General features: G+C 31.8%; 4 protein-coding genes and 1 non-coding gene across 6 annotated transcripts; 2 read left to right on the top strand and 3 right to left on the bottom strand.

The window, feature by feature from the left end:
• Positions 1-60,327: 60,327 nt before the first annotated feature.
• On the bottom strand, positions 60,328-62,867 carry LOC139869139 (uncharacterized). Its single transcript, XM_071857460.1, has 7 exons — positions 62,861-62,867; positions 61,683-61,859; positions 61,402-61,565; positions 61,021-61,288; positions 60,831-60,924; positions 60,546-60,679; positions 60,328-60,455 (listed from the first exon to the last, which is right to left on the bottom strand). Exons 1-7 carry the CDS (start codon positions 62,865-62,867, stop codon positions 60,328-60,330), a joined length of 972 nt encoding a protein of 323 aa, XP_071713561.1.
• A 3,578-nt stretch (positions 62,868-66,445) lies between these two features.
• Positions 66,446-68,670, bottom strand: LOC139867711 (uncharacterized). Its single transcript, XM_071856074.1, has 2 exons — positions 68,119-68,670; positions 66,446-66,731 (listed from the first exon to the last, which is right to left on the bottom strand). Exons 1-2 carry the CDS (start codon positions 68,505-68,507, stop codon positions 66,626-66,628), a joined length of 495 nt encoding a protein of 164 aa, XP_071712175.1. The 5' UTR covers positions 68,508-68,670; the 3' UTR covers positions 66,446-66,625.
• Positions 68,671-86,714: 18,044 nt separating this feature from the next.
• LOC139867329 (protein CURVATURE THYLAKOID 1A, chloroplastic-like) lies at positions 86,715-89,127 on the top strand. 2 transcript variants are annotated; one of them, XM_071855691.1, is made up of 5 exons: positions 86,715-86,982; positions 88,142-88,242; positions 88,522-88,629; positions 88,748-88,819; positions 88,913-89,127. In XM_071855691.1, exons 1-5 carry the CDS (start codon positions 86,814-86,816, stop codon positions 88,976-88,978), a joined length of 516 nt encoding a protein of 171 aa, XP_071711792.1. In that variant the 5' UTR covers positions 86,715-86,813; the 3' UTR covers positions 88,979-89,127. The 2 variants fall into 2 exon arrangements, with proteins under 2 accessions (XP_071711792.1, XP_071711791.1); XM_071855690.1 differs by having other exon boundaries at positions 88,522-88,656.
• Positions 89,128-91,649: 2,522 nt separating this feature from the next.
• On the top strand, positions 91,650-92,592 carry LOC139866784 (hevamine-A-like). Its single transcript, XM_071855072.1, has one exon. It carries the CDS (start codon positions 91,650-91,652, stop codon positions 92,559-92,561), a length of 912 nt encoding a protein of 303 aa, XP_071711173.1. The 3' UTR covers positions 92,562-92,592.
• Positions 92,593-122,334: 29,742 nt separating this feature from the next.
• Positions 122,335-122,441, bottom strand: LOC139869835 (small nucleolar RNA R71). The gene has a single exon (XR_011766409.1). It is a non-coding gene; the product is annotated as a small nucleolar RNA R71 (small nucleolar RNA).
• Between the last annotated feature and the right edge of the window lie 21,738 nt (positions 122,442-144,179).

Genomic DNA, 144,179 nt, shown 5'->3' with positions numbered 1-144,179 from the left:
TTTCTTTACATCGAAAATTGACAGGCATGCATACCATTTCATAATATCCACTATCCAACTATAAATTGATTTAATAATAATCTTTGATGAACTCAATGACTCGAATGCAACGTTCTTCGAAATATGCTATGAAAGACTCCAAGTAATATCTTTAAAATGAGCAAATGCACAGCGGAAGATTTCTTTAACACCTGAGAATAAACATGCTTTAAAGTGTCAACCAAAAGGTTGGTGAGTTCATTAGTTTATCATAATCATTTATTTCCATCATTTTAATAGACCACAAGAATTTCATTTTCAGTTCTCATAAATATACGTCCCATGCATAGAGACAAAAATAATCATTCATATGGTGAACACCTGGTAACCGACATTAACTAGATACATATAAGAATATCCCCTATCATTCCGGGATCCTCCTTCGGACATGATATAAATTTCGAAGTACTAAAGCATCCGGTACTTTGGATGGGGTTTGTTAGGCCCAATAGATCTATCTTTAGGATTTGCGTCAATTAGGGTGTCTGTTCCCTAATTCTTAGATTACCAGACTTAATAAAAAGGGGCATATTCGATTTCGATAATTCAACCATAGAATGTAGTTTCACGTACTTGTGTCTATTTCGTAAAACATTTATAAAAGTTGCGCATGTATTCTCAGCCCAAAAATATAAAGGGTAAAAAGGCAAATGAAACTCACCATACTGTATTTCGTAGTAAAAATACATATAACGTCATTGAACAAGTGCAAGGTTGGCCTCGGATTCACGAACCTAAATTAATTATATATATTTATATGTTGGTCAATATTTGTCTAACAAATTAGGTCAAGTCATAGTGTACCACAATCCTAATGCTCGAGACTAATATGCAAAAGTCAACAAAAGTAAATTTGACTCAAAATAATTTCCAAAAATCTATACATGATTAATATATAGTTTAAATATCGTCGTTTTATATTTTTAAATATTTTTAAAAGATTTATTAGAGTAAATAATATAATTTATTTATTAATAAATAAAATTTTATATTAAATTTATATAATAAAATATACTTTTATATATATTAAGTAATAAAATTTATAGGGCTCATTTAATATCATAAAGATAATATGATAGGTATTATTAAAGTAAGTTATTACACGTAGTAAAATATGTTTGTATCACATATTTATTTGATAAAATAATATCTATAATGATAGTAAGTAAAAGTTGTATTATTTTGTAATAATAATTATTATTATAAAAATATCAATATTTATAATTACTAAGATGACATTATGATAAAACGATAATTCTAATTATGATAACTTTAATATTTACGATAATTTTTAATATTATCTTTAAAATAATAATTCTATTTAAAATAATAATAATAATGATATTTTATAGTAACAATGACATTTCTATTAAAATGATAATTTTTGTTAAAATGATAGTTTTAATACTAACGATACTTTTAATAATAATAGTAATGATAAAAATAATAAGAACGATAATTTTATCTAAATTAATATCTTATAATATTTTAATTTCATCATGATACTCTTACTCATTATTTCCTAATCGTTTCGTTTAATAGCTTTTAATCGTCTTTTATATCGTGTTCATAATAATGATAATAATAGTAATCAAAATATTTAGGTGTTACAATTATTTGTTTTAATTACACTAATATTAATAATGATAGTTACTATAATATTATTAACGATAATACTAATAATTATCTTAATGATAATATAGTAATAATAATAATAACAATAACAATAACCATTTTTAAATAATGATATATATATATTAATAATGATAATAATAATAATAATAATACTAATAATACTAATAATAATAATAATAATAATAATAATAATAATAATGATAATTGGATAATAATAATAATAATACTAATTATAACTTTAACGATAATAACGATAGTAATAAAAAAAACAATTTTTAATGATAAATCCCTTTTATTGATAAAGATAATAATAATGATAATAATAAGATAAAACTAGAACGACGATAAAAACGACGATAATAATAATCATTTTTAATAAAAATATCGAAAATTCAATTGATTATAACTTCTAATCCGTTCATCGAAACCATTCGATATCTAAAGGAAAAGTTCTTAATTTTTCGCTAGCTTTCCAAGGACATGCATATCTTATACCTTATCTCAACCGCAAGTGTAACTAATTCAAGATTCAACCTAACCTGTCTAAGGGCAATATCAAAAGTACAAGCATGCATAATCCTAAATACTCGAGCACTAGTCAGGGATACACTATTAGTATGTAAAAGTTAAATTATGAGTACTCACGTATCAATATTGAGATTCAATATTGCAGGAAAGGTACGTAGACGCAACGGAAATGATAAACACTATATTGACCTCACGAGCATACCCATGAACCATACTCAATCACCTCCATAGCTATAACCCATAATTTCCTTAATCCTATCCTACTCGAAAAACAATTTCGAAATCACTCGGACAACACTCCATCGTAATATTTTATGTATACTAATAATATCTTGAAATAATACGGAGTAAATATATATATGTAAATCGATTGAGAGAGTTTAGAGAAAAATATTTTCAAGTTTCTATGAAATAATGAAACCTATTGAATTCTATTTATAATAGATTTTTGAATTATTAAAGTGAATTATTAAAGTATGAATTATTAAAGTGAATTATTAAAGTATGAATTATTAAAGTATAAATTATTAAAGTATGAATTATTAAAGTGAATTATTAAAGTTAAAGTAAAGTAAAAATAAAGTAAAGGTAAAGTTTAAGTATAGTAAAAGTATAAAACTATGTACGTATTATACGCGTATAAATATATATAATATTAATTTAAATCGTTATATGTGATGACCCGGAAATTTTTGACCAAATTTAAACTTAATCTTTGTATGATTAACATTTTCGACACGATAAGCAAAGTCTGTAAAACTGAATCTCAAAATTTTTGAACTACTTTTATATATTTAAATACCCTTCGGTTATTTTCGACGATTCGCGAACAATTATATGTAAATAGATACATATATACTATAACTTGAAAAGGTAACAATGTATTAATTATTTGATACCGTACATTAAATTTATTGGTTTAAATATCTATTTGAATATATATGATAAGTTGAAATATTTATTATTAAAATTTATTTATAAATAACTTCCAATGTGTATTTAAAAACTGATTTATGTATATTAAAAAAAAAAATATATACATATATATAATTTCAAGTTATTTAGTAAACGATAGTAACATTTTCAAATTGCTACAGTACCCAAAATGCTACAGTGTTTTCGAAAATCACTATTGCTACAGTAAAAATTGACTTTGCTACAGTAACTTTGCTACAGTAAACACTATTTTAAAATGTATTTCAAAAAAATAGTGAGACGATGATTTATAGAAGTAAATGACCAAAACACTCAAATGTATAAGTTATATTTTGAGAGGTATAATTTAGGGATAATCTAAGTCTATATTTTGACAAGTGTACGTGTTACAAAACGTAAAATGCTAGTTTTCTAAGCGTACGAAAATGCGTTTGAAAATCCGGAACCGGGACCCGAGTCAAGAAGAAACGCCCGACGCAACGGACCAAAAATATCTAGTCTACTATGCACAAGAATAAAATATAATATATAAATAATTATATTAATTATTTATATATTTATATTTATTTTATATTATGTCGACAAGCTAGGAGCCAAAACAATGTGAGCTGTCCCTGGTCCTCATGCGAGTCGCATGGCCAGAAGGCCATTTCCATGCGAGTCGCATGACTCCAGATTTCAGGCCAGGTTCTATAAATTGCAACATTTTCTGCCGAGTAAAGAAAGAAAAAAAAAACACACACACATATATTACTCCGTATTTTTTATTATTATTATTATTATTATTATTATTATTATTATTATTGTTATTATTAAGATTAATATTATTATTAATCTTATTATTATTATTAGTAGTATTAATATTATACATAAAATACTACGACGAGGTCTTGAGCGTGTCACTTTCAAAACGAGTTTCCGAGCGAGCTAGAGCTAAGGAAAATATGGGTTATTACCAAGGAGGTTATGGGTAATGTTCGGGGGTATTTTTGTGAAGCAAACCTCGTGTTTATCATCTCCGATGCGTCTACGTGCTTTCCTACAATATTGTATATCAATATTAAACAGTGAGTTTCATATGATCCCTTTTACTCAATATATTTTTGGGCTGAGAATACATGCGACTGTTTATAAATACTGAAAATACAATATTTATATGTGTGAGTTTCATTTGCTCCCTTTTTAATTGCTTTTGCAATATATATTTTTGGGCTGAGAATACATGCACTTTATTTTAAACACAATGGATACAAGTACATACTAAATTCTACACTGAGTTTGAACCGAAAATCCCTTAGCTTTGGTAACTAGTAACTTCCAGTTATAAGAACTGGTGGGCGCGAGTAGTAGTATATGGATCCATAGGGCTTGATACCCCCGTCCGAGCTACAGCACTAGCCTTTTAACGGACGTATGCTATTTGAGAAGCGTACACGTTGGTTTGCGTGTATTATTAAGATGATTATACAAAGGGTACAAATTATATAAGCATTGAAGTTTAGTTACCAGGGTGCTCAATTTTGTAGAACCGATTGATAAACGTTTCGGATGAAACAACTGAAATCTTGTGATCCACCTTTTATGTAAAACCTATTGATAAACGTTTTGAATAAAACAACTGAACTTTTGTAATCCACATTGATATACGGATTATGTGTAATATTAAAACTATGAACTCACCAACCTTTGTGTTGACACTTGAAGCATGTTTATTCTCAGGTTTCTAGAAGTCTTCCGCTGTTTGCTTATATGTTAGACAAGCTATGTGCATGGAGTCATACATGGCATATTTTTCAAGGAAACGTTGCATTCACCAAATCATCACCATGTATCTTATTTTGACTGTACTGTCAACGGAAGTACTATTGTAAACTATTATTTACAGTGATTGTCTATATGTAGAAATCATCAGATGTTGAAAACCTTTGATTTAAATATTCATTTATGGTGTGCCATTTCAAAAGAATGCAATGTTTACAAAACGTATCATATAGAGGTCAAATACCTCGCAATGAAATCAATGAATGACGTATTGTCCATATGGATTTGGAGCGATCGTCACATTATATATATTTAATAAAATAAAATATAAATATCGTTATCTTTATCATACTAGTTAAGTAATGAGTTGTCAAAAGTGGTTCTAGATATTTATAAAAGTTATATACGTTTTAATAATAAAGTTCTTTTTAAACTGAAAACGTTTTTGTACGTTTGAAACTAAATAGATCAATCGAGTCTTTATGAGATTCAATCTTCCACTATCCTTTATCTAGTTCTCAATGATTGACAATTTGTTCTTATTTATAAATTACTTTACCATTTTCCGAATATTGTTAAAATGGAAAGATTTCTCAAATCAACGTGGGCCTTTCAACAGAGACTTGTAATCATAATTTAATATATCTGATAATTCAATCATTTGATCTTATCTTCTAATTCCATTGATAAACATTTTGAAACAGATACAATCATATAAAGTATTTAATCTAATATTTTGTTTACGTTTCCAGTTATAATATATATACACATATACATATATAATCATATTCGTTTAATGGTTCGTGAATCGTTGGAACTTGTTCGAGGTTGAATGAATGTATGAACATAGTTTAAAATTCTTGAAATTTAACTTAACAAATATTGCTTATTGTGTCGGAAACATATAAAGATTAAAGTTTAAATTTGGTTTGAAATTTCCGGGTTGTCACAGTACCTACCCGTTAAAGAAATTTCGTCCCGAAATTTAAGTGGAAAGGTCGTGAATGATAATAAGTATGTTTTCATGATACATACGGGCTGAAAATTAGAGTTTTATCATCAGCGAATAATTTGGATAAACAATCCATTTATATGAAGAGTACGAATGAAGCTAACATAGAAGAGTGAAATGAGTAAGTGTAGATTCATCTTATCATTTGACATAGATATGATTGATTCCCAGATTTCAAGGGATTTGAAGAAAATCTTCTTAATAAGATTTGACTCTCCGGTAATCAAGGAAATTAGGATCCGCTTTAAATGCGATCGTCCATTTTAATTATTCTGTCGGAGATTTTCTTATAAATTCACCTCCTTCATTTCCTTACAACTCACACCTTCTGTTGATGCATTTTATGCAAGTCCCTAGACATCTACCCACGTCCATTGCAGGTACAACAGTTTACAGGCCACCATGATTGCTCATTATTATCCTGTGTTTGTATGTGGTTACATGAACTGCAGGAACGAGATTTAGATGTTTGACTATGTTAGACTTAGTCAGACGTACGAGTGAAGCCTCACTAGTACGGCTGACAGGCTCATACGCAGGGTTGATGCTGAGCTAAGTCACAATTACAACCTAAATGAGAAGACACGAGTGAGTGATCACCCGTACGGCTGATGAAGCCAACTCGTACGTGTGATGAATGAATCGTATGGGTGAGTCAACAGCAGGGGTATATAAAGTCTTATGTTCTTCATTTTAGGTTAAGCCTCTTATTTGTTATACACACTCAGATCTAGTGAGCTCCTCCGATTCTCTCTCAGTCCAAATCACCCATGTGGTGAATAATAGCTCTAGGTGTTGATCTAATCACACTTGATTTAGTTGTGGTTTGACTAAATTAATCAAAAAAAACTTAACCTATTCACTAGAGGGTTTGATTCACTTATTCTGCCATTGTGTGAGTTAAATCTGTTGATTTCTAAGTTCCTAGTCATGTTTCATCACCTTCTATTCTTTCCCCCTCAATTCATATTTTAAAGTATTCATCAATATGCTCCATCCAGCTCTGATTCTCGATATACTTCTAACTTTCATATCGGTCATTCTTCTTTTTCATCTACCGCCGGAAGAATCTATTTACTTCTACTATACTCTTGGGTTTATAGTGTTTCTAGTTCTCCCGTGTCTTTATATTGCTATATGCATCGATATATGGTTTATAATTTCTGGTTTGTCGTTGGGCTTTATATGTTCCCTTATATTTCAAAGTCTCTGCTTCTGTCTTCTATAATCATTATCATTCACAATTAATGCTCTCTTTTATTTGCTGCAATTTATACCCCAATTTCTATTTCGGAGTTTTGTACTTTCGTTTCTTCTTCTTGCGATTAAGCACCGCTTGTAATGGTCCAGAATTCACAGATATGAATTTCGGAATGAACATTGTTAATGTTCTAGGAAGGAAATTGTGATGGCACGATCTTGACTTGTCAAATTACTAGAATACCTTGGAAAAGGCCGAATCATCAAGAAATATTTTCTTGATATTTTAGCGGTTAAATAGAATACAAGAGTCGTATAACATGGCACATGATGATGTTATGATCTCTGAATCATCACATTCCATTTAGAAACTCATCATGACTTACTGTAATATAATCACATTGATCAAGTGTCATTATATTATACTAATTCATGCTTCAGTTCTCAACACTACTTCAAAATATTCCTATTTTAAACTTGAATCTTTCAGAATTTAGAAACTAAAATAGTTTCTTTTATGATGTAATACAGATAGAGCGAAGAGGTAAATGATTTCAAATAAGAAAAATTAAGAAAATATCTTCAGAAATATGGAGGATATTTATAATGAAAGATATGATAATATTTTAGAATTTCTAATATCAGAGGATGATGAAGAATATTGTCCGCAGGGGTTTAGAGTCAGGAGCAAGGTATTCGTTAATGACTTCAGCAGGTACTGAATCATTTGGATCCTTTAAAGTCAGGTTCAGTCTTTGTAATTTGTCCACAGCCTCCTTCCTACTTTGCTCAATCCGTTTTCCAGTTTCAAAACTTCTCTTTTTCTGCGCTTTGCCAGCACACTTCATCATTATCATCCAGCTTTTACCATTTAAAGTCGTTTATAGTTTTTGCTGCTTCATCAACATTTTTTTCCATTTTCGGAGAACCAATTCGTAGTTCGGAGTGTTTTTCAGAAACTTCACATTCAAATTAAGTCCAGAAGATAGACGTTATATATACACATATAACTGTTGGCGCAGACATGCTGCAAGATTTCAAAATACTGATTGCTAATTCCCAATGATTCGTATGGCAATTCTCATTACAAGATGCGAATGAGTAAATGATGGGGTTTCAATGAATAATTATGATGACTTTTTGGAGAGGCTAAAGTCAAAGGGTAATGAAGTTGTTGGTACATCTGCTAATAATATGAGGGAATGTAAAAGGTTCCCTGTAACGATGGTGTATATCTCAAGGTTATAATAAGGTTAGTCTGACAGAAAAGTCGAAGTTGACTTGCTGGAGCTGTGACAAAACTGGCTACTTTGAATAGGAGTCGCAAAGTTATTTTTGCTAATAAATGCCAAAGAATCTGACGCGGATACGTTGTTTAAACTTTTACTTTGGTTTCAAGAGTTTTTCGGGTACATAACTGTGGGTAACATGTGGTTGGATCATCATCTCGATTGCTCATCATTCGAAGTGTCTTCAGAAATTTTCGAAGGGTTTGAACACAGATTGTAATCGTTAACATACATTTGATGTTCTAACACAGTTTTGAAGTCAAAATATAGCTTGTGAAAGATGTAAGGATCTAAGAGTGATGATTTTGGTCATATCTCAAGTTAAATTTTGAGATTTCAAAATCAGAATATGTAATTAAATTTTGAATGAGTATGGTTGTTTTGATTTCTATAAAAGAATGTATATTGTTGTGAAAGTAGGGAGTATAATGGATGATTTACTGAATCAGATTCGAAGAATGTAACATATTAATTGTGAATTTATATATCTCTCGGGTATTACCTACCCGTTAAAAAAAAATTTCACAATTAATATTTTGTACAAAAGAATTTTATTACAGTCTTTATGAAAATATATATATGTATATTTTTTTCAGATGTAACATAGATTTAATGAGTTAATGTTAAATTAAACTCATTTAATTTACGGTTGAAACTAGAATTGAATAATCCCTAAAGGCTTTAAAAAGTACATAACTTTTACGCAGTATTTCTTTAATGACATTGAAATTATGAATCAATACTTCGTTATTTGTTGATGTATGGTGTTCGGTTCGTGGAATTCTTGTGAATTTCGCAAAGTACGAATGATGTTATTTGAAAAGTTTCGGGTATATTGATGATGAAAGTGTAAAATCAAATATATACTTGATTTATTATGAATTGGAATTTGTTGAATTGCGACAGAGATTGTAGTTAACGCTGGTTAAGTTGCGGCCGAAGGACGTACATTATTGCATATTTGTAATTTCTTCAGAGGAAATGAGTTAATTCTTCATAACTCGTTGATACAATATAAACGTTATTGATTCGTAATGATGTCCACAGTGATTCTTGAACTGACGGAGTTTGTGATGTTATCGGTGTTGTTGATTCGGATGTTGACTGTACTGACGATGCTGGTAACGCTGATGGTACTATTGATGTTGTTGGTAAAGCAAGTTTAGCTTGTTAATCACACACCATTTTTGTCAGGGTTTCTACTTTCCTTCCATCATTTTGGTTCGCTTAACTGGTTTATGGTTAGGGCTAGATTAGATAATCTCTAAGACTTTAGAGATTACATAATCGCCGCGGAATGTTTCTCCAATGAAGTTATGAATTAATACTTCGTCAGTTATTGTTGTTGGTACTCCTTGGTATCTATGGTGCGTATGACGTTGATGCTCGTGGGACAGATTGTGAAGTTGAGGTTTACGATGCGGTTGTGGTTGGAGGTGGTAATGGTACTGTTGGCGTTGATGATGGTGGTACTGGTTATGCTGCTGATGCTGCTGCTGGTGTTTGTAATCTCTGCACCATATTCTCCAAAGCCACTACCCGAGCGCGAAGCTCGTTGACTTCTTCTATTACACCAGGGTGATTGTCGGTTCGGACGAGCGGATAAATAAAATCTAAAATTTGATGTAATATATAATCGTGACAAGATACTCTGGAAATGAGCGAGAAAATGGTGTTTCGGACAGGTTCGCCGGTAAGTGCTTCAGGTTCTTCATCAAGAGGGCAATGTGGTGGATGGAAGGGATCACCTTCTTCTTGTCTCCAATGATTGAGGAGGCTACGAACCCATCCCCAATTCATCCAGAATAGGTGATGACTGATTGGTTGATCTATTCCGGTCACACTGCTTTCGGAGCTTAAATGGGATTCCATTTCGGAATCTGAGTGACTTGAACTGATGATGAATTCCATTTCGTACGATTGGATAAAGGATTTTTTTTTCCGATATGAAATGATTTTGGCTAACGGATGGTATTCTAATTACATAGAATATATATATATATATATATATATATATATATATATATATATATATATATATATATATATATATATATATATATATATATATATATATATATATATATATATATATAGATCAAAAGATTTCGTAGATTACGGAGGACTTTGCGGGATATGTCAGGCAAAGTTTAAAGTAACAGATACGATAAGATATGATTTAGCAGATATGCTAAGATATGGATTTTTGTCTATACACTATTCATGCAATCAATACAGCAAGATGTGTCTTAGACTAAAAATGATAAGCAGGTAATTTCTTGAGGATGATAAGTAGTTAATTTTCGACACAAAATGATAAGCAAAACTTTTGACATGCAGATACGGTCGAATTCCAGACTCACAAATGCATCCTATCGACTTATCAGTTAGACACACTAATGCAGACCTGGTTCACTTAGACCACCGCTCTGATACCAACTGAAAGGACCCGTTCATATACATTATAAACAATTCACAATAGTTGATTACATTGCGAGGTATTTGACCTCTATATGATACATTTTACAAACATTGCATTCGTTTTTAAAAGACAAACTTTCTTTACATCGAAAATTGACAGGCATGCATACCATTTCATAATATCCACTATCCAACTATAAATTGATTTAATAATAATCTTTGATGAACTCAATGACTCGAATGCAACGTTCTTCGAAATATGCTATGAAAGACTCCAAGTAATATCTTTAAAATGAACAAATGCACAGCGGAAGATTTCTTTAACACCTGAGAATAAACACGCTTTAAAGTGTCAACCAAAAGGTTGGTGAGTTCATTAGTTTATCATAATCATTTATTTCCATCATTTTAATAGACCACAAGAATTTCATTTTCAGTTCTCATAAATATACGTCCCATGCATAGAGACAAAAATAATCATTCATATGGTGAACACCTGGTAACCGACATTAACTAGATACATATAAGAATATCCCCTATCATTCCGGGATCCTCCTTCGGACATGATATAAATTTCAAAGTACTAAAGCATCCGGTACTTTGGATGGGGTTTGTTAGGCCCAATAGATCTATCTTTAGGATTCGCGTCAATTAGGGTGTCTGTTCCCTAATTCTTAGATTACCAGACTTAATAAAAAGGGGCATATTCGATTTCGATAATTCAACCATAGAATGTAGTTTCACGTACTTGTGTCTATTTCGTAAAACATTTATAAAAGTTGCGCATGTATTCTTAGCCCAAAAATATAAAGGGTAAAAAGGCAAATGAAACTCACCATACTGTATTTCGTAGTAAAAATACATATAACGTCATTGAACAAGTGCAAGGTTGGCCTCGGATTCACGAACCTAAATTAATTATATATATTTATATGTTGGTCAATATTTGTCTAACAAATTAGGTCAAGTCATAGTGTACCACAATCCTAATGCTCGAGACTAATATGCAAAAGTCAACAAAAGTAAATTTGACTCAAAATAATTTCCAAAAATCTATACATGATTAATATATAGTTTAAATATCGTCGTTTTATATTTTTAAATATTTTTAAAAGATTTATTAGAGTAAATAATATAATTTATTTATTAATAAATAAAATTTTATATTAAATTTATATAATAAAATATACTTTTATATATATTAAGTAATAAAATTTATAGGGTTCATTTAATATCATAAAGATACTATGATAGGTATTATTAAAGTAAGTTATTACACGTAGTAAAATATATTTGTATCACATATTTATTTGATAAAATAATAACTATAATGATAGTAAGTAAAAGTTGTATTATTTTGTAATAATAATTATTATTATAAAAATATCAATATTTATAATTACTAAGATGACATTATGATAAAACGATAATTCTAATTATGATAACTTTAATATTTACGATAATTTTTAATATTATCTTTAAAATAATAATTCTATTTAAAATAATAATAATAATGATATTTTATAGTAACAATGACATTTCTATTAAAATGATAATTTTTGTTAAAATGATAGTTTTAATACTAAAGATACTTTTAATAATAATAGTAATGATAAAAATAATAAGAACGATAATTTTATCTAAATTAATATCTTATAATATTTTAATTTCATCATGATACTCTTACTCATTATTTCCTAATCGTCTCGTTTAATAGCTTTTAATCGTCTTTTATATCGTGTTCATAATAATGATAATAATAGTAATCAAAATATTTAGGTGTTACAATTATTTGTTTTAATTACACTAATATTAATAATGATAGTTACTATAATATTATTAACGATAATACTAATAATTATCTTAATGATAATATAGTAATAAAAATAATAACAATAACAATAACCATTTTTAAATAATGATATATATATATATATTAATAATGATAATAATAATAATAATACTAATAATAATAATAATAATAATAATAATGATAATTGGATAATAATAATAATAATACTAATTATAACTTTAACGATAATAACGATAGTAATAAAAAAAATAATTTTTAATGATAAATCCCTTTTATTGATAAAGATAATAATAATGATAATAATAAGATAAAAAACTAGAACGACGATAAAAACGACGATAATAATAATCATTTTTAATAAAAATATCGAAAATTCAATTGATTATAACTTCTAATCCGTTCATCGAAACCATTCGATATCTAAAGGAAAAGTTCTTAATTTTTCGCTAGCTTTCCAAGGACATGCATATCTTATACCTTATCTCAACCGCAAGTGTAACTAATTCAAGATTCAACCTAACCTGTCTAAGGGCAATATCAAAAGTACAAGCATGCATAATCCTAAATACTCGAGCACTAGTCAGGGATACACTATTAGTATGTAAAAGTTAAATTATGAGTACTCACGTATCAATATTGAGATTCAATATTGCAGGAAAGGTACGTAGACGCAACGGAAATGATAAACACTATATTGACCTCACGAGCATACCCATGAACCATACTCAATCACCTCCATAGCTATAACCCATAATTTCCTTAATCCTATCCTACTCGAAAAACAATTTCGAAATCACTCGGACAACACTCCATCGTAATATTTTATGTATACTAATAATATCTTGAAATAATACGGAGTAAATATATATATGTAAATCGATTGAGAGAGTTTAGAGAAAAATATTTTCAAGTTTCTATGAAATAATGAAACCTATTGAATTCTATTTATAATAGATTTTTGAATTATTAAAGTGAATTATTAAAGTATGAATTATTAAAGTGAATTATTAAAGTATGAATTATTAAAGTATAAATTATTAAAGTATGAATTATTAAAGTGAATTATTAAAGTTAAAGTAAAGTAAAAATAAAGTAAAGGTAAAGTTTAAGTATAGTAAAAGTATAAAACTATGTACGTATTATACGCGTATAAATATATATAATATTAATTTAAATCGTTATATATATTTAATAAAATAAAATATAAATATCGTTATCTTTATCATACTAGTTAAGTAATGAGTTGTCAAAAGTGGTTCAAGATATTTATAAAAGTTATATACGTTTTAATAATAAAGTTCTTTTTAAACTAAAAACGTTTTTGTACGTTTGAAACTAAATAGATCAATTGAGTCTTTATGAGATTCAATCTTCCACTATCCTTTATCTAGTTCTCAATGATTGACAATTTGTTCTTATTTATAAATTACTTTACCATTTTCCGAATATTGTTAAAATGGAAAGATTTCTCAAATCAACGTGGGCCTTTCAACAGAGACTTGTAATCATAATTTAATATATCTGATAATTCAATCATTTGATCTTATCTTCTAATTCCATTGATAAACATTTTGAAACAGATACAATCATATAAAGTATTTAATCTAATATTTTGTTTACGTTTCAAGTTATAATATATATACACATATACATATATAATCATATTCGTTTAATGGTTCGTGAATCGTTGGAACTTGGTCGAGGTTGAATGAATGTATGAACATAGTTTAAAATTCTTGAAATTTAACTTAACAAATATTGCTTATTGTGTCAGAAACATTTAAAGATTAAAGTTTAAATTTGGTTGGAAATTTCCGGGTTGTCACATTGAATATACTTTGATATATATGTACATATTTGTTATAGGTTCGTGAATCGACCAGTGGCCAAGTCTTACTTCCCGACGAAGTAAAAATCTGTGAAAGTGAGTTATAGTCCCACTTTTAAAATCTAATATTTTTGGGATGAGAATACATGCAGGTTTTATAAATGATTTACAAAATAGACACAAGTACGTGAAACTACATTCTATGGTTGAATTATCGACATCGAATATGCCCCTTTTTATTAAGTCTGGTAATCTAAGAATTAGGGAACAGACACCCTAATTGACGCGAATCCTAAAGATAGATCTATTGGGCCTAACAAACCCCATCCAAAGTACCGGATGCTTTAGTACTTCAAAATTTATATCATATCCGAAGGGTGTCTCGGAATGATGGGGATATTTTTATATATGCATCTTGTTAATGTCGGTTACCAGGTGTTCACCATATGAATGATTTTTATCTCTATGTATGGGATGTATATTGAAATATGAAATCTTGTGGTCTATTGTTACGATTTGATATATATAGGTTAAACCTATAACTCACCAACATTTTTGTTGACGTTTAAAGCATGTTTATTCTCAGGTGAATACTAAGAGCTTCCGCTGTTGCATACTAAAATAAGGAAAAGATTTGGAGTCCATGTTTGTATGATATTGTGTAAAAACTGCATTCAAGAACCTGATTTCGATGTAACATATTTGTATTGTAAACCATTATGTAATGGTCGTGTGTAAACAATATATTTTAGATTATCATTATTTGATAATCTACGTAATGCTTTTGAAACCTTTATTGATAAAATAAAGGTTATGGTTGTTTTAAAAATGAATACAGTCTTTGAAAAATGTCTCATATAGAGGTCAAAACCTCGCAACGAAATCAATTAATATGGAACGTTTATAATCAATATGAACGGGACATTTCAGTTGGTATCCGAGCATTGGTCTTCGAGAACCAGAAAATTTACATTAGTGTGTCTTATCAAGTTTGTTAGGATGCATTAGTGAGTCTGGACTTTCACCGCGTTTTCTTTAAAAATGATTGCTTAACATTTTTGTTGGAAACTATATATTTTTAACATGTGAATATTATGTGATATATTAATCTCCTAACGTGTTTGATATTATGTGATAGATGTCTACCTCTAGAACAAGTCCCATTGACTCACCTAATAATAATGAAGAGTCAAATGTAAATTGGAATGATTCGTGGACTGATTCACAAGTTCCCGAAGAGGAACCGGAAGAAGAGTCGGAACCGGAAGAAGAATCGGAACCGGAAAAATAAATAGAACCAGTGGGGGAAATAATAAAACGGTTAAGTAGAAGAAAATCCTCAACCAACCGACCAAAGTTAATTATGGTCAATGGTGTTTCTGCCAAGGAAGCAAAGTATTGGGAGGATTACCAATTCTCCGATGAATCGGATCCCGACAAGGATTCTGATGATGTTATAGAAATTACCCCAACACAATTTAATAAGGCAAAAGAGAACAATAAAGGAAAGGGCATAAAAATAGAGAAATTTGATTCCAAACACGATGAACATTATATGTATCGTCAACACCCGTATTTCTTAAGTTGTGACAATAACCCGGGAACCTCTAAACCACCAGGTTTTTCTAAACCAATGTGGAAAATGACGGCTCGTATTAGGGGAACATCATATATCCCTAGAAACTTGGCAAAACGAACCAAAACTGAAGAAGAAGAAACGAGCGAGTCGGAATAAGATAGTTGTATTCGTGTGGTGTAATATATGTAATATAGTGTGCTTATGCTTTATGATATATGTAAAAATTGCTTGTATTAATAAGTATTTTTTTATGAATCTAATCTTGTCTATTTTACAGTATAAAAACACAAAATGGATAGACAACCCAATATTTTAAGAGACCTACCCGGAGACATGATTGATGAAATCTTGTCTAGAGTCGGTCAGAATTCCTCGGCACAACTATTTAAGGCGAGATCAGTTTGTAAGACATTCGAAGAACGTTTCAAGAATGCCTTGATTTATAAAAGGCTTTCATTCGAAAGATGGGGGATATCACATTGGGAAATCCATAAGTTACGATGTGTTTACTTTGACGCATATATTGCGGGGAACCCAAATGCTATTTTACGCAACGGGTTAAGAAATTATTTTGACTCAATATATCCGAATATAGGACTTTGTGATTTAGAAAAAGCGGCTAACATGCAACATAAAGAAGCATGTTATGCTTACGGGTTAGTAATGTTCGCTTCTCACCAAAGTGAGAACAAGAACATCGGGCTACAACTATTAAACAAAACGTTCCCACAAGTGACGGAGTCGGTAATTGGGGTAAGAAATGAGGTTTTTAGGTTATTACGAGACTGTTGGTCATTACGTAACCTTCATCCTTTTGACGACGTTACAACACATTGTCTTACTATCGGTCACAACAGTTATGTTCCACAAAACCAAGGATGGGAAGTGGTATTAGTAAAACCAGAATGCATGACTTGTTTCTGGACGTATGAATTACGTGTCTTTTGAAATGTCCCGTTCTTATTGATTAAAAACGTTCCATATTAATTGATTTCGTTGCGAGGTTTTGACCTCTATATGAGACGTTTTTCAAAGACTGCATCCATTTTAAAACAAACCATAACCTTTATTTCATCAATAAAGGATTAAAAAGCTTTACGTAGATTATCAAATAATGATAATCTAAAATGAAATGTCCCGTTCTTATTGATTAAAAACGTTCCATATTAATTGATTTCGTTGCGAGGTTTTGACCTCTATATGAGACGTTTTTCAAAGACTGCATTCATTTTTAAAACAAACCATAACCTTTATTTCATAAATAAAGGTTTAAAAAGCTTTACGTAGATTATCAAATAATGATAATCTAAAATATCCTGTTTACACACGACCATTACATAATGGTTTACAATACAAATATGTTACATCGAAATCAGTTTCTTGAATGCAGTTTTTACACAATATCATACAAACATGGACTCCAAATCTTGTCCTTATTTTAGTATGCAATAGCGAAAGCTCTTAATATTCACCTGAGAATAAACATGCTTTAAACGTCAACAAAAATGTTGGTGAGTTATAGGTTTAACCTATATATATCAAATCGTAACAATAGACCACAAGATTTCATATTTCAATACACATCCCATACATAGAGATAAAAATCATTCATATGGTGAACACCTGGTAACCGACATTAACAAGATGCATATATAAGAATATCCCCATCATTCCGGGACACCCTTCGGATATGATATAAATTTTGAAGTACTAAAGCATCCGGTACTTTGGATGGGGTTTGTTAGGCCCAATAGATCTATCTTTAGGATTCGCGTCAATTAGGGTGTCTGTTCCCTAATTCTTAGATTACTAGACTTAATAAAAAGGGGCATATTCGATTTCGATAATTCAACCATAGAATGTAGTTTCACGTACTTGTGTCTATTTTGTAAATCATTTATAAAACCTGCATGTATTCTCATCCCAAAAATATTAGATTTTAAAAGTGGGACTATAACTCACTTTCACAGATTTTTACTTCGTCGGGAAGTAAGACTTGGCCACTGGTTGATTCACGAACCTATCACAATATATACATATATATCAAAGTATGTTCAAAATATATTTACAACACTTTTAATATATTTTGATGTTTTAAGTTTATTAAGTCAGCTGTCCTCGTTAGTAACCTACAACTAGTTGTCCACAGTTAGATGTACAGAAATAAATCGATAAATATTATCTTGAATCAATCCACGACCCAGTGTATACGTATCTCAGTATTGATCACAACTCAAACTATATATATTTTGGAATCAACCTCAACCCTGTATAGCTAACTCCAACATTCACATATAGAGTGTCTATGGTTGTTCCGAAATATATATAGATGTGTCGACATGATAGGTCGAAACATTGTATACGTGTCTATGGTATCTCAAGATTACATAATATACAATACAAGTTGATTAAGTTATGGTTGGAATAGATTTGTTACCAATTTTCACGTAGCTAAAATGAGAAAAATTATCCAATCTTGTTTTACCCATAACTTCTTCATTTTAAATCCGTTTTGAGTGAATCAAATTGCTATGGTTTCATATTGAACTCTATTTTATGAATCTAAACAGAAAAGTATAGGTTTATAGTCGGAAAAATAAGTTACAAGTCGTTTTTGTAAAGGTAGTCATTTCAGTCGAAAGAACGACGTCTAGATGACCATTTTAGAAAACATACTTCCACTTTGAGTTTAATCATAATTTTTGGATATAGTTTCATGTTCATAATAAAAATCATTTTCTCAGAATAACAACTTTAAAATCAAAGTTTATCATAGTTTTTAATTAACTAACCCAAAACAGCCCGCGGTGTTACTACGACGGCGTAAATCCGGTTTTACGGTGTTTTTCGTGTTTCCAGGTTTTAAATCATTAAGTTAGCATATCATATAGATATAGAACATGTGTTTAGTTGATTTTAAAAGTCAAGTTAGAAGGATTAACTTTTGTTTGCGAACAAGTTTAGAATTAACTAAACTATGTTCTAGTGATTACAAGTTTAAACCTTCGAATAAGATAGCTTTATATGTATGAATCGAATGATGTTATGAACATCATTACCTCCTTAAGTTCCTTGTATAAAACTACTGGAAAAGAGAAAAATGGATCTAGCTTCAATGGATCCTTGGATGGCTCGAAGTTCTTGAAGCAGAATCATGACACGAAAACAAGTTCAAGTAAGATCATCACTTGAAATAAGATTGTTATAGTTATAGAAATTGAACCAAAGTTTGAATATGATTATTACCTTATATTAGAATGATAACCTACTGTAAGAAACAAAGATTTCTTGAGGTTGGATGATCACCTTACAAGATTGGAAGTGAGCTAGCAAACTTGAAAGTATTCTTGATTTTATGAAACTAGAACTTTTGGAATTTATGAAGAACACTTAGAACTTGAAGATAGAACTTGAGAGAGATCAATTAGATGAAGAAAATTGAAGAATGAAAGTGTTTGTAGGTGTTTTTGGTCGTTGGTGTATGGATTAGATATAAAGGATATGTAATTTTGTTTTCATGTAAATAAGTCATGAATGATTACTCATATTTTTGTAATTTTATGAGATATTTCATGCTAGTTGCCAAATGATGGTTCCTACATGTGTTAGGTGACTCACATGGGCTGCTAAGAGCTGATCATTGGAGTGTATATACCAATAGTACATACGTCTAAAAGCTGTGTATTGTACGAGTACGAATACGGGTGCATACGAGTAGAATTGTTGATGAAACTGAACGAGGATGTAATTGTAAGCATTTTTGTTAAGTAGAAGTATTTTGATAAGTGTATTGAAGTCTTTCAAAAGTGTATAAATACATATTAAAACACTACATGTATATACATTTTAACTGAGTCGTTAAGTCATCGTTAGTCGTTACATGTAAGTGTTGTTTTGAAACCTTTAGGTTAACGATCTTGTTAAATGTTGTTAACCCAATGTTTATAATATCAAATGAGATTTTAAATTATTATATTATCATGATATTATCATGTATGAATATCTCTTAATATGATATATATACATTAAATGTCTTTACAACGATAATCGTTACATATATGTCTCGTTTAAAAATCATTAAGTTAGTAGTCTTGTTTTTACATATGTAGTTCATTGTTAATATACTTAATGATATGTTTACTTATCACAGTATCATGTTAACTATATATATATCCATATATATGTCATCATATAGTTTTTACAAGTTTTAACGTTCGTGAATCACCGGTCAACTTGGGTGGTCAATTGTCTATATGAAACATATTTCAATTAATCAAGTCTTAACAAGTTTGATTGCTTAACATGTTGGAAACATTTAATCATGTAAATATAAATCTCAATTAATATATATAAACATGGAAAAGTTCGGGTCACTACAGTACCTACCCGTTAAATAAATTTCGCCCCGAAATTTTAAGCTGTTGAAGGTGTTGACGAATCTTCTGGAAATAGATGCGGGTATTTCTTCTTCATCTGATCTTCATGCTCCCAGGTGAACTCGGGTCCTCTACGAGCATTCCATCGAACCTTAACAATTGGTATCTTGTTTTGCTTAAGTCTTTTAACCTCACGATCCATTATTTCGACGGGTTCTTCGATGAATTGAAGTTTTTCGTTGATTTGGATTTCATCTAACGGAATAGTGAGATCTTCTTTAGCAAAACATTTCTTTAAATTCGAGACGTGGAAAGTGTTATGTACAGCCGTGAGTTGTTGAGGTAACTCTAGTCGGTAAGCTACTGGTCCGATACGATCAATAATCTTGAATGGTCCAATATACCTTGGATTTAATTTCCCTCATTTACCAAATCGAACAACGCCTTTCCAAGGTGCAACTTTAAGCATGACCATCTCTCCAATTTCAAATTCTATATCTTTTCTTTTAATGTCAGCGTAGCTCTTTTGTCGACTTTGGGCGGTTTTCAACCGTTGTTGAATTTGGATGATCTTCTCGGTAGTTTCTTGTATAATCTCCGGACCCGTAATCTGTCTATCCCCCACTTCACTCCAACAAATCGGAGACCTGCACTTTCTACCATAAAGTGCTTCAAACGGCGCCATCTCAATACTTGAATGGTAGCTGTTGTTGTAGGAAAATTCTGCTAACGGTAGATGTCGATCCCAACTGTTTCCGAAATCAATAACACATGCTCGTAGCATGTCTTCAAGCGTTTGTATCGTCCTTTCGCTCTGCCCATCAGTTTGTGGATGATAGGCAGTACTCATGTCTAGACGAGTTCCTAATGCTTGCTGTAATGTCTGCCAGAATCTTGAAATAAATCTGCCATCCCTATCAGAGATAATAGAGATTGGTATTCCATGTCTGGAGATGACTTCCATCAAATACAGTCGTGCTAACTTCTCCATCTTGTCATCTTCTCTTATTGGCAAGAAGTGTGCTGATTTGGTGAGACGGTCAACTATTACCCAAATAGTATCAAAACCACTTGCAGTCCTTGGCAATAGTGATGAAATCCATGGTAATGTTTTCCCATTTCCATTCCGGGATTTCGGGTTGTTGAAGTAGACCTGATGGTTTCTGATGCTCAGCTTTGACCTTAGAACACGTCAAACATTCTCCTACGTATTTAGCAACATCAGCTTTCATACCCGGCCACCAAAAATGTTTCTTGAGATCCTTGTACATCTTCCCCGTTCCAGGATGTATTGAGTATCTGGTTTTATGAGCTTCTCTAAGTACCATTTCTCTCATATCTCCAAATTTTGGTACCCAAATCCTTTCAGCCCTATACCGGGTTCCGTCTTCCCGAATATTAAGATGCTTCTCCGATCCTTTGGGTATTTCATCCTTTAAATTTTTCTCTTTTAAAACTCCTTGTTGCGCCTCCTTTATTTGAGTAGTAATGTTATTATGAATCATTATATTCATAGATTTTACTCGAATGGGTTCTCTGTCCTTCCTGCTCAAGGCATCGGCTACCACATTTGCCTTCCCCGGGTGGTAACGAATCTCAAAGTCGTAATCATTCAATAATTCAATCCACCTACGCTGCCTCATATTCAGTTGTTTCTGATTAAATATGTGTTGAAGACTTTTGTGGTCGGTATATATAATACTTTTGACCCCATATAAGTAGTGCCTCCAAGTCTTTAATGCAAAAACAACCGCGCCTAATTCCAAATCATGCGTCGTATAATTTTGTTCGTGAATCTTCAATTGTCTAGACGCATAAGCAATCACCTTCGTTCGTTGCATTAATACACAACCGAGACCTTGCTTTGATGCATCACAATAAATCACAAAATCATCATTCCCTTCAGGCAATGACAATATAGGTGCCGTAGTTAGCTTTTTCTTCAATAACTGAAACGCTTTCTCTTGTTCATCATTCCATTCAAATTTCTTCCCTTTATACGTTAATGCAGTCAAGGGTTTTGCTATTCTGGAAAAGTCTTGGATGAACCTTCTGTAGTAACCAGCTAGTCCTAAAAACTGGCGTATGTGTTTTGGAGTTTTCGGGGTTTCCCACTTTTCAACAGTTTCTATCTTTGCCGGATCCACCTTAATACCTTCTTTGTTCACTATGTGACCGAGGAATTGAACTTCTTCCAACCAAAATGCACACTTTGAAAACTTAGCGTACAATTCTTCCTTCCTCAATACTTCTAACACCTTTCTCAAATGTTCACCGTGTTCTTGGTCATTCTTTGAGTAAATAAGTATGTCATCAATGAAAACAATGACAAACTTGTCAAGGTATGGTCCACACACTCGGTTCATAAGGTCCATGAACACAGCTGGTGCATTAGTTAAACCAAACGGCATGATCATAAACTCGTAATGACCGTAACGTGTTCTGAAAGCAGTCTTTGGAATATCATCTTCTTTCACCCGCATTTGATGATACCCGGAACGTAAGTCAATCTTTGAATAAACAGACGAGCCTTGTAGTTGATCAAATAAGTCATCGATTCTCGGTAGTGGGTAGCGGTTCTTGATGGTAAGTTTGTTCAACTCTCGGTAGTCGATACACAACCTGAATGTACCATCTTTCTTCTTGACAAACAAAACAGGAGCTCCCCACGGTGATGTGCTTGGTCGAATGAAACCACGCTCTAAAAGTTCTTGTAATTGGCTTTGTAGTTCTTTCATCTCGCTGGGTGTGAGTCTGTAAGGAGCACGAGCTATTGGTGCAGCTCCTGGTACAAGATCTATTTGAAATTCAACGGATCGATGTGGGGGTAATCCCGGTAATTCTTTCGGAAATACATCAGGAAATTCTTTTGCGACGGGAACATCATTGATGCTCTTTTCTTCAGTTTGTACTTTCTCGACGTGTGCTAGAACAGCATAGCAACCTTTTCTTATTAGTTTTTGTGCCTTCAAATTACTAATAAGATGTAGCTTCGTGTTGCCCTTTTCTCCGTACACCATTAAGGGTTTTCCTTTTTCTCGTATAATGCGAATTGCATTTTTGTAACAAACGATCTCCGCTTTCACTTCTTTCAACCAGTCCATACCGATTATCACATCAAAACTCCCTAACTCTACTGGTATCAAATCAATCTTAAATGTTTCGCTAACCAGTTTAATTTCTCGATTCCGACATATATTATCTGCTGAAATTAATTTACCATTTGCTAATTCGAGTAAAAATTTACTATCCAAAGGCGTCAATGGACAACTTAATTTAGCACAAAAATCTCTACTCATATAGCTTCTATCCGCACCCGAATCAAATAAAACGTAAGTAGATTTATTGTCAATAAGAAACGTACCCGTAACAAGCTCCGGGTCTTCCTGTGCCTCTGCCGCATTAATATTGAAAACTCTTCCACGGCCTTGTCCATTCGTGTTCTCCTGGTTCGGGCAATTTCTAATAATGTGGCCCGGTTTTCCACATTTATAACAAACTACATTGGCATAACTTGCTCCGACACTACTTGCTCCGCCATTACTCGTTCCGATACCATTTGTTCCTTTCGTTCTATTAACCCCTGGTCCGTAGACCTCACACTTCGCCGCGCTATGACCATTTCTTTTACACTTGTTGCAAAATTTGGTGCAGAACCCCGAGTGATTCTTTTCACACCTTTGGCATAGCTGCTTCTGATTGTTGTTGTTGTTGCGGTTATTATTGTTGTTGGGATGATTGTTGTAGTTGCTGTTGTTGTTGTTGTTGTTGTGCCGTTTGTTGTAGTTGCGATTGATGTTGCGATTGTTGGGATAATTGTTGCGATTATTGTTGTAATTGCTGTTGTTGTTGTATTGGTGATTCTTATCACCGTTTTCCTCCCACTTTCTTTTGACTTGCTTCACATTGGCCTCTTCAGCAGTCTGTTCTTTAATTCTTTCTTCAATTTGGTTCACGAGTTTGTGAGCCATTCTACATGCCTGTTGTATGGAGGCGGGCTCGTGTGAACTTATATCTTCTTGGATTCTTTCCGGTAATCCTTTCACAAACGCGTCGATCTTCTCTTCCTCATCTTCAAATGCTCCCGGACACAATATGCACAATTCTGTGAATCGTCTTTCGTACGTGGTAATATCAAATCCTTGGGTTCGTAACCCTCTAAGTTCTGTCTTGAGCTTATTGACCTCGGTTCTGGGACGGTACTTCTCGTTCATCAAGTGCTTGAATGCTGACCACGGTAGTGCGTACGCATCGTCTTGTCCCACTTGCTCTAGATAGGTATTCCACCATGTTAATGCAGAACCTGTGAAGGTATGCGTAGCGTACTTTACTTTGTCCTCTTCAGTACACTTACTTATGGCAAACATCGATTCGACCTTCTCGGTCCACCGTTTCAATCCGATCGGTCCTTCGGTTCCATCAAATTCCAAAGGTTTGCAGGCAGTGAATTCTTTGTAGGTGCATCCTACACGATTTCTTGTACTGCTAGATCCAAGGTTATTGTTGGTATGTAGCGCAGCCTGTACTGCGGCTATGTTTGAAGCTAGAAAAGTACGGAATTCCTCTTCATTCATATTCACGGTGTGTCGAGTAGTCGGTGCCATTTCCTTCAAAATAGTTAAATGGAACAAGTTAATCATACAGAATATTAAGAGTAGTTAATAGTATTTCGTAGCATAATATGAACTCATTTATAAAAGCTTTTTCTTCATATTAGCGTTTTATAAGTTTAAATTCGGGTAGTACCTACCCGTTAAGTTCATACTTAGTAGCTAATATACAATTCAACTACTACAATTCTATATGAAAAACTGATTATAATAATATTTCGCGTTCAAACTTTTATACAATATTTTAGAAACTTACAATACCGCTTATTTTACATAAAGCATGAAATATAGCACACAATAACTTTGATACAAGATAGTTGTGAAGATAATTCTAGCTAGTACACAAGTCGTTCAGCAAAGGCAATAAAGACACGTAATTCATACGTCCAGAAACAAGTCATGCGTTTTGGTTTTACTAGGACTACTTCCCATCCTTGGTCTTGTGCAACATAACCGTTATGGCCGTTGATAAGACAGCGTGTTGTAACGTCGTCAAAGGGACGAGGGTTACGTAATGTCCAACAGTCCCGTAATAATCTGAAAACCTCATTTCTTACCCCAATTACCGATTCCGTCACTTGTGGAAACGTTTTGTTTAATAGTTGTAGCCCGATGTTCTTGTTCTCACTTTGGTGAGAAGCGAACATTACTAATCCGTAAGCATAACATGCTTCTTTATGTTGCATGTTAGCCACTTTTTCTAAATCACGAAGTCCAATATTCGGATATATTGAGTCAAAATAATTTCTTAACCCGTTGCGTAAAATAGCATTTGGGTTCCCCGCAATATATGCGTCAAAGTAAACACATCGTAACTTATGGGTTTCCCAATGTGATATCCCCCATCTTTCAAACGAAAGTCTCTTATAAACCAAGACATTCTTGGAACGTTCTTCGAATGTCTTACAAACTGATCTCGCCTTAAATTATTGTGCCGAGGAATTCTGGCCGACTCTAGACAAGATTTCATCAATCATGTCTCCGGGTAGGTCTCTTAAAATATTGGGTTGTCTATCCATTTTGTGTTTTTAAACTGTAAAATAGACAAGAGTTAGATTCATAAAAAAATACTTATTAATACAAGCAATTTTTACATATATCATAAAGCATACGAACACTATATTACATATATTACACCACACGAATACAACTATCTTATTCCGACTCGCTCGTTTCTTCTTCTTCGGTTTTGGTTTGTTTTGCCAAGTTTCTAGGGATATATGATGTTCCCCTAATACGAGCCGTCGTTGTCCACATTAGTTTAGAAAAACCTGGTGGTTTAGAGGTTCCCGGGTCATTGTTACAACTTAAGGACTTCGGGCGTTGACGATACATATAAAGTTCATCGGGGTTGGAATTAGATTTCTCTATTTTTATGCCCTTTCCCTTATTATTTTCTTTTGCCTTTTTAAATTCAGTTGGGGTAATTTCTATAACATCATCGGAATTCTCGTCGGAATCCGATTCATCGGAGAATTGGTAATCCTTCCAATATTTTGCTTCCTTGGCGGAAACACCATTGACCATAATTAACCTTGGTCGGTTGGTTGAGGATTTTCTTTTACTTAACCGTTTTATTATTTCCCCCACCGGTTCTATTTCTTCATCCGGTTCCGATTCTTCTTCCGGTTCCGATTCTTCTTCCGGTTCCGACTCTTCTTCCGGTTCCTCTTCGGGAACTTGTGAATCAGTCCACGAATCATTCCAATTTACATTTGACTCTTCATTATTATTAGGTGAGTCAATGGGACTTGTTCTAGAGGTAGACATCTATCACATAATATCAAACGCGTTAAGAGATTAATATATCACATAATATTCACATGTTAAAAATATATAGTTTCGAACAAAATTTGTTAAGCAATCATTTTTCAAGTAAACACGGTCGAAGTCCAGACTCACTAATACATCCTAACAAACTCGATAAGATACACTAATGAAAAATTCTGGTTCTCTAAGACCAACGCTCGGATACCAACTGAAATGTCCCGTTCTTATTGATTAAAAACGTTCCATATTAATTGATTTCGTTGCGAGGTTTTGACCTCTATATGAGACGTTTTTCAAAGACTGCATTCATTTTTAAAACAAACCATAACCTTTATTTCATAAATAAAGGTTTAAAAAGCTTTACGTAGATTATCAAATAATGATAATCTAAAATATCCTGTTTACACACGACCATTACATAATGGTTTACAATACAAATATGTTACATCGAAATCAGTTTCTTGAATGCAGTTTTTACACAATATCATACAAACATGGACTCCAAATATTGTCCTTATTTTAGTATGCAATAGCGAAAGCTCTTAATATTCACCTGAGAATAAACATGCTTTAAACGTCAACAAAAATGTTGGTGAGTTATAGGTTTAACCTATATATATCAAATCGTAACAATAGACCACAAGATTTCATATTTCAATACACATCCCATACATAGAGATAAAAATCATTCATATGGTGAACACCTGGTAACTGACATTAACAAGATGCATATATAAGAATATCCCCATCATTCCGGGACACCCTTCGGATATGATATAAATTTCGAAGTACTAAAGCATCCGGTACTTTGGATGGGGTTTGTTAGGCCCAATAGATCTATCTTTAGGATTCGCGTCAATTAGGGTGTCTGTTCCCTAATTCTTAGATTACCAGACTTAATAAAAAGGGGCATATTCGATTTCGATAATTCAACCATAGAATGTAGTTTCACGTACTTGTGTCTATTTTGTAAATCATTTATAAAACCTGCATGTATTCTCATCCCAAAAATATTAGATTTTAAAAGTGGGACTATAACTCACTTTCACAGATTTTTACTTCGTCGGGAAGTAAGACTTGGCCACTGGTTGATTCACGAACCTATCACAATATATACATATATATCAAAGTATGTTCAAAATATATTTACAACACTTTTAATATATTTTGATGTTTTAAGTTTATTAAGTCAGCTGTCCTCGTTAGTAACCTACAACTAGTTGTCCACAGTTAGATGTACAGAAATAAATCGATAAATATTATCTTGAATCAATCCACGACCCAGTGTATACGTATCTCAGTATTGATCACAACTCAAACTATATATATTTTGGAATCAACCTCAACCCTGTATAGCTAACTCCAACATTCACATATAGAGTGTCTATGGTTGTTCCGAAATATATATAGATGTGTCGACATGATAGGTCGAAACATTGTATACGTGTCTATGGTATCTCAAGATTACATAATATACAATACAAGTTGATTAAGTTATGGTTGGAATAGATTTGTTACCAATTTTCACGTAGCTAAAATGAGAAAAATTATCCAATCTTGTTTTACCCATAACTTCTTCATTTTAAATCCGTTTTGAGTGAATCAAATTGCTATGGTTTCATATTGAACTCTATTTTATGAATCTAAACAGAAAAGTATAGGTTTATAGTCGGAAAAATAAGTTACAAGTCGTTTTTGTAAAGGTAGTCATTTCAGTCGAAAGAACGACGTCTAGATGACCATTTTAGAAAACATACTTCCACTTTAAGTTTAATCATAATTTTTGGATATAGTTTCATGTTCATAATAAAAATCATTTTCTCAGAATAACAACTTTAAAATCAAAGTTTATCATAGTTTTTAATTAACTAACCCAAAACAGCCCGCGGTGTTACTACGACGGCGTAAATCCGGTTTTACGGTGTTTTTCGTGTTTCCAGGTTTTAAATCATTAAGTTAGCATATCATATAGATATAGAACATGTGTTTAGTTGATTTTAAAAGTCAAGTTAGAAGGATTAACTTTTGTTTGCGAACAAGTTTAGAATTAACTAAACTATGTTCTAGTGATTACAAGTTTAAACCTTCGAATAAGATAGCTTTATATGTATGAATCGAATGATGTTATGAACATCATTACTACCTTAAGTTCCTTGGATAAACCTACTGGAAAAGAGAAAAATGGATCTAGCTTCAATGGATCCTTGGATGGCTCGAAGTTCTTGAAGCAGAATCATGACACGAAAACAAGTTCAAGTAAGATCATCACTTGAAATAAGATTGTTATAGTTATAGAAATTGAACCAAAGTTTGAATATGATTATTACCTTATATTAGAATGATAACCTACTGTAAGAAACAAAGATTTCTTGAGGTTGGATGATCACCTTACAAGATTGGAAGTGAGCTAGCAAACTTGAAAGTATTCTTGATTTTATGAAACTAGAACTTTTGGAATTTATGAAGAACACTTAGAACTTGAAGATAGAACTTGAGAGAGATCAATTAGATGAAGAAAATTGAAGAATTAAAGTGTTTGTAGGTGTTTTTGGTCGTTGGTATATGGATTAGATATAAAGGATATGTAATTTTGTTTTCATGTAAATAAGTCATGAATGATTACTCATATTTTTGTAATTTTATGAGATATTTCATGCTAGTTGCCAAATGATGGTTCCCACATGTGTTAGGTGACTCACATGGGCTGCTAAGAGCTGATCATTGGAGTGTATATACCAATAGTACATACGTCTAAAAGCTGTGTATTGTACGAGTACGAATACGGGTGCATACGAGTAGAATTGTTGATGAAACTGAACGAGGATGTAATTGTAAGCATTTTTGTTAAGTAGAAGTATTTTGATAAGTGTATTGAAGTCTTTCAAAAGTGTATAAATACATATTAAAACACTACATGTATATACATTTTAACTGAGTCGTTAAGTCATCGTTAGTCGTTACATGTAAGTGTTGTTTTGAAACCTTTAGGTTAACGATCTTGTTAAATGTTGTTAACCCAATGTTTATAATATCAAATGAGATTTTAAATTATTATATTATCATGATATTATCATGTATGAATATCTCTTAATATGATATATATACATTAAATGTCTTTACAACGATAATCGTTACATATATGTCTCGTTTAAAAATCATTAAGTTAGTAGTCTTGTTTTTACATATGTAGTTCATTGTTAATATACTTAATGATATGTTTACTTATCACAGTATCATGTTAACTATATATATATCCATATATATGTCATCATATAGTTTTTACAAGTTTTAACGTTCGTGAATCACCGGTCAACTTGGGTGGTCAATTGTCTATATGAAACATATTTCAATTAATCAAGTCTTAACAAGTTTGATTGCTTAACATGTTGGAAACATTTAATCATGTAAATATAAATCTCAATTAATATATATAAACATGGAAAAGTTCGGGTCACTACATAAAATATCCTGTTTACACACGACCATTACATAATGGTTTACAATACAAATATGTTACAACAAAATAAGTTTCTTGAATGCAGTTTTTACACAATATCATACAAGCATGGACTCCAAATCTCGTCCTTATTTAAGTATGCGACAGCGGAAGCTCTTAATAATCACCTGAGAATAAACATGCTTAAAACGTCAACAAAAATGTTGGTGAGTTATAGGTTTAACCTATGTATATCAAATCATAATAATAGACCACAAGATTTCATATTTCAATACACATCCCATACATAGAGATAAAAATCATTCATATGGTGAACACCTGGTAACCGACATTAACAAGATGCATATATAAGAATATCCCCATCATTCCGGGACACCCTTCGGATATGATATAAATTTCGAAGTACTAAAGCATCCGGTACTTTGGATGGGGTTTGTTAGGCCCAATAGATCTATCTTTAGGATTCGCGTCAATTAGGGTGTCTGTTCCCTAATTCTTAGATTACCAGACTTAATAAAAAGGGGCATATTCGATTTCGATAATTCAACCATAGAATGTAGTTTCACGTACTTGTGTCTATTTTGTAAATCATTTATAAAACCTGCATGTATTCTCATCCCAAAAATATTAGATTTTAAAAGTGGGACTATAACTCACTTTCACAGATTTTTACTTCGTCGGGAAGTAAGACTTGGCCACTGGTTGATTCACGAACCTATAACAATATATACATATATATCAAAGTATGTTCAAAATATATTTACAACACTTTTAATATATTTTGATGTTTTAAGTTTATTAAGTCAGCTGTCCTCGTTAGTAACCTACAACTAGTTGTCCACAGTTAGATGTACAGAAATAAATCGATAAATATTATCTTGAATCAATCCACGACCCAGTGTATACGTATCTCAGTATTGATCACAACTCAAACTATATATATTTTGGAATCAACCTCAACCCTGTATAGCTAACTCCAACATTCACATATAGAGTGTCTATGGTTGTTCCGAAATATATATAGATGTGTCGACATGATAGGTTGAAACATTGTATACGTGTCTATGGTATCTCAAGATTACATAATATACAATACAAGTTGATTAAGTTATGGTTGGAATAGATTTGTTACCAATTTTCACGTAGCTAAAATGAGAAAAATTATCCAATCTTATTTTACCCATAACTTCTTCATTTTAAATCCGCTTTGAGTGAATCAAATTGCTATGGTTTCATATTGAACTCTATTTTATGAATCAAAACAGAAAAAGTATAGGTTTATAGTCAGAAAAATAAGTTACAAGTCGTTTTTGTAAAGGTAGTCATTTCAGTCGAAAGAACGACGTCTAGATGACCATTTTAGAAAACATACTTCCACTTTGAGTTTAACCATAATTTTTGGATATAGTTTCATGTTCATAATAAAAATCATTTTCTCAGAATAACAACTTTTAAATCAAAGTTTATCACAGTTTTTAATTAACTAACCCAAAACAGCCCGCGGTGTTACTACGACGGCGTAAATCCGGTTTTACGGTGTTTTTCGTGTCTCCAGGTTTTAAATCATTAAGTTAGGATATCATATAGATATAGAACATGTATTTAGTTGATTTTAAAAGTCAAGTTAGAAGGATTAACTTTTGTTTGCGAACAAGTTTAGAATTAACTAAACTATGTTCTAGTGATTACAAGTTTAAACCTTCGAATAAGATAGCTTTATATGTATGAATCGAATGATGTTATGAACATCATTACTACCTTAATTTCCTTGGATTAACCTACTGGAAAAGAGAAAAATGGATCTAGCTGCAACGGATCCTTGGATGGCTCGAAGTTCTTGAAGCAGAATCATGACACGAAAACAAGTTCAAGTAAGATCATCACTTGAAATAAGATTGTTATAGTTATAGAAATTGAACCAAAGTTTGAATATGATTATTACCTTGTATTAGAATGATAACCTACTGTAAGAAACAAAGATTTCTTGAGGTTGGATGATCACCTTACAAGATTGGAAGTGAGCTAGCAAACTTGAAAGTATTCTTGATTTTATGTAACTAGAAATTGTAGAATATATGAAGAACACTTAGAACTTGAAGATAGAACTTGAGAGAGATCAATTAGATGAATAAAATTGAAGAATGAAAGTGTTTGTAGGTGTTTTTGGTCGTTGGTGTATGGATTAGATATAAAGGATATGTAATTTTGTTTTCATGTAAATAAGTCATGAATGATAATTCATATTTTTGTAATTTTATGAGATATTTCATGCTAGTTGCCAAATGATGGTTCCCACATGTATTAGGTGACTCACATGGGATGCTAAGAGCTAATCATTGGAGTGTATATACCAATAGTACATACATCTAAAAGCTGTGTATTGTACGAGTACGAATACGGGTGCATACGAGTAGAATTGTTGATGAAACTGAACGAGGATGTAATTGTAAGCATTTTTGTTAAGTAGAAGTATTTTGATAAGTGTATTGAAGTCTTTCAAAAGTGTATAAATACATATTAAAACACTACATGTATATACATTTTAACTGAGTCGTTAAGTCATCGTTAGTCGTTACATGTAAGTGTTGTTTTGAAACCTTTAGGTTAACGATCTTGTTAAATGTTGTTAACCCAATGTTTATAATATCAAATGAGATTTTAGATTATTATATTATCATGATATTATCATGTATGAATATCTCTTAATATGATATATATACATTAAATGTCTTTACAACGATAATCGTTACATATATGTCTCGTTTAAAAATCATTAAGTTAGTAGTCTTGTTTTTACATATGTAGTTCATTGTTAATATACTTTATGATATGTTTTCTTATCATAGTATCATGTTAACTATGTATATATCCATATATATGTCATCATATAGTTTTTACAAGTTTTAACGTTCGTGAATCACCGATCAACTTGGGTGGTCAATTGTCTATATGAAACATATTTCAATTAATCAAGTCTTAACAAGTTTGATTGCTTAACATGTTGGAAACATTTAATCATGTAAATATCAATCTCAATTAATACATATAAACATGGAAAAGTTCGGGTCACTACATCTTTATTGCCTTTGCTCAACGCCTTATTTATTAACTAGAATTATCTTCGCAACTACTTTGTATCAAAGTTTTATGTGCTATATTTCATGCTATATGTAAAAAAAAAAGCGGTATTGTAAGTTTGCAAGTTATTGTATAAAGGTTTGAATATGATATTTTTTTTTTTGTGATTAGTTTTTCATATAGAATTGTAGTAGTTAAAATGGTATGTTAGTTACTAAGTATGAACTTAACGGGTAGGTACTACCCGAATTAAAGAGTATAAAACACTAATATGAAGAAAGAGCTTTTATAAATAAGTTCATATTACGCTACGAAATACTATTGACTACTCTTGATATTCTATATGATTAACTCGTTTCATTTGACTATTTTGAAGGAAATGGCACCGACTACTCGACACACCTTGAATATGAGCGAAGAGGAATTTCGTGCCTTTCTTGCTTCAAACATAGCCGCAGTACAGGCTGCGCTACATACCAACAATAACTCTGAATCTAGCAATGCAGCTAACGGCGCAAGAAATCATGTAGGATGCACCTACAAAGAATTCACTGCCTGCAAACCTTTGGAATTTGATGGAACCGAAGGACCGATCGGATTGAAACGATGGACTGAGAAGGTCGAATCGGTGTTTGCCATAAGTAAGTGTACTGAAGAGGACAAAGTGAAGTACGCTACGCATACCTTCACAGGTACTGCGTTAACATGGTGGAATACCTATCTAGAGTAAGTGGGACAAGATGATGCTTACGCACTACTGTGGTCAGCATTCAAGCACTTGTTGAACGAGAAGTACCGTCCCAGAACCGAGGTCAATAAGCTCAAGACAGAACTTAGAGGGTTACGAACCCAAGGATTTGATATTACCACGTATGAAAGACGATTCACAGAATTGTGCCTATTGTGTCCGGGAGCGTTCGAAGATGAGGAAGAGAAGATCGACGCGTTTGTGAAAGGATTACCGGAAAGAATCCAAGAAGATATAAGTTCACAAGAGCCCGCCTCCATACAACAGGCATGTAGAATGGCTCACAAACTAGTGAACCAGATTGAGGAAAGAATTAAAGAACAGACTGCTGAAGAGGCCAATGTGAAGCAAGTCAAAAGAAAGTGGGAGGAAAACGGTGATAAGAATCACCAATACCCAAGTTGATCGGTGATTCACGAACGTTAAAACTTGTAAAAACTATATGATGACATATATATGGATATATACATAGTTAACATGATACTATGATAAGAAAACATATCATAAAGTATATTAACAATGAACTACATATGTAAAAACAAGACTACTAACTTAATGATTTTTAAACGAGACATATATGTAACGATTATCGTTGTAAAGACATTTAATGTATATATATTGATATCGCATATTTCATATGCATTTTCCTTAGCGATATCGGTTACATTTTGGTCCTTATGGATCCGATTTGGAGTTATTTCGGTTAAAGTTGTGAAAGTTTGAGTTCCAAGACCAAGAAGGTTAAATTTGATGTTATTTGATGGTTTTGGACGTGTTTCGTTGTTTACAAGTGAAAAGGTTTGATTCGGTTCGAGTTTGGGTGTTAATATTGAGTTTTCAGCTTCGTTTCAACATTTGTTACATGGAGCGCCGCTCCAAAAGGGTGCGCGCCGCGCCATTTAACTACAAAAACAGTTCGAGCATATCAGAAAACCAAATGTGAGTTTCCAGATAATCGGCGCGCCGCGCGGTATTATGGCGCGCCGCGCGGGGTTGTGCCCGGGTTCAGAATTTCCTCCTATAAAAGCCCGAATTATACCCTAACTTATCATAATCGTATCCTGACGAATTCCAGCCACTTTTTGACGAACCTAGGTGATTTTTGGAGATCTTCAAGGTCATTCTAAGGTATTAATCATTCCGGGAACAAGTCTCGATTCGTGTATCATTCAGATTTCAATCTTTAATTAGTTTTATTCTTTTGTTATCAACAATGAATTATTCTATGTCTTTGATTGTTATTTTGATTTCAGCCATGATTGTAGGCTAAACCTTTAATGTTTGTCTAGATTGAATATTTGAAAGTGTTTGGATGATACTTTAATGTTTTATTGATTGATGCATGATTAATTATGAGTTTTGATTAAAGAACCATTCTTGTGGGTGTTAATTATTGTTACTAGGTTGATTAGTGAATCTTGTTTGAACAAAGGGAACCCTGTTTCAATTTAGTGATCTAATTCCCAATTGATTTGTCTTAACCGATTGGGTGCTTACTGGACCAAGGGGGTAAACCAGGTAACGTAATTAACCAAAATAGGGGTGAATTGTGTGGAGCGAACGCGTAACCAATTGAATCTTAATCTTATAATTAGCTAGTTACTAAGTCACAAACGAAAGATGGTATTTGGTAAAAGGGAACCCTAAGCCAATTAATCCTAGTTTGACATGTTTGCTAAAAGAGAACTCTGGGTAAACCGACTCTGTAATTGCGTGCATTGATTAATAGAACTAGTGCTTAATAACAAATCATCCAACACTGCGAATAGGATATCTAGGCGAACATTCTTTTATCCATTGAATTCAAATATCTTTATTTTTCTGTCGAGTCTGCATTTCCTTTATTTAAACTTAAAAACCAAAAATATTGTCTTTTATTTTCAAAGCTATCTTGATTTGGCTAATCGTTAAATAGCCGCAAAACAAACTATCTCGTAATTTCGATTTTCATAGTTTAACTTAGTTTACTTTTATTAGTTTCAAACTTAATTCTCACGTTAATACTGTCCTTGGAACGATACTTGGAATTACCATTTTTATACTATTACACGATCGGGTACACTGCCCGTAAGTGTGTAGTAATCTTTAAACCAGGCATATTTCCAGTGATAAATTTATATACTAGACCATAATTGGAACCTTTAATGTTTCAAATAACATTAAAGGTTAAATTTGACCTTTAAAGGTTCGATCCCCGGCAGCGGCGCCAAAAACTTGATGTGTGAAATCTAGTATATAAATTTATCACTGGAAATATGCCTGGTTTAAAGATTACTACACACTTACGGGCAGTGTACCCGATCGTGTAATAGTATAAAAATGGTAATTCCAAGTATCGTTCCAAGGACAGTATTAACGTGAGAATTAAGTTTGAAACTAATAAAAGTAAACTAAGTTAAACTATGAAAATCGAAATTACGAGATAGTTTGTTTTGCGGCTATTTAACGATTAGCCAAATCAAGATAGCTTTGAAAATAAAAGACAATATTTTTGGTTTTTAAGTTTAAATAAAGGAAATGCAGACTCGACAGAAAAATAAAGATATTTGAATTCAATGGATAAAAGAATGTTCGCCTAGATATCCTATTCGCAGTGTTGGATGATTTGTTATTAAGCACTAGTTCTATTAATCAATGCACGCAATTACAGAGTCGGTTTACCCAGAGTTCTCTTTTAGCAAACATGTCAAACTAGGATTAATTGGCTTAGGGTTCCCTTTTACCAAATACCATCTTTCGTTTGTGACTTAGTAACTAGCTAATTATAAGATTAAGATTCAATTGGTTACGCGTTCGCTCCACACAATTCACCCCTATTTTGGTTAATTACGTTACCTGGTTTACCCCCTTGGTCCAGTAAGCACCCAATCGGTTAAGACAAATCAATTGGGAATTAGATCACTAAATTGAAACAGGGTTCCCTTTGTTCAAACAAGATTCACTAATCAACCTAGTAACAATAATTAACACCCACAAGAATGGTTCTTTAATCAAAACTCATAATTAATCATGCATCAATCAATAAAACATTAAAGTATCATCCAAACACTTGCAAATATTCAATCTAGACAAACATTAAAGGTTTAGCCTACAATCATGGCTGAAATCAAAATAACAATCAAAGACATAGAATAATTCATTGTTGATAACAAAAGAATAAAACTAATTAAAGATTGAAATCTGAATGATACACGAATCGAGACTTGTTCCCGGAATGATTAATACCTTAGAATGACCTTGAAGATCTCCAAAAATCACCTAGGTTCATCAAAAAGTGGCTGGAATTCGTCAGGATACGATTATGATAAGTTAGGGTATAATTCGGGCTTTTATAGGAGGAAATTCTGAACCCGGGCACAACCCCGCGCGGCGCGCCATAATACCGCGCGGCGCGCCGATTATCTGGAAACTCACATTTGGTTTTCTGATATGCTCGAACTGTTTTTGTAGTTAAATGGCGCGGCGCGCACCCTTTTGGAGCGGCGCTCCATGTAACAAATGTTGAAACGAAGCTGAAAACTCAATATTAACACCCAAACTCGAACCGAATCAAACCTTTTCACTTGTAAACAACGAAACACGTCCAAAACCATCAAATAACATCAAATTTAACCTTCTTGGTCTTGGAACTCAAACTTTCACAACTTTAACCGAAATAACTCCAAATCGGATCCATAAGGACCAAAATGTAACCGATATCGCTAAGGAAAATGCATATGAAATATGCGATATCAGTCTACCTAATAGTCGTTAGGATGCATTAGTAAGTCTGGACTTAGACCGTTTCTGCATGTCAAAAGTTTTGCTTATCATTTTTGTTGAGAATCATCTGTTTATCATCCTTAGTAAATTACCTGCTTATCATTCTTAGTCTAGACACATCTTACTGCAATGATTGCATGAATAGTGTATAGACAAAAATTCGTATCTTAGCGTATCTGCTAATTCATATCTTAACATATCTATTACTGTAGACTTTGCCTGACAACTTCCGTAGATTCCTCCGTAACTTATGGGATTTTAGTATTATATATACATATGTAAATTATGTATTACAGGGTACTAAACTACATCCTATAATCTAATTCTTATCGAAAATCCTTCATCTGATCGTACGAGATGAACCCCTCAACCAGTTCGAGTCCCTCAGATTTCGATAACTATTCCGATAGTTATTCCGACAGCTATTTCGATATGGATATCCACCTGAGCTCCGAAAGCATGCGTCACTAGAATGAATCGACCAATCATTCATCCCTAATTTATCTGATGAGTTCGTAGTCGACTTAATCAATGGAGACGTGAAGAAGGTGATCCCTTCCATCCCGCACATTCCCCTCTTGGCAAAGAACCTGACACACTTACCAGCAAACTAGTCCGAAACATCATTTTCACTCTCATTTCCATAGTATTTCGTCATGATTATATACTATCTCAAATTCTGGGTCTTATTCATTCGCTCGTTCTTACCGACAATCATCCCAGAGTAATCGAAGAAGTCAACAAAATTCACGCTCGAGTAATCAATTTGGAAAACGTGGTGCAAAATTTACCAGCTTCAGCAATATCACCGGCACCAACAGTACCATCAGTAACAACACCAGTACCATCAACAATCCATGCCTCAACATCTCAATTCTGTACCTCGAGCATAATCCTCGTTTTACACTTTGTTCTACATCGATTAATTTTTGTTCTACAAATCGTTCTATATCATTTATCTTCACAGAACATGGCGATTATTTAATCTCTAAAGTCTTAGAGATTAGCTATTCTAGCTCAAACCGAAAAGCAAATGAGATTAATATCATATTAATTAATTAAATCCATGATTAAATCTGAAGAAAATATATATGTAAGTATATTTTCATAAAGATTGTAATTAAAAATTTCTTTCATACAAACTGTTAATGGTGAAAATATTTTAACGGGTAGGTAATACCCGAGGAATATTTAGATTTCACATTAATAAGTACACTGTACATTCTTTCAAATCTAATTCAACAGTCATTTACTATCCTACTTACAACCACCGATATAAATATCCGTTCACTGCAGAATAACCATTTTCATTCAAATTTCATATTTGGATTTTGACCTATCAGAATCCAACAAGTGGCATAATGAAGAAAACATTGGACAAAATAAAATTTGTTAGAAACAAACAAATTAACTATGAGAAATTTTGTTAAGAATTCATCTAACTGTTCTGAGCTAATTGTTCCCAGCTAACTGATTACAATTTATTTATCGCAATTTAATTATCTCAATTTACATTCTCGCAATTTTATTTATCATTATTTAATTTCTGTTATTTACTTTACGCACTTTATTTATCGTTATTTAAATTCTGTTATTTATTTCACGCACTTTAAATATCGGGACACGTATACAAGGTTTTGACATATCATATCGACGCATCTATATATATTATTTGGAATCACCATAGACACTCTATATGCAGTAATGATCGAGTTCTCTATACAGGGTTGAGGTTGATTCTATAATAATATATATACTTTGAGTTGTGATCGAGTCTGAGACATGTACACGGGTCATGATAAGTATTAATCAATTCGAATATTATATATTAAACTATATATGAATTATTGGACTGTTAACTGTGGACTGTGGACTAATAACATTGGACAATTAAAATGAATTAAAATATTGATTATAACATATGAAACTAAACAATTCTTCAAGTTTGCCACTTGATTTCATCTCGAACCTCATTTGTATCTTGACGATTACAATCTGCGTTCAAACCTTTCATGATTCTTGAAGACACCTCAATCGAGAGGATGAACCAACCGCACTTCATCTACGGAAGAAAAGATTGATATGTATAGTTATGCACCTGAAAACACTCAGAACCTGAGTAAACGTTTGACACGTATCTGTGCTAGCTCCTTTGGCATTGCTATTATCGAAAATAACTATGCAATTCTTTTCCTAATTAGCCAATTTTGTCACAGCTTCAGCAAGTCAACTTCGACTTTTCAACCGTACTAGTCTCATTATAACCTTGATATATATGCATGCTCATTTATTGTTACTGGAGAACCTTTTATATTCTATCATATTACCAGCAGACGTATCAGTAACCTCATCGCTCCATGACTTAAATCCCTCTGATAAATCACTATATTTATTCATTGAAACCCTATCATATACTTATCTGCATCTTGTAACGAGAACTGCCATACCAATTACCGGGAATCAGCAAACAGTACTTTGAAAACTCACAGCATATCTACATCAACAGTTATTTGTATGACATCTATCTTTTAGAATTATGATCTCTCATTCTGAAATTGTGAAAAGCACTCAGTCACAAATCAATACTCTGAATGTTGAAAAGCTGAATGAAGCAGCAGAAACAATAGACAACCGTAAATGACCTTAATCATTTAAAGTTTGATGATAAAGAATAGTATGTTGGAAAAGCTCAGAAAAGTTGGAACTGGAAAACGGAATGAGCTAACCACGAAGGAGACCAAGGACAAATACAAGGACCATATCATATATTCAAAGAATCCAGGTAACTCTGGATCCGATGAAACCTTCAACGAATATCTTGCTCCGTACTCATGTTAAAATCTTACGAAAAATCTTCCTCATCAACCATCGAACTTAGAAATTCCAAAATATCATCATCAATATCTTTGATATTTCTGAAGATATTTTCATAAATATTCTCGTCCGAAATTATATACCTCTTCGTGCTTCCTGTGTATCATTATATTGGAAATATTCAATAGAAAATTTAGTACCGAAAAGCGGATTATGCGAAACTATGAAGGAAGCCGTGGACAAATCACAAAGAATAAGTTTGACTTCAAAGAATCCAAATGATTCAATGCCTGCTGAAATCTTTATTGAATGCCTTGCTTCTGACTCCAAACTCTTGCGGACAAATTTTCTTCACCATCCTTCGATATTAGAAATTCCAAGATATCATCGTATCTTTCGTTATAAATATCCACCATATTTCTGAAGATAATTTTATAACTATTCTTATCTGAAATCATTAATCTCTTCGTACTATCAGTGTTACATCATATAGAAACTGTTAGTTTCTATATTCTGTAAACTTTCGAGCTTAAAATATGAAAGTTATTGAAGTAATGTTGGGAACTGATGCATGAGTTAGTATAATATAATGATACTTGATCAACGTGATTATATTACAGTAAGTCATGCTGAGTTCTAATGGGACGTGATGATTCACAGATCATAACGTCATCATGCGCCATGTTACATAACTCTGTCATTCTGCTTAACTTCTGAACATATCAAGAAAGTATATTCTTGACAGTTCTATTCTCAGTAAATTTGGTAATTTGACAAATCAAATCATGCTATTACGTTCCTTCTTATTTAGAACATTAACAATGTTCATTCTGAAACTTTTATCTGCGAATTCTGGACCATTACAAGAGATGCCCAATCGCAGTAAGAAGAAACGAAGGGACATAGCTCTGAAATAGAAAATTGGAGTATAAATCGCAGCAAATAGGGGGGAGTATTAACTGGGGATGACAATGATTATAGAAAACAGAAGCAAGGACATCGAAATATAAGGGAAGATATAAAATCCAACAACAACGCAGAAATTACAAACTGTGGATATTAATATGAATAGCAATATAAAGATACGGCAGAATTAAGAATAGTATCACCCCAAGGAAATAGTAGAAGTAACCAGATTCTTCTGGTGGAAGATTAAAAAGAAGGATGATAGAAATGATAATTAAGAAAATATCAAGGAGTAGAACTGGATGAAGCATTTTCCCAACCTTTTAGAAGTAAGAATTAAGAATGAAAGTATAGGAATGATGAAAATAAGGGAACGGAAGAAGTTCATTTATAGTGAAGATACCAAACAAAGCAATCGATACAGATCATCGCATTTAATTATAGAGATCTTAATTTCCTTACTCGCCGAAGAATCAAATCTTTTAGATTTTGAAAATTTTCTTTAAATCCCTTGAATTCTGGAATTCAACCAAAACAATGTCAAGAGTGAACACGCATCCTATTTTCTAAATTCAAACGTAACTACGCCAAAAGTTAAGACGAAACTTTACTTTCCTATTTCACTCTTTGGTGATAGCTTCATTCGTACTCCTCGAATAATCAAATTATTTTTATCCATATTACTCAATGATGATAAAACTCAATTTATCAATTCACATTTGTCATGAAAATATTTTTATTGTTAGCCATGACCACCTCACTCAAATTTCGGGACGAAATTTCTTTAACGGGTAGGTACTGTGATGACCCGGGAATTTCCGACCAAATTTAAACTTAATCTTTATATGATTCAACACGATAAGCAAAGTCTGTAAGTTTGAGTCTCAAAAAATTTGAACTGTTTCAAATATTCAATTGACCTTCGACTATTCCCGACGATTCACGAACAACTATTTGTGAATAGATATGTATATAAATATAAATAAATATATGTACATAATAAATGTTATTAATCGTTGTATGAATTTATTATTGTAAATAAATATGTAAAATAATAAACAACTTAATTGTTAGAAATAGGTATGAAAAATGATGTAGTAATAATAAGATTTATTTGTTAAAATAAATCTATATAAAGTATATTGAAAATAAATATTTGGTTTCGAATTCATTTAGTAAATGATAGTAGTACTCGTGTGACGTTTTGATTATTATTTAAAGAAGTTAAATGGAACTTATATGATTTTAAAATAAACGGTGATCCGAAAATGAGTTCTATAAATTTTAGGCTTACTAAAAATGTATTTAGGATTTAGTTATTAAATTTTAGCACTTTTTATATTTTACCCAAAATTGAGAGGGACAGTTGATGTATTTTTTATTTAATAATTAATGAGTGAATTTTATACCATAATGACTGAAATAAATAAAGATAATTACTGTAAAAATATGGAAATTTTTTGAAGACTTTTAATCCGCCACTATAGTTTACAACGGAGCACGATACAATACCCGTATTAAGTGTCGGCATAATAATAGTGATTACATCCTTGATATTGAATTTATGAATTGAGAATTTGCTGTTTTTGTCTTGATTCCTTGCTTTAGATATAATAGATTATTATATACATATTACGTACATACTAGATAGCAATCAAAAACACACCACTTGTGCTTTATTCTCCTATTTTTTTTTTTCTTTCTTGTTCTTGTTGAACTCCAACACCCACAACTCCTTTAAACTGTTTCCTGCTTACTTCTTTCTGTTTCTTTTTATTACCAAACACAGCCCACCCCAAAACCCCACCTTCTTATTTCTTGCAAATGATCGAACTATGACTGTCTTCATGTTTCAGCTTGATCCAAACCAAGGCGATGGTTAGTATCTGTTTTGCTACTAATATTTAAGCTGTTTAAACTGCTACTGTTGCAGCCTCCGTAGCCATCCAACGCCACCACAAACCATCATCCTTGCAACTGCATATCTGCTATCGCTGTTACACTTTGTTTCTGGTTTTAATCAACCTGCAATCTGCTACTGTTCGGTCCCAACTACTGTTGCTGTGTAATCTGTTTCAGCTCAAACAGTCCAAAACAGGAAGACGGTTACTATTTTGGTTTGATCTCAAAACCCGTTATTATTTTATGCTGTTTCGTTCTTCGTTTTATCAAACACCATTAAACTACCTTGAACCACCCATATTGTCACCACATAACAACCACCAAGAACCACCTACACCCGCCACCATTACCATCGTGAATAACCATCACATCGAACACCACCTCCACCACTCTAATTCGACAACCGCCTCTCACCACCACTACAACATCGATCACCCATTCATTTATATATTTTTTTTTCTGATTGGATTGTATCAAGAAAAACCACCCAAGAACCTCCACTGCTACAGTCACTGTTTCGACGAACCCTCCATCACCTTCGCAAACCTACAAAACCCACCTGTTCGATGTTGTATAATTTTTATCTTTCTGTTTTATTCTTCTGATGCTACCCATATTTCCTGTATCTGGTTCCATTCACAGTAACGAAATATTATGATGATAATGGCGGTTAATATAAATAAAAATAATGATGATGATTATCATGATAAATAGATGATGACATGAGAATGATAATGATACACGTATATGATGAGGATGATGGGCAGTAAAGTTCGTAGATGATGATGGTGGTTTATTTCATTTTTTTTTTGCTGCCATTCGTATATTTTTTTTTAAACACCAACGAAACCCTTGTTTTGATCGATCATAGCAACTGGATCATTTATATATTTTTTTGATTGGATTGTTAATGGGTTAAGATCCAAGTATTATTATGTTGGGTCGTAATTGCTATTGGGCCGAAGAGATTAAGTAGAAGAAGATAGAAAAACCGAAGTAATCAAGTTAAATAAATTTTGGTTTCTTTCATGTTCAGAAAAACGGAATTGGTCGAGTGGTTGGGTGTGTTTGTGGGTTAGCAAGAGGTTGTGTGTTCGAGTCTTGGCAAGGACAGTTTTATTTTTTGGAGCTTATACTCTTAAGGTAGTAATTTATAATTACTATTATCATTAGTATTATTATTAGTAAAAGTATTATTATTATTATTATTATTATTATTATTATTATTATTATTATTATTATTAGTATTATTATTATTATTATTATTATTATTATTATTATTATTATTAGTATTATTATTATTATTATTATTATTATTATTATTATTATTATTATTATTAGTACCATTAACATTATTATTATTATAAGTATTATTAATATCATTATTATTATTAACATTATAATTATTATTATTATTTTATTAGTATTATTATTATTGTAGCATTTTTATTTTTAAAAACTATCGTTACTATTATTATTAGAATTATCAATATTGTTAGTATTATCATTACTATTATTATTTTTAACATTAATATTATTGTTACTATAATTATTATTATTAATAGTATTATTATTATTAAAATAAAATAAAAATAAAAACAACTTTTTACTTACTATTATTGATATTATTTTACCGAATAAATATTAGTTATATAAAAATTACATTTAACAATATAATTGTATTAATATTAACTATTTATCTAAAGTATATAAAATGAATATAGTTAATTAAGTTACTAACGAAACACATAAATTATTAAAATGACAAGAATACCACTAATAGTATATAAATTCGTTCGATTACAAATATATGTGTTAATATATACATTAATGATATAGGTTCGTGAATCCGAGGACAACCCTGCATTGTTCAATATAGTCATATGTATTTTTACTACAAAATACACTAGGTGAGTTTCATTTGCCTTTTCACCCTTTATATTTTTGGGCTGAGAATACATGCGCAACTTTTATAACTGTTTTACGAAATAGACACAAGTAATCGAAATTACGTTCTATGGTTGAATGATCGAAACTGAATATGCCCCTTTTTAGTCTGGTAATTTAAGAATTAGGGAACAGACACCCTAATTGACGCGAATCCTAAAGATAGATCTATCGGTCCCAACAAGCCCCATCCAAAGTACCGGATGCTTTAGTACTTCGAAATTTATATCATGTCCGAAGGAGGATCCCGGAATGATGGGGATATTCTTATATGTATATTGTGAATGTCGGTTACCAGGTGTTCAATCCATATGAATGATATTTTGTCTCTATGCATGGGACGTATGTTTATGAGAAATGGAATTATGAAATCTTGTGGTCTATTAAAATTATGAAATGATTATTTATGTTAAACTAATGAACTCACCAACCTTTTGGTTGACACTTTAAAGCATATTTATTCTCAGGTACGAAAGAAATCTTCCGCTGTGTAATTGCTCATTTTAAAGATATTAATTGGAGTCATTCATGACATATTTCAAAAGACGTTGCATTCGAGTCGTTGAGATCATCAAGATTATTATTAAATCCGTTATAGTTAGATATATTATAAAATGGTATTCATGCCGTCAACTTTCGTTGTAATGAAAGATTGTCTTTTCAAAAACGAATGCAATGTTTGTAAAATGTATCATATAGAGGTTAAATACCTCGCGATGTAATCAACTGTTGTGAATCGTTTATAATCGATATGGACTTCGTCCGGATGGATTAGGACGGGTCCTTTCATTTTGCTCAGTGCATTCACGGAATATCCTATTAGTTATAAAAATAAAAATTATATAAGTTATCAAATTAATAGACCTTTCTGATTTTGCCCACGTTTCGAATAGCCAATAGATGTAGCAGGGAGTCAGAACCCTTTAAATCGGAAGCTCACAACTCAGCCACTAACAAATTCAACTATTACTACAAACCAGAAAATTTTAGATGTCTATTAATTTAACCGCTTAAAATAATTTTTCGTTGAAGTTTAAAGAAATTTTAGAGAAGAAATAGAAAATTCTATGTCCTAAAATCTAGAGCGGCGAAAAATAAGAAAGAAAAAGAAAGCGTCGAAAAATGTCAAAAAAATAAAAGGTCGAAAAATAATAGGCGTCGAAAAATAAGTATAAGAAAGTAGCGCGTCGAAACTTAAAAATGAACTAAAAACTAAGAATTAAAAGTTGCGTCTAAAAATATTAAAACTTACAAGAAATGCTATATCCAAAACGGCAATAACTTAAAAAGTACTAAAATATAAAAACGGCGTCGCAAAATTCTAAAGCACCTAAATCTTAGTCTAAAGAAAAAGCACTTAAGGGATTTTACGGCTAAGCCTAAAAATCTAGAAATAAAAATAACTATGGCAAAAACTATAACTTAAAACTAAATACGAACGAAAAATACAAATATTATGCTAAAACAAATAAAAAGATACAAAATATAAAAATAAACTTAAAGTTGTAAAAAGTACAATTTTTATAAAAATATTATTTTTAAATTAATATTTTATAAAAGTATTAATTTTATAAGTAATAAAACTAATTAAAATCTAAAAATACAAATTTAATTAACTAAAACTAAATAATATTTTAATTAAATCCTAATTAATAATAATAATAAATTAAACAACCCTAATTTCGTAATTAATACTGCAGTATTTGACCTGTCAAAAACCTCCGCGAGTGTGGATGCCAACTGGCAAAAAGTACTGCGAGTGCGGATACCTCAGGTTCAGATCAGATGCAGTTCGAATTTTGCAGGCTCAGTTTGTTTTATTAAAAAAAAAAATTTACTTTTTATTTTAATTTTCTGTTTTATAAAATATTTATATAAAATAAATAGAAACTTATAATTTGAAAAATAGAAATAGAATTACTTTATAATTTTATATATTTTAAACAAATTCTTAAAAATATATAGACATTTTTTTTATATTTTTGTATTTTTAATATTTAAAACGTATTTTTACAAAAATAAACTAAAACTTAATAAATTTTTTTTTATATATAGCGTTGCGCTTTCGGCGTTTAATTCTCCCCGGCAGCGGCTCCAAAAACTTGATGTCGTGCGAGGTGTATATGAAATAGTTATATTTTTACAACAAAATACTATTAAATACGATACAATTTTACACAAGTTATTTATTTATTTATAGAGTGGATATCTAAACCTTGCTACAACACTTATAGGTAGTGTACCTAATCGTACAGTAGTGTAGTTTTTAGTAAGTCCGGTTCGTCCACAGGGAACTCGCCAAGTTTAACGCTATATTTTTAAAACTATATTTGTAAATAAATATATATATTACAATTATTATTATAAAAGGGGGGTTTTTACCGTTTAATGTCCGGTTTGTCGATTTTAAAACTTTAGTCGCAGTTAAAACCTAATGTAAAATATTAAAAATAAATATAACTTAAATTTAAAGCGTAAAGTAAATAACGATAATGAAATTGCGATAAATAAAAGTGCGATAAAATAAAATTACAATAATTAAAGAGTATGATAATTAAAAGTGCAATTAAATACAATTACAGTAAATAAAAGTGCGATAATTAAAAATGCAATTAAATATGAAAATAAAGGAATTATGCTTATTTAAACTTCCGTAATCATGATGTTTGACGTGTTGATTTTAATTTATTCCCATGGGTTAATTGTCCTTTGTCCTGGATTATTTAATATGTCCGTCTGGTTTTTGTCCATAACAGTCCAACAGTCATAAATATAAAGTGCGAGTGTCCTCGTCAAATTATCCTTATATCTGAAGTCAAATATTCCAACTAATTGGGGACTTAAACTGTAACAAGGTCTTAATACTTTGTTTAATAATTACACCAGGATATCGACTGCGTGTAACCCAAGGTTTTAATACTTTGTTAACAATTACGCCAAGTGTCCTTGTACATAATTCACCCCTGTTTTAATAAGTCTATTAACTATTAATCCATTTCCATGTCCGGTTAAATGAACGATTATTCGTACATATAAATATCCCGTCCATCGTGTCCGATCGAGTGTATATGGTTATTTATAGGTACGTCCAATTGTAAATCTTTATATTAAATTAACAAACTATCATTTAATTAAACAAATATAAAGTCCATTAATAGCCCATAGTCTAATTTTCACAAGTGTCGTTCTTTTGTCCAAACTCCAATTATGGTACAAAGCCCAATTACCCCGTTTTAATATTTTAGCCCAACATCATGATTACTTCGATTTAAATAAGCATAATAATAACTTAGCTACGAGACATTAATGAAAATAATATAAACATAACTTACAGTGGGTATTAATAGCGTAGTGGTACACGGACAGAGTTCCGACTTACAAAACCTTAAAACATTCTACTAACCCAACCTTATTATTATCACTAACTTAAAATTAAAATTACAAATTGAGATTACGACTTGGTTTGATAATTGATACATATATTATGTATATAGAGTAAAAAATAGAAAAAGGTGTAAAAAATTCGATCAGAATGCGCGACTTTTATAGCCCCACAATTCACTGTAGACCTCCGCGAGTGCGGATATTTTGTTCACAAAAGTTCCGCGAGTGCGGAGGTATGGAATACAGCTCATCTCTTGATTTAAACGTGGGCTGCTGTATTTTTTAATATATATATATATATATATATATATATATATATATATATATATATATATATATATATATATATATATAATATATATAATATATATATAATTTATATAATTATATATATATTATATTATATTCGTGTGCATAGTAGACTTGTAATTTTTGGTCCGTTGCGTCGCGCACTGAAAGTTGGTTCATGTCTCGGTTCCGGATTTTCGAACGTCCTTGCGTACTATTTAATATCTTGTACTTTGCGTTTTGCGTCTTGTACTCTTGTAATTTTGAGACGTTTCTCATCAATAATTTGAACCACTTTGATTGTACTTTGTACTTTTTAGCTTTTTGGTCGTTTGCGTCTTCAAATCGTCGAATCTGTCTTTTGTCTTCACCTTTTATTTTTTAAACGAATATCACTTGTAAATAGAACAATTGCAACTAAAAGCTCGTCTTTCTTGAGGGATAATGCTATGAAATATATGTTCGTTTTTAGCGTTATCAAATATTCCCACACTTGAGCGTTGCTTGTCCTCAAGCAATATAGTCTTGAAATAAAAACATACTAGAATCACTTCTTTATTCTTCACACTTTGTACATCAGTGATTTCTATACATCATTCTTTTGTTCTATATATATAGATATTCTATGTAATTAGAATACCATCCGATATCTAGAAATCATTTCATATCGAAAAATCCTTTATTCAATCGTACGAAATGGAACTCGCCACTAGTTCAAGTCCCTCGGATTCCGATATGGAGTTCCACTCGAGCTCCGAAAGCAGTGTGACCGGAATGGATCAACCAATTAGCCATCATCTATTCTGGATGAATTGGGGATGAGTTCGTAGTCTACTTAATCATTAGAAACAAGAAGAAGGTGATCCCTTCCATCCACCGCATTTCCCTCTTGGCGAATAACCTGAAGCACTTATCGGAACCAGTTCGAAACACCATTTTCTCTCTCACTTTCAGAGTATCTCGTCACGATTATATATTATCTCAAATTCTGAACCTTATTCATCCGCTTGTTCCAACCGCCAATCATCCCGGAATAATAGAAGAAGTCAACGAGCTTCGCGCTCGAATAGTGACTTTGGAAAATATGATGCACAACTTGCAGATATTACAGACAGCACCATCCGTACCAGCAACACCACCAGCACCAGTAGTACCACCAATAACAGTATCCGTATCACACGCCTCAACATCATAATCTATACATTGAACATAATCCTCGTTCTACATATCGTTCTACGTACTGTTCTACACCATCTAGCTTGTTATACATATCTCTCTACATCAATACGCCTCATGGAATATTCACAACAATAACCGATGAAGTATTGATTTATAACTTCATTGGAGAAATATTAGGCGGCGATTATGTAATCTCTAAATTTTTAGAGATTATTTATTCTAGTTCCAACCGAAAAATCAAATGAGATTAATATCATATTAACTCATTAAATCTATATTACATCTGAAGAACAATATATTTATATATGTAAGTATATTTTCATAAAGATTGTAATTAAAAATTCTTTTGTACAAACTGTTAATGGTGAAAATATTTTAACGGGTAGGTAATACCCTAGAAATATTTAGATTTCACATTAATAAGTTACACTGTACATTCTTCCAATTTGATTCAACAGTCATTTACTATCCTACTTACATCTACAGATATACGTATCCGTTCACCGCAGAATAATCATTTTCATTCAATTTCATATTTGGATTTTGACCTATCAGAATCCAACAAGTGGCATAATGAAGAAAATATTGGACAAAATAAAATTTGTTAGAAACAAACAAATTAACTATGAGAAATTCTGTTAAGAATCCACGCTAACTATTCCTAGCTAACTGTTCCTAATACCCTATTACATTTTAATTATCGCAATTTAATTATCGCAATTTATTTATCGCAATTTTAATTCTCGCAATTTTATTTATCGTCATTTAAGTTCTGTTATTTATTTTACGCACTTTAAATATCGTCGGATAAATCGGGACACGTATACAATGTTTTGACATATCATATTGACATCGTCTATATATATTATTTTGAATAACCCATAAGACACTATATGCGGTAATGCTCGAGTTAGCATATAATGGGTCGAGGTTGATTCTAAAATAATATATATATATACCATGGGTTGTGATCGAGTCTGAGACATGTATACAATGGGTCACGATACGTATTAATTAATTTGAATATTATATATTAAACTATATATGAATTATTGAACTACTAACTATGGACTACTAACTGTGAACTACTAACATTGGACAATTAAAATAAATTAAAATATTGATTATAACATATAAAACTAAACATTTCTTCAAGTTTGCCACTTGATTTCATCTTAAACCTCATTTGTATCTTGACAATTCCAATCCGCGTTCAAACCTTTCACGAATCTTGAAAACACCTCAATCGAGAGGATGATCCAACCACACGTTATCTACGAAAGGAAGAACTTATGCATATGAGCATGCACCTGGAAAACTCTTGGAACCTAAGTAGAAGTGTAAAGCGAATTTATAATTCCTTGGCGTTGTTATTACCGAAAATAACTTTGCAATCTCTTTCCAAATTAACCAATTATGTCACAGCTCCAGCAAGTCAACTTCGACTTTTCAGTCAAAACAGTCTTATTATCACCTTGATATATACGTTTGCCTTTTTGCCGTCGTTACCGGGGAACCGTTTATGTCCATTACATTAGCAGTAAACTTACCAACAATTTTGTTGATCTTTAACTTTACGAAGATCGCTATCTTTATCGAGATCCTATCATATACTCATCTGCACCTTGTAACGAGAATTGCCATACCAATTACCAAAAACCAGCAATCAGTATTTTGAATCTCGCAGCGTTTCTACATCAACAGATATATGTATACATATAACATTTATCTCTTAGAATTATGATCTTTCATTCTGAAATTCTAAAAAGCACCCATTCTACGAATCAATACTCGGAATGTTGAAAAAAAAGCTGAAAGAAGCAACAACAAAAAAACTGTAAACGACTTTAACAGTCGGAAGTTTGATGATAAAGAATAGTATGTTGGCAAACTCAGAAAAGTTGGAACTGAAAAATGGATTGGGCAAACTATGATGAAGGCTGTAGAAAAATCACAAAGGCTAAACCTACCTTCAAAGAATCTAAATGATTCAGTATCTGCTGAAGTCATTAACGAATACATTGCTCCTGATTCTACACTTTTACGGACAAATCTTCATCATCATCCTTCGATATTAGAAATTCTAAGATATCATCGTATCTTTCATTATAAATATCCTCGATATTTCTGAAGATATTTTCATAACTATTCTTATCTGAAATCATTTATCACTTCGCAATATCAGTGTTACATCAGAAAGGAAACTATTTTAGTTTCTAAATTCTGAAGAAAAAAAATTCGAATTTAAAAAAATTTGAATGTTTTTGAAGTAATGTTGGGAACTGAAGCATGAGTTAGTATAATATAATGACACTTGATCAACGTGATTATATTACAGTAATTCATACTGAGTTTCTAATAGAACGTGATGATTCACAGACCATATCATCATCATGTGCCATGTTACACGACTCTTACGTTCTACCTAATCTCCAAACATATCGAGAACATATCTTTCTGATAGTTCTATCTTTTCTCTTGAATTCTGGTAATTTAACCAATCAAGATCGTGCTATTACAATCTCTCTTTTAGAACATTAGTCATTTTCAATCTAAACTTCATACTTACGAAGTGTGGACCATTATTCGCTTGACTTAAAGTCGGGAAGAGAAAACAAAAGTATGGAACTCCAAAATATAAAGGAAAATATAAAGTCTGACAATAATTACAAATCGTGTATATCAATGCGTATTGCAACGTAAAGACACGGGAGAATTAAAAACACTATAATCCTAAGGTAATAATAGAAGAAAATAAATTCCTCCGGTGGAAGATGAAAAAGAAGAATGAGAGATAAAAGTTAGGAATATATCCAGAATTAGAACCGGATGGAGCATATTGAAGAATGTTTAGAAGTATGAATTGGGAAAGAAAGAATAGAAGGCTGAGTTGTGGAAATAAGGAAACAAATAGGGTGAATTTATAGTGAAATATCAGACAGAGCAATCGAGACAGATCATCGCATTTAACCAAAGAGGATTCTAATTTCCTTAATTACCGAAGAACCAAATCTTATTACGAAGATTTTCTCTAAATCCCTTGATTTCTGAAAATCAACCGTGAATACGTCACCAGTTAAGACGAACCTTCATTTACTCATTTCACTCTTTTGCGATAGCTTCACTCGTACTCTTCAAATTGTTTTATCTATATTACTCAATGATGATAAAACTCTATTTATCAACTCATGTGAGTCATGAAAACATATTTATTGTCAGTCATGACGATCCTAATCAAATTTTGGGACAAAATTTCTTTAACGGGTAGGTACTGTGACGACCCAGAAATTTCCGACCAAATTTAAACTTGATCTTTATATGATTTCGACACGATAAGCAAAGTCTGTAATGTTGAGTCTTAATTTTTTTTTTTTAAACTGTTGTCATTAAATCATTTGACCTTTGACTACTCCCGATGATTCACGAACAATTGTGTGTGTGTGTGTGTGTATATATATATATATATATATATATATATATATATATATATATATATATATATATATATATATATATATATATATATAAGTGTATATATAATATTTTGAATTAATAAAATACAATTTAATCAATTGGAATTAAAAATGTAAAATAATATATAGAATAATTAAGTTACTATTAAAATGGATATATATAAATTCTATACATAAGTAGTATTATATATATTGTAATATATATATAAATTATAAATATTAAATATTAAATATTCAAAATATATTATTTTATAATATATATTATATAATTAGTAATTATGATATACTTAATAAATTGTAACATTATTATATTAAATGTAATTACAAGTATAAAATATAGTTGTTGTAGTAATATTATTATTACTTTTATTATTACTACTAATATTAATATCAATATTAGAATTATTAATATTAGTATTATTATTATTATTATAATTTTAAGGTTATGATTATCAAATTAATGATTTTAAATATAAATACTATTATAAAAATGATTAAAATTATAATTTAGTTGTAATTTAAAAAAATATCATTATTAACATTAGTATTAGTATTAACATGATTTTAAGATTGTTATAGTTATTATATTAATAATGTTATTATTACTTTCATTAAAATAAATATAAATATTAATATTAATACCAGTATTATGAATATTAATATGTCAATATTAAATATAGATATAAAATTTAATACATGTAATTTTTTATATAATGTTATTATTATTATTATTCGAAATAATATAATTGTTGTTATTATCATTAATAATATTATTATTATCATTTCATTATTATTATTATTATTATTGTTGTTGCCAATATAATTATTATTATTATTATTATTATAATTAATAATATATTTATTAATTATTAATATTTATTAAAATAAAAAACAAGATTGCAAATTCTGTTAAATTCGCTATCTGTTTTAATTTTCTCCTGTATCTGATTGATTAATATGTCGATTATCATCACTAGGTAACAATCAAAATTACTGCATAGATTATTCGATTCAGTTACCCATCGTGATCATACTTTATTTTTTTTATTTTTTTTTCCTTGCCTGATCGAATATTTATGTCCATCTTGTCTGATTTTTGTTACCAGTCGACATCAAACACTCACTACACAACAACCTTGATTATTATAAGTATTACCCCAATTAATTAAATTACTCACTTCAAAAATTCGAATCAAAGCAGATAAAAAAAAGAGTCGTTCCTCTGTTCTTGAACCTTTTTGTCAAAAACCTCGAATCCAAATATAATTTTAAAGTGTAATAATGCAGTTGTCTTTGTAATCCCCAATTCAAACTATTTACAAAGTTTCAAATACCAATTTTTCCTATCGAAATCAAATTTTGGAGTCAAACTTTAATTTCAAAAAGTCAACCGATTTGTTCTTCAAGAAATTTAAGTTTGTTTTGATGTTTTGAGTTCAATTAATGATTCAAACAGTTTCTAGGAGTGATTTAGGATATATTTCATGAAGAAATCGCGAGCTCAAACCGTCTTAAATTTAAAATCAATGTGTGAGTTCATCGTGTTCTTTAAATGTCTGCTACAGCAAAAAAAAAAAAATCCGTTTTCTGTTAATCACAATCAGACAACACAGAACGTTTACATTGCAAATACAAATCCTAATTTAATTGTTGTAAGAATGGTTTATGGCAAATGGTCGATTCGATACTGTGAAGAAGAAGAGAAAGGGAAACAGTTAGTATCGGGTTAAATAAAATTACTTTAGGTATTATAACAGAAAAAGCAAGGGCATTCGAGTGGTTTGAGGTGGTGTTGGGTGAGTGGGAGGTCACGAGTTCGAGCCCTGTCAGTGGCGTATTTTTTTAGGCTTTTCTTCAAAGGTTGTAATCTTTCATTATTATTATTATTATTATTATTATTATTATTATTATTATTATTATTATTATTATTATTATTATTATTATTATTATTATTATTATATTATTATTATTATTATTATTATTATTATTATTATTATTATTATTATTAGAAATAGAATTATTATTATTATTATCATTTTAATTATTATTATTATTATTATTATTATTATTATTATTATTATTATTATTATTATTGTTATTGATAGTATTACAATTATTATTATTATTAGGGGTGTTCATAGTATCCGAATCCGAATCCGTAATCCGAATAATCCAAAAATCCGATCCAAAAATATCCGAAAAATCGGATATCCGAAAAAATCGGATATCCGAATTTTTCGGATCCGGATAGCAATTTTCAAAATTTTCGGATATTCGGATATCCGAATATCCGAAAATATAAATATGAATAATTAAATAATTTTTATAAATTTATAGTTATAAGGGTGTAATGAGCCATTGGGCCGTAGTACACAAAATATCTTTTTTCTGTCCATTATACGCAAAAATATGAAAGGAACCCCAATTAGTAATTACGCCTCTTTTTTACTCAGCTATTTGAACCCTAAATTCAAGAACACCATCAATCTCTCATCTTTATATCTTAACAGCTAAGGTTTTCAATTTTAATTTGGATTTTTCTTAAATCTTTGTCAAAAAAAACCCTGCATCTAAATATATCTCTAATTCACGAATTCATAAACCAAAATGTGATTTCAACATCACGAATTCACAATCCGAACTTACAGGCTGTTGTTTATATTTTCATGCTGCTGTTTCTTATTTTCTTTCCAAAAATCGGATATCCAAAATTTCGAATTCGGATATCGGATGGCCAAATCCACTATCCGAATTTTTGGATATCCGAAATTCGGATATCCGAATTTTCGGATATCCGATTTTGAACACCCCTAATTATTATTATCATGTTTAGATTTATAAGTATTAGAAACATTATTATCATTAGTATTTTTGTCAGTATTATTAATATTAATATTATTAATATTAATTCGATCATTTTAAGTATTATTATTATTACTAATATTAATATAAGTATTATTATTATTATTATTATTATTATTATTATTCTTATAAGAATAATATAATTTATTATCATTTTCATTAATATTAATATTAGTATCGTTTTATTAGAATTATTATTATTAGTAACATAAGTATTATTATAAATATTATCATTATTATTATTAATATGATCATCATTATTAGTATTGTTATTATTAAAAATTATTATTATTATTATCATTTTTATTAAAATTATTATTTTACTATCATTAAAACTATCATTATTATTATTATTATCAGTATTATCTATATCATTATTATTAAAATAATTATGATTACGAAAATAAAAGTTTTAATGATGTTATTAAGGTTATAAGTATAAAAATAAAGATTTTATAAATATATTTAATACACATAACGTAACTATATTAACCTTTAAATATATAAAATGAAAATATATATAAATAATGAAACTTATAAATTATTAAATATATATAAATTACATCACTAATAATAATATATATATTTGTTCGATTACAAGTATATGTATTAATATATATATATATATGAATGATATAGGTTCGTGAATCCGAGGCCAACCCTACATTTGTTCAATGTTGTCATATGTATTTTTACTACAAAATACAGTATCGTGAGTTCATTTGATTCCCTTTTACTATTTACATTTTTGGGACTGAGAATACATGCGCTGTTTTTATAACTGTTTTATTAAATGCGCTTGAAATATATTTTTGAACTGAGAATACATGAAATGCTTTTATAAATGTTTGACGAGATAGACACAAGCAAAACATTCCTCGAATGAATTATTATACAGACGAGAGGTTCCGTTGATTATTAAATCTGAATTAGTTGGACGTTATAATTGCCACTAATTGATGTGAATATTTTCCCCTGATTATTATAGCTTGGTAACCTAAGAATTAGGAAACGGGTATGGCCCCTAATTCACGCAAATTCTAAAGGTAGCTACCGGGTTTAACACCCCCACCCAGAATATTCACTAGACAGTAGAGCTAGTGGACGTGGTGTTTAGTACTTCGAGGTTTATATATTTATTACAGACTGAAAGTTCTGTTTATTTTGGGGATATTTATGATGCGCATTAAATGTTAAGGTCGGTTACCAAGCAAAGCAAAGCAAAGTAAAGCAAAGCGAATGTTATATATCGAGAGAATGATTTTTATACACAGGTTATGTGTATGATATTTTGTACACGAGATATGTGTACGATAATAAAGAATTGTTGAAAAGTAGTTTTGTACACGAGATATGTGTACTGTATTTAAAAGAAATCGCATGTACATTACAGGTGGGTATAGGATTCGGGCTCATTTGTATCATGCAGTATTTAAATCTTGTGGTCTATCAAAAATTTTAGAATTTCATTGTTTTATGATAAACTTATGAACTCACTAACCTTTTGGTTGACACTTTAAAACATGTTTATTCTCAGGTATTAAAGAAATCTTTCGCTGTGCATTTGCTCATTGTAGAGATATTACTTGGAGTCATTCATGACATATTTCAAAAGACGTTGCATTCGAGTCGTTGAGTTCCTCAAGATTATTATTAAGTCATTGATAGTTTGATATATTATGAAATGGTATGCATGCCTGTCAACTTTCGATGTAATGAAAGTTTGTCTTTTAAAAACGAATGCAATGTTTGTAAAATGTATCATATAGAGGTCAAATACCTCGCAATGAAATCAATTATTATGTAACGTTTATAATCGATATGAACGGGGCATTTCAAATTACTCCATGCTATTGGCAATTTTGACTACAATTAGGAGTGAGAGTGGTAATTTTGACTTATCTGTTCATTTTGACACCTTTATATACCATGAAAAAGGAGAACATATCCCTTTATCACGAACATGAAATCTGTTCACGAACATAAAATCTCGTCAATTAGTAACAACACAATAAAAAAAAAATAGCAGTAACAAATTCAAAATAGCAGCAGCATCATTCGCAAGCAGAAGAGCGGAAAACATAAATTTGCTAGAAATAGAAAGAAAGTGTCATGACAATGACCCTTCAGATAACAATATGTAAATAAACCTTAATCTTTCACCATAATCGATTGCTTCAGAAGGGAATAAGTCGCTCATCAACGAGTGTCAGTCAGTGACGAATGTGCGATTCAAACCACTTGCCCCGTTAATTGCAAGAAATGATATGTAAATAAACCTTAATCTTTCACTGTGATCTATCGCGACTAAGAAGGACGCGTTAAAGCATCCAAAAAGAAACCCTAAACAGACGATGAAAAAGATGAAAGTCGCCATAAGCATAGAGAGAAGATAAGTTGAAACCCTAACAACGTCGGTCTTAATTTGTACCGCCATGTCCGGCAACTGGCAACGGATTCAGCTGTGGCGTTAGCGGGGCCTCGTACGACCGAAGTAGGACGCAATCGTGAGTTCAAAGTGGTTGAGGTGTGTGTTTTATTGGGAGAAAGACTGAAAGAGGGAGGGAGGGTGTGAAGTGTTTGGAAGTTTCATGGTGTGAGTATAGAGGGATTAGATTCGATGCAAACAATGACCGGATCTTTTAGAGTGAAGAGAATAAAATATCTTTAAATTTTGGAATAAAAAAAGTGTCATGAATAGGAATGAATTGTTTGTAATGATATATAGTATAATATAATATAATATGCGTAATACGGAGTAACAATTACACACTTACAGTTATAAAGATATACATATACTAACTAGTGAAATGACCCGTGAAACCACGGGTTTGTTTAAACGAAACAGTTTAATGATATGTTTTAGGTATTAAGTGAACGTAAATGATAAAGTCATTTAGTTTAATGACCCGTGGAACCACAGAGTCCGACTAAGAAACTCGTCTGCTTAACATTTCACCAAACATCTAAAATGCATTTTTAAACAATCCACATTCAATCGTAAGAGATAATATTGGTTGTCATTTTATTTTAAAAACGTAAATGAAAATATAAATTTAGAATTGGTTTTCTTCTGTCTAGTTTTTATACCTTCTCGTACTCAATTCAAAATAATTAATTAAAATAATTCAAAATTATTTAATTTTGATAATTAAAATAATTATTAATAAGATTTAATAATAATAATTAAATAATAAGATTTAATTTTAATTCAATTATTTAGATTAATGACATCACCCACTATGCTTAGATTTTTTTCTTTTTCTTTTTAATTTTTTCTTGACAAAGGAATTAGCTTAATAATGATATAATCATAGGATTTTAATATTAGCTATAGATAGATATAGAGGATCATTGAACCATTTGAAAAAAGATAATATAATATACATATTCCCGGTGGTTCCTTAAGAAAATTGTATTGGATCAAAGATAAAATACAAAAACAACGCAAATGTTACACTATAGTCGTTAAGTTTCTACAATTTTGCACAGCAAATAAAGCAAAAGGATTGAACACATGTTATGAGCTAAGAAGTTTGAATGTTGAAAATTTCATTAGAAGTTTTTACCAAACAAATAACAAAAAGTGGAGTCTGAAAGTTTAAATAGTACATCCAAAAAATGATATGAGGTATCTACTTTACCAATATATAAAAATACAGTGATCAACTACAAGAAATATCAACAAACTCCGATATAATAAACTAACATGCACCTCCTATCAATCTTCTCAATCCAAAACATCCGAACAAGAATCTGAATCATTTTCATCGACAATTTCATTGTAAGATGAAACTTCAGGAACATCCGGATTTATTAGCAGCTTAGTAGCAGAACAGTTGGTAAAATAAGGAATACCTACATGACAAAGATAATAAATAGGTAAATAAATCAATAAAATATACACCCCAACACACACACACACACACATATTAAAGTTATACTAACCATCAGAAAACAACACTTTAGAAAATCGAATGACTAGAACAATACATCGTCCATCAACACCATCATGACATCCTAAATATGCAAATAATTCATCGGCAAAACCTCCAAGTAATAACCCGGATATTACGTTCCCACTGCATTCAAAGATCATGAAGTTAAGATATATAGATATTGTGGTGCATAAAATTGTGGTTCTCTAGGTTATTGTAAGTTGACTTTTTATATCTAATTCTTCAAACTCTTTGTATTAAGTGATTAGAATACCTAGTAAAATTAACAACTTACTCTAAATCTTTAAGCTCCAAATATAACGATTTTGTCTCTTTACCACGAACAACTACTTCATCTGAATTAAATTTAATCATACGGCCAACCAAATCTAAAAAACAAAAAGAAAGAAAAAAAAAAGTCAATGATATCAAAACATAGACTCGTATATATAACATATATATACATATTAGCAAACGAATCTTACCGAACGTAAATCGCAACCCGGTTTTTAAGGATAGAATATCTTGAAAATCAGAAAATCGAAATCCATGTAACGAATCTCCAATTCTATCAACCACTTTCATACGAGTTGTGCTACTAAAAACGAGTTTATACCGGTGATTTACAATGTAATTATCATCCGTATTATCAACCACCTCAAAATTCGATATCAAAACTACACTTCCTTCTTTAAATTTCTTCTCAAACTCTGAGATCAAAGCACTCCTAATAAATCCAACAATTTGATTCCCCTGTAAACAATAGTAACAAATAATGCCAAATAAATCTAAAAAGGTAAAAAAAAAAAAAAAAAAAAAAAAAAAAAAAAAAACGTCATAAATAGATGCAGATACGACAAACTTACGTTTTCATCCATTAAAATCATTGAAATCTGTCCCGTGGCAGGAATGTTATAGTCTTGATGTTTACTCCAATAACGAATGATCCTCACTAATATTTGGCAAGACTTCCTAATAGGGGATATCTCGTGTAGAAGAACGCGTTTATTAACCATATTAACTGCTAGCCCTAAAATCAAAACAAAGATATCAAATAAATATAACATATACATATAAAGCCTATATAAAACACAAAAACGGATCGAACCTTAATGAACAAATAAGTAAACAAATAACCACAACTGACCTGATGATGTTTGAGATGAACCAATCAAAATAATCGCAGCAAATCTAAAAAATAAAACCAGAAATAACGAAAAGTAAAGGGACGTATATAAAGACGGTGAGTTATATCTTGTCTTCGCAATCGACAACAGATGAAAACACGGGTAAAGAACTTTTTTTTCGTGGATGTAGCAGATATCTATAGAAAGAAAATAGAACAAATAAGGGATCCCAACAAATAGATACTCAGTATAATAAATGAGTCCAATGAAATAAAGCCCACTTAATTATTTAGTCCAAAATAAAATAACTATTTAATATTTAACCTAGTTATTATAATATATGTAAACATATATATTTCGATTGTAAATATTTCAGACATATTTATAGGTCATAAAATTCGAGTAAGGCAAATATTAAAAACTAGTGAAATGACCCGTGAAATAACGGGTTTGTTTAAACGAAACAATTTAATTACATGTTTTGGGTATTAAGTGAATATAAATGTTAAAGTTATTTATTTTAATAACCCGTTTGACTAAGAAACTTATCGTTGTTTTTACAAATATATAGAGACATGTATTTTAGCATGCATATGTAACGTAATTAATTTCGTAAAAAGAATTCATACTTGAATATTAATAATATAATGATTATAATTATAATTATTATATTAAAATTAAATAATAATAATAATAAATAATTATTGGTAATAATAAATGCCGTTTAAATTTTTTTAGAAAATTAAAATTACAATTTATGAGAGATTAGTATTTCCTTTTATAAAAGATTTCGTATTATTTTTTTAATAAACTTATTATATAATTGTGGCATCATCATTATGAAAATTAAAGGGTAATTAGCTTAATGATGACATCATCATTTTAGAACTTTATATGACTATATAGATTTGACCTAACTTTGACCAAACTTGACTTTGACTGAACTCATACTGACATTGACCTAATTTTCATTGTTGACTTGCTTATTAGACGTTTATATGAGACGGAGTAGCCACCAAACCGACTAGTCAGGCAAGACGGTCAACGTTTACAACACTGCTTAAAACTTGCTATTAGGTGCTCTTATTATTATTATCTTGCATATTATATTTATATCAATATGTACAAAACATATAATTAACAAAAACTAAGGTGTGAAAATTCACATATTTAGACATCATTACAGATGTCCAAAAACCGGCCATTTTTTAATATAAAACTGGAATGTGGTGCATCAAGACAGATGTGGTGCATCCGACACCATATGGCATTTCCAGCAACCGCGACCGCAGAATCCCATAAGGATTTTCTTTGTTCTCGTACAATAGTTCATTGTAGTTCATTGCATATTCCACACATTGTTTAATCCCCTTGAGGTTTTAGTTCTTCAACTATTATGTTCAAATTATTGCCACAATCCCCATAAGTAAAAAATTCAGCCATTAACGGTATTCTGAACTCAAAAACGACATATTTCTTTTTAGAAACGTGTCTTTTCCTCTTTCTTTACAACTTCAAATCTGCAAACCCTAATCCTTCTTTTGTAGCTGCCACCCTATATTTCGGCATAGCCTGTGATCCGGCCTATCCCCCCTTCAACTTCAACCCTTTTATTCCCGTTTTGCTCTCCTCATTCCCCCTTTTTCGACGAGTTGGCGGACTTCACCATCGATCTACCTCTACGGTTATTGCTCATAGGCAGCGAATGCTTTTTGTATTTTGTGGGTGGTGGCTCGGTTTGTTATATTGATGGTCTTCTCGCTTGTTCGTCTGCTATAGCATTCCTTTTCCTTTTTTAGCCGTTTGTTATACCCTGCCTCTGCCATTTCATTCTTCTCTCCCCTTTAGGAGAATTGCAGTGTGGGGCTCCACCTGGTACTTCGGTGGTCGAGGGGCTGGTTTGGCTTCGCGGTTTGCTTGCCAAGGTTTTCAGGGTGATTTTTTGGTTCCTCGTTTTCTTATCACTTTATTTTGTATGTATAAAGCATGTTCTGTGCTTTTTCTCTTTTTCTTTCTATAAGGTTGTGGACGGACACCTCCTTGGTAGTTCTCGATTCGTTTTGTTTGGCGAGCTTACTGATGTTTCGGTGGCTAAATTTGGTGTCCGGATTTCGGCTGCCGAGAAGTGGGGCCGAAATTTGGTAGCCGGATTTTGGTGTCCGCTTTTGCTAGGTGGGTCCACCTTCCTTGGCCCTTTCCTCTTTTCAACAATTTTCCTCCTCCCGGGTTCCCTTGTCCGTGATGTTGGTAATCTGGTCGTCGTGTACCGCGACCTGATTTCTTTCCCAAAAAGTTTGTGGTGGAATTTGGCCGCTGAGCTGATGGGTCACTCTGTTTGCAGCATCCAACATTCTGTCTTGATGACGTTCTCTCCGTTGTCTCCCTTTGTGGCGGTTAGTGTTTGTGCATATACGTGGTGGCTTTTGGGTGATCTCATCGGGTTTTTTCGTTGCGGGTTGTTGATTTAGCGGTTGAAGGTAGCTGTTTGTCGATTTTAGGTCTTTGGATTTAGCTGCTGGTGCAAATTAGATTTTCAGGAGGGTGTGGAGCTCTTTTAGGTCATCGGTTTGTTTGATTATTGTATTTGTTAGGTTTATGCGGTGTATTAAATTCATTGTTTGTGGTTTGCTAAGGCGACGAGTTCAATAAGTTTGTTCGTTTGTTTGTTGGTTCATTGGAAGGGTTTTAACGGAGCTACGTTTGTTTATTTAGGGCTCCGGTCATTAGGCACGACACTAGTGGCCAATGTTTTGTTTGTTGCAAAAGTCGTACCTCATTTGATCTCCGGATCTTTTTTTATCTTTATATATTATATATATGTGTGCGCACATGCGCGCACATTTTCGCAAAAAAAAAGAAAACCCAGTGATCTGAACATAATAAAAGGGACCCTGAACATGATATGATCAGAATAGTGATGGATATCCTAGAGGCAATCTGAAAATAACAGTGAAAAACCTGAAATAATACCACCCCAAAGGGACTGAACAATGCTATGAATCACACCTGTCAATCGGGTCGGGTTGGATTGGGTCGGGTCAAAACGGGTTTGGGTTTGAACGAGTCCGGGTCTAAACGGGTCAGAAATTTTGAACGAGTCCAACGGGTCGGGTCAAGAGCGGGTTGGGTCGGGTCGGGTCGAGACCCATTTTTCCCTGGGTTGGGTCGGGTCAAGACCCTTTTTCTTAAATTTTTTTATGTTTCCGATTTCCGTTTTCATTTTCAGACTCGCGTTCCCAATTGAAGTTTTCGGACTCGCGACGCGAAAAAAATAAAAATTTCGAAAAAAAAAAATTTTAAAAAAAATTTGAAAAAAAAAATTTTGAATTTTTTTTTTTTTTATGTTTTCGATTTCCGTTTTCATTTTCAGACTCGCGTTCCCAATTGAAGTTTTCGGATTCGCAATGCGGAAAAAAAAAAAATTTTAAAAATTTCGAAAAAAAATTTTAAAAAAAATTCGATAAAAAAATTTTTAAATTTTTTTCGAAAAATTTTTTTTTAAATTTTTTTCAATCACATGTGATTTTCGCGCCACATGTCGCGCTCTCATTGAGTCCTTGGATCTCAACTTAATTTATGGATTCAAATAGATATTTTTCTTTAGAAAACGCGCGTTGAAAACATTCGACGAAATCGCCATGCAAAAACCGCACTGAAAACGCACGCTGAAAAACACGGGCCAAAAACTCGCGCCTAAAACGCCTGCGAAAACGCGCTACCAACGCCCTGCAAAACCGCGCTGAAAAACGCGCGCTAAAAAACGCCTTCGAAAAACGCGCTGCGAAAAACCAGCGCCAAAAACGCGCGCCGAAAACGGGCAATGAAAATGCGCGCCGAAATCTTGCGGTGAAAACGGGCATAAAAAACGTAGGACCCATTGGACCCGAACATATGACCCTTTGGACCCGTCACTTTTTCCTTGTGATATAAGTAGTTCAATTTTGGACCCACAAGATATCTTATCATTTATAAATTGGGACCCTATTGGACCCTAATATTAAGACCCAATGAACCCATTTGTTAGACTATGGGTTTGATTTGCCAGGCATACTATGAATATGCATTGAACTACTGGTACAAGAACAAACAAGATTCTTACTTCCGGTCACAATGACAAGTTTTTCTTACACCCTTGGACCTAAATATGTGAATTGTGTTAGCTACCTAGTTTTTTGCTAATTATATCATACAGACACACTATGTACTAAGAGATAATGTCCTGTTTTATGATAGTATTTGGATACTTAAGTGCAGTATCTTTTGTATGACATTACCATTTGCTTTATTTTAGTGGTGTTACCTTTGTTCGGCGCTAAAAAAATAAAAATCCAACTTATTATATTATACAGTCGAAGGAAGAAAGAAAACCAATAATATTTCAACAGATTAAAAAAACTAAGACATGTTGAGCTTTGAGACCTTCTTAGGTAATACGGAGTACTTTTCAAAATGTAAAGATCGCCAAACACACCCAAACTATGTGTTTCCTATGGAAACTCACCTCGTAAGAGTCATATGCCTGTAAAATAGTAAAATACCAACAACAACAACAACAAAACTCAATCCCACATGTGTGGGATATGGGGGAGTTGAGATGCAGACAATCTTTTCTTTATCCTAAAATATTAAATACCTTCGCCGAATACCCCGATGCGACACGAACGAGACTAAATCCATTGTGGCAAGAGGTGCAAATTCTTGAGACGAATGGAGCTCGAACCTGTGCCCATATTTGCAATGTGCTTCCTCATAGCGGGTCAAAGCTTCTAAGGCAACACGTTGGTTTCTGAGGTAATACTTTATAATTTCTTATATGAGATAATCAAGAAATTATTAGATATGTGTCCTTTCTTATAAAGATGAAAATTGATTGATACAAATTAACGATACACAAACTCAAAAGTCAGAAATCGAACAATGAATTCTTCAAATGTAGTCATCAATGAAATAAAGGAGTTTGTGGTCAAGGCCCTCCAAGTATAGCATTCTCAATATCTTCTCTACTTAATGCATAGCTAAATCTCCTCTCCATATCTTTATCAAGATTTCCAGGCCCGCTCTTCAGGTACCTGCGTTACAAAATCTTGAATTTAGATTCACATGACACTACTATACCAATGCTATATAGCCTATATACACAAAACTGTTCAACATTCGCTGAAAACAAATAATCATACTATAAGTTGTAGTAGCCAGTAGCCTAGTAGATAAGCGGATAGAACGGGATAGCATCTAACAGTTTTAACTACCATGAAGCGTATAGATCTAACAGTTCAAACTTCTGATCATCATCATATAGGGAATGTCCATTTCCTAAGACATTGTTTATGTCTAGTATTGGAAATATAGTCATAAAAGATACAGAGTAGCTTTCTAATGGATCATATAAGTATCACGAACTTCAAATGCGATCCAAACTTCATTAGGTAATGTATATAAACTTGCAATAAAATTGAATCCATATCAGTAATCATTTATACTGTGCTTGACTAGAAGGGTTATGTGCTTTTCCACAGCAAGATACTTCACCTATTTCACGATTATAGTAATGCGATACAAAAAAAGTACTTCGTATCAATTTAGTGAGTTTATTAGCAATTATTCCACCAGTTATAGCAATGTATTTTTTTCTTTGGAAACGATATGCAGCTGATATTAGTCCTCGTTGCAAGAATTAGTCACAGGCTTTACATATTTATCCCAACTATCAACAATTTTTTTGTTAGTACATATTTGTAATTCCTAGTTCTATATGAACGCTATCTTGCATTTCAGTCATGTAATATTGAACTTTGTATTGGGAATCGTGACTATTGAATTTTGATATTGTGTGTGAATGTGTTAATCAATAGTTAAACTGACCAGACAGTCAATCGACTAAAGTCGGTCGGTTGACTGAAGACACTGTCGGTTGACGGTGCAAGGTCGGTGTAAGTTGATCTTAGATCGACTAAACACGACAGTCGACTGACTGACAAAGTCAGTCGACCGACTGTCGCTGCAGGCAGTATATATACGGGTTTCATGGTTCATTGATATTTTACACACTCCCACATAACCCAAGCCGATTGTTGTCGATTGTTATCGTCCCCAAACCTCCAATCCACCGAATAACACTTTCTAGGCATCGTTCTAATCTAGATTAAGGTCTACGTTCGACTAATTCGGTTCCGTGAACAACCCGTTATTCGATTGAGTCTGGTTATAGTGTTTTCCGCCTCTAGATCAAGTCTCAATCTAGATTGATTCTAAGGTCCAGCTATTTCGTCTAGAATTTTATCTAGTGCTCTTATGAACATATGATTGGTAACAATGATCTCAATTAAGCATAGATAAACAAAAATAAACTTAGGTAAACACTTCTCATTAAGCTCAATTAAGCAATCAACCACTCTTATAAAACTATTTAACTATGAATAACTAATAGTAACATAAGTAAGGTAGATAAAAGGATACCTGATATAAAGATCAGTAACATCAAGAGATAACTTAGCATGCCAATCAGTTTTTTCAATAAACCAAACAGCTCTGTCATCATTGCTTTGAAAAAACCCTAATTGCTTCAACCATGCTTCAATACAAGGCAAACTGTGTGAGTACAATGGTTTCTTTTTATCTGGTAAGTTTTTAATCCATTCATCATCTTCAGCTGTTGATACATTTGTTTCTTCAGATGCTGATTTTGATAAAATTGGCCTCCTTCTACTAGTTATTGTTTTTTTGGATATTGAAAATTTGGAGCATGGAAATGAAATTGGGGAGAATGATGAAATTAGATGGATGTTTTTGTTGTAAAGGAATTTAATTGAATAAGATGAGATTGAGGATATTTGTAACGTTTCCATATTTATTTTAGAAGAATTTATTTATGAGATAATGAATGGTTTATTAATTCCGCTGATTTGCAGATAACGATGAGGAAACTAGGGAGGGAGGGAGAGGAAGGTGGCCTTCTGAACGACGTCGTATGCGTCAAGGAATTGTTTAGCACTTTTAACACGTACAATTTTTATTGGATATACATATTCATAATTCATATTCATATATATATATATATATATATATATATATATATATATATATATATATATATATATATATATATATATATATATATATATATATATATATATATATATATATATATATATATTATATAAAAGAAAAAAAATTATAACCACACTATCCGTCTTGTGGCCGAAGTCATTGCGAATGAATCTATGTAGTTACGAGAAAATTTTAATTTCTGAACTTTCAGATTCGAATTCATAACATTCACTATAAAAAGGTAAGTCTAAACCACTCCACTACACATCATGCAATTTCACTAAAATATATTTTTCAAAGGAATTTAGTTGATTCAATTCACTTTGTTTACTTAAGAAACTTTTGAAAGCAAAATCTAAAAATGAATTAAAATTCAAAATTGAAATCGAACCCGAATAAAAAGATGAATTTAAATTCGGTTCGGTCGGTTAAAATTGAGACACTAGGATTTCATAATTTAACCAAGATAATCAAAACAAATATATTTTATATTCATATTTTGGTTTTGATATAAGTGTGCGTTATATATATATATATGGATAATATAATATTTTATTAGTTGAATTTGATTTTCGATTTAATGTTAATAAAAAAAAGTAAATCGAGCCGTAAATCGAATTCGGATTTGTAAAGTGCACTAAAAACTGCATTCAAAGGCGAATTATTTTTTGTTTTTTCGTTGGTCCATTGTTCATATTAAATAGTTTAAAAATCGAATATTAAAAACACATAACACAAACATCTAAAATAACACACCCTTGATATATAGTGAGCGACAAACTTCTAAAGCCCGTCTATAAGTTTAAGAGTGTTAGTGCTAAAGTTGAGAATGTTCGTAAGAGCTTGAATAACTTGTTTAGTGGGGATGATCCTCCGGGTTCTTAGTCGATCTTTTTTTTGTTTTTTTTTTTTTTGTTTTTGGAACGGTTGTTTTGTTGTCGGTTTAGTTAGTTTTAGTTAGTGTATTTGTCTAGCTTGTTTTATCGTTCCGCTTGTTAGTTGGGTCGTTGTCCTCATGTATTCGTTAGGCTTTGTCCTTCATTTGTATGTTTGTAGGGACCTTGCTGTCTAAGCACCCTTCTTCTATAGCTCCATCCTTGCCTAATATGCCGGTTGATCACCCTCACCTCGTTACGACTTCTGCTGTTGTTTTGGGCCAGATTAAAAGTTTTCCTCGGGGCACATCATGTGGTAGGGATGGTTTACGTGCACAACACCTTATGGATTGCTTGAGTGGTGCTGCTGTGGCAGTCTCGGATGAGTTGGTTGGCTCTATTACCGGGGTCGTTAATCTCTTTCTAGCTGGAAGGTGCCCTATGGAATTAGGAGAGTATATAGCTAGTGCTCCCCTCACACCGCTTGTCAAGCCCGGCGGGGGTCTTCGTCCTATAGCTGTGGGTACTGTTTGGCGACGTCTTGTTTCGAAGGTTGGCGCTGCTATGGTTGGCCAGTCTTTGGGAAGTTACTTCGATGGTCTTCAATTTGGTGTTGGGGTTTCGTCAGGTGGCGAGGCTATTCTTCATACTGTGAATCGGTTGATTGAGGATCGTGGCTCTGATATTGGCCTCTCTATGTTATTAGTTGATTTTCAAAATGCATTCAATCTAGTTGATCGTACGGTCATGTTACGTGAAGTTCGCCGCCTTTGTCCGAGCATTTCTCGGTGGGTTGAATTTTGCTACTCTAATCCAGCCAGATTGTATTATGGGAACCACACCTTATGGTCTTCTCAGGGGGTGCAACAGGGTGATCCCCTTGGTCCGCTGCTTTTTGCTTTGGTCTTACAACCCTTGGTTTCTAAAATCAGAGATAATTTTGAGGTTTGTCTTCGGGCGTGGTATTTGGATGATGGCACTATTATTTGGGGACACTTTGGTGGTGGGGAAGGTTTTGCATTTGATTATGGAGGATGGGCCTCGTTTTGAGCTACGGAGGACCCTCGCAGCAGGCAAGTAGATGTCTTTCCTCCTAATATTGCTCGACCTTTAAATGGTGTTAAGTTGCTTGGGGCCCCCGCAAGTTCCGATCCTGGTTTTTGTAGTGAACTGGTGATGCAAAGGGTGACCAAGTCCATTGTGCTTATGGATAAGGTTGCTAAGCTTGATGATCCTCAGTGTGAGTTGTTGTTGATTAGGGCATGTACGGGAGTTTCTAAACTCTACTTTACCTTGCGTACTTGTCCTCCTAGTATATTTGAGGCGGCTCAACGCGCTTTCGATGGAGCCCTTCGATCTTCCTTGGAGCGTATTGTTACTGCTTCAGGGCCTGGGTTTGGTGATTGGCAGTGGCGGCTTGCCACCTTGCCATTTGCATTTGGAGGGTTTGGTGTTTTTTCTGCGGGAGATGTTCGTCATTATGCTTTTCTGGCTTCTCGATTACAGTCTGCTGGGTTGCAGACCAAGCTCCTACGTCATGCGGGTATTGTTGGTCTTGGTCGTGCTTTTGAAGATGCATTGGGTCTGTTTAATAAAACGGTTGAGTTTGATATTTTAGGTAATCCGAGTGAGGTCGTTGCCCCAATACTCATGAAGAAATTGGCAGATGTTTATTTCACAAAGGTTACCGCTTCTGCAGAATCCTCTTTTTCGTTATCTCCCCGACAATCGGCCTTATGGAATTCACAGCAGGGTGATCACACCTCTGATTGGCTAAGGGCAGTCCCTATTTTGGGGTTGGGTCAGACGATGAACGCAAAGACTTACCGATGTGTGTTGTGCTACCGGTTGGGTGTTCCATTGTTCTCTATCTCGACGACATGCTCTGCCTGTTCAAGGGTTTTTACTGGGGATATTTTTGGGGATAACGCGGTGTCTTGTGCTGGTGTGGTGGGTATTAAGCATCGACATAATGTTGTTCGGGATTCACTTGTTGATGTTTGTTATCGATCTGGGATTTCAGCGAGGAAGGAGGTTGACATTGGGTTGTCTGGAGAGAACGACAGAGGCCTCAGACCTGCAGATGTGTTACTTTATTCCTGGGATTGTGGTCACGATGTGTGTGTTGACTTGACAGGGTCTTCTCCTTTGACACAGTCTGGGCTTTCTGACTTTGTCCCTGGACGTGCTGTGGTTGATGCGGCTCGTCGGAAGCGGGTCAAGTACGGATCTAGCTGTCAGGCGATTGGTTATGGTTTCATTCCTTTCTCATTTTCTTCCCTTGGGGAATTAGAAATGGAGGCTGTTTCTTTGCTAAAGCGGGTTCAGAAGAGTTCGATGGCTCAAGATATTGGTGCCGGTGCTGCTGCTCATATTTTTACTAGGATAGGTTTTGCTATTGAAATGTCCCGTTCTTATTGATTAAAAACGTTCCATATTAATTGATTTCGTTGCGAGGTTTTGACCTCTATATGAGATGTTTTTCAAAGACTGCATTCATTTTAAAACAAACCATAACCTTTATTTCATCAATAAAGGTTTAAAAAGCTTTACGTAGATTATCAAATAATGATAATCTAAAATATCCTGTTTACGCACGACCATTACATAATGGTTTACAATACAAATATGTTACAACAAAATAAGTTTCTTGAATGCAGTTTTTACACAATATCATACAAGCATGGACTCCAAATCTCGTCCTTATTTAAGTATGCGACAGCGGAAGCTCTTAATAATCACCTGAGAATAAACATGCTTAAAACGTCAACAAAAATGTTGGTGAGTTATAGGTTTAACCTATATATATCAAATCATAATAATAGACCACAATATTTCATATTTCAATACACATCCCATACATAGAGATAAAAATCATTCATATGGTGAACACCTGGTAACCGACATTAACAAGATGCATATATAAGAATATCCCCATCATTCCGGGACACCCTTCGGATATGATATAAATTTCGAAGTACTAAAGCATCCGGTACTTTGGATGAGGTTTGTTAGGCCCAATAGATCTATCTTTAGGATTCGCGTCAATTAGGGTGTCTGTTCCCTAATTCTTAGATTGCCAGACTTAATAAAAAGGGGCATATTCGATTTCGATAATTCAACCATAGAATGTAGTTTCACGTACTTGTGTCTATTTTGTAAATCATTTATAAAACCTGCATGTATTCTCATCCCAAAAATATTAGATTTTAAAAGTGGGACTATAACTCACTTTCACAGATTTTTACTTCGTCGAGAAGTAAGACTTGGCCACTGTTGATTCACGAACCTATAACAATATATACATATATATTAAAGTATGTTCAAAATATATTTACAACACTTTTAATATATTTTGATGTTTTAAGTTTATTAAGTCAGCTGTCCTCGTTAGTAACCTACAACTAGTTGTCCACAGTTAGATGTACAGAAATAAATCGATAAATATTATCTTGAATCAATCCACGACCCAGTGTATACGTATCTCAGTATTGATCACAACTCAAACTATATATATTTTGGAATCAACCTCAACCCTGTATAGCTAACTCCAACATTCACATATAGAGTGTCTATGGTTGTTCCGAAATATATATAGATGTGTCGACATGATAGGTCGAAACATTGTATACGTGTCTATGGTATCTCAAGATTACATAATATACAATACAAGTTGATTAAGTTATGGTTGGAATAGATTTGTTACCAATTTTCACGTAGCTAAAATGAGAAAAATTATCCAATCTTGTTTTACCCATAACTTCTTCATTTTAAATCCGTTTTGAGTGAATCAAATTGCTATGGTTTCATATTGAACTCTATTTTATGAATCTAAACAGAAAAGTATAGGTTTATAGTCGGAAAAATAAGTTACATGTCGTTTTTGTAAAGGTAGTCATTTCAGTCGAAAGAACGACGTCTAGATGACCATTTTAGAAAACATACTTCCACTTTGAGTTTAACCATAATTTTGGATATAGTTTCATGTTCATAATAAAAATCATTTTCTCAGAATAACAACTTTTAAATCAAAGTTTATCATAGTTTTTAATTAACTAACCCAAAACAGCCCGCGGTGTTACTACGACGGCGTAAATCCGGTTTTACGGTGTTTTTCGTGTTTCCAGGTTTTAAATCATTAAGTTAGCATATCATATAGATATAGAACATGTATGTAGTTAATTTTAAAAGTCAAGTTAGAAGGATTAACTTTTGTTTGTGAACAAGTTTAGAATTAACTAAACTATGTTCTAGTGATTACGAGTTTAAACCTTCGAATAAGATAGTTTTATATATATGAATCGAATGATGTTATGAACATCATTACTACCTCAAGTTTAGTAGGTAAACCTACTGGAAGTGACAAGAAATGATCTAGCTTCAAAAGATCTTGGATGGCTTGAAAGTTCTTGAAGTAGGATCATGACACAAAAACAAGTTCAAGTAAGATTTTTACTCGAATTAAGATAGTTTATAGTTATAGAAATTGAATCAAAGTTTAAATATGAATATTACCTTGAATAAGAAAGATAACCTACTGTATATAACAAAGGTTTCTTGATCTTAGATGATTACTTGGAATGGATTAGAAAGCTTGGAAGTAAATTAGTAAACTTGAAGGGATTTTTGAAGTGTTCTTGAAGTGTTCTTCCTATGATGATTATAGCTTGATTCTTGAAGTGATTTTTGATGAAGATGATGATTAACTACTGGAAAAATACGTTCATAATAGTGTGTGTGTGTTGAGAGAGAATTAGAAAGAGAATTGGAAGTGAAATGGAGTGAATGATGAGTGGTAATTGGTGAGTGGTGAGTGGGGTTAAAAGGAGTTCTAGTTAGTTGACTAGCTCATGGTAGAAGTTAAAATTGATTAGTCATACATGACATAATCAAGAGTGGAATCCCATGCTAGTTCCTATTGGTATATACCCATAGTAAGTACGTTTTGAAGCTGTGTATAATACGGGTAAGAATACGACTAGAATTCTTGATGAAAGAAAAGAATGGGAAAGTAACTGTAACCATTTTCGTTAAGTATGAGTGTTTTGATATATGTCTTGAAGTCTTCCAAAAGTATTTTAATACATCTAAATACACTACATGTATATACATTTTAACTGAGTCATTAAGTCATCGTTAGTCGTTACATGTAAGTGTTGTTTTGAAACCTTTAAGTTAACGATCTCAATTAATGTTGTTAACCCATTGTTTATTATATCTAATGAGATGTTAAATTATTATATTATCATGATATTATGATATATTAATATATCTTAATATGATATATATACATTTAAATGTCGTTACAACGATAATCGTTACATATATGTCTCGTTTCGAAATCCTTAAGTTAGTAGTCTTGTTTATATGTATATAACTCATTGTTAATATACTTATGGAGATACTTACTTATCATAATCTCATGTTAACCATATGTATATCCATATATATATCGTCATGTCATTTTTACAAGTTTTAACGTTCGTGAATCGCCGGTCAACTTGGGTGGTCAATTGTCTATATGAAACATATTTCAATTAATCAAGTCTTAACAAGTTTGATTGATTAACATGTTGGAAACATTTAATCATGTAAATATCAATCTCAATTAATATATATAAACATGGAAAAGTTCGGGTCACTACAGTACCTACCCGTTAAATAAATTTCGTCCCGAAATTTTAAGCTATTGAAGGTGTTGACGAATCTTCTGGAAATAGATGCGGGTATTTCTTCTTCATCTGATCTTCACGCTCCCAGGTGAATTCGGGTCCTCTACGAGCATTCCATTGAACCTTAACAATTGGTATCTTGTTTTGCTTAAGTCTTTTAACCTCACGATCCATTATTTCGACGGGTTCTTCGATGAATTGGAGTTTTTCGTTGATTTGGATTTCATCTAATGGAATAGTGAGATCTTCTTTAGCAAAACATTTCTTCAAATTCGAGACGTGGAAAGTGTTATGTACAGCCGCGAGTTGTTGAGGTAACTCAAGTCGGTAAGCTACTGGTCCGACACGATCAATAATCTTGAATGGTCCAATATACCTTGGATTTAATTTCCCTCGTTTACCAAATCGAACAACGCCTTTCCAAGGTGCAACTTTAAGCATGACCATCTCTCCAATTTCAAATTCTATATCTTTTCTTTTAATGTCAGCGTAGCTCTTTTGTCGACTTTGGGCGGTTTTCAACCGTTGTTGAATTTGGATGATCTTCTCGGTAGTTTCTTGTATAATCTCCGGACCCGTAATCTGTCTATCCCCCACTTCACTCCAACAAATCTGAGACCTGCACTTTCTACCATAAAGTGCTTCAAACGGCGCCATCTCAATGCTTGAATGGTAGATGTTGTTGTAGGAAAATTCTGCTAACGGTAGATGTCGATCCCAACTGTTTCCGAAATCAATAACACATGCTCGTAGCATGTCTTCAAGCGTTTGTATCGTCCTTTCGCTCTGCCCATCAGTTTGTGGATGATAGGCAGTACTAATGTCTAGACGAGTTCCTAATGCTTGCTGTAATGTCTGCCAGAATCTTGAAATAAATCTGCCATCCCTATCAGAGATAATAGAGATTGGTATTCCATGTCTGGAGATGACTTCCTTCAAATACAGTCGTGCTAACTTCTCCATCTTGTCATCTTCTCTTATTGGCAGGAAGTGTGCTAATTTGGTGAGACGATCAACTATTACCCAAATAGTATCAAAACCACTTGCAGTCCTTGGCAATTTAGTGATGAAATCCATGGTAATGTTTTCCCATTTCCATTCTGGGATTTCGGGTTGTTGAAGTAGACATGATGGTTTCTGATGCTCAGCTTTGACCTTAGAACACGTCAAACATTCTCCTACGTATTTAGCAACATCGGCTTTCATACCCGGCCACCAAAAATGTTTCTTGAGATCCTTGTACATCTTTCCCGTTCCAGGATGTATTGAGTATCTGGTTTTATGAGCTTCTCTAAGTACCATTTCTCTCATATCTCCAAATTTTGGTACCCAAATCCTTTCAGCCCTATATCGGGTTCCGTCTTCCCGAATATTAAGATGCTTCTCCGATCCTTTGGGTATTTCATCCTTTAAATTTCCCTCTTTTAAAACTCCTTGTTGCGCCTCCTTTATTTGAGTAGTAAGGTTATTATGAATCATTATATTCATAGATTTTACTCGAATGGGTTCTCTGTCCTTCCTGCTCAAGGCATCGGCTACCACATTTGCCTTCCCCGGGTGGTAACGAATCTCAAAGTCGTAATCATTCAATAATTCAATCCACCTATGCTGCCTCATATTCAGTTGTTTCTGATTAAATATGTGTTGAAGACTTTTGTGGTCGGTATATATAATACTTTTGACCCCATATAAGTAGTGCCTCCAAGTCTTTAATGCAAAAACAACCGCGCCTAATTCCAAATCATGCGTCGTATAATTTTGTTCGTGAATCTTCAATTGTCTAGACGCATAAGCAATCACCTTCGTTCGTTGCATTAATACACAACCGAGACCTTGCTTTGATGCGTCACAATAAATCACAAAATCATCATTCTCTTCAGGCAATGACAATATAGGTGCCGTAGTTAGCTTTTTCTTCAATAACTGAAACGCTTTCTCTTGTTTATCATTCCATTCAAATTTCTTCCCTTTATGCGTTAATGCAGTCAAGGGTTTTGCTATTCTGGAAAAGTCTTGGATGAACCTTCTGTAGTAACCAGCTAGTCCTAAAAACTGGCATATGTGTTTCGGAGTTTTCGGGGTTTCCCACTTTTCAACAGTTTCTATCTTTGCCGGATCCACCTTAATACCTTCTTTGTTCACTATGTGACCGAGGAATTGAACTTCTTCCAACCAAAATGCACACTTTGAAAACTTAGCGTACAATTCTTCCTTCCTCAATACTTCTAACACCTTTCTCAAATGTTCACCGTGTTCTTGGTCATTCTTTGAGTAAATAAGTATGTCATCAATGAAAACAATGACAAACTTGTCAAGGTATGGTCCACACACTCGGTTTATAAGGTCCATGAACACAGCTGGTGCATTAGTTAAATCAAATGGCATGACCATAAATTCGTAATGACCGTAACGTGTTCTGAAAGCAGTCTTTGGAATATCATCTTCTTTCACCCGCATTTGATGATACCCGGAACGTAAGTCAATCTTTGAATAAACAGACGAGCCTTGTAGTTGATCAAATAAGTCGTCGATTCTCGGTAGTGGGTAGCAGTTCTTGATGGTAAATTTGTTCAACTCTCGGTAGTCGATACACAACCTGAATGTACCATCTTTCTTCTTGACAAACAAAACAAGAGCTCCCCACGGTGATGTGCTTGGTCGAATGAAACCACGCTCTAAAAGTTCTTGTAATTGGCTTTGCAGTTCTTTCATCTCGCTGGGTGCGAGTCTGTAAGGAGCACGAGCTATTGGTGCAGCTCCTGGTACAAGATCTATTTGAAATTCAACGGATCGATGTGGGGGTAATCCCGGTAATTCTTTCGGAAATACATCGGGAAATTCTTTTGCGACGGGAACATCATTGATGCTCTTTTCTTCAGTTTATACTTTCTCGACGTGTGCTAGAACAGCATAGCAACATTTTCTTATTAATTTTTGTGCCTTCAAATTACTAATAAGATGTAGCTTCGTGTTGCCCTTTTCTCCGTACACCATTAAGGGTTTTCCTTTTTCTCGTATAATGCGAATTGCATTTTTGTAACAAACGATCTCTGCTTTCACTTCTTTCAACCAGTCCATACCGATTATCACATCAAAACTCCCTAACTCTACTGGTATCAAGTCAATCTTAAATGTTTCGCTAACCAGTTTAATTTCTCGATTCCGACATATATTATCTGCTGAAATTAATTTACCATTTGCTAATTCGAGTAAAAATTTACTATCCAAAGGCGTCAATGGACAACTTAATTTAGCACAAAAATCTCTACTCATATAGCTTCTATCCGCACCCGAATCAAATAAAACGTAAGCAGATTTATTGTCAATAAGAAACGTACCCGTAACAAGCTCCGGGTCTTCCTGTGCCTCTGCCGCATTAATATTGAAAACTCTTCCGCGGCCTTGTCCATTCGTGTTCTCCTGGTTCAGGTAATTTCTAATAATGTGGCCCGGTTTTCCACATTTATAACAAACTACATTGGCATAACTTGCTCCGACACTACTTGCTCCGCCATTACTCGTTCCGACACCATTTGTTCCTTTCGTTCTATTAACCCCTGGTCTGTAGACCTCACACTTCGCCGCGCTATGACCATTTCTTTTACACTTGTTGCAAAATTTGGTGCAGAACCCCGAGTGATACTTTTCACACCTTTGGCATAGCTGTTCCTGATTGTTGTTGTTGCGGTTATTATTGTTGTTGGGATGATTGTTGTAGTTGCTGTTGTTGTTGTTGTTGTTGTTGTTGGGTCGTTTGTTGTAGTTGCGATTGATGTTGCGATTGTTGGGATAATTGTTGCGATTATTGTTGTAATTGCTGTTGTTGTTGTATTGGTGATTCTTATCACCGTTTTCCTCCCACTTTCTTTTAACTTGCTTCACATTGGCCTCTTCAGCAGTCTGTTCTTTAATTCTTTCTTCAATCTGGTTCACTAGTTTGTGAGCCATTCTACATGCCTGTTGTATGGAGGCGGGCTCGTGTGAACTTATATCTTCTTGGATTCTTTCCGGTAATCCTTTCACAAACGCGTCGATCTTCTCTTCCTCATCTTCGAATGCTCCCGGACACAATAGGCACAATTCTGTGAATCGTCTTTCGTACGTGGTAATATCAAATCCTTGGGTTCGTAACCCTCTAAGTTCTGTCTTGAGCTTATTGACCTCGGTTCTGGGACGGTACTTCTCGTTCATCAAGTGCTTGAATGCTGACCACGGTAGTGCGTACGCATCGTCTTGTCCCACTTGCTCTAGATAGGTATTCCACCATGTTAACGCAGAACCTGTGAAGGTATGCGTAGCGTACTTTACTTTGTCCTCTTCAGTACACTTACTTATGGCAAACACCGATTCGACCTTCTCGGTCCACCGTTTCAATCCGATCGGTCCTTCGGTTCCATCAAATTCCAAAGGTTTGCAGGCAGTGAATTCTTTGTAGGTGCATCCTACACGATTTCCTGTACTGCTAGATCCAAGGTTATTGTTGGTATGTAGCGCAGCCTGTACTGCGGCTATGTTTGAAGCTAGAAAAGTACGGAATTCCTCTTCATTCATATTCACGGTGTGTCGAGTAGTCGGTGTCATTTCCTTCAAAATAGTCAAATGGAACAAGTTAATCATACAGAATATTAAGAGTAGTTAATAGTATTTCGTAGCATAATATGAACTCATTTATAAAAGCTTTTTCTTCATATTAGCGTTTTATAAGTTTAAATTCGGGTAGTACCTACCCGTTAAGTTCATACTTAGTAGCTAATATACAATTCAACTACTACAATTCTATATGAAAAACTGATTATAATAATATTTCGCGTTCAAACTTTTACACAATATTTTACAAACTTACAATACCGCTTATTTTACATATAGCATGAAATATAGCACACAATAAATTTGATACAAGATGGTTGTGAAGATAATTCTAGCTAGTACACAAGTCGTTCAGCAAAGGCAATAAAGACACGTAATTCATACGTCCAGAAACAAGTCATGCATTCTGGTTTTACTAGAATTACTTCCCATCCTTGGTCTTGTGGAACATAACCGTTATGGCCGTTGATAAGACATCGTGTTGTAACGTCGTCAAAGGGACGAGGGTTACGTAATGTCCAACAGTCCCGTAACAATCTAAAAACCTCATTTCTTACCCTAATTACCGACTCCGTCACTTGTGGGAACGTTTTGTTTAATAGTTGTAGCCCGATGTTCTTGTTCTCACTTTGGTGAGAAGCGAACATTACTAATCCGTAAGCATAGCATGCTTCTTTATGTTGCATGTTAGCCGCTTTTTCTAAATCACGAAGTCCAATATTCGGATATATTGAGTCAAAATAATTTCTTAACCCATTGCGTAAAATAGCATTTGGGTTCCCCGCAATATATGCGTCAAAGTAAACACATCGTAACTTATGGATTTCCCAATGTGATATCCCCCATCTTTCGAACGAAAGCCTTTTATAAACCAAGGCATTCTTGGAACGTTCTTCGAATGTCTTACAAACTGATCTCGCCTTAAATAGTTGTGCCGAAGAATTCTGACCGACTCTAGACAAGATTTCATCAATCATGTCTCCGGGTAGGTCTCTTAAAATATTAGGTTGTCTATCCATTTTGTGTTTTTATACTGTAAAATAGACAAGAGTTAGATTCATAAAAAAAAATACTTATTAATACAAGCAATTTTTACATATATCATAAAGCATAAGCACACTATATTACATATATTACACCACACGAATACAACTATCTTATTCCGACTCGCTTGTTTCTTCTTCTTCGGTTTTGGTTCGTTTTGCCAAGTTTCTAGGGATATATGATGTTCCCCTAATACGAGCCGTCGTTTTCCACATTGGTTTAGAAAAACCTGGTGGTTTAGAGGTTCCCGGGTCATTGTTACAACTTAAGGACTTCGGGGGTTGACGATACATATAAAGTTCATCGGGGTTGGAATTAGATTTCTCTATTTTTATGCCCTTTCCCTTATTATTTTCTTTTGCCTTTTTAAATTCAGTTGGGGTAATTTCTATAACATCATCGGAATTCTCGTCAGAATCCGATTCATCGGAGAATTGGTAATCCTCCCAATATTTTGCTTCCTTAGCGGAAACACCATTGACCATAATTAACCTTGGTCGGTTGGTTGAGGATTTTCTTTTACTTAACCGTTTTATTATTTCCCCCACCGGTTCTATTTCTTCATCCGGTTCCGATTCTTCTTCCGGTTCCGATTCTTCTTCTGGTTCCGACTCTTCTTCCGGTTCCTCTTCGGGAACTTGTGAATCAGTCCACGAATCATTCCAATTTACATTTGACTCTTCATTATTATTAGGTGAGTCAATGGGACTTTTTCTAGAGGTAGACATCTATCACATAATATCAAACGCGTTAAGAGATTAATATATCACATAATATTCACATGTTAAAAATATATAGTTTCCAACAAAATTTGTTAAGCAATCATTTTTCAAGTAAACACGGTCGAAGTCCAGACTCACTAATGCATCCTAACAAACTCGATAAGACACACTAATGCAAAATTCTGGTTCTCTAAGACCAACGCTCGGATACCAACTGAAATGTCCCGTTCTTATTGATTAAAAACGTTCCATATTAATTGATTTCGTTGCGAGGTTTTGACCTCTATATGAGACGTTTTTCAAAGACTGCATTCATTTTAAAACGAACCATAACCTTTATTTCATCAATAAAGGTTTAAAAAGCTTTACGTAGATTATCAAATAATGATAATCTAAAATATCCTGTTTACACACGACCATTACATAATGGTTTACAATACAAATATGTTACAACAAAATAAGTTTCTTGAATGCAGTTTTTACACAATATCATACAAGCATGGACTCCAAATCTCGTCCTTATTTAAGTATGCGACAGCGGAAGCTCTTAATAATCACCTGAGAATAAACATGTTTAAAACGTCAACAAAAATGTTGGCGAGTTATAGGTTTAACCTATATATATCAAATCATAATAATAGACCACAAGATTTCATATTTCAATACACATCCCATACATAGAGATAAAAATCATTCATATGGTGAACACCTGGTAACCGACATTAACAAGATGCATATATAAGAATATCCCCATCATTCCGGGACACCCTTCGAATATGATATAAATTTCGAAGTACTAAAGCATCCGGTACTTTGAATGGGGTTTGTTAGGCCCAATAGATCTATCTTTAGGATTCGCGTCAATTAGGGTGTCTGTTCCCTAATTCTTAGATTGCCAGACTTAATAAAAAGGGGCATATTCGATTTCGATAATTCAACCATAGAATGTAGTTTCACGTACTTGTGTCTATTTTGTAAATCATTTATAAAACCTGCATGTATTCTCATCCCAAAAATATTAGATTTTAAAAGTGGGACTATAACTCACTTTCACAGATTTTTACTTCGTCGAGAAGTAAGACTTGGCCACTGTTGATTCACGAACCTATAACAATATATACATATATATTAAAGTATGTTCAAAATATATTTACAACACTTTTAATAAATTTTGATGTTTTAAGTTTATTAAGTCAGCTGTCCTCGTTAGTAACCTACAACTAGTTGTCCACAGTTAGATGTACAGAAATAAATCGATAAATATTATCTTGAATCAATCCACGATCCAGTGTATACGTATCTCAGTATTGATCACAACTCAAACTATATATATTTTGGAATCAACCTCAACCCTGTATAGCTAACTCCAACATTCACATATAGAGTGTCTATGGTTGTTCCGAAATATATATAGATGTGTCGACATGATAGGTCGAAACATTGTATACGTGTCTATGGTATCTCAAGATCACATAATATACAATACAAGTTGATTAAGTTATGGTTGGAATAGATTTGTTACCAATTTTCACGTAGCTAAAATGAGAAAAATTATCCAATCTTGTTTTACCCATAACTTCTTCATTTTAAATCCGTTTTGAGTGAATCAAATTGCTATGGTTTCATATTGAACTCTATTTTATGAATCTAAACAGAAAAAGTATAGGTTTATAGTCGGAAAAATAAGTTACAAGTCGTTTTTGTAAAGGTAGTCATTTCAGTCGAAAGAACGACGTCTAGATGACCATTTTAGAAAACATACTTCCACTTTGAGTTTAACCATAATTTTGGATATAGTTTCATGTTCATAATAAAAATCATTTTCTCAGAATAATAACTTTTAAATCAAAGTTTATCATAGTTTTTAATTAACTAACCCAAAACAGCCCGCGGTGTTACTACGACGGCGTAAATCCGGTTTTACGGTGTTTTTCGTGTTTCCAGGTTTTAAATCATTAAGTTAGCATATCATATAGATATAGAACATTTGTGTAGTTAATTTTAAAAGTCAAGTTAGAAGGATTAACTTTTGTTTGCGAACAAGTTTAGAATTAACTAAACTATGTTCTAGTGATTACGAGTTTAAACCTTCGAATAAGATAGTTTTATATATATGAATCGAATGATGTTATGAACATCATTACTACCTCAAGTTTAGTAGGTAAACCTACTGGAAGTGTCAAGAAATGATCTAGCTTCAAAGGATCTTGGATGGCTTGAAAGTTCTTGAAGTAGGATCATGACACAAAAACAAGTTCAAGTAAGATTTTTACTCGAATTAAGATAGTTTATAGTTATAGAAATTGAATCAAAGTTTGAATATGAATATTACGTTGAATAAGAAAGATAACCTACTGTATATAACAAAGGTTTCTTGATCTTAGATGATTACTTGGAATGGATTAGAAAGCTTGGAAGTAAATTAGTAAACTTGAAGGGATTTTTGAAGTGTTCTTGAAGTGTTCTTCCTATGATGATTATAGCTTGATTCTTGAATTGATTTTTGATGAAGATGATGATTAACTACTGGAAAAATACGTTCATAATAGTGTGTGTGTGTTGAGAGAGAATTAGAAAGAGAATTGGAAGTGAAATGGAGTGAATGATGAGTGGTAATTGGTGAGTGGTGAGTGGGGTTAAAAGGAGTTCTAGTTAGTTGACTAGCTCATGGTAGAAGTTAAAATTGATTAGTCATACATGACATAATCAAGAGTGAAATCCCATGCTAGTTCCTATTGGTATATACCCATAGTAAGTACGTTTTGAAGCTGTGTATAATACGGGTAAGAATACGACTAGAATTCTTGATGAAAGAAAAGAATGGGAAAGTAACTGTAACCATTTTCGTTAAGTATAAGTGTTTTGATATATGTCTTGAAGTCTTCCAAAAGTATTTTAATACATCTAAATACACTACATGCATATACATTTTAACTGAGTCGTTAAGTCATCGTTAGTCGTTACATGTAAGTGTTCTTTTGAAACCTTTAAGTTAACGATCTCAATTAATGTTGTTAACCCATTGTTTATTATATCTAATGAGATGTTAAATTATTATATTATCATGATATTATGATATATTAATATATCTTAATATGATATATATACATTTAAATGTCGTTACAACGATAATCGTTACATATATGTCTCGTTTCGAAATCCTTAAGTTAGTAGTCTTGTTTATATGTATATAACTCATTGTTAATATACTTATGGAGATACTTACTTATCATAATCTCATGTTAACCATATGTATATCCATATATATATCGTCATGTCATTTTTACAAGTTTTAACGTTCGTGAATCGCCGGTCAACTTGGGTGGTCAATTGTCTATATGAAACATATTTCAATTAATCAAGTCTTAACAAGTTTGATTGCTTAACATGTTGGAAACATTTAATCATGTAAATATCAATCTCAATTAATATATATAAACATGGAAAAGTTCGGGTCACTACAGCTATTGCTAGAGGTGTGGGGGCCCAGATTGTCTCTAGGCTTCCCACTAATTTTTTGTAAGTTTTAAAACTTTTAAGTTTATTATAATATAATAATAATAATAATAATAATAATAATAATAATAATAATAATAATAATAATAATAATAATAATATTATTATTATTATTATTATTATTATAATGAAACCATAACCAATTCTTTGCGTACTTGTCCTCCTAGTATATTTGAGGCGGCTCAACGCGCTTTCGATGGAGCCCTTCGATCTTCCTTGGAGCGTATTGTTACTGCTTCAGGGCCTGGGTTTGGTGATTGGCAGTGGCGGCTTGCCACCTTGCCATTTGCATTTGAAGGGCTTGGTGTTTATTCTGCGGGAGATGTTCGTCATTATGCTTTTCTGGCTTCTCGATTACAGTCTGCTGGGTTGCAGACCAAGCTCCTACGTCATGCGGGTATTGTTGGTCTTGGTCGTGCTTTTGAAGATGCATTGGGTCTGTTTAATAAAACGGTTGGGTTTGATATTTTAGGTAATCAGAGTGAGGTCGCTGCCCCCATACTCATGAAGAAATTGGCAGATGTTTATTTCACAAAGGTTACCGCTTCTGCAGAATCCACTTTTTCATTATCTCCCAGACAATCGGCCTTATGGAAATCGCAGCAGGGTGATCACACCTCTGTTTGGCTAAGGGCAGTCCCTATTTTGGGGTTGGGTCAGACGATGAACGCAAAGACTTATCGATGTGTGTTGTGCTACCGGTTGGGTGTTCCATTGTTCTCTATCTCGACGGCATGCTCTGCCTGTTCAAGGGTTTTTACTGGGGATATTTTCGGGGATCACGCGGTGTCTTGTGCTGGTATGGTGGGTATTAAGCATCGACATAATGTTGTTCGGGATTCCCTTGTTGATGTTTGTTATCGATCTGGGATTTCAGCGAGAAAGGAGGTTGACATTGGGTTGTCTGGAGGGAACGACAGGGCCCTCAGACCTGCAGATGTGTTACTTTATTCCTGGGATTGTGGTCGCGATGTTTGTGTTGACTTGACAGGGTCTTCTCCTTTGACACAGTCTGGGCTTTCTGACTTTGTCCCTGGGCGTGCTGTGGTTGATGCGGCTCGTCGGAAGCGGGTCAAGTACGAATCTAGCTGTCAGGCGATTGGTTATGGTTTCATTCCTTTCTCATTTTCTTTCCTTGGGGAATTAGAAAAGGATGCTGTTTCTTTGCTAAAGCGGGTTCAGAAGAGTTTGATGGCGCAAGATATTGGTGCCGGTGCTGCTGCTCATATTTTTACTAGGATAGGTTTTGCTATTGCTAGAGGTGTGGGGGCCCAGATTGTCTCTAGCCTTCCCACTAATTTTTTGTAAGTTTTAATAGTTTTAAGTTTATAATAATAATAATAATAATAATAATAATAATAATAATAATAATAATAATAATAATAAGGGGAATGATTCTCACACACTGTTTTTTGATCCTCACACACCAATTTACTTGAACTCCTCCCTAATAATAGAGTAAAAGGGTGTGTGAGGATCAAAAAACAGTGTGTGAGAATCATCCTCCTAATAATAATAATAATAATAGATCTTAATAATTAATTAAAAAATTCTTTAGTTAATTCTACATTTGTGTGAATAGTAAGTCGGAAACAGAAATTTTAATTCTGTGATTCACGTGTTCAGTTTCTTCTGAAAAGAACTCCGATTTTAAAAGGTCAATTCCGATCATACACAAACAAACAAAAATGGCAGCATCAGCATCAGCTTCATCTTCACCGATAGCGCAAATTATGTTACCAACTAGGGGATCAATAACGACGCCGTTTCATCGCACTTCGTTCTTACCTAACATATCTCTTATATCTCGCTCGCTGTCTTCTTCATTACCGCCTTCTTCTAACCTCCGAATCTCAGGTATACTATCTAAAAAACAAAACCTGGTTTGCATATTTTTTTATTCTAATAAAATCAGAACAGATATTATCAGGATCATGGTTAATTTATATGTGTTAGTTTCAACTTTCAAAGTTTGTTAAAGTTTCTGTATGTTCGCTGTTTTGTTAAACTAACTTGTATATGCATATTGATTAGTTGTGTTCAATTGTAAATTTACTACTACTAGGGTTGATTTTCGAATTGGAGTGTGTATGAACGTGGTAACTAGACAAGATTAATAGTTTTTTTTTTTTTTTTAAACTCAATGTCAGTTGTTTAACCTGATATCCCCGTGACTGGTTATGGCCCTTTCCTTGGCACCCATGTTTAACTAGTAAGAGCAGTCACAACGGTTTGGTCATCGTAGCTGCCCTAGTCGCCGCCCTGTAGGGCGCCGTTGGCACCACCCTGCCTTCGGTCCGCCCTGTACCAGCCCTGCTCTCCTCGCCATTGTCTCTTTCTTTCTCACGCAGGCACCAGGACGGAAGAAAAGTAGAAGAAAAGGGTTTAATGACTTGTACATTTTGTTTCAATATTTGCACTACACAATATAGTGGGTCCCAATTTATTTGAGGAAGTATGTCATGGTTGGTAGTGTTTAGTCCTGGGTTAGTCATGGTGAGATAGTGCTGATGTGGCAGCTAGTCCTGGTGAGGAAGCTTGTCATGGTTGCGAGCACTCTAATGCATCACGACATCTTATCACTCGGGTACCTTAGTGATAGTTGTTCCGGCAACTAATATCTTACATAAATGAAGATGCTATCTAAGCATCATCCTGTTTCAATATAGTAAAATGAAGTGACCTAGAATTTCTATACCGCTAAACGACTAAAAGGTGGTTTTATCTGCTCATCTTACCTATGGAGGGCTTATCTTGTTTTGGTTGTGTGTACATGGCCTTTTTGTGACTGTTTTCAACAGACGCCATGACAGTTTCCAAACCCTTTATCTCGTCTTTCCCATTATGTTCATCGAGTGGACTTTTACCTGACCTCTTCTAATGACGTTAGGACACCTTGAACCTTGGTGATGGTTTGACCTATAATTTCAAATGGTCCTGTTTATGGCAATTGGAATGTTTAATAGACACCATGATGACTTGGTTGCCTAATACCTATAACATCTTTATGAAACAGGACCCAAGAGGTCATCATCATATTGCATTAAGGCCTCTTCAGAGGATACACCTGAAGAAACTTCACAAGTGGGGGAGGTATTTTCGGGCTTGAAGGAAAAGGTGAACCACAAGTTCTTCTTCTTCTTCTTTTATATACAGCCTGATACTTTTAAATGACATTGGGAACTTAATGTAGTATAATATATACTTTGATAGTTTGATTCATTCTGTTCTGAGTTCTGACTCATGACATGGATCATTTCAATAAACAATTAGCTTATTATTCTAGATTAACAACAAACTGTTACATTGCAGTTAATATCACAATCAATTAGTCAATTATAATGTCCAAAAAAAAAAAAAAAAAATTAGTCAATTATAATGTGTTTATATTTTCAGTGGGATGCGATTGAAAACAAACCCATGGTTGTTATTTATGGAGGTGGTGCAGCCGTTGGTGTTTGGTTGGCTGCCGCAATCATTGATGCAATCGACGGGGTTCCTGTTGTAAGTGACAATATATTAAGTCCAATGGTGATACAGAATTTCAGTAATTAATATTTTTTTGTTATGAAACAAAGTTTAAATTCTGTATTATTTTATGTTTGTCATCATCTGCAAGCAGATCCCAAAGTTCATGGAACTCGTAGGACTTGGATACACAGGATGGTTCATCTATCAATATCTTCTCTTTAAGGTTTTAATTCACCCAATTCTCGCAAACATTTTTAAGAAATAAGTTTATGCGTTTTCTAAACCATGTTATCATTAATGTAACATTTTAATTCAGTCAACAAGAAAGGAACTAGCTGATGATATAGAAGCACTGAAAAAGAAGATTATTGGATCTGAATAAAGGATGGTAATTGCTAACGTGATTCTCAGTCTACACTTTAGTATATCTATACTCAATCCAAAGTTGTGTATTAACTGTAAAGTGTTTCAATTTGTTGTATCTGTAGTCAATTCTGTTGTAAATTTACTAATTTTATTGGAAATAAGATGTTTGTGATTAAACTATCACACTTTTAATACCTTCACCCTCCATATAGATGAAGAAATCAGTGATTTTAGGTGATTCTGTTGTTATTGCTATTGATATAACTAGTACATTAGAACACTTGATGTGCTTGACCATTTTACCCCAAATAGGTTTCATATGTTTCATTATAGATCCTTTTATTCAGACTGATCTGATGATAAGAAAATGACGGCGAACAATCACCACTTGGGCTAAGCCGATCAGTGTGATCTACCTAATCCAGGCTACACACACTAAAGCTTCTTCTCAATCTCGATGCTACATTTGCCTATAGGACCGAAAAAGGTATAATCCCACTTAGGTGCATAGGCCCCCTCGGACTCATGGGTAGGTAGACCATCCAGTTTCTAATTTATAGGTTCAACATTTGACTCGTATTAGTCTCATTACTTAATTTAACTCATGAAAAGTTACTTAAATATGCAATTTTAGTCATCAAACACGGTTTAAAAGTGAATAACAGAGAGCCATATCGAAGTTACATGGAAACTAGTTTTTATCTTTTGATGGAAAGCAAAAACAAAACAGTTAAAAAAGATAGAAGAACATGGAACTAAGCTCAGAAATGAATTAACAAACAAACGGATAAATTTTTCAATGTTCAGACCTATCCGAAAAGGTGGGGTTTTTTTTTACATGGTTTCCGACCCTTTCCGTAACCACCCAGACACCTCTTGTGATGATTTAGGACTCATATCTAAGCTTTTATATCATTATTATCTGAATTAAAAACAGTAGAAATATCTAAAACAGTATGATCTTAATGACTTCATTATACAATAGTTTAAGGTTGTGACTTATATCCTAATTCTTAGGAGTGTAATTTATTAATGGCCGTCCCTTAAAGTATGGCGCAAGAATGGGACCTGAGCTCTTGACTTGCATACAGCATATATATTTGCATGTGTAACAACACCATCTTAATTTAATAATTTTGGATGATAATAATATTTCTTTTGAAACTATACTTCAAGTCCAAATTACATTCCGATTATAAAATATTAGATGATGTTGATTCGTGCTTCTTGTCAATGCACAAGACTCCAATCATTATTGCTGAATGCGTCTTCTGTATTAGTTACTTCGCATGCATTATTAGGTTGTATTATATTACTTATATTAGTATGCATTTTAAAACCGAATAAAAACCAAATGCTTGCTGAATGTGTCTTCTTTGTTACACGCATTTTTAATGCATTATTAGGATGTACCTGCATTGGAATATTTTTTGATGCACAAGTACAAACTAATAAAAACCAAATGCTTGCTGCCATTTCTTAGTCTATAGAATTAAATAGAAGAATTTTTGTCTTTTTTAGTAATCATAAATCAAGTCTTGTAACATGATAAATTGCTATACTCCTTATTGTAAATTATAAATATGGGTTAAAATACGTTGTTTTACTTGTTTACATCAACCAACTGGTAGAAACTAGTTTAGAAGTTTGTATTTACCCATTTTAATATTTAAATCAAACGTAACTAACTCCTTATATGGTTATTCCTATTTAGGTTATTCGAGGAGGACAAATATTTTTATCCGGATAACAAATTATCGTGCATCCGTTTCCATTATTTTCTCTGACCTTTGCTCGTAAGATTCTACAATCCAAATTCGAGTGCTAGCATTGTTTCGCCGCATAATATGAACTGATCGAATTGGTCAACTCTTTTGCATCCATCTGTTAATGCGTAACTTAAGATGGACTTGAACAAATTAATCAATATATGTAATGATCTCAAATTAGAGCGTCGTCAACATTTGGATTTTGTCTAAACTGTTAACAAATTATATATTCCTTTATTCTGGAAAGAATATCAAAATGTCAACTTGTTTAATGGTAGACCAAAAAGCATATATTTGACATTATTGAATGGTAATGGAAGACCACTTCAAACCTCATCTTCATCAACCAAAATTCAAATAATTTAAAAGAAATTGACAATGTAAGTTGGTTGGCTCTCTATTCTAGAGTTAATGACAGTTGGAGAAATAATTAAATGTTAATTTCAATATAAATAAATAAAATTCTCTACAAAACATCAATATTACAGAACAACACATATTTAATCACCTTATTCGTAGCTTTCTGATTATATATTGAAAATGTTTGATACATTATACAAGCGTTTCGTTAATGATATATTTAACGGCTGTTGTTAAATAACGTCAAAGAGCAATAATATGGTTGACAAATCAAAAGTTTAGATTTTAATCTTAAGCGATGAAATTCTACTTATAAAATACAAATAATTAAATAAATAAATTCAAAGGTTGCAAATGAGCAAATATTGACTTGTTCTCATGGACCAATTAAAAGAGGCTTTTTAGTGGCATTGTGAAGTTGTGACCAAGCCCACTTCCCTACCCACGGCTGCTGCCTATGATCACATCTTGTTTATATGAAATAAGTCAACGAGCCCACTTTCACACCATATTATTATAAATACACATTCATCACCACACCATTTTATTGCAACAGAAATGACTTCAAAATCAACACAACGCAACACTCTCCTCCTCTTCCTTCTTACAATATCCACAACCGCCATCTACGCCTCGAAAACCGGTGGTATAGCAGTTTACTGGGGCCAAAACGGTAACGAGGGAACTTTAGCAGACACATGTGCAACTGGAAAATTCCCTTATGTTATCCTTTCATTCCTAAATGTATTTGGTAACGGGTCAGCCCCACAACTTAATCTAGCGGGCCATTGTGACCCAGCCTCGGGTGGGTGCGTCTCGTTGACTAACGACATTCGTAGTTGTCAAAAGCAAGGTGTTAAGCTCATGTTATCCATTGGTGGTGGTATAGGTACTTATTCGCTATCTTCAAAGTTAGATGCAAGAAACGTGTCGTTATATTTATGGAACGCTTTCTTAGGGGGCAAATCTTCATCAGTATTTCGCCCCCTAGGTGATGTGTCACTAGACGGTATTGATTTTGATATTGAACTAGGATCATCGCAGTTTTACGATGATCTAGTTAGATATTTAAAATCTTATCGTACTAAAAATCAAAGAGTGTATGTTACAGGGGCCCCACAATGTCCATATCCCGATATGCTAATGGGGCCCGCTTTAAATACGGGTCTTTTTGACTACGTGTGGGTTCAATTTTACAATAATCCACCGTGTCAATATACCCCTGGTAACACTACAAATTTGATAAACTCATGGAACCTTTGGACGAAGTCATTAAAGGCAAAGAAGCTGTTTTTGGGGTTGCCGGCAGCCACACAAGCAGCCGGAAGTGGGTTTATTCCGGTGGATGTGTTGACATCTGAGGTTCTTCCGGTGATTAAAAAGTCACCAAAGTATGGAGGTGTAATGTTGTGGTCTAAGTATTGGGATGACCAAAGTGGATTTAGTTCATCAATTGTATCAAGCGTATAAATTGAATAATACTACTTTTGAGTGCTTTTGAATCGTGTGTACTGTTCTGAAGTATTTGCATAACTGATTGAACTTTTTGTATTTTTAAGAAAGATATTCTGACTAAATAAACAAATATTTACCAATATATCATCATTTTCAGTTAGCTAATTGATGTTTTAATAAATAATTAAATAAATAAATGTACATATCTAGGGGTATAAAAAAGTCGAGCCGAGCCCGAGTTTTATAGTTTTCGAACTCGACTCGTTTAATTTTTTAGAAAGCTCAAGCTCGGGTCTAATCGACCCTTAGTTATTTAGCTCGGCTCGTTAAACATTTTAAAAGTTTGAGCTCGGCTCGTGATAAGCTCATTTCTTAGGACCGTAAAATTTAACACGGTTTGTTAAGCAAAGCTCGAGCTCTTTATGCAAAACTCGAGCTCGTTTAGCAAAATTTTAAGCTCGTTAATCTATACGAGTAAACTTGTTAAAAAAAATAGTTACTCTATATCTCTGTCACAATTCATATATTATATTTATATTTATTATATTATTTATATTTATTTATGGTAGGTATTAAAGAACATAACGTGATTATTCAATAGATTAATACTTATAATTAGTATAAGGATGTTGACGTTGATAAGAACAAAACTACTAAAAATATATACTTTCTTTGTCTTCACCTTTTAACTAGGCAAAGTGAATCTAATCATTCTTAAAGCACGTTTATTCCGTGGGTCACCCTCCCTTCTTCCTTCGAGAATACTAATGACAAGAATTTGTTCTCACTTAGGCCAGCAGCATTCAGGGGGTCTTCCAGCATTGGTAATATGGACAACTGTCGAAAGCTCAAAATTTAAAAAGGCTCAAAATTGTAAATGTTTATTCAATAATAAAACAATTGCCGAATAATTAAAAAAATAAAATAAAAAATTGCTGAAAAATATTTGATAATATAACAATTTGATACGGCTGTCTTGAAAACTTCTTTCGTGTTGATAAATTTTATTATAATTTTTTTTATCTATATTAACAAATTTTAACCAAGGGCCTATTTTTATTTTCGCCTTGGGCCTTCTAAATTGTTGAGACTATAACGACCCGTTCTAATCCATCTGGACGAATACATTACATTTGGTTACATTGCGAGGTATATGACCTCTAAATGATACATTTTACAAACATTGCATTCGTTTTTAAAAGACAAACTTTCATTACATCGAAAGTTGACGGCATGCATACCATTTCATAATATATCCAACTATAATTGACTTAATAATAATCTTGATGAACTCAATGACTCGAATGCAACGTCTTTTGAAATATGTCATGAATGACTCCAAGTAATATCTCTAAATTGAGCAATTGCACAGCGGAAGATTTCTTTCATACCTGAGAATAAACATGCTTTCAAGTGTCAACCAAAAATGTTGGTGAGTTCATTAGTTTATCATAAACATTCATTTCTATCATTTTAATAGACCACAAGATTTCATATATTTAATTGTACACGTAACCCGAGTACAAAATAATACGCGTAACCCGCGAATTAAAAATCATTCATATGGTGAACGCTTGATAACTGACTTAACTTTAATGCATAGAATATCCCCAACCAGAACCTCTCGTCTGTATAACAATAATAATCTCGAAGTACTAAAGCATCCGTACCCCGGATGAGACTTGTCGAGGTCCATAGATCTATCTTTAGGATTCGCGTCAATTAGGGGCCATACCCGTTTCCTAATTATTATGTTACCAAGCTAAAAAGGAGTGATATTCAATATTCATAATCCAGCCATAGAATATAGTTTTTGATCACTTGTGTCTATTTCGTAAAACATTAATAAAATCGGCGCATGTATTCTCAGTCCCAAAAATATATATAAAAAGGGAGTAATGAAACTCACTCTACAATATTTTGTAGTAAAAATATTCATACGGCGATACTGAACAATGCAGGGTTGACCTCGAATTCACGAACCTATATCATTTGTATATTCATTAAAACGTATAATCGTAATCGAACAAATATATATATTATTATTAGTGATATAATTTTTATATTAGTAACTTTTATATTTCATTATTAACATATATTAATTGTGTATATATATATATATATATATATATATATATATATATATAAATTTTGTTATGTATTACGTAGTATGTATTAAATATTATATATATATATATATATATATATATATATATATATATATATATTTCATTTGTTTGTTAAAATAGTAATTATAATAATACTAGAATGATATTAGCAGTGATTATAATGATAATAATGATAATAATGACAATACTAGTGATAATGCTAAAAACGAACATATATTTCATAGCATTATCCTTCAAGAAATACAAGCTTTTAGTTGCAATTGTTCTATTTACAAGTGATATTCGTTTAAATAATAAAAGGTGAAGACAAAAGACAGATTCGACGATTTGAAGACGCAAACGACCAAAAAGCTAAAAAGTACAAAGTACAATCCAAGTGGTTCAAATTATTGGTGAGAAATGTCTAAAAATTACAAGAGTACAAGCCACAAAACACAAAGTACAAGATATTAAATCGTACGAAAGGACGTTCGAAAATCCGGAACCGGGACATAAGCCGAGCATCAACGCGCGACGCAACGGACCTAAAATTACAAGTCAACTATCCACATGAATATAATAAAATATATATATAATTATATAAAATTATATATATTATATATTTATATTTAAATGTGTCGGAAAAACAAGAAGACAAAGCATTGTGAGCTGTCCCAGGAGGCCATGCGATCGCATGGCCATGAAGAAGAAACTCCATGCGATCGCATGGAGTGAAATATCTGGCGAGGTCCTATAAATAGCAATCGAATTCGGACGAGAGGAGTACACCAACTTCAATCTCTTCTCTTAGTTTATATTTATATTTATATTTTAATTATAATTTTAATATTACGTTAATAATAATAATAATAAGGTTATAGTGGCGAATGTTTTAAGTTTGTAAGTCGAAATTCTGTCCGTGTAACACTACGCGATTAATACTCATTGTAAGTTATGTTCAACCTTTTTAAATTGATGTCTCGTAGCTAAATTATTATTATGTTTATTTAAGCTGAAGTAATCGTGATGTGGACTAAATATTAAGACGGGGTTATTGGGCTTTGGACCATAATTGGGGTTTGGACAAAAGACCGACACTTATGGAAATTGGACTATGGGCTATTAATGGGCTTTATATTAATTAAATGATATCTCGTTGATTTAATATAGAGATTTATAATTTGACGTGTTTATATATAACCACATACGCTTGACTGGGTACGGTGGGCGGGATATCTATAAATACTAATAATTATTCATTTGACCGGACATGGGGATGGATTAATAGTCACTGCACTCATTAAAACAGGGGTGGATTACATTCAAGGGTAATTGGTGTAATTGTTAACAAAGTATTAAAACCTTGGATTACACGCAGTCGATAACCTGGTGTATTCATTAAACAAAGTATTAAGACCTTGTTACAGTTTAAGTTCCCAATTAGTTGGAATATTTGACTTCGGGTATAAGATTAATTTGGTGAAGACTCTCGCACTTTATAATTATGACCGATGGACTATTATGGACAAAACCAGATGAACATATCGAATAATCCAGGACAAAGGACAATTAACCCATGGTAATAAATTAAAATCAATACGTCAAATATCATGATTACGGAAGTTTAAATAAGCATAATTCCTTTAATTTATATCTCATCGTACTTTTATTTACCGTCATTTTATTTATCGTAATTTAAATTATTGCACTTTTATTTATCGCACTTTTATTTATCGTCATTTACTTTACGCTTTAAATTAAGTTGTATTTATATTTAATATTTTACATTAGGTTTTAATTGTGACTTAAGACATAAAATCGACAAACCGATCACTAAACGGTAAAAACCCCCTTTTATAATAATAATACTACTTATATAAATATATTTATATACAAATATAGTTTAAAACATATATAGCGTTAAACTCAGCTAGCTCCCTGTGGAACGAACCGAACTTACTAAAAACTACACTACTCTACGATTAGGTACACTGCCTATAAGTGTTGTAGAAAGGTTTAGGTATATCTCATTCAATAAATAAATAACTTGTGTAAAATTGTATCGTATTTAATAGTATTTCATAGTAAAATATAATCTATTTCGTACTACACCTCGCACACATCAAGTATTTTTGGCGCCGCTGCCGGGGAACTCAACAACGCCGAATGCGAAACGCTATAAAAAATATATTTAGTTTTTAATCTATTTTTGTAAAAATATAAGAAGTTTTAAACATAAAAATACAAAAGTATAAAAAAAAGTGTATATATATCTATTTAAGTGTTTAAATAAAAAGAAAATATATTTTTTTATATAAAGTATAAAAGTATTTTTTTAGTTCTTAAAAATATAAGATTATAAATATTACATATATTAATTTGGTAAAGATTATAAAGTAAAAAGTAAAAAAAAATAAAAATTACACGAGGTGAACTTGCAAAATCTGAGCCTGCATCTTATCTAAATCTGCAAGCATTGCGATCGCATGGCTGCAGTGTAGAAAACTCATGCGTTCGCATGAGGTAAGCTGACAGGGTCTGAACCTTGTACAGTATGATTAGGGTTACGGTTTTTATTATTATTATTAATTAATTAGATTAGGGTTTTATTTAAATATTAATTAGTTTAAGTTTTGTTTAATTTAAGTGTTAATTAGTTTTATTAATATATAAATTAATACTTTTATAAAATAATAATATAAAAATAATATTTTTATAAAAATAAGTAATTTTATTATTTTTTGTCTCTTTTTATAAATTGTATATTTTGATCTTTTAATTTGTAATTTGTATTTTTATCGTTCGTAATTAGTTTTAAACCTAGCTTTTGCCATAGTTACTTTTATTTCTAGATTTTTAGGCTTTGCCGTAAAATCCCATAAGTGCTTTTTCTTTAGATTAAGATTTAGACGCTTTAGAATTTTACGACGTCGCTTATCGCTTTAATATTTAAATAGATTTTAGTGCCTAATTAAGTTATTGCCGTTTTGGATATAGAATTTCTTTTAAGCTTTAATACCTTTAGACGCAAGTTTTTAGTATTTAGTTTTTAGACTTTTAAGTTTCGATGCTCTACTTTCTTATTATTGTTTTTTGACCTTTTATTTTTCGACATTTTTCAACGCACTCTTTTTCTTCCTCTTATTTCTCGACGCTCTAGTTTTTAGGACATAGATTTTTATTATCTTCAAAATTTCGACGAAAAATTATTTTAACCGGTTAAATTAATAGACATCCAAAATTTTCTGGTTCGTAGTAATAGTTGGATTTGTTAGTGGCGAGTTGTGGGCTTTCGATTTAAAGGGTCCTGTCTACCTGCTGCATCTATTGGCTATTCGAAACGTGGGCAAAATCAGAAAAGTCTATTAATTTGATAACTTATATAATTTTTTTTATTTTTATAACTAATAGGATATTCTGTGAATGCACCGAGAAAAACGTTCACTATAACAACCCGAAAATTTTTGACTAAATTTAAACCTAATCTTTATATAGTTTCGACACGTTAAGCAAAGCCTTTCACCCTGAATATCAAAAATTTTAAAACTGTTCATTTAAACTTCAACCAATGCAGACGATTCACGAACAATAATTTGTAAATAATTATATATTAATATTAATTTATATTAATATTATTATTATTATTTATTATCATTTACAAGTATTATTATTATCAATATTATTAATATTATTAATATTATTAATATTAATAATTATTATTATCATTTATAATACTACTAATATTAATATTAATGTTATTGGTATTATCACTTCTACAAAAATTATTAAAATTATTATAAATATCATTATTATTAATACAACTTATTATTAATATTATTATGATTATTATTATTATTATTAACATATTATAATTATTATTATCATTATTATAATTATCATATTATTATTATCATTTTATATTTTTATCATCATTATTATTATTTTTTATTATTAGTATTATTATTATTTGTACTATTATTATCATTTTTATTATTATCATTATTAATTTTTATTAAACTTATTAAAATTATCATTATTTTTAAGATTTTTATTATATTTATTAATATTATTAAAATAAATAAAAGATGTTATCTGCTATGCTAATCCAGTAGACATCCATCAGATACCTAAATTAGGTAAGCTGCTTTTTAATCTGTTCAATTCTTTATTTGATCGTGATCGAGCAATTCATACTGTAATCAACCTTTTCATTTTTTTTATTTCTTCTTTCTGGATTTTGTGATAATCTAGTCGACTACTAACATTAAACAAGTAATTAGGATTACTGCATCACATATCTGATTAACAACATCAATATCATATAAATACTGCCATTAGCTGCTGTAAATTGAAAATCAAACAGAAAGAAAATAAGAAAAATACACCGAGTCCTCTGTTCTTGAATATTTTTGCCAAAATTCGAAAACGAAACCCATTTCAAAATCCTTAAACGTAGTGTTGTTAGTAATCAACCACTCAAACTATCTGCAAAGTCCGAGTTTCCAATTCTTTAAAACGAGTGTGAATTCGTGAGTCAAAGTTTCGAAATCAAAAGGTCAAATATTTGTTCTTCAATCAAATTCGAGTTTTTTGTTAAGATTTAAGTTAAATTAATGGTTTCAATAGTTTCTATGAGTGATTTGGGAAATATTTCATGAAGGAATCAAAAGCTAAAACGTTCTAAATTTCGAAATCCGTATTTTTTTTTCTCTTCAAGAACCGTCGGCAGCAGCAGCTGCATTCTTTAATTTTTTTTTATTTTTTTGTTATAATTCAAACAACCCACATTTAATTGTTTATGTTTCATTTATAATTCATAAAAACATTTCGAAGCTATTGTTGATTTCTGCTTAGTTGATTTTGTGAAAAAGATGAACACAGAGAAAAATAGGATAAATATATAGGTGTGCAGATTATAATCAGAAAAACTGATATAGCGTGATGGTTTAGAGTGTTGACGGGTTATCGAGAGGTCACGGGTTCGAGTCTCGTCCATGGCAATTTTTTTTAGAAAAGCTCATTAAGGTAGTTTCTCATTTATTATTATTATTATTATCATTATTATTATTATTATTATTATTATTATTATTATTATTATTATTATTATTATTATTATTGTTATTGTTATTATTATAATTATTATTATTATTACTACCAACATCATTAAAGGTATTATTATTAATATCATTAGGATTATTAGTATTATTATTAACTATCATTATTATTATCATTTTAAATATTATTATCATTATTATGATTAGAATTATTATTACTATTATTATTATTTTGAAAACAATACAAATTATTATTATTATCATTATTATTAGTACAAGTATCATTTTATATAAGTATTATTATTAATGTTATCATTATTATTATTATTATTATTATTAATATGATTATCATTATTAAGTATTGTTACCAAAAATTTAAATTTTGATTATTGTTATTATTAAACTTTTCATTTTTATTAAAACTACTATCATTATTATTATTGTTATAAGTATTAATATCATTATTATTACCATTAATGAAATCATAAACATTATTATCATTATTGAGTATTATTATTATTATCATTATAAATATTATTTTATTATTATTATAATTACTATTCTTAACAAACAAATGGTATATATATATCAGAAAATATATTTAATACATATAACACAACACAAATTAATATTTTTAGATATAAAATGAAAATATATGAAACATATATATTATTAAAATAAAAAGGATATAACTAATGAATTTTTATATATATATATATATATATATATATATATATATATATATATATATATATATATATATATATATATATATATATATATATAAACTTGTTCGATTACGAGTATATGTGTTGATACATATACTTGATATAGGTTCGTGAATCCGAGGACAACTCTGCACTTGTTCAGTGCCGCTCATAAGCTTAATTACTACGAAATACGAAATACAGTATCGTGAGTTCATCTGCTCCCCTTTTATATATATTTTCGGGCTGAGAATACATGCACAACCTTTATAACTGTTTTACACGTTAGACACAAGTACCCAAACTTTTATGCTATATACGTGCTTTGTCATGTTAAATCCCTGTCGTAATATCGTTAATTGCTGAGGTATAAGATGCAAGCTTAGTTATTGTGAGTAGCGCTACTGAGAGTGACGTCTCTGTCCATTTGACCGTTGGTCTTTGGATACATAATAATGATTCAACGACACTGACAGTACAAGGTGTCACGGGGTAACTTTTGTTTAGTCGCGATATTACAAACAACAACTCTTTCGATTGATATATTTGGTATCAATCAACTTTAAACTTAAATCTTGTGGTCTAATGCTATACTGAACTATTGATTTATGATAAACCTATGAACTCACTCAACCTCGTGTTGACTTTTTAAAGCATGTTTATTCTCAGGTACTTAAATATTGCTTTCGCAGTATATCTGCTGCTTTGATGATGATTGCTAGCTATGCTTGGAGTCTTCATTACATATCATATCAATTAAGAACATTTAATGCTTTAAATACATTGTAATCTATTTATCTTCCGCTGCAAAACTCAATAAAATGTCTCATATAAAGTCGTTCTCATTTATACATCTGTGATTTGATATAATTAGTCACAAATACCCCAGGCCCTATTTGGGGATGTGACAGATTGGTATCAGAGCAGGTTGTTGTAGAGAACCAAGATTGCATTTTATGTGTGCCTTATACAATTAGGTACCTTAGCAATGTAGGACTACAACTTTCCTTGATCGTAGTGCCTTTAATTATTGCCTTTAATTGTCAAATGCTACACTATACTTTAGAAACTTTACTTATCTTAGAAAGCCAAGCCAATCTAAGAACTTTTCTCACTCTCCTAAGTACTATCCAATTCCGCCACTACATTTAAATGCGACACCATGATTTCTGAAATTCTCGACATTCCTTTGTCATCTATCATGGTTTTGTGTATTACATATGTATTACATATGTATTACATGAAATGTTATCCATGATTTTTGAAATCTCTACTATTCATATTCATTACTTTTAAAATCTTTGCTATCTCGTTATTTTGATCATTGAACTTTCTTGACGGGTGACGTCTACGAAACTCTAGAATGGAAGGGTTTGGATTATCGATTTAAAGGATCCTATAGCTCAAGCCCCTAGACCTGAATAGGCCATTACGAATTGAAAGTCTTTAATCGAAAGATTATCTGATTACATACTTATCATTTTTAATCTCGACACGTCATACTGCAATTATTTCATAAATAAAGTATAGACAAAATCATATCTTATCATATCTATCCCAATAGACTTTGTCTAACACTTTTGCTAAATTTCCTCCGTAAATTACGAAAATCTTTTTGCTATATATACGTATTCGAGGAGACGAATATATCATTCAGTATTCAATACTCATCTCATATCAAACCCTATTCCAAACACATAATATGGATTTCTCACCTGATTCCTCAAGTTCTTTTAGCTCCGAAGATAGCGTGACGGTAGCACACCCACCGATCAATTACCGTGATTTCTTCAGAAAATGGGGATGAGTTCGCGAAATACTCACCCTATGGAGAAATGAAGAAGGTACTTCTTATCACGAGCCAAACTTACCACCAAACGTCGGAGTACTCGATCCGCTTACCGGAAAACCTGTTCGCAATACTGTTTTCACTCTTTTCACAAGGATTTTCCACCTCGAAGGTCGACTCGATGTAGCCCAAGACAATATTCGTCCTTTACTCCTGAATTCTAACCAGATAGGGTTATTAGAGGAAGTTAGAAGACTTCGAACTAAGTATCAAGAATTGACAAACCTTACGGAGGAATGGGTAGAACTAATCCATAGACTCGAGCGTAAAGTAGAAACCCTGAGGAAACGGTACAAAATTTGGAAGCTAGGCTCACACCTACTACCCAAGTACCACAAGCAACACCAGCAACATAACCAGCACCACCAGTACCATCAGTACCACCAACATCACCAATATCACCAACACCACAAGCAATACCAACAGCAACCGCAACACTACCAGCAGTATCGTCAACATCACCAGCACCGACGGCACTACTAGAATCAGCAACAGCCTCAACAGTACCGCCAACATCATCAACACAGAAAGCATTATAAGCAACAGCAGTTGCATCAGTATCAGCAACAACATCGGCACCATCAGCTTCATCAACAACAACATCCGCATCACAAGTCTCAACATCACAATCTGTGCCACGAGCATCAACATCATACGCACCATAGATACCAAGGAATATCAGTAACAACAAACAATGAAGTATTGATTCATAACTACATTGAAGAAATACTCTGCAGAGAATATGTAGTTTCTAAAAGTTTTTGGAGATTATTTATTCTTATTCCAACCTTAAATCAGATGAGACTAATATGATATTAACTCATTAAATCCATGATTTACATCCGAAGAAAATATATATATGTGGGTATATATTCAAATTCTTTTGTAAAAACTGTTGATGTTAAAAATATTTTAACGGGTAGGTAAAACCCAAGAAATATTTAGAATTCACATTAATATGTTACATTGTACAATCTTCAATTCTGATTCAAGCAGGCATTAACTATTCTACTCACATCCACATATATATGTATCTGTTCACCGAAGAACAACCATTTTCATTCAAATTCAATTGGACATCTAAAGCTTTAGCAAGTGTTATCTTCCTAAAGATCACTACATTCATGGATTATATTCATTCGTATTCTGTGATGAATTATCACATCAAACCACCGAAATTATCATTCATTACTTTTGAAATCAACAACGCCTATTCGTCAAGCATTAGATCCGTTGACGATTACAATCAGCGTTTAATCATCTAAAAATAAAATTTCTTGAAACCATCTCTGATTGATAACCAACGATTCAGATTCGTTAACCCTAATAATGCTGATGAAGCAGCAAAAGCTATAGATGGTCTTAATGGTCAAAAGTTTGATGATAAAGAATGACGTATTGAAAAAGCTCAGATTTGGAACTGAAAAATGGATTGAGCTAACCATGAAGGAGACCAAGGATAAATACAAGGACCAAACCCTATATTCAAAGAATCCAGGTAATTCTAGATCCGATGAAATCTTTAGAGAATATCTTGCTCCGAAGTCATGTTAAAAGCTTGCGGAAAATTTTTCTTCATCAACTTTCGAACTTAGAAATTCCGAAATATCATCATAAATATCTTCGATATTTCTGAAGATATTTTCATAAATATTCTCGTCCGAAATTATATACCTCTTCGTGCTATCTGTATTACATTATATTGGAAACTTCTGTAAAATCCAAGTATAAATTATGAATGAATTCTGGAGAAGTGTTGGGAATTGAAGCATGATTTAGTATAATATAATGAGGTCAGGCCAACGTGATTATATTACAGTAAGTCATGCTAAATTTTTAATGGAAGATGATGATTCATAGACTTTATAATCATCATTTGCCATGTTACATAACTCTTTCATTATATTTAACCTCTAAACATATCAAGAAAATATTTTTCTTGATGATTCGTTCTTTTTCGGATATTCTGGTAATTTGACAAATCAAATCGTGCTATTACCTTTCCTTTCTGCTTTGTATAACTCCATACCTACAAATTCTGGACCATTACTTGCTTTACAAAAGCATGACGCTTCGACATATAGGGGAAAATACAAAGCCCGATAATGACACCGAAATTACAAACCGTGTATATCAATGTGTATAGCAATATAAAGACACGGGAGAACTAAAAACACAATAAATCCAAGAGCATAGTAAAAGTAAACAGACTCCTCTGGTGGGAGTTGTAAAAGAAGGATGATTGTGGCGATAACCAATATAAGGTCAAGAACAAGAAGTGGATTGAGCATATTAACAAATCTTTGGAAATATGAATTAAGGAAGAAAGTATTGAAGTGGTGAAAATAATGAAACGGAAGAAGTTAATTTATAGCGAAATTCCAAACACAGCAATCGAGGCAATTCACCGTATCTAATCAAAGAAAATCTCAATTTCCTTAATTACCGGAGAATCGAATCTTATAAAGATTACGAAGATTTCTTTAAATCCCTTGAATTCCGGAAATCAACTTTAACCATATCAAAAGTTAAGGCGAACATTTAATTTCCTCATTTCAATCTTTTACGATAGCTTCGTTTATACTCTTCCTGTAATCAAATCGTTTCATCCATATTACCCAATGTTGATAAAACTCTATTTTTCAACTCAGATTCATCATTCTTGTTGTAAAGAATGACGATCTCTATCAAACTTCATGACTATGATTTTCATGAACTCCTCTCTATTTTGTCTACCCTAATATTGTGGTATAAACGCTTAAAGTTTAAATAAGCTCACTATTATTCATAACACATTTTATGTGTATTGAGATGCTTGTATAACGTCATCATCTCTTTCTGACAAAACCTAACCAATGACACTCTTGTTAAAATCCTTTAGATAACCTCTGCATTAATAATAAAATGCACTTCATAGAATTTATGGATTGAAAGATTTAAACGCTAGAAACAAAATAATATTCTATCCATTGAAATTCATACAAGGCCCCGATCATACCTGGGAACGTGAAGACCAAATAAAACAAAAATATCCTCACATGTTTACAAACAACGCCGACTGATGGTAACAACTAAAATTTCGGGACGAAATTTCTTTTGACGAGTAGGTACTATAACAACCCGGAAATTTTTGACTAAATTTAAACCTAATGTTTATATAGTTTCAACACGTTAAGCAAAGCCTTTCACCCTGAATATCAAAAATTTTAAAACTGTTCATTTAAACTTCAACCAATGCCGACGATTCACGAACAATAATTTGTAAATAATTATATATTAATATTAATTTATATTAATATTATTTTTATTATTTATTATCATTTACAAGTATTATTATTACCAATATTATTAATATTATTAATATTAATAATTATTATTATCATTTATAATACTACTAATATTAATATTAATATTAATATTAATGTTATTGGTATTATCACTTCTACAAAAATTATTAAAATTATTATAAATATCATTATTATTAATACAACTTATTATTAATATTATTATTATTATTAACATATTATAATTATTATTATCATTATTATAATTATCATATTATTATTATCATTTTATATTTTTATCTTCATTATTATTATTTGTTATTATTAGTATTATTATTATTATTATTATTATTATCATTTTTATTATTATCATTATTAATTGTTATTAAACTTATTAAAATTATCATTATTTTTAAGATTTTTATTATATTTATTAATATTATTAAAATAAAAATAAAAGATGTTATCTGCTATGCTAATCCAGTTGACATCCATCAGATACCTAAATTAGGTAAACTGCTTTTTAATCTATTCAATTCTTTATTTGATTGTGATCGAGCAATTCATACTGTAATCAACCTTTTCATTTTTTTATTTATTCTTTCTGATTTTTGTGATAATCTAGTCGACCACTAACATTAAACAAGTAATTTGGATTACTGCATTACACATCTGATTAACAACATCAATATCATATAAATACTACCATTAGCTGCTGTAAATTGAAAATCAAACAGAAAGAAAATAAGAAAAATACACCGAGTCCTCTGTTCTTGAATATTTTTGCCAAAATTCGAAAACGAAACCCATTTCAAAATCCTTAAACGCAGTGTTGTTAGTAATCAACCACTCAAACTATCTGCAAAGTCTGAGTTTCCAATTCTTTAAAACGAGTGTGAATTCGTGAGTCAAAGTTTCGAAATCAAAAAGTCAAATATTTATTCTTCAATCAAATTCGAGTTTTCTATTAAGATTTAAGTTAAATTAATGGTTTCAATAGTTTCTATGAGTGATTTGGGAAATATTTCATGAAGGAATCAAAAGCTAAAACGTTCTAAATTTTGAAATCCGTATTTTTTTTTCTCTTCAAGAACCGTCGGTAGCAGCAGCTGCATTCTTTAATTTTTTTTTATTTTTTTTCTGTTATAATTCAAACAACCCACATTTAATTGTTTATGTTTCATTTATAATTCATAAAAACATTTCGAAGCTATTGTTGATTTCTGCTTAGTTGATTTTGTGAAAAAGTTGAACACAGAGAAAAATATGATAAACATATAGGTGTGCAGATTATAATCATAAAAACTGATATAGCGTAATGGTTTAGAGTGTTGACGGGTTATCGAGAGATCGCAGGTTCGAGTCTCGTCTGAAATGTCCCGTTCTTATTGATTAAAAACGTTCCATATTAATTGATTTCGTTGCGAGGTTTTGACCTCTATATGAGACGTTTTTCAAAGACTGCATTCATTTTTAAAACAAACCATAACCTTTATTTTATAAATGAAGGTTTAAAAAGCTTTACGTAGATTATCAAATAATGATAATCTAAAATATCCTGTTTACACACGACCATTACATAATAGTTTACAATACAAATATGTTACATCGAAATCAGTTTCTTGAATGCAGTTTTTACACAATATCATACAAATATGGACTCCAAATCTTGTCCTTATTTTAGTATGCAACAGCGGAAGCTCTTAATATTCACCTGAGAATAAACATGCTTTAAACGTCAACAAAAATGTTGGTGAGTTATAGGTTTAACCTATATATATCAAATCGTAACAATAGACCACAAGATTTCATATTTCAATACACATCCCATACATAGAGATAAAAATCATTCATATGGTGAACACCTGGTAACCGACATTAACAAGATGCATATATAAGAATATCCCCATCATTCCGGGACACCCTTCGGATATGATATAAATTTCGAAGTACTAAAGCATCCGGTACTTTGGATGGGGTTTGTTAGGCCCAATAGATCTATCTTTAGGATTCGCGTCAATTAGGGTGTCTGTTCCCTAATTCTTAGATTACCAGACTTAATAAAAAGGGGCATATTCGATTTCGATAATTCAACCATAGAATGTAGTTTCACGTAATTGTGTCTATTTTGTAAATCATTTATAAAACCTGCATGTATTCTCATCCCAAAAATATTAGATTTTAAAAGTGGGACTATAACTCACTTTCACAGATTTTTACTTCGTCGGGAAGTAAGACTTGGCCACTGGTTGATTCACGAACCTATAACAATATATACATATATATCAAAGTATGTTCAAAATATATTTACAACACTTTTAATATATTTTGATGTTTTAAGTTTATTAAGTCAGCTGTCCTCGTTAGTAACCTACAACTAGTTGTCCACAGTTAGATGTACAGAAATAAATCGATAAATATTATCTTGAATCAATCCACGACCCAGTGTATACGTATCTCAGTATTGATCACAACTCAAACTATATATATTTTGGAATCAACCTCAACCCTGTATAGCTAACTCCAACATTCACATATAGAGTGTCTATGGTTGTTCCGAAATATATATAGATGTGTCGACATGATAGGTCGAAACATTGTATACGTGTCTATGGTATCTCAAGATTACATAATATACAATACAAGTTGATTAAGTTATGGTTGGAATAGATTTGTTACCAATTTTCACGTAGCTAAAATGAGAAAAATTATCCAATCTTGTTTTACCCATAACTTCTTCATTTTAAATCCGTTTTGAGTGAATCAAATTGCTATGGTTTCATATTGAACTCTATTTTATGAATCTAAACAGAAAAAGTATAGATTTATTGTCAGAAAAATAAGTTACAAGTCATTTTTGTAAAGGTAGTCATTTCAGTCGAAAGAACGACGTCTAGATGACCATTTTAGAAAACATACTTCCACTTTGAGTTTAACCATAATTTTTGGATATAGTTTCATGTTCATAATAAAAATCATTTTCTCAGAATAACAACTTTTAAATCAAAGTTTATCATAGTTTTTAATTAACTAACCCAAAACAGCCCGCGGTGTTACTACGAAGGCGTAAATCCGGTTTTACGGTGTTTTTCGTGTTTCCAGGTTTTAAATCATTAAGTTAGCATATCATATAGATATAGAACATGTGTTTAGTTAATTTTAAAATTCAAGTTAGAAGGATTAACTTTTGTTTGCGAACAAGTTTAGAATTAACTAAACTATGTTCTAGTGATTACGAGTTTAAACCTTCGAATAAGATAGTTTTATATATATGAATCGAATGATGTTATGAACATCATTACTACCTAAAGTTTAGTAGGTAAACCTACTGGAAGTGACAAGAAATGATCTAGCTTCAAAGGATCTTGGATGGCTTGAAAGTTCTTGAAGTAGGATCATGACACAAAAACAAGTTCAAGTAAGATTTTTACTCTAATTAAGATAGTTTATAGTTATAGAAATTGAATCAAAGTTTGAATATGAATATTACCTTGAATAAGAAAGATAACCTACTGTATATAACAAAGGTTTCTTGATCTTAGATGATTACTTGGAATGGATTAGAAAGCTTGGAAGTAAATTAGTAAACTTGAAGGGATTTTTGAAGTGTTCTTGAAGTGTTCTTCCTATGATGATTATAGCTTGATTATTGAAGTGATTTTTGATGAAGATGATGATTAACTACTGGAAAAATACGTTCATAATAGTGTGGGTGTGTTGAGAGAAAATTAGAAAGAGAATTGGAAGTGAAATGGAGTGAATGATGAGTGGTAATTGGTGAGTGGTGAGTGGGGTTAAAAGAAGTTCTAGTTAGTTGACTAGCTCATGGTAGAAGTTAAAATTGATTAGTCATGCATGACATAAACAAGAGTGGAATCCCATGCTAGTTCCTATTGGTATATCCCCATAGTAAGTACGTTTTGAAGCTGTGTATAATACGGGTAAGAATACGACTAGAATTCTTGATGAAAGAAAAGAATGGGAAAGTAACTGTAACCATTTTCGTTAAGTATGAGTGTTTTGATATATGTCTTGAAGTCTTCCAAAAGTATTTTAATACATCTAAATACACTACATGTATATACATTTTAACTGAGTCGTTAAGTCATCGTTAGTCGTTACATGTAAGTGTTGTTTTGAAACCTTTAAGTTAACGATCTCAATTAATGTTGTTAACCCATTGTTTATTATATCTAATGAGATGTTAAATTATTATATTATCATGATATTATGATATATTAATATATCTTAATATGATATATATACATTTAAATGTCGTTACAACAATAATCGTTACATATATGTCTCGTTTCGAAATCCTTAAGTTAGTAGTCTTGTTTATATGTATATAACTCATTGTTAATATACTTATGGAGATACTTACTTATCATAATCTCATGTTAACCATATGTATATCCATATATATATCGTCATGTCGTTTTTACAAGTTTTAACGTTCGTGAATCGCCGGTCAACTTGGGTGGTCAATTGTCTATATGAAACATATTTCAATTAATCAAGTCTTAACAAGTTTGATTGCTTAACATGTTGGAAACATTTAATCATGTAAATATAAATCTCAATTAATATATATAAACATGGAAAATTTCGGGTCACTACAGTACCTACCCGTTAAATAAATTTCGTCCCGAAATTTTAAGCTGTTGAAGGTGTTGACGAATCTTCTGGAAATAGATGCGGGTATTTCTTCTTCATCTGATCTTCATGCTCCCAGGTGAACTCGGGTCCTCTACGAGCATTCCATCGAACCTTAACAATTGGTATCTTGTTTTGCTTAAGTCTTTTAGCCTCACGATCCATTATTTCGACGGGTTCTTCGATGAATTGAAGTTTTTCGTTGATTTGGATTTCATCTAACGGAATAGTGAGATCTTCTTTAGCAAAACATTTCTTCAAATTCGAGACGTGGAAAGTGTTATGTACAGTCGCGAGTTGTTGAGGTAACTTAAGTCGGTAAGCTACTGGTCCGACACGATCAATAATCTTGAATGGTCCAATATACCTTGGATTTAATTTCCCTCGTTTACCAAATCGAACAACGCCTTTCCAAGGTGAAACTTTAAGCATGACCATCTCTCCAATTTCAAATTCTATATCTTTTCTTTTAATGTCAGCGTAGCTCTTTTGTCGACTTTGGGCGGTTTTCAACCGTTGTTGAATTTGAATGATCTTCTTGGTAGTTTCTTGTATAATCTCCGGACCCGTAATCTGTCTATCCCCCACTTCACTCCAACAAATCGGAGACCTGTACTTTCTACCATAAAGTGCTTCAAACGGCGCCATCTCAATGCTTGAATGGTAGCTGTTGTTGTAGGAAAATTCTGCTAACGGTAGATGTCGATCCCAACTATTTCCGAAATCAATAACACATGCTCGTAGCATGTCTTCAAGCGTTTGTATCGTCCTTTCGCTCTGCCCATCAGTTTGTGGATGATAGGCAGTACTCATATCTAGACGAGTTCCTAATGCTTGTTGTAATGTCTGCCAGAATCTTGAAATAAATCTGCCATCCCTATCAGAGATAATAGAGATAGGTATTCCATGTCTGGAGACGACTTCCTTCAAATACAGTCGTGCTAACTTCTCTATCTTGTCATCTTCTCTTATTGGCAGGAAGTGTACTGATTTGGTGAGACGATCAACTATTACCCAAATAGTATCAAAACCACTTGCAGTCCTTGGCAATTTAGTGATGAAATCCATGGTAATGTTTTCCCATTTCCATTCTGGGATTTCGGGTTGTTGAAGTAGACCTGATGGTTTCTGATGCTCAGCTTTGACCTTAGAACACGTCAAACATTCTCCTACGTATTTAGCAACATCGGCTTTCATACCCGGCCACCAAAAATGTTTCTTGAGATCCTTGTACATCTTCCCCGTTCCAGGATGTATTGAGTATCTGGTTTTATGAGCTTCTCTAAGTACCATTTCTCTCATATCTCCAAATTTTGGTACCCAAATCCTTTCAGCCCTATACCGGGTTCCGTCTTTCCGAATATTAAGATGCTGCTCCGATCCTTTGGGTATTTCATCCTTTAAATTTCCTTCTTTTAAAACTCCTTGTTGCGCCTCCTTTATTTGAGTAGTAAGGTTATTATGAATCATTATATTCATAGATTTTACTCGAATGGGTTCTCTGTCCTTCCTGCTCAAGGCATCGGCTACCACCTTTGCCTTCCCCGGGTGGTAACGAATCTCAAAGTTGTAATCATTCAACAATTCAATCCACCTACGCTGCCTCATATTCAGTTGTTTCTGATTAGATATGTGTTGAAGACTTTTGTGGTCGGTATATATAATACTTTTGACCCCATATAAGTAGTGCCTCCAAGTCTTTAATGCAAAAACAACCGCGCCTAATTCCAAATCATGCGTCGTATAATTTTGCTCGTGAATCTTCAATTGTCTAGACGCATAAGCAATCACCTTCGTTCATTGCATTAATACACAACCGAGACCTTGCTTTGATGCGTCACAATAAATCACAAAATCATCATTCCCTTCAGGCAATGACAATATAGGTGCCGTAGTTAGCTTTTTCTTTAATAACTGAAACGCTTTCTCTTGTTCATCCTTCCATTCAAATTTCTTCCCTTTATGCGTTAATGCAGTCAAGGGTTTTGCTATTCTGGAAAAGTCTTGGATGAACCTTCTGTAGTAACCAGCTAGTCCTAAAAACTGGCGTATGTGTTTCGGAGTTTTCGGGGTTTCCCACTTTTCAACAGTTTCTATCTTTTCCGGATCCACCTTAATACCTTTTTTGTTCACTATGTGACCGAGGAATTGAACTTCTTCCAACCAAAATGCACATTTTGAAAACTTAGCGTACAATTCTTCTTTCCTCAATACTTCTAACACCTTTCTCAAATGTTCACCGTGTTCTTGGTCATTCTTTGAGTAAATAAGTATGTCATCAATGAAAACAATGACAAACTTGTCAAGGTATGGTCCACACACTCGGTTCATAAGGTCCATGAACACAGCTGGTGCATTAGTTAAACCAAAAGGCATGACCATAAACTCGTAATGACTGTAACGTGTTCTGAAAGCAGTCTTTGGAATATCATCTTCTTTCATCCGCATTTGATGATACCCGGAATATAAGTCAATCTTTGAATAAACAGACGAGCCTTGTAGTTGATCAAATAAGTCATCGATTCTCGGTAGTGGGTAGCGGTTCTTGATGGTAAGTTTGTTAAACTCTCGGTAGTCGATACACAACCTGAATGTACCATCTTTCTTCTTGACAAACAAAACAGGAGCTCCCCACGGTGATGTGCTTGGTCGAATGAAACCACGCTCTAAAAGTTCTTGTAATTGGCTTTGCAGTTCTTTCATCTCGCTGGGTGCGAGTCTGTAAGGAGCACGAGCTATTGGTGCAGCTCCTGGTACAAGATCTATTTGAAATTCAACGGATCGATGTGGGGGTAATCCCGGTAATTCTTTCGGAAATACATCGGGAAATTCTTTTGCAATGGGAACATCATTGATGCTCTTTTCTTCAGTTTGTACTTTCTCGACGTGTGCTAGAACAGCATAGCAACCTTTTCTTATTAGTGTTTGTGCCTTCAAATTACTAATAAGATGTAGCTTCGTGTTGATGTAGCTTCGTGTTGCCCTTTTCTCCGTACACCATTAAGGGTTTTCCTTTTTCTCGTATAATGCGAATTGCATTTTTGTAACAAACGATCTCTGCTTTCACTTCTTTCAACCAGTCCATACCGATTATCACATCAAAACTCCCTAACTCTACTGGTATCAAATCAATCTTAAATGTTTCGCTAACCAGTTTAATTTCTCAATTCCGACATATATTATCTGCTGAAATTAATTTACCATTTACTAATTCGAGTAAAAATTTACTATCCAAAGGCGTCAATGGACAACTTAATTTAGCACAAAAATCTCTACTCATATAGCTTCTATCCGCACCCGAATCAAATAAAACGTAAACAGATTTATTGTCAATAAGAAACGTACCCGTAACAAGCTCCGGGTCTTCTTGTGCCTCTGCCGCATTAATATTGAAAACTCTTCCGCGGCCTTGTCCATTCGTGTTCTCCTGGTTCGGGCAATTTCTAATAATGTGGCCTGATTTTCCACATTTATAACAAACTACATTGGCATAACTTGCTCCAACACTACTTGCTCCGCCATTACTCGTTCCGACACCATTTGTTCCTTTCATTCTATTAACCCCTGGTCCGTAGACCTCACACTTCGCCGCGCTATGACCGTTTCTTTTACACTTGTTGCAAAATTTGGTGCAGAACCCTGAGTGATACTTTTCACACCTTTGGCATAGCTGCTTCTGATTGTTGTTGTTATTGCGGTTATTATTGTTGTTGGGATGATTGTTGTAGTTGTTGTTGTTGTTGTTGTTGTTGTTGTTGTTGGGCCGTTTGTTGTAGTTGCGATTGATGTTGCGATTGTTGGGATAATTGTTGCGATTATTGTTGTAATTGTTGTTGTTGTTGTATTGGTGATTCTTATCACCGTTTTCCTCCCACTTTCTTTTGACTTGCTTCACATTGGCCTCTTCAGCAGTCTGTTCTTTAATTCTTTCTTCAATCTGGTTCACTAGTTTGTGAGCCATTCTACATGCCTGTTGTATGGAGGCGGGCTCGTGTGAACTTATATCTTCTTGGATTCTTTCCGGTAATCCTTTCACAAACGCGTCGATCTTCTCTTCCTCATCTTCGAATGCTCCCGGACACAATAGGCACAATTTTGTGAATCGTCTTTCGTACGTGGTAATATCAAATCCTTGGGTTCGTAACCCTCTAAGTTCTGTCTTGAGCTTATTGACCTCGGTTCTGGGACGGTACTTCTCGTTCATCAAGTGCTTGAATGCTGACCACGGTAGTGCGTACGCATCGTCTTGTCCCACTTGCTCTAGATAGGTATTCCACCATGTTAACGCAGAACCTGTGAAGGTATGCGTAGCGTACTTTACTTTGTCCTCTTCAGTACACTTACTTATGGCAAACACAGATTCGACCTTCTCGGTCCACCGTTTCAATCCGATCGGTCCTTCGGTTCCATCAAATTCCAAAGGTTTGCAGGCAGTGAATTCTTTGTAGGTGCATCCTACACGATTTCCTGTACTGCTAGATCCAAGGTTATTGTTGGTATGTAGCGCAGCCTGTACTGCGGCTATGTTTGAAGCTAGAAAAGTACGGAATTCCTCTTCATTCATATTCACGGTGTGTCGAGTAGTCGGTGCCATTTCCTTCAAAATAGTCAAATGGAACAAGTTAATCATACAGAATATTAAGAGTAGTTAATAGTATTTCGTAGCATAATATGAACTCATTTATAAAAGCTTTTTCTTCATATTAGCGTTTTATAAGTTTAAATTCGGGTAGTACCTACCCGTTAAGTTCATACTTAGTAGCTAATATACAATTCAACTACTACAATTCTATATGAAAAACTGATTATAATAATATTTCGCGTTCAAACTTTTATACAATATTTTACAAACTTACAATACCGCTTATTTTATATAAAGCATGAAATATAGCACACAATAACTTTGATACAAGATAGTTGTGAAGATAATTCTAGCTAGTACACAAGTCGTTTAGCAAAGGCAATAAAGACACGTAATTCATACGTCCAGAAACAAGTCATGCATTCTGGTTTTACTAGGACTACTTCCCATCCTTGGTCTTGTGGAACATAACCGTTATGGCCGTTGATAAGACAGCGTGTTGTAACGTCGTCAAAGGGACGAGGGTTACGTAATGTCCAACAGTCCCGTAACAATCTAAAAACCTCATTTCTTACCCCAATTACCGTCTCCGTCACTTGTGGGAACGTTTTGTTTAATAGTTGTAGGCCGATGTTCTTGTTCTCACTTTGGTGAGAAGCGAACATTACTAATCCGTAAGCATAACATGCTTCTTTATGTTGCATGTTAGCTGCTTTTTCTAAATCACGAAGTCCAATATTCGGATATATTGAGTCAAAATAATTTCTTAACCCATTGCGTAAAATAGCATTTGGGTTCCCCGCAATATATGCGTCAAAGTAAACACATCGTAACTTATGGATTTCCCAATGTGATATCCCCCATATTTCGAACGAAAGCCTTTTATAAACCAAGGCATTCTTGGAACGTTCTTCGAATGTCTTACAAACTGATCTCGCCTTAAATAGTTGTGCCGAAGAATTCTGACCGACTCTAGACAAGATTTCATCAATCATGTCTCCGGGTAGGTCTCTTAAAATATTGGGTTGTCTATCCATTTTGTGTTTTTATACTGTAAAATAGACAAGAGTTAGATTCATAAAAAAAATACTTATTAATACAAGCAATTTTTACATATATCATAAAGCATAAGCACACTATATTACATATATTACACCACACGAATACAACTATCTTATTCCGACTCGCTTGTTTCTTCTTCTTCGGTTTTGGTTCGTTTTGCCAAGTTTCTAGGGATATATGATGTTCCCCTAATACGAGCCGTCATTATCCAGATTGGTTTAGAAAAACCTGGTGGTTTAGAGGTTCCCGGGTCATTGTTACAACTTAAGGACTTCGGGGGTTGACGATACATATAAAGTTCATCGGGGTTGGAATTAGATTTCTCTATTTTTATGCCCTTTCCCTTATTATTTTCTTTTGCCTTTATAAATTCAGTTGGGGTAATTTCTATAACATCATCGGAATTCTCGTCAGAATCAGATTCATCGGAGAATTGGTAATCCTCCCAATATTTTGCTTCCTTAGCGGAAACACCATTGACCATAATTAACCTTGGTCAGTTGGTTGAGGATTTTCTTTTACTTAACCGTTTTATTATTACCCCCACCGGTTCTATTTCTTCATCCGGTTCCGATTCTTCTTCTGGTTCCGACTCTTCTTCCGGTTCCTCTTCGGGAACTTGTGAATCAGTCCACGAATCATTCCAATTTACATTTGACTCTTCATTATTATTAGGTGAGTCAATGGGACTTGTTCTAGAGGTAGACATCTATCACATAATATCAAACGCGTTAAGAGATTAATATATCACATAATATTCACATGTTAAAAATATATAGTTTCCAACAAAATTTGTTAAGCAATCATTTTTCAAGTAAACACGGTCGAAGTCCAGACTCACTAATGCATCCTAACAAACTCGATAAGACACACTAATGCAAAATTCTGGTTCTCTAAGACCAACACTCTGATACCAACTGAAATGTCCCGTTCTTATTGATTAAAAACGTTCCATATTAATTGATTTCGTTGCGAGGTTTTGACCTCTATATGAGACGTTTTTCAAAGACTGCATTCATTTTTAAAATAAACCATAACCTTTATTTTATAAATGAAGGTTTAAAAAGCTTTACGTAGATTATCAAATAATGATAATCTAAAATATCCTGTTTACACACGACCATTACATAATGGTTTACAATACAAATATGTTACATCGAAATCAGTTTCTTGAATGCAGTTTTTACACAATATCATACAAACATGGACTCCAAATCTTGTCCTTATTTTAGTATGCAACAGCGGAAGCTCTTAATATTCACCTGAGAATAAACATGCTTTAAACGTCATCAAAAATGTTGGTGAGTTATAGGTTTAACCTATATATATCAAATCGTAACAATAGACCACAAGATTTCATATTTCAATACACATCCCATACATAGAGATAAAAATCATTCATATGGTGAACACCTGGTAACCGACATTAACAAGATGCATATATAAGAATATCCCCATCATTCCGGGACACCCTTCGGATATGATATAAATTTCAAAGTACTAAAGCATCCTGTACTTTGGATGGGGTTTGTTAGGCCCAATAGATCTATCTTTAGGATTCGCGTCAATTAGGGTGTCTGTTCCCTAATTCTTAGATTACCAGACTTAATAAAAAGGGGCATATTTGATTTCGATAATTCAACCATAGAATGTAGTTTCACGTACTTGTGTCTATTTTGTAAATCATTTATAAAACCTGCATGTATTCTCATCCCAAAAATATTAGATTTTAAAAGTGGGACTATAACTCACTTTCTAAGATTTTTACTTCGTCGGGAAGTAAGACTTGGCCACTGGTTGATTCACGAACCTATAACAATATATACATATATATCAAAGTATGTTCAAAATATATTTACAACACTTTTTATATATTTTGATGTTTTAAGTTTATTAAGTCAGCTGTCCTCGTTAGTAACCTACAACTAGTTGTCCACAGTTAGATGTACAGAAATAAATCGATAAATATTATCTTGAATCAATCCACAACCCAGTGTATACGTATCTCAGTATTGATCACAACTCAAACTATATATATTTTGGAATCAACCTCAACCCTGTATAGCTAACTCCAACATTCACATATAGAGTGTCTATGGTTGTTCCGAAATATATATAGATGTGTCGACATGATAGGTCGAAACATTGTATACGTGTCTATGGTATCTCAAGATTACATAATATACAATACAAGTTGATTAAGTTATGGTTGGAATAGATTTGTTACCAATTTTCAAGTAGATAAAATGAGAAAAATTTTCCAATCTTGTTTTACTCATAACTTCTTCATTTTAAATCCGTTTTGAGTGAATCAAATTGCTATGGTTTCATATTGAACTCTATTTTATGAATCTAAACAGAAAAAGTATAGATTTATAGTCGGAAAAATAAGTTACAAGTCGTTTTTGTAAAGGTAGTCATTTCAGTCGAAAGAACGACGTCTAGATGACCATTTTAGAAAACATACTTCCACTTTGAGTTTAATCATAATTTTTGGATATAGTTTCATGTTCATAATAAAAATCATTTTCTCAAAATAACAACTTTTAAATCAAAGTTTATCATAGTTTTTAATTAACTAACCCAAAACAGCCCGCGGTGTTACTACGACGGCGTAAATCCGGTTTTACGGTGTTTTTCGTGTTTCCAGGTTTTAAATCATTAAGTTAGCATATCATATAGATATATAACATGTGTTTAGTTAATTTTAAAAGTCAAGTTAGAAGGATTAACTTTTGTTTGCGAACAAGTTTAGAATTAACTAAACTATGTTCTAGTGATTACGAGTTTAAACCTTCGAATAAGATAGTTTTATATATATGAATCGAATGATGTTATGAACATCATTACTACCTCAAGTTTAGTAGATAAACCTACTGGAAGTGACAAGAAATGATCTAGCTTCAAAGGATCTTGGATGGCTTGAAAGTTCTTGAAGTAGGATCATGACACAAAAACAAGTTCAAGTAAGATTTTTACTCGAATTAAGATAGTTTATAGTTATAGAAATTGAATCAAAGTTTGAATATGAATATTACCTTGATTAAGAAAGATAACCTACTGTATATAACAAAGGTTTCTTGATATTAGATGATTACTTGGAATGGATTAGAAAGCTTGGAAGTAAATTAGTAAACTTGAAGGGATTTTTGAAGTGTTCTTGAAGTGTTCTTCCTATGATGATTATAGCTTGATTCTTGAAGTGATTTTTGATGAAGATGATGATTAACTACTGGAAAAATACGTTCATAATAGTGTGGGTTTGTTGAGAGAGAATTAGAAAGAGAATTGGAAGTGAAATGGAGTGAATGATGAGTGGTAATTGGTGAGTGGTGAGTGGGGTTAAAAGGAGTTCTAGTTAGTTGACTAGCTCATGGTAGAAGTTAAAATTGATTAGTAATGCATGACATAATCAAGAGTGGAATCCCATGCTAGTTCCTATTGGTATATCCGCATAGTAAGTACGTTTTGAAGCTGTGTATAATACGGGTAAGAATACGACTAGAATTCTTGATGAAAGAAAAGAATGGGAAAGTAACTGTAACCATTTTCGTTAAGTATGAGTGTTTTGATATATGTCTTGAAGTCTTCCAAAAGTATTTTAATACATCTAAATACACTACATGTATATACATTTTAACTGAGTCGTTAAGTCATCGTTAGTCGTTACATGTAAGTGTTGTTTTGAAACCTTTAAGTTAACGATCTCAATTAATGTTGTTAACCCATTGTTTATTATATCTAATGAGATGTTAAATTATTATATTATCATGATATTATGATATATTAATATATCTTAATATGATATATATACATTTAAATGTCATTACAACGATAATCATTACATATATGTCTCGTTTCGAAATCCTTAAGTTAGTAGTCTTGTTTATATGTATATAACTCATTGTTAATATACTTATGGAGATACTTACTTATCATAATCTCATGTTAACCATATGTATATCCATATATATATCGTCATGTCGTTTTTACAAGTTTTAACGTTCGTGAATCGCCGGTCAACTTGGGTGGTCAATTGTCTATATGAAACATATTTCAATTAATCAAGTCTTAACAAGTTTGATTGCTTAACATGTTGGAAACATTTAATCATGTAAATATCAATCTCAATTAATATATATAAACATGGAAAAGTTCGGGTCACTACATCGTCCATGGCAATATTTTTTAGAAAAGCTCATTAAGGTATTTTCTCATTTATTATTATTATTATTATTATTATTATTATTATTATTATTATTATTATTATTATTATTATTATTATTATTATTATTATTATTATTATTATTATTATTATTATAATTGTTATTATTATTATTAACTATCATTATTATTATTATCATTTTAAATATTATTATCATTATTATGATTAGAATTATTATTATTATTATTATTTTGAAAACAATACAAATTATTATTATTATCATTAATATTAGTACTAGTATCATTTTATATAAGTATTATTATTAATGTTATCATTATTATTATTATTAATATGATTATCATTATTAAGTATTGTTACCAAAAATTTAAATTTTGATTATTTTTATTATTAAACTTTTCATTTTCATTAAAACTACTATCATTATTATTATTGTTATAAGTATTAATATCATTATTATTACCATTAATGAAATCATAAACATTATTATCATTATTGAGTATTATTATTATTATCATTACAAATATTATTTTAGTATTATTATAATTACTATTCTTAATAAACAAATGGTATATATATAAGAAAATATATTTAATACATATAACACAACACAAATTAATATTTTTAGATATAAAATTAAAATATATGAAACATATATATTATTAAAATAAAAAAGATATAACTAATGAATTTATATATATATATATATATATATATATATATATATATATATATATATATATATATATATATATATATATATATATATATATATATATATATAACTTGTTTGATTACGAGTATATATATGTGTTGATATATATACCTGATATAGGTTCGTGAATCCAAGGACAACTCTGCACTTGTTCAGTGCCACTCATAAGCTTAATTACTACGAAATATGAAATACAGTATCGTGAGTTCATCTGCTCCCTTTTTATATATATTTTTAGGCTGGTAATACATGCGCAACCTTTATAACTGTTTTACAAGTTAGACACAAGTACTCAAACTTTTATGCTATATACGTGCTTTGTCATGCTAAATCCCTGCCGTAATATCGTTAATTGCTGAGGTATAAGATGCAAGCTTAGTTATTGTGAGTAGCGCTACTGAGAGTGACGTCTCTATCCATTTAACCGTTGGTCTTTGTATACATAATAATGATTCAACGACACTGACAGTACAAGGTGTCACGGGGTAACTTTTGTTTAGCCACTATATTACAAACAGCAACTCTTTCGATTGATATATTTGGTATCAATCAACTTTAAACTTAAATCTTGTGGTCTAATGCTATACTGAACTATTGATTTATGATAAATCTATGAACTCACTCAACCTCGGGTTGACTTTTTAAAGCATGTTTATTCTCAGGTACTTAAATATTGCTTCCGCTGTATATCTGCTGCTTTGATGATGATTGTTTGCTATGCTTGGAGTCTTCATTACATATCATATCAATTAAGAATATTTAATGCTCTAAATACAATGTAATCTATTTATCTTCCGCTGCAAAACTCAATAAAATGTCTCATATAAAGTCGTTCTCGTTTATACATCTGTGACTTGATATAATTAGTCACAAATACCCCAGATCCTATTTGGGGGTGTGACATTCACCACCTTTCATACGTTCACCACCTGTAACTCGATCAAGACATCTAGCCAATATCTTCGCTGTTGATTTTTCTTTAGAATCATCATCTAGTCGACCAAGTACTCCAATTCAAATTTCCGATAATCCATTTTTTGAACCCGACCTCACAATTGAGAACCCGGAGGATATTTAAGGACAATTCAGAGATCCTGAACCACTAATCATTCCTCCTGAACCACAAATTACTCAACCAGAGATTTTCGAGGAAGAAACTATTAAATCAGAATCCTCTAGTGATTCAGATTCAACAAATTCAATCATGGAAAATCCGGAACCTCTAAGTATAAAAGATCGAATAAGAGCTACACGCACTGGCCAAGGTTATGCCATTACTCAACCAGATATTAATGTGCCAGATTACAAAATCAAAGGACAAATCCTACACATGGTAACTAATCAATGCCAATTTATTGGTACGCCAAAAGAAGATCCAAACGGACATCTTCGAACCTTTAATAGGATCTGTACTCTATTTAAAATCAGAGAAGTTGAGGATGAATAGATCTATCTAATGTTATTTCCCTGGACTTTAAAGGGAGAAGCCAAAGATTGGTTAGAATCGTTACCTAAAGGGGCGATTGATACATGAGATGTTTTAGTTGAGAAATTTCTTAAAAGATTCTTTCCGGCATCTAAAGCCATGAGACTTCAAGGAGAAATTGTTACTTTCACGCAGAAGCCAAATGAAACTTTATATGAGGCGTGGACAAGATTTGGAAAGTTGTTGAGAGGATGTCCTCAACATGGTTTAGACACTTATCAAATAGTGCAAATATTCTATCAAGGATGCGACATTACTACACGAAAAGACATCGACATAGTAGCTGGTGGTTCCATTATGAAGAAAACCGCAACCGAAGCTTACAAAATTATTGATAACACAGCCTCCCACTCACATGAGTGGCATCAAGAAAAAGACATCGTTAGATCATCTAAAGCGGCTAGAGCCGATTTGGGCCCTGACTTTGATTCCATTTCCTCAAAGTTAGATGCTTTCGAGAGACGAATGGAAAAGATGACTAAAGATATTCACGCAATACGCATTAGTTGTGAACAGTGTGGAGGACCACATTTGACAAAAGATTGTCTCAGTATTGAACAAACAATGGAACAAAGAGATAATGTTTCATACATGAACCAAAGGCCTGGAAATAATTATCAAAATAATTATCAACCGCCAAGACCAAACTACAATCAAAATCAGAATTATAACCGAAATGTTCCATACAACAACCAACAAGGTCCTAGCAATCAACAAGTATCCAATAATACTTACAACTAGCAAAGACCTATTTTTCAAAATAAACCACCACAAACTGATGATAAAAAGCTAAATTTAGAAGATATGATGTCGAAGCTAGTTGAATCTCAAACGCAGTTTTTCATATCTCAGAAACAAACTAATGAACAAAATGCTCAAGCATTTAGAAATCAACAAGCTTCAATCCAAAATCTGGAACAAGAAGTAAGCAACCTAGCAAGGTTGATAGGTGAAAGAAAACCGGGGAGTCTACCTAGCGATACAAATGCTAACCCCCGAAATGAAACAGCTAAAGCCATTACCACAAGAAGTGGTATTACACTTAAACCACCTGAAATACCTGTAACTTCTGATGACTCTATTCTTACTACACAGGCATCACAGCCTGATCAAGAGAAGGAAAAAGAACTGGTAGTTGAAAAAGTTAATAAAGATAACACAGTTAAGGCAAATCCTTATGTTAAACCATACTAACCACCACTTCCTTACCCCAGTAAAATGAGAAAAGAAAGACTTGAAGCCGAGCAATCCAAATTTTTAGATATGTTTAAACAAATAAATGTAAATCTTCCTTTCATTAATGTGATTTCAGGAATGCCTAGATATGCTAAATTTCTGAAAGATCTAATCACAAATAGAAAGAAAATGAAAGAACTCTCGGCTGTTACAATGAATGCTAATTGTTCTGCAGTGCTGTTGAATAAACTACTAGAAAAATTATCAGATCCAGGAAGTTTCACAATCCCATGTTTTCTGGATAGTCTTAGTTCAATAGAAGCATTGGCAGACTTAGGTTCTAGTATAAATCTAATGCCATATTCATTATACGCTAAACTAGACCTCGGAGAATTGAAACCAACACGAATAAGCATACAACTAGTCGATCGATCAGTAAAATATCCTAGAGGGATAATGGAAAACATGCTAGTTAAAGTTGGTACTTTAGTATTTCCAGTAGATTTTGTTATTCTGGACATGGAAGAAGATTCTCGAGTTCCTCTCATATTAGGAAGACCATTCTTAAACACGGCTAAAGCAATAATAGACGTGTTTGGTAAGAAACTGACCCTAAGTATAGAGGACGAGAGTGTTACCTTTTCTGTTGATAGAGCCATGCAACAACCGCAATCTGCAGATGATACATGTTATTACATTCAAACTATAGATTCACATGCAGAATTGTTAGAAGAATTTCTAGAATTATAAGGAACAGGAGAATGTTCTTTAGGAGAAGGAACTTGTGACAACCCGGAAATTTCCAACCAAATTTAAACTTTATCTTTATATTATTATGACACGATAAGCAAAGTTTGTTAAGTTGAATCTCAAGAATTTTAAACTGTGTCCATACATTCATTTAAACCTCGACCAAGTTCCAACGATTCACGAACCATTAAATTGAACGAACATGATTATATATGTATATGTGTATATATTATAACTTGAAAACATTAACAAAGTGTTAGGCGTATAATACTTTATATAAACGTATTTGTTTCAAAATGTATTCTAATAGTTATCAGGAATTAGAAGATAATATCAAATGACTGATTTATCAGATACATTGTGATATGATTACGGGTCTATGTTATGAGGTCCACTGTGATTTAAGAAATCTATTCTTTTTGACAACATTCAAAAAATGGTAAAGTGATTTATAAGTAAGAACGTGGAGTGTAAATAACTTAGATGTTGGATATCGACAAGTTAAGTAACTCAACATTTTTCATTAAGATGATTTCATACGTTTATTTAACCTTTGGACTTTATCCCATGCTTCACCAACAGACTATAATTTAAAAACTTGAAACCTATTATGAATATATATGATTCTACTTTTCTAAAACGTTTTATGATATAACGATTTCCATTATTTTAACCTTTAACCAAAATAATTCTTAAATATATTTAGTTTTGGAAAACAAAATTATCATATTTATTTGATTTAGTTTCAAACGTACAAAAACGTTTTCAGTTTAAAAAGAACTTTATTATTAAAACGTATATAACTTTTATAAATATCTAGAACCACTTTTGACAACTCATTACTTAACCAGTATGATAAAGATAACGATATTTATATTTTATTTTATAAAGTATATATAACGATTTAAATTAATATTATATATATTTATACGCGTATTATACGTATATAGTTTTATACTTTTACTATACTTAAACTTTACCTTTACTTTATTTTTACTTTACTTTAACTTTAATAATTCACTTTAATAATTCATACTTTAATAATTCACTTTAATAATTCATACTTTAATAATTCACTTTAATAATTCATACTTTAATAATTCACTTTAATAATTCATACTTTAATAATTCACTTTAATAATTCAAAAATCTATTATAAATAGAATTCAATAGGTTTCATTATTTCATAGAAACTTAAAAATATTTTCTCTAAACTCTCTCAATCGATTTACATATATATATTTACTCAGTATTATTTCAAGATATTATTAGTATACATAAAATATTACGACGGAGTGCTGTCCGAGTGATTTCGAAATTGTTTTTTGAGCGGAATTGAGCTAAGGAAATTATGGGTTATAGCTATGGAGGTTATGGGTATGGTTCGGGAGTATTGCTCGTAAGTCGAACTAGTGTTTATCATCTCCGTTGCATCTACGTACTTTTCCTGCAATATTGAATCTCAATATTGATACGTGAGTACTCATAATTTAATTTTTATATATTAATAGTGTATTCCTAACTAGTGCTCGAGAATATAGGATTATGCATGCTTGTATTTTTGATATTGCCATTAGATAGGATATGTTGAATCATGAATTAGTTACGTATGCGGTTGAGATAAGGTATAAGATATGCATGTCATTGGAAAGCTAGCGAAAAAATAAGAACTTTCCATTTAGATATCGAATGGTTTCGATGAACGGATTTGAAGTTATAGTCAATTGAATTTTTGTATTATTATTAAAAATGATTATTATTATCGTCGTTATTATCATCGTTCTAGTTTTATATTATTATTACTATTATCATTATCAATAAAAGGAATTATCATTAAAAATTGTTATTTTTATTACTATCGTTATTATCGTTAAAGTTATAATTAGTATTATTATTATTATTATCTAATTATTATTATTTTTATTATAATTATTATTATTATAATTATTATTATTATTATCATTATTAATATATATATATATCATTATTTAAAATGGTTATTGTTATTATTATTATTATTATTAATTATTATCATTAAAATAGTTATTAGTATTATCGTTAATAATATCATAGTAATTATCATTATCAGTATTATTGTAATTAAAACTAATATTAGTAACACCTAATTATTTTGATTACTATTATTATCATTATTATGAACACGATATAAAAGACGATTAAAAGCTATTAAACGAAATGATTAGGAAATAATGAGTATGAGTATCATGATGAAATTAAAATATTATAAGATATTGATTTAGATAAAATTATTGTTCTTATTATTTTTATCATTACTATTATTATTAAAAGTATCGTTAGTATTAAAAACTATCATTTTAACGAAAATTATCATTTTAATAGAAATGTCATTGTTATTATAAAATATGATTATTATTATCATTTTAAATAGAATTATTATTTTAAAGTTAATATTAAAAAGTATCGTAAATATTAAAGTTATCATAATTAGAATTATCATTTTACCATAATGTCATTTTTAGTAATTATAAATATTGATATTTTTATTAATAGAATAATAATAATTATTATTACAAAATAATATAACTTTTACTTACTATTATTATAGATATTATTTTATCAAATAAATATGTGATACAAACATATTTTACTATGTGTAATAAAATTACTTTAATAATACCTATCATATTATCTTTATGATATTAAATGAACTCTATAAATTTTATTACTTAATATATATAAAAGTATATTTTATTATATAAATTTTAATATAAAATTTTATTTATTAATAAATGAATTATATTATTTACTCTAATAAATCTTTTAAAAATATTTAAAAATATAAAACGACGATATTTAAACTATATATTAATCATGTATAGATTTTGGAAATTATTTTGAGTCAAATTGACTTTTGTTAACCTTTACATATTATTCTCGAGCCTTAGGATTGTGATACACTATGACTTGACCTAATTTGTTAGACAAATATTGACCAACACATAAATATATATAATTAATTTAGGTTCGTGAATTCGAGGCCAACCTTGCACTTGATCAATGACGTTATATGTATTTTTACTACGAAATACAGTATGGTGAGTTTCATTTGCTCCCTTTTTAAATGCTTTTGCAATATATATTTTTGGAACTGAGAATACATGCACTGCTTTTATAAATGTTTTACAAAATAAGCACAAGTTCATGAAACTACATTCTACGATTGTTTTGTTATACCGGATATCTGTACTTATTATTATTATTATGCTTGATAACCTAAGAATTAGTGAAAAATACTAATTGACGCGAATCCTAAAGGTAGATCTACGGGCACCAACCACCCCCAATTTCGAATAGTGGAAATGCTTTAGTACTTCGAAGGGTTCTTGTCATACATTTGAATAGTGGAATGTATGATGCCAGATATCTTAAGCGATCTATGTTAAGGTCGGTTACCAGGCGATTCATCGTATGAATGATTTTTGCAGTTGTAATGATCCTGCATATTTAATTAAATGAAATCTTGTGGCTTATTAAATATTATGATTATTATATAGAAATTAAACCTATGAACTCACCAACCTTTTGGTTGACACTTTAAAGCATGTTTATTCTCAGGTGTTAAAGAAATCTTTCGCTGTGCATTTGCTCATTTTAGAGATATTACTTGGAGTCATTCATGGCATATTTTGAAAGACGTTGCATTTGAGTCGTTGAAATTCATCAAGATTATTATTAAGTCAATTATAGTTGGATGTATTATGAAATGGTATGCATGCCGTCAACTTTCGTTGTAAAGAAAGTTTGTCTTTTAGAAACGAATGCAATGTTTGTAAAATGTATCATATAGAGGTCAAATACCTCGTGATGAAATCAACTATTGTGAATCGTTTATAATGTATATGAACGGGTCCTTTCAGTTGGTATCAGAGCGGTGGTCTTAGCGAACCAGGTCTGCATTAGTGTGTCTAACTGATAAGTCATTAGGATGCATTAGTGAGTCTGGACTTCGATCGTGTCTGCATGTCAAAAGTTTTGCTTATCATTTTTAGTCAGAAATCATCTGCTTATCATTCTTAGGAAATTACCTGCTTATCATTACTAGTCTAGACACGTCTTGCTACATTAATTGCATGAGTAGTGTATACACAAAATTCATATCTTAGCGTATCTGCTAAATCATATCTTATCGTATCTGTTACTTTAAACTTTACCTGACATATCCCGCAAATTCCTCTGTAATCTACGAAATCTTTTGTTCTATATCTATGGATATTCTATGTAATTAGAATACCATTCGATAACCGAAAATCATTTCATATCAAAAAATCCTTATTCAATCGTACGAAATGGAATTCATCATTTATTCAAGTTCCTCGGATTTCGAAATGGAATCCCACTCCAGCTCTGAAAGCAGTGTGACCAGAATGGATCAACCAATCAGCCATCATCTATTCTGGATGAATTAGGGATGGGTTCGTAGCCTCCTCAATCATTGGAGACAAGAAGAAGGTGATCCCTTCCATCCACCTCATTGCCCTCTTGACGAAGAACCTGAAGCACTTACCGGCGAACCAATCCGAACCACCATTTTCTCTCTCATTTCCAGAGTATCTCGTCACGATTATATACTACATCAAATTCTAGATTTTATTTATCCGCTCGTCCGAACCGACAATCACCCCGGTATAATAGAAGAAGTCAATGAGCTTCACGCTCGGGTAGTGGCTTTGGAGAATATGGTGCAAAGATTACAAACACCAGCAGCAGCACCAGCAGCAACGCCAACAGTACCATTACCACCTTCAACCACAACTGCGTCGTAAACCTCAACTTCACAATCTGTCCCACGAGCATCAACGTCATACGCACCATAGATACCAAGGTGTACCAACAACAATAACTGACAAAGTATTAATTCATAACTTCATTGGAGAAACATTCCGCGGTGATTATGTAATCTCTAAAGTCTTAGAGATTATCTAATCTAGCCCTAATCATAAATCAGTTAAGCAAACCGAAATGATAGAAGGAAGAGTAGAAACCCTGACAAAAATGGTGTGTGGTTAACAAGCTAAACTTGTTTTACCAACAACATCAAAAGTACCGTCAGCGTCACCATCATCGTCAGTGCAGTCAGCATCAGAATTAGCAACACCTATAACATCACAAACTCCGTCAGTTCAAGAATCACTGTGGACATCATTAGGAATCAATAACGCGTATATTTTATCAACGAGTTATGAAGAATTAACTCATTCCCTCTGAAGAAATTATATGTATATTATATATATATATATATATATATATATATATATATATATATATATATATATATATATATATATATATATATATATATATATATATATTTTGAAAGAAAAATAAATCTTTCCGTGCTAAGCTATTGTGTGTGAATCTTAACTACTCGGTTAATTCATATTACAAATATGCAATAATGTACGTCCTTCGCATCGTTAACTACAATCTCTGTCTCAATTCAACAAATTCCAATTCATAATAAATCAAGTATATATTGATTTTACACTTTCATCATCGATGTACCCTAAACTTTTCAGATAACATCATTCGTACTTTGCGAAGTTCACAAGAATTTAACGAAAACCAATATCACGCCTCAACAAATAACGAAGTATTGATTCATAATTTCAATATTATTGAAGAAATACTTATGTAATCTCTAAAGCCTTTAAGGAATTATTCAATTCTAGTTCTAACCGTATATCGAATGAGTTTAATTTAGTATTAACTCATTAAAATCTATGTTACATCTGAAGAGAATATATACATATATATTTTCATAAAGACTGTAATAAAAATTCTTTTGTACAAAATATTAATTGTGAATTTTTTTTAACGGGTAGGTAATACCCGATAGATATATAAATTCACAATTAATATGTTACATTCTTTGAATCTGATTAAGCAAATTATCAACTATACTTCCTACTTTCACAATAATATACATTCTTTCATAGAAATCAAAACAACCATACTCATTCAAACTCAATTACATATTCTGATTTTGAAACCTCAGAATTAAATTCGAGATATAACCGGTACCGTCACTTTTAGATTCCTACATCTTTCACAGCTATACTTTGACTTCAAAACTGTGTTAGAACATCAAATGTATATTAACGATTACAATCTGTGTTTAAGCCCTTCGAAAAATTTCTGAAGACATTTCAAATAATGAGCAATCGAGATGATGATCCAACCACATATTACCCACAGTTATGTACTTAAAAAGCTCTCGAAACCAAAGTCATAATTCAACACATATCTGTGTCAGATCCTTTGGCATTTATTAGCAAAAATAACTTTGCAATTCCTTTTCAAAGTAGCAAATTCTATCACAGCTCCAGCAAGACAACTTCGATTTTTCATTCGGAGTAGTCTTATCATAATCTTGATATATATGATTACCCTTTTGTTACCAGAGAACCTTTCATGTTCCACCACATTAGCAATAAACTTATTCACAACTTCACTTATCTTTGACCTTCCGAAGAATCATTATATTTACCGAAACCCCATAATTTAATCATTCGCATCTTGTAATGAGAATTGCCATACGAATCATCGGGAATTAGCAATCAGTATTTTGAAATCTCTCAGTATGTCTACACCAACAGTTATATGTGTATATATAACGTCTATCTTCTATACTTAATTTGAATGTGAAGTTTTTGAAAAACACTCCGAACTACGAATTGGTTCTCCGAAAATGGAAAAATACTGATGAAGCAGCAAAAACTATAAATGACTTTAACAGTAAAAGTGTGATGATAATAAATAAGTGTGCTGGCAAAGCACAGAAAAAGAGAAGTCTTGGAACTGGAAATTGGATTGAGCAAAGTATGAAGGAGGCTGTGGACAAATAACAAAGACTGAACCTGACTTCAAAGAATCCAAATGATTCAGTACCTACTGAAGTCATTAACGAATACCTTGCTCCTGAGTCTAAACCCCTGCGGACAATATTCTTCATCATCCTCTGATATTAGAAATTCTAAGATATCATCGTATATTTCATTATAAATATCCTCCATATTTCTGAAGATATTTTCATAATTATTCTTATCTAAAATCATTTACCTCTTCGCGCTATCTGTATTACATCATAAAAGAAACTATTTTTGTTTCTAAATTCTGAAACATTCGAGTTTAAAATAGGAATACTTTGAAGTAGTGTTGGGAGCTGAAGCATGAGTTAGTATAATATAATGACACTTGATCAATGTGATTATATTACAGTAAGTCATGCTGAGTTTTTAAATGGAACATGATGATTCACAGATCATAACATCATCATGTGCCATGTTATACGACTCATGTATTCTACTTAATCTCTAAAAATATCAAGAAAATATTTTCTTGATGATTCGATCTTTTCCGAGGTATTCTGATAATTTGACAAATCAAGATCGTGCCATTATGATTTCCTTCTTAGAACATTAACAATGTTTATTTTGAAATTTGTATCTGCGAATTATGGACCATTATAAGCAGTACTTACTCGCAAGAAGAAGAAACGAAAGGACAAAACTCCGAAACAAAAATTGGGATATAAATCGCAGCAAATAAAAGAGCGCATTAATTGGAGATGACAATGATTATAGAAGACAGAAGCAAGGACATCGAAATATAAGGGAAGATATAAAATCCAACAACAACCCAAAAATTACAAACCATATATATCGATGCATATAGCAATATAAAGACACGGGAGAACTAAAAAAACTATAAAACCAAGAGTATAGTAGAAGTAAATAGATTCTTTCAGCGGCAGATGAAAAAGAAGAATGACAGATATGAAAGTTAGGAGTATATCAAGAATCAGAACTGGATGGAGCATATTAGCGAATGCTATAAAGTATGAATTGAGGGAGAAAGAATAAAAGGTGTGAGTTGTGGAAATAAGGAAATGAAGGGGGTGGATATATAGTAAAATATCCGACAGAGCAATCAAAACAGATTATCGCATTTAATCAAGCGGATCCTAACTTCCTTAATTACCAAAGAACCAAATCTTATTACGAAGATTTTCTCTAAATTCCTTGAATTCCGAAAATCAACCGTGACTATGTCATTGGTTAAAAAGAACGTGCATTTACTCATTTCATTCTTTTGTGATAACTTCACTCATACTCTTCACAAAAATCAAATTGCTTTATCTATATTACTTGATGATAATAAAACCCTAATTTTCAACTCGTGTACGTCATGAAAACATATTTATTGTCAGCCATTACCATCCCATTCAAATTTCGGGACGAAATTTCTTTAATGGGTAGGTACTGTGACAACCCGAAAATTTCCAACCAAATTTAAACTTTATCTTTATATTATTCTGACACGATAAGCAAAGTTTGTTAAGTTGAATCTCAAGAATTTTAAACTGTGTCCATACATTCATTTAAACCTCGACCAAGTTCCAACGATTCACGAACCATTAAATTGAACGAACATGATTATATATGTATATGTGTATATATTATAACTTGAAAACAATAACAAAGTATTAGGCGTATAATACTTTATATAAACGTATTTGTTTCAAAATATATTCTAATAGTTATCAACAGAATTAGAAGATAATATCAAATGACTGATTTATCAGATACATTGTGATATGATTACGGGTCTATGTTATGAGGTCCACTGTGATTTAAGAAATCTATTCTTTTTGACAACATTCGGAAAATGGTAAAGTGATTTATAAGTAAGAACGTGGAGTGTAAATAACTTAGATATTGGATATTGACAAGTTAAGTAACTCAACATTTTTCATTAAGATGATTTCATACGTTTATTTAACCTTTGGACTTTATCTCATGCTTCACCAACAGACTGTAATTTAAAAACTTGAAGCCTATTATGAATAAATATGATTCTACTTTTCTAAAACATTTTATGATATAACAATTTCCATTATTTTAACCTTTAACCAAAATAATTCTAAGATATATTTAGTTTTGGAAAACAAAATTATCATATTTATTTGATTTAGTTTCAAACGTACATAAACGTTTTCAGTTTAAAAAGAACTTTATTATTAAAACGTATATAACTTTTATAAATATCTAGAACCACTTTTGACAACTCATTACTTAACCAGTATGATAAAGATAACGATATTTATATTTTATTTTATTAAGTATATATAACGATTTAAATTAATATTATTTATATTTATACGCGTATTATACGTACATAGTTTTATACTTTTACTATACTTAAACTTTACCTTTACTTTATTTTTACTTTACTTTAACTTTAATAATTCACTTTAATAATTCATACTTTAATAATTCACTTTAATAATTCATACTTTAATAATTCACTTTAATAATTCATACTTTAATAATTCACTTTAATAATTCATACTTTAATAATTCACTTTAATAATTCAAAAATCTATTATAAATAGAATTCAATAGGTTTCATTATTTCATAGAAACTTAAAAATATTTTCTCTAAACTCTCTCAATCGATTTACATATATATATTTACTCAGTATTATTTCAAGATATTATTAGTATACATAAAATATTACGACGAAGTGCTGTCCGAGTGATTTCGAAATTGTTTTTCGAGCGGAATAGAGCTAAGGAAATTATGGGTTATAGCTATGGAGGTTATGGGTATGGTTCGAGTGTATTGCTCGTAAGTCAAACTAGTGTTTATCATCTCCGTTGCGTCTACGTACTTTTTCTGCAATATTGAATCTCAATATTGATACGTGAGTACTCATAATTTAATTTTTATATATTAATAGTGTATCCCTGACTAGTGCTCGAGAATATAGGATTATGCATGCTTGTATTTTTGATATTGCCATTAGATAGGATATGTTGAATCATGAATTAGTTACGTATGCGGTTGAGATAAGGTATAAGATATGCATGTCGTTGGAAAGCTAGCGAAAAATTAAGAACTTTTCATTTAGATATCGAATGGTTTTGATGAACGGATTTGAAGTTATAGTCAATTGAATTTTTGTATTATTATTAAAAATGATTATTATTATCGTCGTTATTATCATCGTTCTAGTTTTATATTATTATTACTATTATCATTATCAATAAAAGGAATTATCATTAAAAATTGTTATTTTTATTACTATCATTATTATCGTTAAAGTTATAATTAGTATTATTATTATTATTATTATTATTATTATTATTATTATTATTATTATTATTATTATTATTATTATTATTATCATTATTAATATATATATATATATATATATATATATATATATATATATATATATATATATATATATATATATATATATATATCATTATTTAAAAGTGGTTATTGTTATTGTTATTATTATTAATTATTATCATTAAAATAGTTATTAGTATTATCGTTAATAATATCATAGTAATTATCATTATTAGTATTACTGTAATTAAAACTAATATTAGTAACACCTAATTATTTTGATTACTATTATTATCATTATTATGAACACGATATAAAAGACGATTAAAAGCTATTAAACGAAACGATTAGGAAATAATGAGTATGAGTATCATGATGAAATTAAAATATTATAAGATATTGATTTAGATAAAATTATCGTTCTTATTATTTTTATCATTACTATTATTATTAAAAGTATCGTTAGTATTAAAAACTATCATTTTAACAAAAATTATCATTTTAATAGAAATGTCATTGTTATTATAAAATATGATTATTATTATCATTTTAAATATAATTATTATTTTAAAGTTAATATTAAAAAGTATCGTAAATATTAAAGTTATCATAATTAGAATTATCATTTTATCATAATGTCATTTGTAGTAATTATAAATATTGATATTTTTATTAATAGAATAATAATAATTATTATTACAAAATAATATAACTTTTACTTACCATTATTATAGATATTATTTTATCAAATAAATATGTGATACAAACATATTTTACTACGTGTAATAAAATTACTTTAATAATACCTATCATATTATCTTTATGATATTAAATGAACTCTATAAATTTATTACTTAATATATATAAAAGTATATTTTATTATATAAATTTTAATATAAAATTTTATTTATTAATAAATGAATTATATTATTTACTCTAATAAATCTTTTAAAAATATTTAAAAATATAAAACGACGATATTTAAACTATATATTAATCATGTATAGATTTTGGAAATTATTTTGAGTCAAATTGACTTTTGTTGACCTTTACATATTATTCTCGAGCCTTAGGATTGTGATACACTATGACTTGACCTAATTTGTGAGACAAATATTGACCAACACATAAATATATATAATTAAATTAGGTTCGTGAATCCGAGGCCAACCTTGCACTTGATCAATGACGTTATATGTATTTTTACTACGAAATACAGTATGGTGAGTTTCATTTGCTCCCTTTTTAAATGCTTTTGCAATATATATTTTTAGGACTGAGAATACATGCACTGCTTTTATAAATGTTTTACAAAATAAGCACAAGTTCATGAAACTACATTATACAATTGTTTTGTTATACCGGATATCTGTACTTATTATTATTATGCTTGGTAACCTAAGAATTAGTGAAAAACACTAATTGACGCGAATCTTAAAGGTAGATCTACGGGCACCAACCACTCCCATTTTCGAATAGTGGAAATGCTTTAGTACTTCGAAGGGTTCTTGTCATACATTTGAATAGTGGAATGTATGATGCCAGATATCTTAAGCGCTCTATGTTAAGGTCGGTTACCAGGCGATTCATCGTATGAATGATTTTTGCAGTTGTAATGATCCTGCACATTTAATTAAATGAAATCTTGTGGCTTATTAAATATTATGATTATTATATAGAAATTAAACCTATGAACTCACCAACCTTTTGGTTGACACTTTAAAGCATGTTTATTCTCAGGTGTTAAAGAAATCTTTCGCTGTGCATTTGCTCATTTTAGAGATATTACTTGGAGTCATTCATGGCATATTTTGAAAGATGTTGCATTCGAGTCATTGAAATTCATCAAGATTATTATTAAGTCAATTATAGTTCAATGTATTATGAAATGGTATGCATGCCGTCAACTTTCGTTGTAAAAAAAGTTTGTCTTTTAGAAACGAATGCAATGTTTGTAAAATGTATCATATAGAGGTCAAATACCTCGCGATGAAATCAACTATTGTGAATCATTTATAATGTATATGAACGGGTCCTTTCAGAACTGAACCAATTAATGAAGCTGAATTGTTAGTCGCACTTATGGCTAATGATTATTGTGACAACCCAGAAATTTCTGACCAAATTTAAACTTAATCTTTATATAATTCCGACTTGATAAGCAATGAATTTTAATAAATCTTGAACCTCCGAAAAGAGTTTTACACAAGCTTTTGGTCACCCTTTTATTCCGACGATTCACGAACGTCATAACTTGATTTAATTGTTTAATTGTTTAATTATTGTGTATATATATGGATTTATATATATTTAACTTGAAAATATGATAATTAAATATCTCATTAAGTATATTAACAAAGTATTATATATATATTTTCATACTACTAATTTAAAGAGTTTTCAAACAATATATATATATATATATATATATATATATATATATATATATATATATATATATATATATATATATATATTACTATTTAAACGACGTAATTAACTTATGTTAAAATATAATTACATATAATGTATTACGAGTGTAAATACATCCTTACAAGTATTGAATACACTTTATAATATACCAATACATATAAAGGATAGCTATACTCGTATTTCCGTTCAATTTCCTCAAAGAATTCTACTCCCATTCATACGGTATTTTTACCCGTATTATACACAACTTCTAGAAGTATTTACTATTGGTATATACCAATAGAAATCTGCAATTATTTGTGTAATTTGTCATCCATGACCTAATCAATTTAATATGTCATGCATGACTTAATACAATTTAACTTATCTTAGATATTGATGTGCAGCGGGGTGTATATAAAATAGTTATTAATTTTAGCAGGAAATACTATTAAATACGATACAATTTTACACAAGATATTTATTTATTTATAGAATGGATATACTTAAACCTTGCTACAACACTTATAGGCAGTGTACTTAATCGTAAAGTAGTGTAGTTTTTAGTAAGTCCGGTTCGTTCCACAGGGAAATCTTTAAACAAAGCTTAACGCTATATTAGTTTACTTTTATAAAAATACAAATATATATATATATATAAGTAATATTATTATTATAAAGGGGGGTTTTTACCGTTTAATGACCAGTTTGTCGATTTTAAAACTTTAGTCGCAGTTAAAACCAAATGTAAAATATTAAAAATAAATACAAGACTTAAATTAAAGCGTAAAGTAAATAACGATAATGAAATTGCGAATAATAAAAGTGCGATAAAATAAACTTGCGATAATTAAAAAGGACGATAATTAAAAGTGCAATTAAATAACAATAAATAAAAGTGCGATAATTAGAAGTGCAATTAAATATAAAATAAAGGAAATTAAATATGAAATAAAAGAATTATGCTTATTTAAACTTCCGTAATCATGATGTTTGACGTGTTGATTTTAGTTTTATGCCCATGGGTTAATTGGCCTTTGTCCTGGATTATTTAATATGTCCGTCTGGTTTTTGTCCATAACAGTCCATCAGTCATAAATATAAAATGCGAGTGTCCTCGTCAAATTATTCTTATACCCGAAGTTAAATATTCACACTATTTGGGGATTCGAATTGTAACAAGGTTTTAATACTTTGTTTAATGAATACACCAGGTTATCGACTGCGTGTAAACCAAGGTTTTACTACTTTGTTAACAATTACACCAATTACCCTTGAATGTAATTCACCCCTGTTTCAACAAGTTTATTAACTATTAATCCATTTCCGTGTCCGGTTAAATGAACGATTATTCGTACATATAAATACCCCGCCCATCGTGTCCGATTGAGTGTATATGGTAATTTATAGGGACGCCTAATTGTAAATCTTTATATTAACATTAACAAACTATCATTTAGTTAAACAAATATAAAGCCCATTAATAGCCCATAGTCTAATTTCCACAAGTGTCGTTCTTTTGTCCAAACCCCAATTATGGTACAAAGCCCAATTACCCAATTTTAGTAATTAGCCCAACATCATGATTACTTTGTTTTAAATAAGCATAATAATAACTTAGCTAAGAGACATTAATGTAAAAAGGTTGAACATAACTTACAATGATTAAAAATAGCGTAGCGTTACACGGACAGAATTTCGACTTACACCCTTACAATATTCGCTAACATACCCTTATTATTAGAATTATAATTAAAATTAAAATATAAATTATAAATATATATATATATATATATAATTTACGTATGAGAAGAAGAAGAAAAAGATCATGAAAATGATCAGAATTCGGTTTGCTTTATAGGGAGTTTCAAAACTGGGGGCTCCGCGACTCGCGGCCATTTTGGCCTTCAAACTCCGCGAGTCGCGGAGAAAGAAATTACAGCTCAGTCCCTTGGAGTCTTTCTCTGCCGACGGTTTTTATTTATAAATATAATATATATATAATTAATATAATTAATTATATATTATATTATATTTATATACATAGTTAACTTGTAATTTTTAGTCCGTTGCGTCGAGCGTTAAGAGTTGACTCTGGTCCCGGTTCCGGATTTTCGAACGTCCTTGCGTACAATTTAATATCTTGTACTTTGCGTTTTGAATCTTGTACTCTTGTAATTTCGAGACGTTTCTTATCAATAATTGGAACCTTTTTGATTGTCTTTTGTACTTTTGAGCTTTTTGGTCGTTTGCATCTTCAATTCGTTGAATCTGTCTTTTGTCTTCACCTTTTATTATTTGAACGAATATCACTTGTAAATAGAACAATTGCAACTAAAAGCTTGTCTTTATTGAGGAATAATGCTATGAAATATATGTTCGTTTTTAGCATTATCAAATATTCTCACACTTGAGCGTTGCTTGTCCTCAAGCAATATCGTCTTGAAATACTAGAATCACTTCTTTATTCTTCACACTTTGTATATCAGTGATTTCTATACGGCGGTATAAACAATGGTAGTAACGATATGGTTTACAGTCCCACATGACTATAAAAATTTAGATCCATTAAGGAAATTGGATCTTTATGAAAACATTTGATCTTTTGAAAATTAAATCTAGTTTTTACCCTAGATAAGTTTTCCGGAATAACCCTTTACCGGTGTTTGCAAAATATTTTTGTGGGTTTGGTGGGTTTCAGATTTGAAACTTTTTGCTCAAAACTTATGGTTTTGTGTCACCCACTTGCTAACCTTGTATTTGGAAAGCAACACGTCCAGTTTACTTGTCCCGTATATTACCTTTCGGTAAACTACCGTCCGGTTGTAAAGAAAAGCGTTGAACAAGCAACTGTTAAGGCAATGTCCCCTGACATGCTTTTAATTATGGTCTATAACGTGTCGTACGCAATTACTATCCTTGGTAGGAGCAATAGTAAAGCTCACCCTTATAATTTTTCGGTATGGCACAAGGTCCTGTCTTTGACCACTATGCAACCACCGTTCTTACGGTTGACACCCGATTTAGTTCAGGTGACCTAATGAATTCCAGGTGAATTCCTAGGATTTTACGTTCAATGGTAATGAACGCATTGAAAATAGGGTTTTCAGAAAACAAATCGGTTTGTAATTTTGATCAAAATATTTTCTCGTTCAAGCTCGAGTTTAGATATCATTGAATTCCATGAGTTTGAATTCTCAATCTTTAAGGTCAATCTCTAGGATTGAGTAATATCAGTCTTAAAAGCTGATTTTTAATCTTTAAGGAGATTATCCTTTCTGGAGATCTGATTTATTAGTCTTATCCAGCTAATTTGCATGGTGCCCCCCCATTGTACAAGATAAATCCTTCTCATGGTTAGGATAAATCTGACCACTTGGCGACCCTGTTTAATGCTGAGGTCCGTGGATTTCCTGCTGATTTTTGTGATGACTTTTCTAGATTTTTCGTCAACCTACAGCTGGTCTAGACGACAACTTCATGACCTAAATCAAGAAGCGCGTTTCTTTTTCGGAAGACTTTACTTCCTTTTAATGATGGAATTGATTCATCGTGTAGATCCATCTCTTCTTTTCTTTCATCGGGTAAAACAGTTTAGTTTAGTCCAAAGCAAAAGTATTTTCAGTTATTTGTTACAGATATATGTGACATATGTTTAAGATAACTTGGTAAATTTTCCCACACTTGACTTTTATTTTCCTTTTTATCGTCCTCTATTCCATTTTAAATGAATTTTAACATTTTGGTTTGTTTCTCAATTTATGTCCTTTTTGAGGTAACAATAATTTCGGTGTTAAAACCTAGTTTTATCGTTCATAAATATGTATAAACATGATTTTTAGTTCATTTAATTGAAAATTTTGAAAAATTTTACTAGAATTGGGTAGTCAGTATATAAGACCAGGGCTGTTCTTTATTATCAGAGAGCACTAGATTCTAATACAACTACTGCTTTACTAGTATTTTTAATGGTAACCAAGTGTATAAAGTAAAAATTTTTAAAATCCGAAAAAAAGAATTTAACCCCTTCCCACACTTAAGATCTTGCAATGCCCTCATTTGCAAGAAATCAGTAACAATTTAAATTATTGAGGGTGATTTGTGTGAAAATGATTAAATTTTACCAAAGTTTCCAAATATATTGGCGTTTGTTTGCTGAATGATAAATGGTGCACATCATTTGTTCATTCCGTCTTGTTGTTATTTCACATATATTTTGCATCTTGTCGTCAAAATTAGTTGCTTTTGCTGAACTTAATGCCAGTCTTTGAAAATGCGTTGTTTTACCCTGTTGTGTACATAAGATAAACTGCAAATATATATACATATTTTTGAAGTTTGGTATATTACCCCACATTCAAAAATTATTAAAATCTAAGAATAAAAGTTAGACAATTATAAAAATGATTACAATATTAACAAAAGTATTAAACGTATCAATCATTACAAATTACAAAATAAAAAAAAATAATAAGTATACTAGGGATGATACTGGTACCAATAGGGGTTCCAGGCATAACCATAGGTGCTATAGAATGCTTCGGCAGGGTCATACGTAGGATACGGTGGCTGCATCTCTATAGACCAGGGAGGGAAGATGGGTTTCGGTGTAGGAATATAGTTTCTACCTATATGTTGGCAATGAGCTATGATTTGGTTCTGATGAACTTGCCAATCTTCAAATGCTCTCTGTCTAGCATTTGCGTATTCCTGAGAAGCTATAAACCTTTGCATTTCTTGCATCTCATTCCCCCCTCCTACATTACCTTGCTGTTGGTTTCTCTCCACCTGTGGATGTCTACCATGGTATCGTACTGCGGCGTTATTTCGCCTCTTCAAAACTTTCGCACCATGGTATACATTTAAACCTATAGTATCGCGGGGTTCTGGTTCTTCTACTAATAATCCCCCCCGACTTATATCCACACCGAGATATTCACCAATCAAAGTAATAAAAATACCACCTCCTATTATGCTATGCGGTCGCATCCCTCGAACCATAGCTGATAAATAATAACCCACACAATATGGTATACTTACAGCGCTTTGTGGGTCTCGAATACACATATGGTAAAACAAATCCTGTTCATTTACTTTTTCCTTGTTCTTACCCCTTTGTGTAATCGAATTAGCTAAAAACCTATGTATCACTCTTAATTCGGCTCTATCTATATCCAAATAAGAGTAATTTCCCCCTTTGAAACGGTGATGGCTTGTCATTTGACTCCACACACCGTGTGTATCAAAATTTTCATCTATCTTTCTACCGTTTAGTATCAATCCTCTACAATCGGCAGACGCTAACTCCTCAGGCGTATATATACGTAAAGCCTGAGCCATGTCCAGTAAAGACATGTGGCGCATCGAACCGCCTAACAAAAATCTAATAAACGAATGATCGGTTAAACTAGCTACCCGATCATTCAACTCTATACTACATAACAATTCTTCACACCATACTTTATATACAGGTCTACGCATGGTGAATAAACGTACCCAGTCATTAAAAGAAGAATTACCATACCTCTGTACAAGTAATTCCCTAATTGGCCCGACCAATTCTACAGCTTCTAAGGGTCCCCATTCTATGACCCTCGGTACCTCAACAACCTTAGAATGAAGAGTATGCAAACCCCTTTGGTATTTTGGATAATCTATCCAAAGTCTGTCAAATCTCAGGTTCGGGTGCAACTCTTCCAAGTGCATATCAGAAAAGGTCATGACTGGATGAGGTATATCCTGCTTGTAGTAGTTATCCACCTCCTGTTGTTCCATATTCTCAGCAGGAGCATTGCGGGCTTGGGATGAAGATTCACCCCTTTCAGTCTGCAAAACACATCAAACACAATTTTTGTGCATCCAAATATGCATTAGTGTCAGCAAAATCATCAATCAAAATAATTACAATGACATGATCAATTTATATCAAACTTAAGCTCATTTTCACATTTTTATCAAATCTACACTTTTGCAAATAAGCATATACGAAAATGTTCGCCAAGTTCATAAGCATTCAACTCAAATAACATTTCAAAATAATCATTACTAGCAATTAAACAAGTCTCAAATGGCATTATCTTTCAAAAATCAAGTTCATGAATTTTAGACTTGAAAAAGTCCACTTTAATTCTCAAAATCATATTTAGGCTCAAAGTTTGGATCATTTAACTACCTAAACATGTTACACTACTTATTTTAGCAACAATTCCTGACAAAAATCGGCCATAACCTGTTTATATCAAAAAGCCCCAAATTTGCTCAAGAACACAAACCCTAGATTATTCAAAATTTGAAGTTTAAGGCTTCTAATCATGTTGAACAGCATCAATCTAGGTTATACAAGCATAATACATAAACAATTTAAGCCTAATTACACTAAAAAGCATCAAAATCAAATTGGGAAAAAAATGACTCAAGAACACCAAATTTCGGATTAAATGGTGTTTAGGTGTAGAAATTTACCGTTTTTCTTGAGTAATTCTTAGATAGCATCCTTCTCAACATAATTTTAGCAAAAGATTTGGTGATTAACGGTTAAAAATTGTGATTTTGGGGGTTTTTTCTCGGGTATTTTCGTGGGTTTTCGCAGTTTATTTTGTGTTGTGGGGAGTGAAACTGAGCTGTTGCAGCTCTTTATTTTTTTTCTGTAATCCGACTCCTCCGCGAGTCGCGGCGAATTGCACTTCAAACTCCGCGAGTCGCGGAGTTTGCTATTTAGGACGAGGTCGTTTCGGATCGATGTCCTAGTCCGTCCCTCGACAAAATTTTAAAATTTGTCTTTTTGTAGCGATTGTTTCAAAAGCTAAGATTTTTGGGTTTTTTTCAATGTTTTTGGCATACTTTAATTCAATAAGATTAAAAATAATGATAATAAAAGTTCTCGTCCCTCCCTCGGGTAAAGCAATTTCGGTTTAAAGACCTAGTCTTCAACTTACGACGAATTTTAAAAATCATATTTTTAACTTAATGAGATAAAGTAAATTTTTGTTTTTAAATTCACACAACTTAAATATAAAAAAAATTCACACCAAACTTAAAATTGAAATGCATAAAATTAAAAATTTATATTTTAAAAATTAAAAATTCACACCAAACTTAATTTAAAAATTTATAAATTCATACCAAACTTATATTAATTTTTCAAATATTTACAATTTTAAATATATTGTTTTTACAAAGTTTACAATATTAATTTAAGATTTAAATATTAATTTTAAAAACATGGTAAGAATAAAATTAAAAATCTTTTTGTCTTTTTATCCCACTTTAATCAATCAAATATTATCAAAAATATGCGCCCCTCTTTTCGGTAAAGTAATTTCGGTTCCAAGACCTAATTTTAACTCATGACGAATTTTTGAAATATTTTGGGTTGATTTTTTAAAGATATTTATACCTTAAGAATAAACGTTAAATTTCGCAGTGAT

This window comes from Rutidosis leptorrhynchoides, chromosome 9 (assembly GCF_046630445.1).
Source record: "Rutidosis leptorrhynchoides isolate AG116_Rl617_1_P2 chromosome 9, CSIRO_AGI_Rlap_v1, whole genome shotgun sequence".
NCBI lineage: Eukaryota > Viridiplantae > Streptophyta > Magnoliopsida > Asterales > Asteraceae > Rutidosis > Rutidosis leptorrhynchoides.
This window is presented reverse-complemented; position numbering and strand designations above follow the sequence as displayed.

What these genes read in the sequence shown, in the direction of transcription:
- LOC139869139 (XM_071857460.1), bottom strand. An exon ending in TGATTTTAATGGATGAAAAC is followed by an intron (nt 61,289 to 61,401) that starts GTAAGTTTGTCG and finishes TATTGTTTACAG; the next exon opens with GGGAATCAAATTGTTGGATT. An exon ending in TTGGAGCTTAAAGATTTAGA is followed by an intron (nt 60,680 to 60,830) that starts GTAAGTTGTTAA and finishes CTTTGAATGCAG; the next exon opens with TGGGAACGTAATATCCGGGT.
- LOC139867711 (XM_071856074.1), bottom strand. Translation starts at nt 68,507, where the DNA reads ATGGAAACGTTACAAATATCCTCAATCTCATCTTATTCAATTAAATTC. An exon ending in GTTACTGATCTTTATATCAG is followed by an intron (nt 66,732 to 68,118) that starts GTATCCTTTTAT and finishes TTTGTAACGCAG; the next exon opens with GTACCTGAAGAGCGGGCCTG.
- LOC139867329 (XM_071855690.1), top strand. Translation starts at nt 86,814, where the DNA reads ATGGCAGCATCAGCATCAGCTTCATCTTCACCGATAGCGCAAATTATG. An exon ending in TTTCGGGCTTGAAGGAAAAG is followed by an intron (nt 88,243 to 88,521) that starts GTGAACCACAAG and finishes TTATATTTTCAG; the next exon opens with TGGGATGCGATTGAAAACAA. An exon ending in ATCAATATCTTCTCTTTAAG is followed by an intron (nt 88,820 to 88,912) that starts GTTTTAATTCAC and finishes ATTTTAATTCAG; the next exon opens with TCAACAAGAAAGGAACTAGC.
- LOC139866784 (XM_071855072.1), top strand. Translation starts at nt 91,650, where the DNA reads ATGACTTCAAAATCAACACAACGCAACACTCTCCTCCTCTTCCTTCTT.